The following is a 113662-nucleotide window of genomic DNA, read 5'->3' on the forward strand; positions in this document are numbered from 1 at the left end:
AAACTGCACTGGATTCTCTACTGAATGGAGATCTTTACATTCTAGTTCTAAGCCCATCTGTTTTCAAAACAACTCCATAACCTGCCCTGCAGTGTTCTAATGTAATTAATGTTGCAGATGACTCAGTCCTTACATGTGAGCACTCCAAGAAACTCCCTTTTCCCAAGCGCTCTCTTCATCTAGGTAAAAACACTTTGATGCTGAGCCTTACAAGACGAAGTGCTGTCACAGCCTCGTGCAGCCTACTAACCAAAATCTATTCGTTTCCCCTCTGTTCCTTTCCATCTCCTCCAAATACACTTAACTTCAATGATTTTGGGGTTTGGTTGTTTGGGTTTTTTAAGGTCTAATAGTCTTACCAGTCAAGCGCCTCAGTACTTGACAAGCCTTACCAATTTGGTTTAACTGCATTGTTTTAAAACTGATAATTACTAAGTCAAACTGTGCTGTAGAATTGCCAAAATTGCAACTTTTAATGCATCATGACAACTTCCAGCTGGACATCGAGAAATACTTGCTCTGCCCTCCCGTGAGACACATGTGCTCATAGATCTTCCTTTGGGAGGTGTGCTGTCCCAGCGCAGGTGCCATCGCCGCACCGCCACTCTGCCCCTACGCTTTCCAGGACTCGGTAAGTGCAGCTTTGCATAGATACAAGCTGGAACGAGCACGTCTTCACCTGGCTCCAGTCGCTGAGTGCTTATGGAGGCGGGAAATCCCGTTCGGTGACACCCCCGCGGCGCCCGCCCTCCTCAGCGCCCGCCGGCGACCCTGGGAGCGCCGGGGACGGGCTCATCGCTACCGGAAGGCAGCGTCCAGCGGCTGCTGCCCGTCCCCTCCTCGCGTGGGGTGAGGGAAAGGGGAGCAGCCCCCCCCCCCGAGAACTGCGCTTCCCAGGGACCTACGGGGCACGGCACAAGCGTCCCCTGAAGGAGCGCTGGCGCCCGGCCTGCTGGGACGGGTAGTTCTTGTCCCGCCTCAGGCGTTCGCGCCAACTACATGTCCCGTCTCCCCCCGCCTCGAAAGTGGAGGCGGAGGAGGCAGAAGCGACAGGCGAGCGCGAAGGCTGACAGGAATTGTAGTTCCTCCATGCGCAGAAAAGGCAGGGAACTACAATTCCCGTCTCTTCCGGGGAGGTGGGCCAAGGGGCGCTCGCGCAAGGCATGATGGGTATCGTAGTTCTCGCGCCGTGCCTCGGCCGTGCTGAGGGATGAGGCCCCGGGGAGCTAAAAACTACCAAAATGGCGTCGGGGGAGGCTGAGGGGAGGGGGCTACGGGAGCCCCGGGAGGCCAGACTGCGCTCGCGTCGGGGCGGTGGAGTACACGCGGAATCGCCGGAGCGAGTGCTGAGTCGGTGCCGCCGCCGGCTTCGCCCTCGCCCCGGACGCTGGGAGACGCTTCGGGGCCGCAGAGGCTTGTGGGGTAGCCACAAAATGGAGGCGAACGGGAGCGGCAGCGGGAGCAGCAGCGACTCGGCTCCCGACTGCTGGGATCAGGCGGACATCGAGCCGGGCAGCGGCGCTGGCCCGGGGTCCGCCCCGCCGGCCGCGGAGGCCGAGGCCCAGCAGGAGCTGCTCGGGGCGGCCTTCAGCCGGCAGCTGAACGTCAACGCCAAGCCCTTCGTGCCCAATGTCCATGCCGCCGAGTTCGTGCCGTCCTTCCTGAGGGGCGGCCCGGCGCCCGGCCTGCCGCCACCCTCGCCCCCGCCCGGCCTGCCGCCGCCGCCGCCCCACGGTAGCTGCCGCGCCGGGACGGGTGGGCGCTGAGGGCGGAGGGATGGGGGCCATGTTGGAAGGGCGCGGGGCCGTGCTGCGGAGGGGCCCGGGGCGAGGGCTGCCGGGCCCCGCAGGGCAGGAGTGGAAGGACCACGGGGGGCCGGTGCGCGGCGCGGAGGGCCTCCGGTGGGCGGGCGGGCGAGCCGGGCCGGGCTGGGAGGCGGCCCGGGGACCGGGTGGGTCAGGCTGGCGGGGGGCGGCTGGGGCGGCAGCGCTGGAGTGGGGCGTGGGGGGCCGACGGGTGAACCGGCCCGGGAGTGGGAGAGCGGCCCGGCCCGGCGGTTGGGGCCCCGAGTGCTAACGGCAGCGGGAGGGTCTCGACAGTGAGGGGCGAGGGGAGGTGCGGATGGGGAGCCGCCGAGGGGAGACCTGCGCAGGAGCGGGGTCTGGAGGAAGGGGAGGAAGGGGCGTAAGGCAGCGCACTCCGGGGAGAGGAGCCGTGGGGCAAAGGTGAGGGACTGTTTGCGGTGTCTGATGCAGCCCTGAGAGTTGGGGGCCTTGGGAGGGGGTCTGCAGGGCGCTGTGGTACAGCTGCTCGGGGTGGGGGGGGCTCTGCGGGTTATGCTGCGGGAGGCCAAGCTGTGGCACCGGGACCGTGCTCTAGGAGCAGCAGGAACTGGTGTGGTCTGGCTGTCCACGGATCCTGCGTATGTTTCTGTGGTACCTTTAGTCGCAAAGAGTCGCCCATGACGAGAGCAAACCATGTAGTTCTCTCCTTCCTAAAGCGCTGGAGAAGTTGTTGGAGATTTTGGTGGTGGTAAATTTAGTGTTGCTGGGGAGAACAGCACTGCTTCAGCCGCCAGTGGGTCAGATACATCTTAAATGTTTTTGAAGATTACAGCAAGTAGTTTTGGGGTTGTTTTTTTCTAATATAGTGCTGATAAATGATTAGTAGGGCAGGGAGGTTTGTCCAGCTGGCCTCTGTCAGTGGAATAACTTGAAATTTACCCTGCTTTTCATTTCAAAGGATCTTTGTGTACGAAGCCAGTGTTTATTCTCGATTTACTTTGCATATGGGAAATTAAAGGAGAGCTACTTTTAATTTCCAGCTCCAAACTGAAGGTCCTTCCAAACATCAGACATGCTAGTTAACTTTGGGGTAGTATTTTAATGTCACTCCTGCAGCTAAGCAGTTTGAGGCCTGGTTGAGTATAATAGTTTAACAGCTTTCTATTTGCCTCTATAGTTTTCTCTATCCCAGTCGGTACAATATAAAATAAGCCAGTATTTCACATATTGATTCTAGTAATATAATTTCACTAAAGTGACTACTTGTTACATTGTGTTTGTCATGATTTCCTGTTGATTATGGCTTATTACTTACTGCATTCTGATTTAATATATTAATTAGTCTCTCCTTAATACCTAAGTTATCAGGTGTTAACAGCTGAAATCTGTAACTTTCATATATGAAGCTTTAAAATTTTCATAGCAGAATATTAACCTTTTTTCTTTGTGTTAGAGTGAATGTTAGATTATGATTTTTATCAGAAATTGTAGCTCATGTGCTATGCAGGCAAGATGTGTGTTAAAATATACTTTCAAGAAGCCATGGGCAGACTCTTGGCTTCCATTTAGAACAAATGTATATGTTAAGGTTCACAGGTGTAAAGAGAGAGAGCTTGAGGCTGGGCTGAATCCGTGATGCACCTTTGAATAATCTTAAAAATTCATTCTAATGTGGTTTTCAGCCATTGGAACCTGAATCTAAGGGAGATTTATAACTATGTAATCAATACTATGATTGAAAACTTTCTTGGGGTTTTAAAAGTTACTAGAATAACTGATTTTTTCTCCCTGGCTACTTTTGTAAGATTTCTCCAAAGGTTTTACATATATATGCGTATATTTAGGATTTAAACTACATTTCTTCACCTGCTCATTATATTTATGTCTTCATGATCTCCTTTTCTCCACTCTTTTGCTACTTCTGAGGCCTGTGATGAGCTTTGTCTTTCCAGAGACTAGACTTTACTCAAAGCTTCTCAATAATCTGGAATGATCAGGATAGCTTTTCTTTCTATCTTAGTTGCTGAGCACACTTCCTACATACTGCTATAATCTACCTGAATTCACCTTGCTTTTGCATCTTCTTCAAAGTTTAGAATTTTGAGGTTTTATAATTAGCTGGAAGTCCCTAAGATTAAGCAAACAAAAATGTGCAGATTAAAAAAAAAAAAAAAAAAAAAGATTATTTCTTTCTTACCTGGAATACTGTACTTGCTTTGTACTTTTCCAGGTCTGATGTACTTGGTTACATTGAGTAATTGACAGTCTTGTCCTTGCAGATGTTCGTATAGAGTGACAACTACTTTCCTGGCCAGAAGAACTAGGTGGAGCTTGCTCTGGAAATAAGTCAGAACAACATGTGATTAGACAATGGTGCTGAATAGGTTACTTTTCAGCAACCCAGTTTGCTTTTGCTCCCGCAAGGAATTGGGTGTTCCGTGACGCTCATTCTTCGTTACCTTGTGAGGAAAAAATATTTCTATTTCTCATCTGAAACGAGGTCTGTACAAGTTCTGGTTTGTACTGAGAAGAATCTAAACTAAGCTTGATTCTTAGAAAGGATCTAAAAACCTGGGTGTCAGTTTGAGGACTTAAGTCGCTTAAAGTTAAGGTCTAGTAACACTTTTCTTCTTGGAACTTTCTGTAGGTGAGGTTTTGTTTGAATCCTAATTCCTTAGTAATTCAAAGGATGTTGCAGTTTGAGATAAATGTGTAGTAGCAGCATGGCAGATAGAAAAATTCCACAGCACTGATCTCCAGTGTGTGGCTGTAGTGGGTAAGAGTTTTTCCTTTTATGCAAACTTCATGTTTTTAGTAATTGGTATAAAATTCCTGTCACTTGTGTTTAGACCACTGAAATAAAGCTCACAGAAACCATTTAGGGAACAAGATGTTAACTTTCTAAAATTGGGGAAGTCCCAAGACCTGCATTCCAAGTAGTTTGAAACTTCTGTTTTATGTGTACTTTATTTTGATTACAAATTGTTTATTAGGGAGAATATCTGACCAATGTTTACCACTAATGTAATTCCTGCTTGCAGATAGCTTCGGGATGGAATTAAATTATCATTTGATTATATGTAAGAAGCATATGTTATTTAAATCTTGAACCTAAGGAACAGATTAAAACCAGTATATGCTAAACATTACAGCTGCGAGGACTGACTTTTATCAAATTGTGTCCAAGTCAAACTCATTTGTGTGAAATCTTTCCTTGTTGGGTTCTGTTGGTCACATGAAATAGAGACATCTCGATTTTCTGTCTGTAACAGACATTGCTGTAGCACAGCCCCTTTCAGTGAGCATGTCGAGTGTGTCCTGAGCAAGTTGTGCTTCTAGGGAAGCTTACTGTAGATAGTTGCTGAATGAGCAAATCCAACTAAATTAAGGTGAGGTGTGATAGTCAAAATGACAGCAGATTGTGTTAGGGCCTCTAAACATTCTTAGTCACAACTACACCTTGTAGCTTCACTGTTCGGTAGCATCTATGACTTATTTTTGTACTATGGATTATTAATTTTGTAAGTGCATATAAAATGTAATTACATTCGGGTGGCTTTTTGTGGTGGCTTTTGGATGGCTTTTTGTTTCTGTACCAAGGCATGGGTCAGAAGTGTAAGAGAATAGTTACTCTCTCCCCCACTCCCTCCCCGATTAATAAGATTTCTACTGTGGAAGTTTTGGTTGGATCTCAGGTATGAGAGGAGTGAAAAATTTCTGAAACTGCAGCGTCAGCCTGCATTCTTGTGGTTCAATTTTTGTCATAGTTCCGGAATATTCACAGGATTCTTGGTAAAATTGATCACAGCTTCCTTGTATGGGCTTTACCATATTTTATGTTGGATTGTCTTCTTTTTAGAAGTAATTCACTGATTACTATGTTTGGAGCAGGAGACTGAAATAGATAACTCCAACCTGAATTGTTCAATGATTTGAAGCATGCAGTGGTTGTGGTAAGAACAAAGCACTGTTAGTACAAAAAGAACAAAAAGTGTGTGACACATAGCAGTTAGTATAAGGACAGATAGTGTTTATCCTTTTGGTGGTACTAGTGCTACTGCTTCATTTACCAGCTCTCTTGACCACTTCAAGTAAATTTCTGAACATGTTTGTTAATGACTACAGTTTTGACAACTTGCACCTACAGTCTCGAGCCAAGCAAACATCTGGCTTAAGATTCAGTGCCCTTTAGGATTGCTTCACTCCCTAAATATTCTCACCTGCCTGCAGTAGTCACTTTTTGAAATAGTTATGTTTAAGCAGCTGCACATCCTCAGCCTTCAAATGCTGTAAATAAGTGGATATAGCATTTATCTTTCTGGTTTTCCTTGCCCTCATTTTCTTGACTTTGTAGCTAGCTGGGACTTCCACATCATCCTCCCCTCCTCCTGCCATCAGAATCAAAAGGAGGAGTTTCAGTATCTTCTGCTTCAGTTTTGAAGCCTATAATTTGCAGAGTAGGATGATGAATTATCTGTATCATCACATTCCCCAAAACTGGTCACCATTCTCTGTAGACTGTATTTAAAGACTCTTCAACAATTCAGTCCTCAAGAGACTTCACTTTGCATGTGAACTTGCTAAGAAAGGCTTGTTTGTCTAAAACTAGTAGTCCACCATTCAAGAAGCTATTACATCACATGTTTTACTCATATGAACGTTTGAATAGCCATATGCTGGTGATTTCCTCACAAGTAGGGTGTTGGTAATGCTACTGTTAATACTTCATAACTAAACATGAACTGCTTATGTGACAGAAGATCAATGTCATGAATACCACTATACGGTATAAATTCTTATCAAAAAAATCTCGAGTCATCACTTGACTGTCTAGAGCAGTGTTGTTCTGTGTCAGCTCCTCTAGGCAGGTGAGCTGCACAGCCTCCTTTAAAAGTCAGTGCAGAGAAAGGCTGTATTTCTTGGCACCGACTTGACGGATGATCAGATACAATATACGTGTGTGATGCAGTTAAGGTGCCAGTGTGTTACACAGATGTCCTTTGTCTACATCTGAACCCAGGAAGGCAGCCAGGATTGTGTTGCTCCTGTTAGAATAATTCATCACTCTTGTGGCCTTTGTATGACTCCAGTAAAAGGTGGACCATAGGAGCCGGCTGTGGACTTGATGAACTGTCCTGGAGTGTACATGCAGTCTGCCGACCGTTTGTTTGGGCTACTGATTTAATGTATTTGAAAGCACAATGTAACCTTAAAACTTGATTGCTGTATCAAAATTAACACAAAAAGGATTTGGGATAATTCTTGGATTCTATTATCAATCTGGTTTTACAATTCTACTTTCAGAATTTTGGGATTTCTCTCCTGTTTTGTGATGACAGCAAGAGAAGCAGCTGATTGTATGAAGCAAAGATAGAAAGATTGTTTTGGGGTTTTATTATGAACAAATAAAGCAGTCAAAACTTAATCAGTGAAATTTATTACTGTGTTTTGAAGAGGTCTGTGTGAAAATGATGCTGAATTTCAGTACAAAAGTTAGTTTAGGACAGGTGATGCGATACTGAAAATGCATTCTCTAGAATTGTCTGAGAATTTATGTGTAAATTTTACATTTACATGTAAATGCTAAGATCATGAAATCTATGCTAGAAAATCTATGGGGTGCTTAGGTTTGTTGGGTTTTATTTTGTTTGTTTTAACTGCTATTTCTACTGGGTTATGAGAGCTCTTAGAGAGTGGAATCCTTAACTGTTCTAAAGTAGAGCTTCATGTCTTGACTATGTGTCTCAAAAATCAAGTTATCAACTGAGCACAAATACCTGGCCTTAAAGAAGGGGGTTTTTCATTATATTCCCTGAAAATCCTCATAAGCTTTCTTAGACTTAGTTGTGAAGAAGCATGTCTGGTTTAGATAAGATAAACTTAAGGTGTGTCCTCATTGGGGAAGGAAAAAGGTGGGTCTTTTACTAAACTAACATGTAGTAAAATCCTATGAGTACCAAGCAAGGGCTAATTTTTTTGTGAATTTTACAAAGTTATATTGAAACTGTTAAAGCTGCTCTTATATTGGTGCATTTCAGAAACTGGGCATCCATCTCTTTGTCCACTGGTGAAGCTGGGGCACAGGCTGTGAAGCTGGGCAGAGACAAGAAGAAAATAATTTGGGGTTTAAGTTAACTTTAAAAACAACTGCCTTTATTACAGTGAACTCCTGAACACCCTTTCTCTCTGTATATTTTAAACTATTAAATATGAAATACTTTGTTTAGCTTTAGGACTTGTGCTTAAAGTAATTTTTTTTTTGTAAGGGTGGGTTTTTTTTTTCTTAACTAAGAATCTGTTCGGGGTTTTATTCTGATTCTAATGCTCCATGTGTTTGACCCAGACCTTTATTTTTACTTATGTATTTTTTATTTTGCAATTCTCTTCAAGCTTTCATTTAAAAAGAAGGGGGGGGGAAACATCTGTTATATAATTCATGAAAACTATTGAGACTATGTATCTTGTGCAAATATGTACTGAACTCGGGTATTCAAATCTCACATACATAAAGGTGATGGGGATCCTGAGCTGGGTGTCATATATTTCTTCACTCTTCAGCCTTCCAAGAATTCCTATGAAGGAACTTCTTGTTCCTCCAATACAGGCATCAACAAATTCACTATACAGGTCATTAAAGTTTTACAGTTAAGACATTTCTTTCAAGCTGAATTTGCCTCTTCTCTTTTTTAATTTAATCTCTCTCTCTGCTCTGTTGTGGGAAGGAGTTTCATTAACCCCCATAGTCCACCTCAGTTGTCAGGTTCTGGTACTGGTTCTTATCAGTGCAGCAGCAGAGGGGGCTGGGAGCTGTGAGTGCTGCCATGCATAGCAGCAAATGACAGCCCCTCATCAATTCCGTGAAGGCATTTGCATTGTGGCTCAGGCAGCTGCTTCTGAGGGGTTACCAGTGAACCTCTGAGCAGTCTCTGCTTGTGTGGAGACATCTCTTGGCTTATTCTGTGATCTGGTAAATACTGCGGTAAAGATGGGAGTTGTCATTACTGCTTAGCACTTGAGTTTGACTTTAATACTGTATTTTAAGTACCATTCTTCTAATATGGATTACTAGTTTGCTAGCTCGACCTGTTCTATGTATGAAAATCTTGGTTTGTTCTAAGATACATGTAATTATAAAGCAATATTTTATTTTTTCTGTGCAAGCATTCTAAATTGTTAACGCTAAGATGTTCTTGTCTTATATTGTTTTAACACAATATTTTCAGAGGTGCAGTGGTAACTTTGAATTAGTTCTACCTGTGCAGCTTTGGTTATTGTACTACAACGAAGATGCATGCCAGCGCGAAACTTGATGTAATATGCTACAAACTCATCAGCTGTAGTAGAACACCATGTTAATGAAATAGGCAGTGTGGATTCTTTTAGGACTTTAGCTGTGTTTTAAAGAGACTAATTGCCCTATTTTTAAAGTTGTGTAATTTTTGACTCTTTATTGGGAGTGTGGATACACCTCCAGTGAATTTTGTACCAAAATAAAGAGAAAAATTTTTACCTTATTCAGATAAGACTCAGAATTACATAATGCCCTTGACTGATGGTGTGCCAGTAGATAAATGCAGCATGTGTATCCATTTTTTCCCTTTGGTGTTGACAACAGAGATATTCCAGAAAATGTCCTAGGGCTCTGATGTTCAAGAGGACTAAAGATAAACCACTCACCTCGTGTAATACAGATAATAAGGTTGCAACAACAGTTCTTAACTTACGGTTTGAGGAGAGAGAGAGAGAATGGAGGATGCAATGTAAAATGTAATTGCTGTTTTCTTGTGTAAATCCAAGAATTTGAGGCGTTACTTTGAGATTTGGGATATTCAAGATATGTTCTGACTTTTAAAACCTGTTTTCGTACAAACTACATTTTAAATCCCACTCATCTGACAAGATTCCTATTGGAATGATTTTCACAGATGAGGATCAAGCTGAGCTTGAAATGTGTTACATATTGTCCTGGTTTCAGCTGGAATAGAGTTAGTTTTCTTCCTAGTAGCTGGTGCAGTGCTGTGTTTTGGCTTTAGTCTGAGAATAATGCTGATAACACACTGGTGTTTTAGTTGTTGCTCAGTAGCACTTACGCTGATCAAGGACTTTTCAGTCTCTCATGCTCTGCCAGTGAGGAGGGGCACAAGAAGCCAGAAGGGAGCAGAGACAGGACACCTGACCCAAACTAGCCAAAGGGGTATTCCATACCACAGCACATCTTGCTCAGGATTTAAACTGGTGGCAGGGAATTAGCCAGAAGGGATTGATCACTGCTTAGGACAGGCTGGGAATCTGTCGGTGGGTGGTGAGCAATTGTATTGTGCATCACTTGTATTTTCTCTTTTTTGGTTGTTCTCTATTATTACAAGTATTGTTATTGTGGTTTTATTTCTATTTTTTTATTATATTTTACTTAATTACTAAACTGTTCTTATCTCAACCTACGGGTTTTACATTCTTCTGATTCTCTTCCCCATCCCACTGAAGAGTGGAGAGCAAGTGGCTGCATGGTGCTGAGTTACCAGCTGGGTTTAAACCACGACAGTCCTTTCTGGTGCCCAACGTGTGGCATGAAGGGTTGTGATAACAACAGACCTGACTGGAGCATGTCAAACCAAATTTGTTATAAGCATCCATTGTATTTGTTTAGTAGTCACTGGTCACAATGGTGCCTCATTTATTTTCAGAATGGTTCGCTAGGTGATGCTGTTCCGGTCATATGTGCTCCCTGTGGTGATGTTCATCCGTGGGGTTTGGGCTCAGGTTATAGTGTTGTATGCTGTAGTGCTGTGTTATGATATGATGGAATCGCTGGTCATGAGACTAATTTGGTGTGTGCACTCAGTATTGTGCCCTTTGTCCCTCGGGAGCCATCTGTTGGGAACCATTAACAATTACGTCTTTGGCTCGGAGAGCCAACCGGTAACAGGAGTATCTTCCTCTGGCTTCTGTCCTTGCTTTTTGTCTTTGTTCCATCCTTCCTTTTCCACCTCCTTTCTTCCAGTATCTTCGTTCACCTCCAGGATATTTACAGTAGTATCTGAGAGTTTTAAAGATTTTAAATATTCTTTGGATACCCTTGAAACCAGCCTGTTTCTTTTGCTAGTAACCAGCATGGTTTTGAATATGATTCAGATCTTGCTTTGGGTTAAACGGTGACATTTGGCTACTCCAGCCCCTGTTGTTTCAGTTTTCTACTCTGCTGTTTCAGTTTTCTACTCAATGCTGATGTGAGATGGAGGCACAGTAGCATCGTCGGTATCTCTGTAAGGTGAAACTGGTAGAACCTTTCCATGCAGTTGTGATACCAGGCATGTATTGTTTCTGTGGATACAATGAAACTGGTTTGACATTTTTAAACACCATTTAGATACTAACACTTAAAATAGCCAGCATGCCCCCAAAGGATGGGCAGGTAAAATACTATGTATAGAAATACTGCTTCCTTTAAAACTTGCTTTAAGTGTATCTTTCCCTGTGGGGAAAAAAAAATGGAACTGCTTTTAGAACTGGCGTGTTATTTTCACAACTTTCAGGCAGTGTTCTTTAGAAGTATTTGTGCTTGCAGGTTTTACTTAGAATTGGTTTTGGGGGGGTGGTGGTGTTCTTAAATACACTTCTTGCAATAAAGTTGGGAGATTGTCTTTTATGCCTAAGTGTGGACACTGTTTACATCAGGGTATTTTAAAAGTTAAACCTTTTTCTCTGTAGGTGCACCTGTAGAGACTTCTCCAGAGGAGCAGACAGCCTCTTGTGAAGGTAATTGGGTTTGTGTTCTGGTGGTACACAGCACAGCTCCATTAAACAGGACTTCAAAAAAAATATTGCAAAGAATCTTTTTTTTTTTAAGCTCTATGAAACATTCTCTGCATCCTCACACTACTGTCGTAAGGCGGCGTGGTTATCTCTGGCTGTTTACAGCTTGATAGCCAGTCAAGCAAGGCACATAAAGACCACGTGGTTTACTGAAGGTCATAAAGCTGCATGAAGCAGAATCTAAAAAATTGAATCTGTATATTAAATAGCATTGGCAGGTGCCCAAATACATGGTAAATATGTGTCCTTAATTATACCTTTTCTTCCCCCTAGGTTCAAATGCTGCTGTTAACATGGAAATTTCAGAATCTGTTGGTAAGATGAGAATTGTTCCATTTCAGTATGATAGTACTATAAAATACTACTAGAGTGCTTTTGCTGAAGCATTGCAAACAAAATTGAAGAATACCTTATCGAGCCTTTGTATTTTTGGTGCTTACTAATTTTCCTTGTGTCTTCATCCTTAGATTAGGAAAGAGGTAACTGAACACTCGTGTGCATTGACAGGTGCAATTGGATTACTTCGCTGAAAAAGCATCAGTGCTTTATTTAAAATTAATTTAATATTACAAAATAGTCCCATTGCTATGTGTGACATGGAAATTGTATCTTCCTCCTTGTATTTGTATGGCTTTTGAGGGAACTTAAACCATTATCCCTCTCCTTTTCTTTCTAACCATATAGTAGCATGTGTCTGTGGATTCAGACTAGCATGATGATATAAGGGGATCTTCAGATTTCTTTTTTTCTCTTGTAAAATTGTTGCCTTTTTAAAACAGAAGTGTCTTAATCCCTGTGAATCATAGTTTGCTGATGTCAGCACACAAACTAGTTTGAAAGCTCCCGGTAATACTGTTTTCAGAAATGAGCAGCAGTTGCCCATTTTTATATAGGAAGACATTAACAGACTGGATAGTTGGTCTTTTGGTTGCATCTTTGGGGCAGGGGCTTTTCTCCATAGTCATTGCTTTTAATTTCATTATCTATTCCAATATATGTAACTGGTTAATTTTTAGTGGAAAATGGAGAGACGGAAATGTCCCCAGAAGAGTCATGGGACCACAAAGAAGAAACAAGCGAAGTAGAACTAGGAAGTGGTCCCGCAGGGGACGCAGGGCCTTCTGAAGAAAGTGCTCAGGAAATGATGGAAGAGGAAGAAGAAATCCCAAAACCGAAATCTGTTGTAGCGCCGCCAGGTGCTCCTAAAAAAGAGCACGTAAATGTAGTATTCATTGGGCATGTAGGTAAGTTTTAAGTGAATGTGAAGTAATTGGATCTTTGTGTTGCGTATTACCTAGAACTCTGAGGATTAGAAATTAATCCTGCTCTTTGTAGGGATGTATGTATTCACCATGTCTTGAGGTTAATAGGAGCATTCATTCTAATGAAGCTGCTCTCGAAAAATGAAAAAACTTAAAGGGGGTCTTTCAGGGGCAGAGTGCCAAAGATAGAGTGCCTGTGTTCTCTGGGACACAGCAGGGTCCGTGTTCGTCATTTCTGAAAGACCTGCTCCCTTGAGTGCTTAAGCGACATATCTGTGATTATGATCCAAAGAATAAAACTGGAAAGCAGTGCTCCTTTTCTGCTTGTTTTAAACATTTTCAGAGAGTTCTTGTTAATTGTTATTAAATTCCAAAATTATTGTTTAAAATATTAAAAACTGTAGAGATATAAAATAGTTGAACATAGTAGATGAACATAATTCAGAGTTAAAAGAAGCTTTAATGTCAAATTGTGCCAATTGAATAGCTTCAACAAGCTTAAGAAAAATCTGAAGTCATGTCAAAAGTACAGAAAAAATATTGAATCATGAGTTTTACAGTGAATTCTGTATCTTTGTTTGTATAGTCTCATATCACCTTAAAAGTACTGTAACTTAATCCTCACGTAATTCCGAATGGAGTCAGAGAGAATACAGAGGCAGTGGGCAGAGGTAATGTCCCAGTATTGATGTGCAGCCTACAGAAGTTAGGGGAAGGGAGAAAGGAAGCAGAGAGAGGGATTTTGCAAGAACTTCCCACACTCTTCACTCACACTTTTGCTGGGTCACTGCTTGTTGGGGTTGGTTTTTATTTGTTATGGATAATTCCAAGTTTATGTGTATGAAAACAGATTTTTCAAAGGTCAGTGTAATTGAATGAACAGTGAATAACTATGAAAACAAGGGAAGCCGAGAGGTGACTCAAAAAACTTAGATTGCAATTAAAAAATATATCTTTAAATAAATTAGATTACCTTGTTTATAATTTGTTTGTTTGTTTTTTTCCCCCTAGGATTTTCTTTTACATTATGAATGACTTAATTTTGTTTAAATGTTTTTTGTTTTAGATGCTGGCAAGTCAACTATTGGAGGACAAATAATGTAAGGGAACTTACATTAGTTTTAAAGATTTGCTGTTCTTTCTTGTGAATTAAAAATACATTAAGTAAAATGAGTGATATTTTCTTTATGGCTTTAATCAGCATAGATTAATATTTTTATAATAAAATGTTACTCTTCCTGTCAACTTAGTTACTTACTGTCCTTGGGCTTTCTTAATTCCGGCAGATCTAATCTAACCACTACAGGCGTTTCACTTACTTAATGGAAACAACTGTGCAAAGGCATACATTATTAAATTAAAAAAACCCTGACTCCCTTTCTTAGAACATGACTCTGTTTTTCTTCATTATTTTAAAATGCTGTTTGAAACTGCTTTATACCCTTTGTTGAACTTTGCCTTTTTCGTGAAGATGTAAAAAACCCCTGAATATCCTTATTCCCTGGTGCTAATGCTGTCAGGCATAATTCGATTTCAAAATGTGAAATTATAATAGTTAATCTTTAAGTCTATTTTAGAAACAGTATCCAGAGTCTGTAATATTTTTGAGACAAAAGTAAATAAATGCACCTCTATCTAACAGTTTCTAAAAAGCCCAGAAATGGCAAGTTGTGCATGAAGAATAAATTCTCTCCTGCTGATGCAAAGTATTGCTATGATTTTAAAATAATGTTCTCAGCAAAAGTGGGAGGTGTTTGTCTTGGTATTTTCATCTTGTTTTGTTTTGACCAAACTGGAATGTTGGAATTGTGATGCTACATTTAACCTCGTAGTTCATACTACAGCAAATTAGCATTTAGTATCTGATGGGTTTGCGTATTATCCTTGTATGAAGAGATGCCTGTTCTTAACACTCCTACGAGTGGGTTATGTTCCTAAAGCTTTATGTGGTCTTTCATTTTTGCAGAACATCCCTTTGTTGTAAGGGTGGGAGGGAATTGGGTGCTTCTACCAACTTTGTTATTAACTCTTTATTTATTCTTATCATACTTAAACTAAGTAGATTACTGTTATTAGAAGATCAAGTAGAAATATCTGAGGGAAAAATATGAAAGTTTTAATATAATAAAACTGTACACTACTCACTACTTTTCATAACTGAAAGATCTCTCTTAAAATATCAGTTTCCTTGCTCTATCTAAAGAGAATGAAAAATATTTGTGTGTGAAAAATTCTTGTCACAATTTTTACTTTATTTTGAAACATTGGATTAGTCTCAGAAATGGACTTAACAGATATAGTTCCTTTTCAAAACTTGTCTATGTAGAACATTTTACAGTTAGGCTTAAAAAAACTTTCCTCATACTTTTGCTAAAGTGGTACTGGTGTAATTTTTACATATCAGATAATGATGTGGTTTTTGTGGAGAGAAAGTTCCACTGCTACTTGCATCAGGCTGTTCCAGTTTTTCAAAATAATCTGTAGGGATTGTACAAGTATTTAACGGTTTGGAATTGCAATTCTACTTTATATAAAATTGCACCTTCCTCTGTTCCCCTTCTTAGGTATTTGACAGGAATGGTTGACAAAAGAACACTTGAAAAATATGAAAGAGAAGCTAAAGAAAAAAACAGAGAAACATGGTAAGACCTTTCCGAAGGTAATAGTGTACTTTCCTCGTTGCACTGGGATGAAAATGGGAAACTGTTTTTTCAGTCTGTCCCTGTAGCGCTGTCTTCTTGCTGGAATGAGTTTTGAGTGTGTGTGTGTGGGGAATATCTTGTTTTCCTCCAGTACTTCTTTAACTAAAACTGTACGAAATAGTGCGATTCACGTTGGAACAGGTTTTGCTGCTCCGATGCTTTGGTAAACTTAGTTGGTAAAAACAGATACAAGGCAGACACTTTCCTTGGGAAGTCCTGGGCTTATTCTGTCTGTATGTCTTTTACCTGTAAACAGCAGAGAGATATCTAAGGGACAGGGATTAAAGCTGTCTGTTTGGCAGACATGAGGAGAGAGCAAGTGAACAGTTTTGGCTGTCATCTTATTTTTATATGAATAAAGATAGTGTCTGCAGTTCTTAGGCTTCCTCCAGGCAAGACGATACTGCTGTCATGTTTGGCTTTTTTGTGGACCTCTTGTTTGTTTTGGGTTTTGTTACTGTCGTTTGGGTTTTGGTTTTGTGTGTGTGTATACAGCACATACAGCAGCCTTTTCTCCTTCAAACAGCTCCTGGAAAATGGATCTTCCTTTCGGAAGCTTTCCATTTTGGGCTGTGGTGGAAGAAACCAGGGGTTCATAGAGCTCTGGAAAAGAAGCAGCTGAAGACTTCCCTGGGCTAGAGCAGCAATCGAGCACTCAGTTCAGGGCAGTGCTCACCCCTTAATTGTATTATGTACGGTGGGGGATAGGAAAGGTGACAAGCATCATCCCCCTCTTGGGAGATGACAATAGTAATAAATATTTCAGGTTCCTTCCCCTAAAAACCCTGGACAGCTGGAAAAAGAGATTTCTTCTCCCCCTCCTCTTTTAGAGAGTGAGTTGCAGGAAATGCCTCCTTGGATGCTATTTTTGTTCTTTAAAATATGTCTTGATACACAACAGAAAGTATGACATACCTCTGTGTCATCATTAAAGGTCTTGTATGTGAGGGGAGCTGGCACTGGGCACTACAGCTCACTATATATACACAAAACACTGAACAAAAAGTCACTGTTGATCTTGGAAGTGCTTAAGTTCAGTAATGATGAGGTGGTTAAAATAGTTGAGCAGAAAAAGCATCTTATGATGAGCAAATTGTCATACATAAATTTAGTAAAAAATAATACAAAAATAGAATGTTTGTGGGGTTTTTTGCTTTTTTTAGGTACCTTTCATGGGCCTTAGACACAAACCAAGAAGAACGAGACAAAGGTAAAACAGTAGAAGTGGGTCGTGCCTATTTTGAAACTGAGAAGAAACACTTCACTATTCTAGATGCTCCTGGACATAAGAGCTTTGTTCCAAATATGATTGGTGGGGCTTCTCAAGCTGATCTTGCTGTGTTGGTAAGGCTAAACCAGATTCTTTTCTGTTAGATATACTGTGGAATTAAGCTATTGATTTTTTTAGGTTTATTCTTTTGGTTGGTTACAGTGGGCAGAATTTTCAACTTTGAAGTCTACCAGGTTGAGTGGATTTTGGAGTAACTTCACAGCTTCATAGAATTGTCCACAGGTGTCATGAGACTTTATATATATATACCTACATATATATATATACACACACACATACATATATATCAGTGCAGAAACTAATGGGTAATATTGTGGATATACCAGTCAGTGCATTTGAAAAGCTTTTACTAGTGTTAACTACCCAAAGTTATGTATGAATAAGGCAGGATTACCCATTGTTGATCATTTCATTAAGAGAATTGTAGAACTTTTATTAAAATGTGTGTTTTTAATAGGTTATTTCTGCAAGAAAAGGAGAGTTTGAAACTGGATTTGAGAAAGGTGGACAAACAAGAGAACATGCCATGTTAGCAAAAACAGCAGGTGTAAAGCATTTAATAGTTCTTATTAATAAAATGGATGATCCAACTGTAAACTGGAGTAATGAAAGGTGAGTTTAATATTAAAAAAAAATCTTTATCAAAAGATATGAAAGTAAGTCCTAAGTAATTTTTTGCATCCTATTTTTGCTGAAAGAGTGGTAGACTGGTGGACTAAAGACAGAGTTTGTCAAAAATGCAGGAAAACCAGAAGCACAGTGCCTCTCAACTCAGCTTGAAGTTCTATACTACTTACTTTAAAACATTCACTTTCAACTGTTTGGCTCCATGCAGCCATGTCTAACAAATCCAGGCATTCTAACATAGTTTAGTTGTTGACTTGGAAACTTTATACTGGACCAAAAATGAAGTGACTGTTATCAGTAGTTTAGTTTGCCAGATTCTTGGTTGCTTGGCCACATTTCTGCTGCACTCCTAGCTTAGATGTGGTGAGAACAGCAGTATCCTGTTCATCTGATGTGTCCACCCTGAAGTATTTGGCTGCCTTCCTTTATGATAAGCTGCACTGAATAAGCAAGTCATATATTTAAAGTGGTTTGTGATTACAGGCTGAGAAGGGAGGAGGGAGAGAATTTTGTGATGGTACAGGCCAGGTAAAAATAACTAGAAGTAATATATAATATTTAAATAACTAATAAAAAGGATTAAGTTATTCTTTTCTGCCTTAATGCTCAAACATTACTAAAGGGTTTTCATTTTCCTAAGTGACAAAACTTAGGTCTTTTTATGGCTTCTGTCACATCTATCTAGTCACCCCTTTAAGCTGGATGCTAAAAAGTGTAACTTAGCCCTTCCTGGGAGATACTTGTGTAATGACAGGATACTGTTTTCTTCTACATGTAACAAGAGTTGTCAGAGAACTTGCTATGCTGTCAAGAATAGTGAAAGTTTTTGTGGAAAGCTGTGAAGGACTGTGCAATGTTCTATCATCAGCCTGGTTCACTAAGAGAATAAGGCATGCCCACTTGTGCTCCTGCCCCAGCCTTCTGGCATCATTGAATTCAGCTGAAACTGACTGAGGAGAAGCAGTATAAATAAGTAGCATTAAATCTTAGGAAACTATGTAGAAGATCGGAGGAAACTAAGCCACCACTGAAGCGAAAGCCTGCAGCATGACTTCGGTAGCTGTCTGCTTGGTCTGTCCTGCTAGCTTGGCCTGGATCTCAGCATATGCTGCTGCTTACCCAGCCCCGTGATTGAGGTATATAGAGAAAACTGATGATGCATTATGGAGCAGAGGAGCGAGGGAGAATAGACAACACCAAGTTGTGCTGGAAGACTGGGGAGAAGATGCAGATAGGTCAGTAAGGTTATTAGGTTTGCTTGCTGCTCACATAATAACTGATGAAATTACTGTGAGGTTTGTTTTTTTTAAAGCATAGTATTATGTCATGCTGAAATAATTGAAACTTATCTCGATCTGCTTGTCACTTTTAATAGATATGAGGAATGTAAAGAGAAACTGGTGCCATTTTTGAAGAAAGTTGGCTTCAATCCCAAAAAGGATATTCATTTCATGCCCTGCTCAGGACTGACTGGAGCGAACCTTAAAGAACAGTCAGAATTCTGTCCTTGGTATATGTATGTATCTTAAATTGAACAACTTGGATATTTGCTGTATTTCAATAAAAGTAAATGCTGCCTTGCAGCTAGGAAGGAGTATAGCATGGTGTGTTGTAGCTCTGTTCTAAAGTGCTTGAGGAAATACAGTTGGAGCAGCAAGAACACAGCCGTGCAAGGAGCCAAATAGAAGCAGTTTCTAACTGCAAAGGCTTAAAGTTAGCAGGCTCTGTGATAGTATTAACAGTATTCTTTGTCTTTGTGAGTTTGAGTGGCATACTAGCCCTTGAATTTTCCAGTGATGCTGCAGTCAACATGTTGCTAAAATGAGTAATTGTTTGATGTGAAGTTTGCTTGAAGCTGTATTATAATTCGTGACAAGCCATGTCTTTCACTGGATGTCATGTTTTCCAGTATCATTCATGGCAGATATTAATGAAAATCATGTTTGGACCTAGCTTATGGCTTTGTATTTCCAAACCATATTGCACATCTAGCAAGATTCTCAAAGGAATAATCAATTCGTGTAGAACATGCTGTAATGTAACTTAAAAACTACATGTATTTCCTGAGAACCAACCTGTCAGCCAGGGTAAAGTGGACACTAATGATTGGATGTTAGGATAGATTTAACTGTCTTAGAGGTCACTGTTCTTACTGATGAGAAGGAAAATAATTTCCTTTTTTGGACTGCATTTATCCATTCTGAGTAGTTTTGCAATAGAAGGGTGCTCATGAAATTGAAACATATGCCTTCTGCTCTTTTAGTGGACTACCGTTTATTCCATACCTGGATAACTTGCCAAACTTCAACCGTTCAGTTGATGGACCAATAAGGCTGCCAATTGTGGATAAATATAAGGTACAAATTAATGGGATTGCAAGTATAAATGGGCTGTTTTCAGAAAGCAGTAAATGGACTATTTAGTGTGTTTTTAGAGGGTATCTTTTTTGTTTGATATATTTACATTTCCAACTGTATCATAGAGGCATGGAGGGGAAGTAAATAATTTTTGGCATTATATGAGACTCCTCAAACACGTAATCTTTCATGAGAACAGTTTCCAAAACATTAAATATAGCAGTGCTAAATAACTTCGTAGGGTTAAGTAATCATACATAGAGTTAAATAGAGCAGACTCTTTTGGAAAATGTTTTCCATTTTTATGTAACTTTTATTTTGGGTTTTTTTTGTGAAGGATATGGGCACTGTGGTCCTCGGGAAGCTGGAGTCAGGCTCTATTTGCAAAGGACAACAGCTTGTGATGATGCCAAACAAGGTATAGTTAAATTTTGATATTAAAAAATGTTACTATCCTAGAAAAGAGCTGGAGTCTTAAATGTATTTATTATTTTAAATCGGAACATTTCCTGTTGCTCAGTTGAACACAACTAAGCTTTCATGTTTCACATGTGTGATATTTCCAGGTATGTGTGTGTGTAGTTCCTTAGCATTCAGAATGCAGCTTGTCTCTCCTTAGTAGACTCAATTGCTGGGCTACAAATCATTGTAGTTTATTTGAACCGTGGTTTACTTTGCATTTGTGCTTTGCATTTTTGGCCCACAAAACCTTTTTCCTGCTAGGGTTAACACTGCTCAAAACTTTCCTTTTTTAAGTCAACCTATACTTTTTTAAGTATAGGTTGGTTGTGCAGGTAGGTGGCTGTTCTATAATGTAAGATCACTATTTAGAAGCATTGTGCTGCCCTGAAGAATGTGAAAATTTAAAAATGAAAGATGTGAAAACATAGTTATGAAAACACAGGGGAAAGGCAGTGGATGAGAGTAGTGTGCTCGGCTAATGGTGGCATTTGCTTCCATTGGTTTCCTATAAAAAGGGTTTGGAAATGTTGTTCTTACCTATCCATGTCATCTCGATTTAAGCTGACACACTTTTCTAATTCTGTAGGCTGAGGTAGTTTGCTAGAAAACGTCTCAATACTCAAATGTACAAGAACTCTACATCCTATTGAAAGTTGGTATTTCCTAAACAAAATATGCTAATTAGACTGACTTCCATGTCACTCTCCTCAAGAGCTGCTGAAAGTTAAAACTAAGCTTAGACAGTTGGAGGTTCTGCTTTTCAGGTTTTAAGGTAATTTTGCAGACAGTGGCTTTTTATAAAACTGCTTGACATGCATCTGACACCCATGTGATTTTGGGGTTGATTAGGAGAAATGCATAAACTGTAAATGGCTGTAACTGAGCAGTTACAGAATTCTCAGCAAACAGCCAGTGCTTTTGATGACACACATTTTTTTTCTCATTACTTTGGCAGCTAGTGAGAATGGAAAAACTTCAGGTAGCCAGAACAATAGAGCTTTCTGAAACAACTCCTTTAACTTATCTGCCTTTCCAATATTTATTTTCTGTTGGTAACTAGTACTGTGTGAAGGTACAAAAATCAGAAGAAGGTTACAACTTAGAGGAACGTGAGGAAATACATTTTGGTGTTTGCTTGCAGAGCGTTCATTAATACGCATTTGGTATTTTTATCTTCTCCAGGAAACTTTGTAGAATTTTGAGATTCAGGGATTTCCTGGATTATGTTATATTCAGACTGTTACATTTTGCATGTAACAAGTCTATACAACAATGTGGCTTTTGCATTCTTCTTAGATAATATGCATCATTGTATCTCCCATCTCTTTATAAGTTTTAAACTCATTTCACTTTGAGAAATAGTGGATGTTTTTGAAATTTGCTTTCCATCGAATGTATACCGTAGAATTATATTAAAATGTAAATTAAATTATTTTAAATATGCTATTTTAAATATTACTAACTCTTAATTCAAATATTTTAAGTGTTCTGAAGCTCACATAACCAAATATAACGAATTTAAACAGTACTGGAATTATTTATTGAAATCCTGTTGTGTTAAAATGATGTTGTACCAGACTAAAAAGATTCAAAATAGAAAAATGCACTTTTGCTTTCTTTAAGCACAACGTGGAAGTTCTTGGAATCCTTTCTGATGATGTAGAAACTGATTCAGTAGCCCCAGGTGAAAATCTAAAGATCAGACTGAAAGGAATTGAAGAGGAAGAGATCCTTCCAGGATTTATTCTCTGTGATCTCAACAATCTGTGTCATTCTGGACGCACGTTTGATGCCCAGGTAGAATAACTAACATTTAATTGTGGTATAGATGGGTGAAAAGCATTAAAATGTTTAGATTTGGTGAAACAAAAAAACCCCAAAACTTCAGTAGTTTGAAGTTTCAGTACAGATTTCTTACTCACTGTCATATCTCTAAATTGCAAGTAACATATATACCTGGCAGTCTGACATCATGAATTTGAGGTTCTAAAATATCATTTGTGTATTTGTTTTGAATGTAACTTGTCAATGAAGTTTTAGATACCTATAACTGTGAAAGCAAGATCTTGTCAGGCCAACTCTTCAGTTTTATACTTTCATATTATAAACAACTTAGTCGCTCATAAATTTGGTTTCTTTCAAAAAAAAATTGTCGTGTGTGTATTGTTCAGCTGTACATTTTGATATAGTTCTGTGTTTGGTTATTCTCTTTAATAATTGAGGAAAAATGCACTTATTTTTAATTGTTTTACAGATAGTGATAATTGAGCACAAATCCATTATCTGCCCAGGTTATAATGCTGTGCTGCACATCCACACCTGTATTGAAGAAGTTGAGATAACAGTAAGTGTCCTTTCAAGTTGTGATGTTAATATAGACAATCCCCTTGTTGGGGTGAGGAGTTCTGTCATGTCGTACAGCTGTAGAGCAACTAATGCAACAAAGCTCCAGCCTTGAATAGAATCTTTGCTCAGTACTATAACACAACCAGAAATGGCTGCAATGTTAGCATAATTAAGTGTTAACATAATAGAAATGTTAGCATAAGCCTTCTGAAGAGTGTGACAGGTCATTACTGACTCCCTTATGCAGTAAATGTTAGATGTGGTATTTTTATCTTCTCCAGGAAACCTTGTAGAATTTTGGGATTCAGGAATTTCAATACTTATTTATTTATAAGTATTTTCTTCCTTAAGCCACTTCAGTTTTGTTCACAAAGAAAAAATAACCTTTATTTTAGTTTTGGGGTTTTTTTAATTTGTTTTTCTCTTATACAGGCCTTAATCTGCTTGGTAGACAAAAAAACAGGAGAAAAAAGTAAGACACGGCCCCGTTTTGTGAAACAAGATCAAGTATGCATTGCCCGTTTAAGGACAGCAGGAACTATCTGCCTTGAGACATTCAAAGACTTCCCTCAGATGGGTCGCTTTACCTTAAGGGATGAGGGTAAGACTGATTGACAGTTACTAGCTGCTGCAGAAATAGTTATGTGAAATAGGAAATCACACATGGCAATGAGGTATTAAAATGCTGGTATGTAGTGAAAATCACTATCTGGTAACAATGGAAAAGTAAATCTAAGCAAATTGTTGTCATTGTGCAGAGTTCTTGCTAGTAACAAAAAGTGTGTTTTATTTTAGAGGAATAATGTACAGAAATGTGCACTGTGAAACAAAAGAATTGCCAGCATTGTTAATGCATCCTGGAATGTCCACCTACAATATGAATACCATAGTTTCTCTATTTAAAGTTAGAAAAGATAAGGGGGGTTGTATGTTGGGCTTTAACCTGGTAAAACTTGTACACTTGTGGGACACATTTAAAATAAATTCTTTTTAAAAGCAGTGCACAGATCTGGTAGAATGATTCTGCCTTGCCTTCCCCTTGGAAGAATACAGAGCAAGCTTTCCACAATCCACGTTTTATTCTTTACTGTGAGAATAGCAGGTTTACTATTTTTAAGATTTTATTTTCCTTATAAAACACACTGGTGCGTTCATTCTACAGTACAACAATTTATTCTCTGTATTATTTGTAATACTCTCAAGAGCCTGTATTTTCGAGGAAAGTTTTCATGTTCGTAGAGACTTTTACATTCTTTTCATAATATATGTAACTCCAGTGTTTGTCTCCTTGGTTTAGGTAAGACCATTGCAATTGGAAAAGTTCTGAAACTGGTTCCAGAGAAGGACTAAGCATTTTTCTCAAAGACCCCGCACAATACTGTGAGGAAAATCGACTCTGCAAAAGCCTACTTCACACCGCCTTCTTATTTTCTGCCCATTGATAAACTTCCCCCCATATTTTGCAAAGACAAATTTCACAGCAAAGGTCCACATTATGTCAGCTTTCTCATATTGAGAGCTCTGCTATGCCACTGTTGAATTTTCCCAAAAAAGAATTTTTTTTTTCTCCCAAATTCTGTTTCCTTGGAAAGATTCGGCAATAGCTTTGTAAGTGATGTGGACATAATTGCCTATAATTATGAAAATCTAAAGGATTTTTAATGTTTAATTTCCCCCAGCATATATATTAAGACCTCTTTTTCCAGGCAGATCATTCAGAGTGTGCGAGTGTGTGTGCACATGTTACAAAGATGACTACCATGTTAATAAACTATTCAATTTGAAATCTTTTTCGGTATTTGAATTGCTTTTGAATAATGTTTTTTATCCGGATGTAACGCAGTTGCATTAGCTTTTTAACTTCCCAGTAACCTAGATCTTTGGTTACTTGGACTTTTCTAAACTCCTCAGCCTCCCCACACACACAGTTTTAAATGAGGCAATTGGGCACTCAACCAAGTTTGTACTAAAAGAATTAGATTTGCCCCTTCCCTTTGTTGAACGCATTCTTAAACTTAAAACTATTCATGCAAATGTGGCACCTTCATCAGCTTTACGTTTGTTAATATCTTCAGCAAATTTAGGTTGACTTAACATCATTACTAGACACAGTTAAGTCAATTTCGAAGGTTAGAACTATGTACTGTGTCTTTATTAAAAATCAACATTATTAAATTCCTAACTGCAGAAATGCTAACAATCAGTAAATCAGTGAAACTTGCAAAAATAAGAGAGTCTGTGGCAATAGTGCCTATTAGTATTTATAAGAGCTTCATTTTGTGGGAGAACTGGGCCAACTAAAAAGTGCCAGTTATAAATTACTCAGTTCACCCTGGCTTTATTTAGAGGGCTGGATAATCCTTGCTGTTTTAAAGATCAGTCTGAACTGAGAGGGAGAAAGACTATTTAAATCCCTAAGAGTTTGCACATACTGAAATATGGGAGGGTCAGAATCAAGCACAGTCTGTAAATTTTTGCATATCAAAAAGCAATGTAAGCTTCTGAGGACCAGTGAAGTTTTTCTTGAGAAATTAAAGCAAAACTGGTTCAAAATAAAGCTTACTCAGTGCAACTTGAAGGAGCTGCATAATAAAATCCTATTTAGCTGCACTTTGAAAGTGGACTGTCTACAATTGCTGTCCTGATTCTAACAATTAGGATGAAGGTTAATGGATCTTTTGGGGTTTGGGGTTTTTTTTTTCATTTCCCAGAGTATTAGTAGTAAGTATTTAAAGGTATCTTCAGAGCTACTTCAGGATGTCTCAAACGAAACATTTTCAGTTGTACAATTGTGGCAAGCCCATCTCCTCCCCCAAAAATTTACAGTCTAGTGACTGTATCTGAATTCACAGATACAGTGACTCACAGAACTCAAAACTGAACCCGATTTACCTTTTGGGTTTTGGTTTTTTTTTTTGTTTTGTTTGTTTCTTTGTAACTGTGGAACTCCCATTCATTTCACTTACAGCTACATTGTATGGACAGAAGAAGTTATTGTCCTTCAGTTTCATATGACTACACTTGTAGCTACCGTAATGCATGGAATTTAAATAAATTTTATTATGTCTGCAAATCTCTGGGCTTTTATTTTTTTGATAAATCAGAGTTTAAAAGTAACTTTTTTTTTTTCCCTACCAGATGAACAAACCCCACAGTTCCTTGGCTCTTAAACTAATGAAGAAATTAAATGCCAAGGAAACTTACTGTCTTGTTCATATTCTGGATTGATTTAAGATTTCCACATATCTGACTGCTTCCTTGGAGTAAGCTCATGGATTTGAAAGTTGCAAAGACCATTTCTGGAGAATACTTAGTGTTAGATTCCCAAATTGTTACACCTTTTAAAACTCCGTGGTTTTTTTTTTTTTTTTTAAGCATTGAAATGCATCTCAAGGCAACATGATGCTCCAGTAGAATTTTTCCACTTTTGAGCAAACTTAATGAGGGATTCTAAAATTTCATTATTGTGAGGCTGGACTGAGTATTTATTATTATGTGGTGGGCTGAAATACCAGCAGATAGAAAATCTGACCATTTCCGTTACTCATCCCATCCCATTCAGTTACCATTTCCATAAATCCAGTTAATGTCACTGTGTCTGTAAAGGGAGGCTAAATTATTTTGAGTTCCTTAACAGAATCTACAGTATACAATTGAAGAGATTGCTAACCTGTAGGAGGTTCTTATTTGGATATAAAATATTTGCATTCTATAACAAATGAAAATGTAAGGCATAAATTACACAAATTGGCTGCAGTTAGGGTAAAAGAGCTGAAAGTACATGATATTTAAATAGTCCTCAGATTACATCTCAACTTTTTCATTTCATCTCCATTCTACATTTTATAGTCCCATTTGTACTACTATTGAGTACAGCTAAATCTAGATGAAAGGAAAAAAAAAAGATAATGTGGCTTTGTTTGAAATAAATACTATTTGCTGATTCACTGATGTAATAAACTTTTTTTTAAATGACCACTTTGAATACTTCCTTTTGTGAAAATGTGTGGTGTGCTGCTTTGAAGATGAAAAAAAAAAAAATAAATAAAGGAGCTGTGCAACCACTACAGCCGAAAGGAAGGAGAGGAAAAACAAAGAAAGGAAATAGATGTTGGATTGAAGCTGCAGGAACCCCAAGAGCACTGCCCATGTAACTGTGCTACACTGTGGTACTGGCAGAGTATTCCTGGGTCCTGGTGTGGATGTAGCTCAAACCAGCAAAACTGTGAGTGTGTTTCCGCACGAAGGAGGGATTTGGGGTTTTTGTTCCCCCCAGTATAATGGCATTTCTGGCAGTCTGTGTGCAGTGTGGTACTGGTGAGGATCACATCTAGTTTCCCTGATTGTTGGCCAAAGTTTGTAGTGTAGATGTGGCTTAAGTGCATAGCCATGATGTAACTTATAAAAACATAAATTATAATTCTATAAATTAAGACCTTGTATGTCCTTGAACTGAAAGCCTTGGTATATGTAACAATAATTAAATGTAAAACAAAATAAATCTGAATGTGCAGCAGTACTAATTATTCTGCAACAGGAAAATAATGACTTGTTTGTGCAAGTTACAAGAAGTGAAGCACACTAAGTGGAGGAATGAGTACACCAATCAGTTGACTAACATTGCCATCAACTACCTACCTGAAACCATTCCAGTTCCCTTGGTCATCTTTGCAGACAATCGGGAACTGGAACACAAACATGTCACCAGTTTCCTGAGACATTTCCTCTGGTAGTAGATTGTACGCTTGAGCAACAACCTACTGATGATGGTGTAATAGTGTTCTAAGAAAAATGGCTGCTGTAAAGAGGTTTATCCATGGGGATATTTGCTGGTCATGAATTTTATGCCTCTCTACAGATTTTTATCAGTGGCATAAAAAGCCCAGCGAAAATTGCTCAATGAAGAACCTCTGTTTTAGACTACTTATAGCACCAGTCCATATATTAAAAACTATGTTAATTATGAGAAATGTGTTTTTATAAGTGTTTATTACTGAATATCACCTAAGAAAAAAAGATTGTTTCAATGTCCCAACAATTTGATTCTGTATTACTCTGGCTTTTTGGTTCTTAATGCAGACTGTTTAAATGATGATGTTAAAGCAGATGAAATGTACTCCAGGCAAGACTGTTTTCTTCCTGAACTGATACTTAAAGGGTCTTACTTACTCTGCTGTTTTTGTATACCCTATAGAGGATTTGGTAAAAAAAATATACCAACAAAACTGGAGTTAATACTGGAGATTTTATATTGTGAACCTGTTTCTTTCCTTGTGTTTATTTTAATGCCCTATAAACCTGACAAAACATTTCCTCTGGAGAAATGCTAGAAAGGAGTCTGGTCTTAATATAAAATTGAAATTCATGCTAACAACCCCCAAATCTGTTGTGTGTATATATAACTTTTAGTAGTACATATCCTTATCTTGGCTTTCCTTCCCCAAAAGTCTAAATTTCCAATGCAAATTGGGTTTTTCTACATCTTCCCTCAGTCACATACACCTAAAAAAGTTCACATATTTCTGAATAAGGGTAATAAGAAATATGACAGACAAACTGTTGGATAAAAAAAGATACTCGAGGCTGTGCTCCTGTCATCTGTTAAGCCTGTAGAACTGGTGGCAGGCAAAGGATTTTAACAAGAAAACTTTGCCACTTGTGTCATGAAGACAAGTGCCTCTGTTCTACTGTTGAAGTAGTCTTTGAGTGAGTAACTTGCACTGTGAGCACCCATCTCTGTGACAGTTAATTAGATTATAGCTAGAGGCTTACCCTGCGATTGCAGAGGAACACAATCTGAAGAAAACTAGTGCTTGAACTCCAGGTCTAGTGAGGAGATTCTCTTCTGAGATCTCTTTTGAAAGGCACTTCTTAGTCCTGGTTCAATTTCTGCATATTCTTTGCGCTAGCTTTGTTGCAAGAAGTACACTTGTAGAGACCTGGGATTTTGACATCTGCAATCAAATAACCTGGAGGAACACAAGCCTGGGAGTGGAACTTTTGGGATGCATACTAAGGGAATAATCTTAAACCTCAAAGACCTGTTAACATCAGAAACAATTGGTACTTGTACTTCCCTTTGCTAGGAGAAAGTATAAAATCAGGGGTATATAGAAACATCCTCTCAAATAAGTAACGAGGTAGAATGGCTTCTAATTATGTAGTTTTAAATCTTAGTGTTTGAATAAGTGTGACAAATGGCTTAGGAGAAAATATATACTTTCAGAAAAATTAAATTGAGGGCGACAGCAGAGTATGTTTAGTGTTCAGCAATAGACAACATAGATGAAAGTAACAAACCTTGTAAGAGTAACTATTTATTTGTGAACTTGCTATATTAAAAGCACACTCTAGTTCCTATTCATTGCATGCTGTATTCAGCTGAAATATTTCTTATCCAGAGATTAACTTACTTATCCAAGACAGCTGTGTATGAGCTGTGTCAAACACCTTCCAAGAGAAAACAATCATACTAAGTCAGTTAAACCACATCAAGTAAAATTTAGTCATGTCAGACTTAAAATGTTGCAGAAAAATGTACTTGGATGAGACTGATGTGTAAAAAAAATTGTATTTGAGTCACTAATAATAGTCCCTTTAGTTTTATCCTATTAATTCTCTGCTGACCCAGTACAGTCAGGCGTGAAATATGCTGTTCAATCATCTCTTACAAGACTATCCTGGCTTATTTTCAGAGAGATGTTCCACTCATCTGACTTCTCTGATTTGTTTTAACATGCCACACTAGTATGGTGATGTTTTATTAAAACATGGCTGCTCTAAAATATGCAAAGCCTGTGCAGAAATAGGAGCAAGGCTAATACAATTATCAGCTTATAAAACGCCACAGTTGGTATCATCCGCACAAGTTCTGCCAGTGCTGAGAAGATTTTAATGAATCTGCCCTTTTTGGCTACTTCACATGTTCCTGGCCTGTCAGTAACTTCTCTGATCAATACTTTATATGACTACATGGCAACAAGGGACAGCTTTTCTTTTCCTTAACCAGTCTAATTCTTTTGTTCATTTGTATAAATCACAAAATAGAAAATTCAAACTTCCATTTTCAAGGGTACTTTTTTTCACTCTTTAGTATCAATATTTTTTTTCCTTTAATATCAATATATGACCATATAGTTCTTTTCTAAGTCTGGGGAAGTCTGGAAGCCATCAACTATTCCATTGTTGCTCATGAACACTACCAGCCGAATGAAAACACGCATCATTACATAAAGCAGTTTATCAAGAGAGGAGGGTGTTTTAATTCCTTTCTCTTTGTACTGGCACACTGGAAGAGCAGCAAATTTTCTTGGAAGACATCTAATGAGAAGGAATAAAGCCATAAGTAGAAAAAGAGCAGGAAAAAAATCTAGAGTGAATGACTAAGACTCCTGATTTCATGTGTATTTGACGCCTGGACCTCAGAAGACTGGCTTGGCTAAACAAGGACCTTATGACAGCATTCCAGTGCAAGACAGGAGGTAAAATCAGGGATAGGCTGCAAAAAAGGAACCTAGAAACATTGCTCAGGCACGTAGGGGTTGAGTTAGGAGAATAAAAGCTCACTCACAATTGAAACGGGCCAGGATGTCAAGGGCAGCAAGAAGAGCTTCTACTGCTACAGTAACAGCAAAAGACCAAACAAGCACATGCTGGGATGGATGAGGCTGTGATTTGGGGTCCAGCTGGGCTGCGTCCCGGGATGCTGAGAGATGGATAAAGTCAGAGAGACTGCCATCCTCGACAGGAAATTGGGAGAGCCCGGATCCTCCGCGCCACGGGGGGGCGCCAGCACACCATGCATGCTCCCTGGGTGGAGCGCGAGGAGCGGGCTCCCGGCCCCGCCCCCGGACGGGCCCCGGAAGGCGGCGTGTGCGCAGGCGCGGCGGCCGCACGTGCGAGGCATGGCGCACGGGCTGGACCGCGCACAGGTGCTGCGGGGCGGCGGGCGGGAGCGCGGCCGGGCCGGGCTAAGCCGAGCTTGGCTTTAACTGCGGCTGCTGCCGCTGTCTGCCGTTGCAGGTGAAGAGGGCGGTGGAGGCGCTCCTGGCTTTCGCCAGAAGTAAGTCCAAGGGAGGCCCTCTGCTCCTCAACGAGAGCGAGAACGTCCATCTGCTGGTGACGGTCTGGAAGGTCCCGCGGGCGGCACAGGTCATCCAGATGTAAGGAATGCGCCCTCGGGCCTGCGGTGGCAGGGGATGCTCGTGTCCTTGGGTTGGAAAAGCGGACTTGAGGGGGGTGATTGCTGCGGGCCTGGTTGGTGAGGCCGCTGCTTTCCACACACACCGCGTTCGGGTGAGGAGAGGCTCGGCTGTGCCTGCTTCATGCATGCAGAGAATAACCAGTCTATTGGCTGCCACTTGCGAGGTGTGTGCCTTTCAATCCTGAAGCTCAAGGAAAGGAATTAATAGCTTTTTTGTTCTAAGCCACCACCAAATCATTAAAAAGGTCCCTTCCTCTTTCTTGTGATGCCCCAAATAGAGTATGAATTATAACTTTTCCTTTAAACTGTAGCTATGCCATACTGAGAAAGTTTACATCTGTTTATCTGGCACCATAAAAGCACATTTACTGCTGGATGTAGTTGTGTAGAGAGCGGAGAAGGGATGGTCCTCCTCCTGCCCCCAGGACCTGTGTGGTGATGCAGGGCCCCTGGCAGGCCAGGTGGATTCAGTGTGTCTCTGGTTGGAACCCTGTATGTGGCTGTTCTCTGTTTACAGCTCCGTATGCTTTCAAGAGTGCAAGTTCCACCGAGGACATTTAACGGTTAACAAAGACCAGAATCCAGATATACAGCTTCCCTCTAGTGCTTGTTAAGGAGTAATGACCTTGCAGTGTAGGCCTTGTTCTGGAAAAAAGTTCCTTCTCCTCTTAGGCGTTCCCTGTCCCTCTCATTTTCTCGTTGTAGACCACTGCCCCATGGCATTCGCCCAGAAACAGCTGAAGTTTGCCTCTTCACAAAGGATGAACCAAACTTATCTGCAGAACAGACTGAAAATCTGTACAAGAAACTTTTACTCCAGCATGGGATCAGAAGCGTTAGCCAGGTAAGCAACTGGAGACCTCCCAATGTAGAATAATATTTGAGTTCTTTGCAATTGGATTGTTTATGCTGTTAGCAATAGAACTAGAAAATTATTTTATTGTTGTCTTTAACCCCGATTTAGATGTTACCATGTGCTCAAGTTCTGTTTGGTGATTTGCAGTTACTGTGCAGGAGATTCATGTTCAATTCTTAAATTCTGTGTCCTTTCTCTACTGATAGTCTTGAGCATTCTAAAGGAGTACACTGAGATAGACCATCACTTAGAGAAGTCTGTTTTCCGCAGTTCTAAGAAGTGTTCTAGGCTCTTTTCAGGCGTGGGGACTAAACTGGAGTGAATGACTTGTGTTACTTGTGTTGCAGATCATCTCATACAAAACTCTTAAAAAAGAGTATAAAATGTTTGAAGCAAAGCGTCGCCTCCTGAACAGATTTGATCTCTTTCTGTCTGATGACCGAATTAGAAGACTCTTGCCCTCACATCTAGGAAAACACTTTTATGAAAGGAAAAAGTAGGTATTTAAATTCCATATATCCATTTTGCATTTTTTTTTTTATTATTATTATTTCTAAGTTAGATTCTTCTTGGTAAAGTTTTGGTTGGGTGGGCTTGGGGAGGAGGTTGGGTTGGTTTGGGGTTTGTATGTTTGTTTTTAATTTTTATTGGGGGTTTGGTGGTTTTGTTTTCTTAATTACCCCCCTTTCTTTTTTAGGGTACCTTTGTCTGTTAACCTGAAAGCCAAAAATCTTGCTAAGGAACTACAGAAACACATCCAGGGGACTACACTCCCAGTGACCAACAAAGGGTGCTGTTAGTAAGTATGAGCAGATTAATACTTCCCGTGAAGGATGGTTGTACGTTAACTGTAGAAACTTTAAGTGAGTTTGTTTTATTCCATTAAGATGTGAGTAAGAGAGGTTAAGGGTCACTACTCCGGATATGGGCCATTTTGAACCTTAATGTGTATAAAAAAAGTAGTTCCACTTAATAAGCAGTTTTACTGTAAAGTTTTACTTTTTGTCTCCTTTCCCTTATACCTCAGGAATTTCCAAGCACCAGTCACTGTCAAACCGCATGTACAATCTTAGAAAAATATTACTGTTAAATTAGATAAAATCTGCTTCCAAAATACTCTATTCTTGTAACGCATTTTTCATTTATTGTGCATCTCAAAGGATCTAAATTGGCGATATGAGGGGAAAATAAGGAGGGAAATGGGGTTGTGCTCTCTACAACTGCCTAAAAGGAGGATGGAGTGAGAAGGTGGCTGGTCTCTTCTCCCAAGTGCCAAGCGACAGCACAAGAGGAAATGGCCTCAAGCTGTGCCAGGGGAGGTTCAGGTTGAATATTAGGAACAATTTCTTCACCAAAAAGGTAGCCAGGCGTTGGAACGGGCTGCCCAGAGAAGTGATGGAATCGTAGTTGCTGGAAGTGCTCAGGAACTGTGTTGGTAAGCCCTTAGTGACATGGTTTAGTGGTGGACTTGGCAGGCCTGGGGTAACGGTTTGATCTTGAAGGATCTTGCTTCTGTGATTCTATGAATATGCTTATTAATATAAGGCACAAGTTGCATGTCCAAATGTGGAAATGGTAATACAGGTAAAACTATTCTAAGTGTTACTACAAGACTTCTGCAGTAGCCAGCCATCGTTTATGAAAGTTAATTGCAGATAAACAGGTGCTTTTAATTTCTAGGTATGCATAAAACCAGGTAACTTGAAGGATGTTTATTTTGCCCACATATAAACATTACTCTTCATTTCTTTCAGTACAGCACGTGTAGGTCACACTGGAATGAAAGTGGATGAGATACTAGATAATATCGTTGCAGCAGCTGAGGTGATTGCTAAGAAGTTACCAAAGGTACTGCAGGTTGATTGCGTTAAAGCCAATCAGTTCATAATTGAGCCTTGTTCTGTCTACATCATGTACTGGTTTTGTTGTTGCAGAATTGGAAAAATGTAAAAATTCTTCACCTCAAAACACTCAAATCAGTTGCACTGCCAATTTATACTGCAAATCTCTCCAACTTGGATGAGCTCGACAGCCAGCCATCTCTCAGAAAAAAGGAAGTAAAGGTAAAAAAAAAAAAATAGTTCTTCAAACTTTCCATAAAACCAAAGTGGAACAACCAGTTCTTTGGCTTTCTGTTATGTATATAGTGTCTGATGTGCTGGGTTTAAATGTTTTAACAGTTGAATTCCAGGCATTTGTGGCTACAGATGGGTTAGGTACTCCTGACTTCGAGTGCTTCAAATAACCAGTAATACAAATGAATGGTGGAATCTTCCTGATAGATTAGAAAGCAAACTGGAAATAAATAAGTTGAGCTTTTCTAGCCCTAAACTGTAGGGATCTGAGATTCAGTCTTAAAGCTTTTGCTTGTATTGTTTGTTAATATTTGCCTTCTGAAAATATATTCATTAATATATATATGGATTCAGATTGTTCACCATTATTTGTTGGCTAATCAGTGGCATCTGAATAATCCACAGGCTCATACGCTTGTATGGATTGGGGGGGGCCCTCACATACTTTAAAAAAAAAAAATATTCCTTTGTACTAAGTTTTGCCTATTACGTTCGTTTGTGTAAAATAGATTTGGAGCATATATACTCAAAGACTGTAATCTTGACATTATTGCTCATTTACTTATGAGCTATTTATAATTAACTTCTGAAAGTATTTTACATATGGCTGAGAAGTCCAGGTCTATTCAACCACACTAATGTTCCTAGACTGTCTTATTTTTAACCATATTAAAGCTATTATTATACATTTAGAAATGTTATGGGGATTTGTCTGAGAGATACTTCCAATTAATTCTAGAAGGGAAAGAACAAGAAACCGAAGAAGGCAGCTAAAAACCAGAATTCAAGTCAAGTCACTTCGACAACTGAAATTAATGCTGCTGCTACCCAGGAGCCTGCGGTAAAAGAGAAAGCAGAAGTTGTCCACGAACCAGGTGATCGTAATGATGAAGAAATTCCTCAACTGGTGCCTATGGAAATAATGAGCTTAGATGATCTGAAGGTAATGGTTTGATAATATTTTAAAACTCACAGTTCAGTTAAAACTAAAGGTTTTGAACTGTTTAAATCTTGTATTGTTACTTGGGGAACAGTGTGTGTTTACACACTCAAACTGGATTTTTTTGTGACTATATGATGAAAGCAACTGTTGAGTGTATGAGGGGGTGCTTTGGGAAGGTGGTTACTTCGGGTTGGGTTTGGTTTTTTGGTTTTTTTTAATATGTTTTTTTGGTTTTGGTTTTTTTTTGGTTTTTTTTGTTTTTTTTTTTAGTTAACCTCTCTTACAGACAGTATTATGCAACATTAACAATCACATAATACAAATTGAGAGCACTCTGTGCTACTTCAGGAATACCCAAATGAAAATTATGATTATGTGCAGGCCTGCCAAAAAACCTCATACAGCTTCAAGCTGCACCCATGTGACAGGCCTACATTAGTGCACGTGATGTGATTGCCAGAGGCCTATTTCCAGAGACCAGGGACAGATACAAATAGAGTTGGACTATATGAATTGTCCTGATGACAGCAGCCTTCTTTCATGAGGGCCATTTGGGAATGTATGATGAACTCCAGGGAATACTAGGCCTAGTGTCAGTTTGTGTGTGTACAGCTGGACTTCCAATAGAGCTGATCCCTATCCAATCTATTAAGCCTGGAAGTGTGTCAAGAGGAGGACTGTGGTTTTAAGCTGTGCTAGCAGAGGTCAGTGACTTGACTGGTCAGGAGGATCCTTGCATCTGTCAAATCTACTTCCTTACTTACCTTCCCCCCCCCATTATTTTTATGCCTTAGTTCTGTGTTTTACCTTCTGCTTCCAGACTGAAATGTGAACACGTTATTTGGGCTAGGGAACTGTTCAGTAGATAGAAAGCATTTGTAATTTATAATAGTTTTTATGCTGCTTCCTGGAAAAACATAAAGATGTTTCTTAGGTGGAAGGGTAACTTATGTGTCTTAAATACAGGTAATGGAACCAAGTCCAGAAAAAGGTGACAGTATGGTCAAGAAAACAAAAACGCCCCTTGGTAAGAGGAAGAAACAACCTCCAGTTCTGGAGACTCCAAAACATGAAGCTACAGAAGAGTGTGCAGACTTGCAGACAAAACAGAAAAAAGCCAAGCAGCTCAGCATGCCAAAGGAAGCAATAAAAGAAAAAGAGATGAAAAAGACTCCCAAAAAGCCTGAAGCAAAGTCTTTTGCAACACCCAAAGCTGGCAAATTGATCCAGTCAGCCAAGAAGTCTTCAAAAACACCAAAGCAAGCATCCAAGAAAGTGCGCAGGCTACAGACACAATGAGTGTTGTCTGTTGTAACGCATTTTACAGTCATTTACCGGTGTCGTTTGGTAAAAAATACATTGATGAAGTAAAAAAACCTTCTTAAGAAAATGTGGTCCCAAGAGATTTTTTTCACTGAGACCTGTAATGATTCATTTCTGTTTCCTTCTGACTGATGAGCTGGAGTAAATAAACTTGCAATCTTAATTGGCTCTACTTCTTACCTTTTCATCTTTTCCTGGCCTAAACTAGAAGCATTCACATTCTTTTAAGCGTCAAAGGGCAGGGAGGGGATTATTCCAGGAACAAAAGCTGAGATGTTTTGTAACTGATATTTTCCTGAATGCAAGAAGCATGCATACCAAAAGCAGCAATCTATTTAACATGGGATTTAGTAGCTGGTGCTATTTTTTTCTTACATAGTTCAGTATAATGAAAGCAAGTTGACATCTATTGATCTTATTCCAGACATTTAAGTTAGCAGCCTGATAACAAGCCAATTTTAATGTGATTTTTATCTATTTATACCTAGGGTGTTTGTGTGTTGGGTTTTCTGGTATAGTTGGTTTTAAAGCACAGACATTTTACCATTGTATGCTTTGACCATTTACACTTTATGACATCAAGCAAAATCTCCTTACCTTCACTTTTGGGCTTCATTTAAATCGAGGTCACAATTCTGTTGTTTCTTCCATCTGAAAACCACCAAAGGCTGCCTTGGTGCAGGTATGCCAGCTGAGTGAACCAGTCCTGTAAAGGCATGAAAAATAGACTCTGCAGAACTGAAATGTCATAGATCTGAAATTTTACAAAATATCGTATTGTTGCTCTCTGTGATTACTTAACATCCTTCTCAGGGTGACACTACAAGGCAGTTTTGTGATGAAAAGTCCTAGTGGTAAAAATCTTCATCAGCATTATTTTATTAAAATCCAACTAGGGGTAAAAGGTCATAAGAGACAAAAAGATTAAACAACAGCATGAAACCAGTGAACTTTGCAGAGTTAAAAAAAACCCTATCTTATATTTAGGACATCCCATAGTGGTAGATTTGCTATGTTAAAGTAGTGTATTAAAGTGGCAACTAAGTCATGTTCCTCACAGATAAACTGGAGTCAGGAAGTGAATCTTTTGGAAAACTGCAGTCAGTATTAGAAACTAAAACTAGAGTGAAACAACTTAATGCAGCTGCCTTGCAACTTACTACGGTACTGAAGCCAAAGTGCCTTTCTTTCCCCTCCCAAAAAAGTCTGGTAAACTCCTTTTGTAAGAGATGAAAAACTTAAAAACTACATTAAAAAGCACCTAGCTATATAAATCAGAGTAGAAGTTAAAAAGATAGAATATAATGGAGATACAGTCAATATGTTAGTAACTTTAACAGTGTGATGTTTTGAACAATATTGAGTTCTTGCTGAAAAATTAATTTCCATGCACATATAAATAGGGAATAAAAATACTGTAGAAAAAACCACATAGACTAGTTTCTGCCTGTAGCTAGTCAAAACCTGCCATGCTTACAGAAATCACTAAATTTGTATGCATGTTTGGTAGGATGAAGGTGATAATGTAATTTATGCTTCCAGGTTAGCCCTTAAATTCAGCATTACTAGGAATTCTTGCTTTATTATTAGCTATCAAACCAAAGTTTTGGCAGGAGGGAGACAGAGAAAATAATAGCTTATTCTCAAACTCATTTTGTAGGAGTTTATTACATCTTGTGCCCTAGGGGGAGGTAAGTTTGGTGTACACAATAAGAGTGCCATAATGCTAGGACTATGAGTTAAATAGCTCTTTTTCCAAATAGTCTGGTTTAAGATTATTAATAATGATTTTTGTTTGGAATTCCCTCAGTATTTGTTATTCTGTTGTAATTAGATCTGCCTTCTCACTCTATCAATCTTCAGATTAAGCAAAATAGTCATGATTATTTCTTTTAGGGTTGTATATGATTATTAGAATTCCTATTAGCTTGACTTCCTAAGAACTATTCTGAACCTAATGGAATAAACCCCTATAAACTAAGCAGGTTTATGAACTTCACTCAAACTTGGATAACTGGTATATTACCTTCTTTCTCTTACGCTTATGAGGGGCAAAAAAGTTAGGTTATTTAGAATCACAATGTGAGGCAGAAGTGGAACCATAGGTGTTTTACTGAGACTAGGTTTAAACATTTAAATCCAAAAGATATCCCAAAACAACCAGGAAGAATGGGAACATAGGCTTCATGGTACCATAATTCTTCTCAAGATAGAAGTTAAATGAAAGATACTTTAAGTACTTAGAATGATTTTAACTTTTTTATTTTTAAGAGGATTTCAGCTTGTGTTCTCCTAAGGACATCTTTTATGGAATAATGTCAGTAACACAGGCAGTCACTAATAAAGAAATGGCTTTATCTGTTCTTGATTCTCAGTATTCAGTAGGAGCAGTGATAAGTTAACCAAATGCTGTGATAGGAATTGAGTCTGTTAATAGTAAACCAATAGCACTCATTAGTATTGGAGGAATAGTCTTCCTCAGCAGTATCATTTTACACTGTACTTCCACACATACGTGGAAGCTGCATATGCTCTTAGGCCTGTCAGCCTTCCCATTGGCTTGATGTTTCTACTTAGTGCAACGATGTGGCTTACCCATCGTTAAACAATCTGTTAGAAATAAGGACCTCGTGAGAGTATGTGCAAGACAGCCTACAGCTGAATACAGTTCTTGGGCTTGAGGGCTTGGGAGTGTTAAAAGGGACGTACCAGGTCATTAACTGACATGAGTGAACTGAAATATGTATCTTGCCTTTTACATAACTGTTTTACTTGCTGGATTTTTCATCTTGCATTCACAACTAGTTTCCTGCTTGTCAACCTCAAGCTGTATTCTAACTACTCTTTTTAAGCCAGCTTCCTCAAGGACATAGTATGTATGACTGCAGTTGCACGTTATAACTGTCTTGTAAATCTCTGTTGCCTACTTATAGCTGCCTCTTCTTGCAAGCGTGGAGGCTTGCACCACGTACACTCATCTTGAGACCACCTTTGTGAAGCGCTGCCCTTCTAGGGTGTCTGAGCAAACTACAGCAAAGACCTTACCCCTTCACAAGGTGCCACTGCCTCAACTGCAAACGGGTCCAGCTCCGTCTGCGACCACTGCTGGCAAGGGATGCCTCAACTCCAAATGCGGCTCTTCAACACCCGCTCCTGCTATTCTCTTACAAAGTGGAGCAACACCTGAGGAAGAGCCAGCTGTGCCAGCCACCTCACCAGGCAGGGGCAGGAGGAAGGGGCTTGTCAGAGGGCGTCCAACACCGCTGGTGGGGGAAAGCCAGCTGTAGGAGCCGGGCCTCGACAAATGAGGTGCCAGATACGCCTAGGGCGGCTTAGGACGAGGCGGGCAGTGGCTGCCCGGTGCCGGTAGCCGCGGGGCGGTGCTGAGGGCGGTGCGTTCCCGCCTTCCCCCTCAGCGGCCGCTGGAGCGTGTCGAGACCCCCCCCCGCCAGGGGGCGTGGCCCCGCGTGCAGGTGCAGGCGGGGGGGTGTGGCCTCAGGACGTCCCCTCAGGTGCGGCCCCGCCCTCCCCTCAGGTGCGGGCGGCCCGAGGCGGCGGCGCCGCTCCCCGCCATGGCGGCCCCCGGCGGGCTCGGCCGCTGTGTGGTCGCCTTCTGGCTGGCGCTGGCCTTCGACGCGCTGGGCCTGGCTGTGCTGCTGGCCGGCGTGTTCGCCGACGTGTTCTTCTCCGACCTGCTCATTTACGGGGGCGGCATCGGCATCTTCCTCAGCCTCATCTGGTGGGTGTTCTGGTACGCGGGCAACTTAGAGGTGCCGCTGGAAGAGCTGCGCGACGACGTGGGGCTGGCGCCGCCCAAGGGCCACGGTGACAGCCTGCTGCGGCGCCTGGTGCACGGCTTCAGCCTCCGACTCTCCAACACCTTCGCTCCCGCGCCGCGCTCCCGCGCTGCCTCCGCCGCTGACCTGGAGCTGCAGCGCGCCGCGGGCCCACGGGGCTGCCCCGCCGACTCCGGCAGGTGAGAGCCGGGGGAGGCCGGTCCCGGGCGGGCACCGGGAAGGGCTCGGGAAGGGAAGCTGAGGCCGGGAGGGTATGTTAAGCTTGTGTAGAACTTGAGAAAGCTTTTACCTGAGATTCCATTAAAAAATTTTTCTGTTAAACCACTTGCTCGCAGCTGACGCTTGAGAAAGTTGTGGGGACTCTTTCTCCACACGGGTGACGATAGAGATCGAGTGAGAGAGATGGCCCCAGTTTGATTAGGCAGGGAAGATACTTCCTGTAGACGTCTAGAAACAGAAAGGGCCGGCTGGAGTAGAACAAGGGTGAGCGTGGTGGAGTTGGCGTGTGGAGAGCTCACTGCAAGGTCTGTCAAGTTGCAAGTGTAGAAACCGTGAGGTTCTGAACTGGTCCTGGTAGTAACTCTAAATGCTTCCAGAAGGAAGTACAGGGTAATGAAATAGCCATTAACCATGACCTGCATGAGCTCTTGAGAGGGGAAGCTCCCTCTTCAGCAGCATGAAACGTTTCTTTCTTGGAGAGCAGCAACAAAAGAAGTGAAATGCTGACTTATATTTATTTAACTAAAGGGCAGACTTGTAGCTAATAGCTTGAAGCCATAAATGCAATTGGTAGTTTAACTACTGTCTTTAACTTCAGTCACATGAAAAAGATGTGCTACTATTCAATGTGCAAAGACAGCATCTAGGTCCAACTGTGAAGCATGATTTGAAGATCATCAAGCCTTTTGAAAATATCTCTAGTGTGTTCATTAATATGGCATATTTATTTAGGAAGAAAAGCATGCTTAATGCCTTGAAATTGGGGGTGAGGGGTGGGAGGGAAGTCAAGCTTTCACTTCACTATGTAAAAAATCCTTTTCTGAAGGAATTGTAGGAACAAATTTGCACCAAGTGCCTGAACTATTCAAGGATTCTGAATATCCTGCAGTTCTGATTCACTGTGTACAAGGTCAGCTTTTTCTGCTGTTCTTTGAGACTAAATCTTGAAGATACTGTTGGTTACTGGAAAGTTCATGTGGAAATTGTCTTCTTTCAAGACAGCCACAGAATTCTCTTGAGTGGAAGTTTTAACAGTAGGGAAATAGAATATAGATAACTATTGCTTAATAGAAAACTTGTAGAAGGCAGAAAAGAACAGCAGCAAGCTTTAAAAGATTTGGTACTGCTATTTGGTTTATTATTAACTATTTCTGCAATTAGAAAACAGGCTGTTGGGAATGAGTCATTCTCCCCTTTTCAGACTTTTTTTTTTTTTTTTTTTTTTTTCCTTCCTGCTGAAATGGATTTAAAATTGACAGATAGAGGTCCATATTTGCAGGGAAGACATTACAGCTGTAAATGACCATGCCTAACCTTTTTCATCTAAAGATTATGGCAGTTATAGGTACTGAGTGAAACTTAGCTTTTATTTTTGAATGTTTTGAATCTTGTAATTTATTTTAATTAGAAATAATCTATGGTTTATTGTTTCTGATAAAGGCAGATATATAAAGTGCTTTATTGCAAGTTCTTCCAAGTAAACGGCAATTTCTAATGCTACAGTAAATGAAGTTTGGTACAATTGCATTAGTAACTGTAATTCAGAAGGAACCAAACCAGGAGTGTATAAGAGTCATGTTACACATTGTGACAGAACTCTATGATTTTAACTTTCAGCGGTTGTAGCTCCAAAGGTAATACAGGGTTTCCTTTTGAAGTAAGTTCACCTGAAGTACTTTATACCTTCTAATAAACAGCCGTATGAATCAGATCATTCCTTACTGATAGACCAAATCCTCTCCCCATCTGAAGATATTTATGAACTTAACCAAACGGGTTAAACATGTTTGGGCAGATATTGTCAAGAGAGTGGAGGGGGAAAAAACACCACCACCACACACACAAAAAACAAAACAAAAAGCAAAGCAACAAACAAAAAAACCAACAAAAAAACCCCCCACCATACTGGCCATTAGAAAAAAAAGTTTCCCAAGTCGTTCATTTCAGAGTTCTCTTAACATAAAAAAAAGCAACATTGCAAGTGTTTAGAAAATTAACTGTTGCCTAAATAATGAAGTTTGGTACGGAAACTATTCATGCATTTTTGGCATTTTGATAGTTTTCTGGTTTCTTATTAATAGTAACTTTTTGAAGTTATTAATGGAATATTACATGCTGTTCCCATTTCCTATCTTAAAAATTATATAGATATAGTAGAAGTGAATGAGAAAGGTGAGAATTCTCAAGATATGGAATGATTCTATTAACGGAATAACAAGTAGATTAGAATCCTTGAGCCTGAAAAGAGATTCAGAGTATAAAATATTCTGGAGGTCTATACAGTAAAAAGTGGTATGGAAAAGGTACCTAGGGCATGCCTCTCTAAAGACAAAGCAGGCACCAACGAGTTGTCAAATGCTGTGTAACTGAAGCATGGTATTATTTGATGTGGGTCAGTGTGACAGATAAAAACAGAAGAGATGCAAAGATAGTATGTTTGGCTCAGAAAGAGCTGGGGCAGTAAGTGGCACTTGAAATGATGTCCTGAGGAGATGTTACTTGTGTGTTTGACACTTGGTCACTCTTGGAGATCAGATGTTGACTTGATGGGTCTTTTACTTGGGTCCCAATTGGCTGTTAAACATGAGGAAAAATACTTTTAAGACTTACTTCAAATAAGAGTTTGGAGTTTTATGTGACTATTCGTTCTAGACTATTTTGAAGTAACCTTTTCTTAATGTATTGTCTTCAGGATCTGTTGAAGATGCGACTACCGAAGTTACTGCTTCTAAAAGTGGAGGAAATGCTGCAAATTATGGAAAGAGAATTCCTTACTCAATGCAGTAGGGTTCTCTCATTATGGAATAATCCCTGCAACCATTGTGGACTCTCTATAAAATGGACACATAGAGCCAAATTCTGCCAAATGCCCCTATTTCAGCATTGGACCGGATATGTTTTGAAATGGTGAAAAAAACCACAAAACCCCTAAATTAGGTCTCTTAAGATGTGAGAACTAAAGAAACAAACCTGATTCATGGAAAATCACTGCAGCATGTAATAGAGATTTTATTATTATTTTTAATAACCTGAGAATGTTTGGATAAAAAGCTCTTGCACAATGAAAAGCTCTTGCACTGTTTTACCGAGGTCTGGAAGTTAAACTTACTGTGAATTTTTACAATGCCAGTGCAATACTTTTGTTTGTAAGGGTGCTTTTGAAATATCTACGTTAAACTACTGATGCAAAGTTGCAAATATAGTAGAAGTTGTTTATAGTGTAAATAACAATTTACAGTCACTCTTGTAAAGTTTTATCATTATTTTGGAATAACTTGGAATTTGAGATTTTTATAAGTAGACAAGTAAAAATAATGATATTGGCATACCAGTACATTCTTCATAGTTACAAGTGATGTAATACGATGACTAAGAAAAGGTAGTTTTAGTGCAGTGGTGTTGGAAATTATTTTCCTAATGCTGAATTATTTGGGAAAGAGGATACCACCAAAAAATCACCTGTTGATTAACAAATACTCTGATGCTTTATAAAATATTAATGAATTTGACACTTAGATTTACACTTAGAAGTAGCACTTGGGAAAAAATTTATATAAAGTTAATGACACCCGAAATTCTTGTGTGGACAAGTTCTTCATGAGTTCCTCTGTTCTTGAATTAACACGAGGAGTTTGAGCCCACCATTGGCAAATATGGGTAGGTCTTAAAATTTTAATGTACCATTGGTTTTATGCCACACCTTGTCAGATACTAGAGGTGGCTTTGAGGAAAATGGTTACTAAGAATACTGTGTTTGTACTTCCTTGTGAACTCTGCAATGTCTTTCAATGTTATCTTGTAAATTATTGGAGTAACTGCTTACTTTTCTATGCATATGCTAATTTTTGAGTGTTTCCCAAATGCTCTTAGTTTTTCAGCAAGGTTGGATGAACGCTAAACTTGAAGGTCCGTAATGTGATTTCTTTTTTACTGACTGCAGTTTTTAGGAGGTGTATGCAATTGTTTCCTCCTTTCAGAGGAAGTGCAATGTGACACCGTGTTGTTACAATGGTCTGATTAAAAAAAAGAAGCCAAACCAGCTCCTTCCTTAAAGCCTATAGATCCCTGTTTCCGTGTCATTTGCAAGATTGTCTTTTTTCTGTTCTGAACAGAGAACTGCTTTTTCTGATTCCTCAGAGTTTCACTTGTAAACTCAATCATGAGATGTAATGGTTATGTGGAATGATTAGTAGCAGCTGTAAATTAAACCAGAACATTTGTGTGCACCCATTCACCTACTCGGTTAAATTTTTAATCATAATGGCAAGTGAATTGGGCACGGCTTTGCGTTCACTGTAGATTACAACATAATTGATCTTTAATCCAATATCAATACTTTATGATTGCTGCATAAGATGGTAGCTAGAATGGCGTTGGCTGTTGCAACTTCACTCAAAAAATTGCATGGGATTCGAACATTTATAATTGAAACACTGTATGTGTTAAAAATTAAGTGTAGGAGCTGACACCTCAGTTCAGGAGGGTGCTAATCATAAAGAAGTGGTGGAATGTTACTAATATGGTGGGTCTAAATAAGGAAATAAAAAGTACTTGCTGTGGGACAGCGTAACTTGTAAGCTCTGATCCTTTCTTCTTGAAAATGTAAATGGTTACTGTTTCATGCGGTCTGTTTGCCTTCTAAATAAGGAAAGCTAATACTAAACAGAAACTGGCAGCTGAATTATTAGCAGCTAAACATTAACAAATATTTATCACTATTTTAGTCTCCTGGTATCCTTATCAGTTGTAGCTCAATGCAGCACAAAGTCCATTCAAAGAACTTCTATATTGTTGATTGGAAAGAAGCTCTTGTAGGTGTTTAGGACTGTTTGCTGTTGTGTGAATACGGAGCTTTGCATCAAAAGCTAGAACTCCTTTAAAGGGCAGTCCGATGCACTCTGTTTAAAAACATCGCCAAAAACGCAAAGAGCCAAACTCTGGTTGCAGGAGTGTGATTATACAGGAGCTTTTTGTACTTGGTTAAGCCTTAAAACTAGCTCAAAACAGCATCCTGTATTCCACTAAAGGGGGAAAAAAAAAAGCCAACCCCCTAGCTTGTGACTACATAGAAGGATTAAATGCTTGTTGTCAGACTCTTTAGATGTGGACTGTATCTAAAAGTTGCAATGTGGTTTACGTCGTTTACTTTCCTTAAATGTGAACATCATTTTCAGAGATAAAATAAATAGAAAATTCTACAAAAAACTGTTTAATGTGACTTCTGGGTGGGAGATAATTATTGCAGTAGCAGCTTGTGTAGAGAACAAGGAAGTGCGTACAGGTGGTCTTAGGGCTGAGGTCAAATAATGTCAGGCATGGCTGTAACTGGCTTATGTGAATTGGGAAGTAAATGTTCTGTATTTAACAGAATTAAAAAAAAACAGCAGACTGAACGTTACTGAAGAACTACACAGAAAATTCAAGTTCCCATTTGTACTTATTGAGGTTGCTGTAAAAGTTATTGAAGACTTTTACCTATTTAATGTTTAACTCCTTCTGAATTATATGATCTCTAAGCTATTACATCCTTTAATATAGTCATGTATAGGCATGTATAAAAACAAACCAACCCCCCCCCCCAAAACGGGGCCTTTGAAATAAATACAATGAGGATTTTCTCAGCAGTGTATTTGTGTGTGTGTATACACACAATGCTTTAAGAGGAAAACCAGTTACTAGCTCAGAGACATGAAAGTCCGTTAACCCATTTTATTTAGAGCATTTATCGAATGCTGTAACTGCCCGCGTTGTGCTTTAACACAGACGCAGCCCGCACAGAGGGGATGAGACACCCGGAGATCGTGCTTGCTCCCTATGCGAACACCCGATGGCTCCCCAGGCGCAGAGGCTCGGCCTTCTTCAGTCTCGAGTACGTTGCTGGGAACGCTTAGCGTTTCCCTGCACGCCGCAGCACTGGAGTTTCCCGTTTGAGCCCCGCACTCACTGCTCGGCGCTGACACCGGTACCCGCCGCCCGTAGCTGCGGGGCTGCTGTCCTCCAGGCGTCAATGGTAAAGTCGGACCGGCGCTGCCGGTAGACCTGTCCGCTCTCCTTCCTTTGGTCCTCCCGCACCACCGACGCGCGGCCAGCGCAGCGGTGTCCCTTCCAGCCGCGCGTCTCTATGGTTTGAAGGGAGGTGTGCTCGCCGCTTCCGGCGGGTAGCACGCCCTTTCCGCCCGGGCGCGGCATGTGGCGGCACGGGCAGGCAGCGCTCGCGGGGCGCGGCGCGCGGAGGCGCCTGTCCCGGTAACGGGGCGTGTGCTGCCGCCACCGCACAGGTAGGGCGGGAGAGCCGCGGGGCCGGGACGGAGCTTGGAAGCGGGGGGAGACTCCTGCCCGTCCCGGAGGAGAGGGCGCGTCGGCCGGGGGGCCACCCGGGCGGGCCGGGCTCCTGAGGGCGGTCGGGGTGAGGCCCGCGGGTGCTCACGCGGTTTCGCCTCTCCTCAGGCGCGGGGCCGTGACCATGCTGGGAGGGGACGAGTTCATCAGCTCACCGCCCAGGAAGACGGTGCGGTTCGGGGGGACGCTGACTGATATCTTAATGAAGTACGAGAAGGTGAGTGCCGCTCGGCTCTGCCGTGCGCCGCGGGCCCCGCCGCTGCCGAACGCGTGCGGTGCCGGTGCGGCAGTGCCCGGTGGCAGTTCGGTGTGAAGCCTCGTTTCGTCTTGCACAAGAACATGTCTCAGGGCTTAGGGGAAAAACCTGAGGGCGGATGAGTGCGGGAGGCTTGTGCCAGGCGGTGCTGCTGTGCGAGTGAAAAGGTTCCCCTGTGAGTCAACCTGAGCGGCGTCCTGGGCTGATGTGGAGCTGGCTCACGGCAAAGCGTGCAGAGGGATCGTGGCTGTGTCTGCAGGGGAACAGCTCAAAACGACCCAGCGGCCTCAGTTGCCTTGCAGGGACAGCACTCTCACTGCTGCTGCAGCTTTCTCACTTACTTGTGTTCTTCATGTCACAGTTTGACACATGAGGTTGTTCAGAGACATTGGTGCAATTTGTATTTTTTTGCGGCAAAAAATAGGAGTGTTATTGCTTATTTCTCTTTCCCTTGCTAGGGTGAGACCACGGATTTTGAGTTGTTGAAGCATCAGCTGTCAGATCCAGACATCAAGGTAAGAGTTTTGGAGTAAGGGGTCTGATGTTTTGAAGTTGTGTAGTCATCAGACAAGTCGTTCTGGTGCTTACCCGGATCCGTTGCTTTAAACATTTAGCTACATTTAGCAGCTTTTTAATTTGTGGAAACTGTCAGAATTAAAAAAAAAAAAAAAAAAAAAATCTGTTTATACACATGTATCTTATAGGATGTTGATAACGTGTCTCATGCTTACTGATCCTTTGCTCTAGAGTGATAAACTTTCTGCATTGTGACAGAGTCTGTCTTTGTTCAGATACCATCTTCCTAAGTCATTGACATTTGTTTCTACAAATACTTCTGTAGATTAAACCAAGGTTTCTGACTTGCACAGCCTGAATTTTTACATTCTCCTGTTCTCGCAGAAAGCTTTTTTAATTAGGTAGTGAAATACATATGCATTTAGTATTTATACCCAGAAGTATTGTTTCATGGCTCTTGTGGATAGCTATGTGTATCAATTACATTTGCTGTTCCTTTTGTTTTGTGTATGTTGTTCCCTCCTTAATTAAATCACAAAGCTGTGAGAAGAATGCTGCAGAAAGCATAATACTGTATGAAGTTCCTTTTCTCTTTGAAGAGGACATTTTGTAAAATACTTTGTATTTAGCAAGCCTTTTGGAGTGTACAGGCAAAGTCAGTGTAAAATTTTCTGGTCGATTTGCTAGTGTTTCAGTATCTCTCATTTCAAGACTTGCATGTCCCTCCTGTTGTAACTAGAACAAGAAGAAATTAAAATTAGGATTTGATGCCATTTCTTATGATGGTGTTCTGTGAGTGAGGTTTGCATGGCTTGCTTGGTCTGTAACTTTAGTCTTCCAGGCAGGCTGTTGGTATGGAAATTTGTATCCATTTATTCTCTCATTCAAGAAATTTCATTGGTAAGGATACAAATTCCTTGCATGTTCATTTGAAAATAATTTCTATTTACAGTCTTTGACTTTTAAGGATTTTGTTATTTTCTAGTAATAGGTAATACTCTTTATTTTTTTTTCTGCTTATTTTAAGGATGCCCAGATCATTAATTGGCTGCATGAATTTCGAGCTTCTGTTGTATATTTGACCAAAGAGCGTGAACAACTGGTCAACATTTTGCTGGTAAATACCTGTTTGTTATACGGGAAGGTAAAGAGTTTAGTACTCAAAACATCTTTCTTTGACATCTTGCTCTTTCCTCACTTTCAGAAGCTCCCATGGTTGAGAAGAAGCCAAGAGGTAGTGGAAGAATATCTGGGTTTTCTTGGCAATCTGGTGTCAGCACAGACTGTCCATCTTCGGCCTTGCCTCCGGATGATTGTATCGCAGTTTGTCCCTGGTAAGTTGCTTTCAGCTTAATCTTCTTTGTTTGCATATCACAATGTCTTTCCTAGATAAATTCTGTATAAATTTAATGCATAACACAATTAACTACTGGGTTGTTGTTTGTTTTTTTTCCTGTTTTCTTTCTTAACATGAATAGCTGAATTACGATACGCATAGTTTTCTGTATGTAGATGTTAGAGGACATATTCTAGTTGCTAATACAGACTTCATTTATGAAGATGTCTTGGAAAGGGATGAACTGTATAATGTTGTTACTGCTAAAGAACAAAAGCTGCAGTCAGGATCATATCTGATGTTCCTAAGAACCTCCTGCTTCTGCGAATGAAACAGTCTTTTTTTTATGAGCTTCTGCTCACTTTAGAAAGTGTTGTGGATAATTTTGATGCTTTAGTCCTGTTGAAGACTGTTGTCCAGTGTGATTGATTTGACATTGAAACTGTTACCTGTAATATTTGTATAATTTTGATATAATCATCTCACTTTTTGCTAGCTCGAATAACCATCAGAGAAGATGATGTGGATATTTCAGATTCTGATGATGATGATGAAAGTGAGTATAAAAGAAGCATGGCTTATATATGCTGCTGTAATACCACTGCTAAAGAAGTATGTAATGCATCTTGCTCCTATTTTACAAAATTAATTTAGCTGAATTAATGTAAAACATTAAGAAACATTAATGTAAAACATCAAGTCTTTAAATTTCCAAGTCAAAGACTTTCTTGTACTCGAATCAGTGGTGTGTGACACACTCCTTTTACTTTGAGAATGTTTCTGTTGATGCAGTATCTGTAGGAATAAGATTGAATGCACAGGAGAACATTCCTTGTCCTAGGTTGTTTGAAAGCCAAAGAAAGGTTAGGAGTTGTTTTCCATTTTATTTACCTCAATAAAACTAGATAGTTTGGGGGATTCTCGTGTCTCTTTGTGGATATCTGCCTGAGGTAAGCTTAAATAAAATTGATACTGATTAATAAATTGATTCCTATCAATTAACCGTTAATTGATATGAACTGGTTTTGCTGATTCCTGGTTCAGTTTTCTGTAACCAGATGCATAACAGGACTTTTTTCTTTCTCTAGACCTTTCTGAAAACTTTAATACCTGCCATAGAGCGTTGCAAACTGTTGCAAGATACGTTCCTTCGTAAGTATATAATCCCATGGGTTTGTATGCCCTTTCCTTGCAGCTTTAAAGCTTGTGAACTGATGAATTGGTTTGGGTTTTTTTTTTTTCTCTCTTATTTGGAAGTATAACAATTTCATTGCATGATTTTTCCTAGTAGTCACTAATTGATGAGATGCTGTATACAATTGTTAAGAAATTTCCATACGTGTCAGCAGCTGAAAATCCTGTTAATGGAAATAGGAAGTAGGGAAAGTTGTGTTCATAGCAATGCATTTCAAGTGGCTTCTAAGAAGTCCACAGTGAACGCTTGCCACTTATTACCTGTTTGGTGATCCTTGCAAAAACCAGATTTTAAACAATTACTTAATCTTACTTCACAGTAACTTTATTTTATTCCAGTCTGTCTTCAGAGTGCTGGAGCGTCAATATTTGCTCTTGTGGTAATAACCTAGTGCTTCTTGCTTGTTTCTTTGTTTTTTAAATTGCAGGACACCACAATTTCTCATGCCAATACTTGTGGAAAACTTTCCTTTCTTTAATAAATCAGAAAGAACTCTGGTAAGAGCTGTGAATATTTTTGTTTATTGGTTCACTTGTTTTTTAATGTATACTTTACAGCATGACAACTGATTTAGTGGTGTCTAATGCAGATTTTAAAGTGTATTGTTATTTTTTATCTGTATATACATGGGTGCGTCTGTTTAGTATAAGGTTGTCCAAACATACTTAAGTTCCTTGTGCATAAGCATTATGCTAGTCTTTAATGACATAACTGCATATCTTTTCCACAGGATTGCTTTCTTAATCAATGCACAAGATGGACCTCTTTGGCGATGAATCTCAGGGTTGTAGAGTAAGGAGACGGTAGGATACCTGTCTCATTTGTTGTCAAAACTGCAAAGTATTTATCAGAAGAACAGTGGATTTAATAAGCAGACAGAAAGCAATGGATATTATGGGTTAAATCTAAGTTGCTAGTAGTACAGGGTGTTGTTTTATTACATCTTTGTTGTAGTGCTTATGTGTGGTGAAAAAGAAGTTGGAAACCAGACAGGTTACAGCTCTTGTTTGATCTTTATATTTACTTGTTCCAACTTGATGTGTTGGCACTTTATTTTACAGAAACGCAGAGCCCTGCTCCACCAGCCAAGTTCAGTTGGAGCTGTGTTTTGCACTCATAAAGTGCTGAATAACTCCCAAAGTTTTTTTGTATACCTTGCTATTTTTTGAGTTTTGTTTATTTCTTTGTTCAAAATCCACATAACTTTGGGCATCAGTTCCCTATCTGTAAATTATGGGGCGGGGGGGGGGGGTTAGCTTCTACATGGTGTTAGGAGAAGATTGATTCTTTATGTATTTAGCAGCTCAGTGAGAAGCAAGTCATGAAGAAGTTCATAACTGTTCTCAGGGTAAGATTCGAATGAAGTGTAAGAAAAACATGGTCCACGCATTGTTAAATATTTCTGATTTATACATTCTCATTAAACTAGCTCTATCCATCTTATATACTGAGTGAGCCAGATGGCCTGTGGAAAAATCATATGTGCTCATGTAATTAAAGGTTCTGTTATAATGCCTATTCACAAAGAGACTATGGTGTACTTCAGTACCTAATTTTACTTTTATCTACTTTTACTTTACCTAATTTTATGCGTTGAGTTGACAGTTTTGCTATATGAAAGTTGCGATGTTGTCTTTTGTACATGTGTATATACGTGGGTGGGCACATGCACACTTCACAGAACTTGTCTGTTAACCTGTGTGAATTAGAATCAGAATGACTCTGATGAGACTTACCTGTGGAATTCAGAATTGTTGTTGGCATATTATAATAACATGAAATAAAAGATGTATTCAGTCTCACTTTAACCAGTTCTACTAGAACTGATTCTAGTTGTAGTGAGGAATATGCTTGTTGTTTTCATTTTCCTAGAGGAAGTTTAGACATAATCTCCTATGGAAATGAATAACTTTTCTTACAGAATGTTTATACTCATTCTGTCTAGAGTAGGTGAAAAAATTTGCATAGAAATAGTAGATTAAGAAGTTAATGATAACACAGCTTAACAATTGAAAGTTGATGTTTGGCTTATACATTAACTTGTTCTAGATTGAATACAATCTGCTTAAACCTATTTCTGGTTTAAGCAGATATCAAATTAAGACACTTGTTTTCTAAATATGCTTGGCAAAAATTAGACTTTCTGTTAACATTATTATAGGTATCAATTATTTTGTTTTACAGGAATGCTACGTTCATAACCTGCTGCGAGTTACGGTGTATCTTCCAACCCTGAGGCTTCAAATTCTGGAGCTTATTATTGAAAAGCTGTTAAAGTTGGATGTAAGTTTGTTCTGTATAATTTTTTAAGGAAGCTTGGTGTTAAAATACACAGATAGGAAATTAAATCTGTTTCAGTTTTTAGCTTGACAAAAAGTATCTTGCACTAGTGCTTATGATCATAAGACCAACCAAATTTACACTCCATTCCCAGTCTTAAGATGTTCTCATATGTGAGGGTAACTGTATGATGTGTATTGTTACACCCTGCATGGAATCTCTGTGCTAGAATCAAAATAACTGTTTCATAGTGATAAGTGCCAGTGTGCAGAGAATGTGCTTCTGTTTCTGTGGTTTACAGGTTCTATCATCCCTTTGAAGTAAAAGTATTTACAGCCTTAAAAAAGACAGGGTAGAATTGTAAATGATTAAAACTTTTTATTTTGGAGAACCTCAGCATGTAACAGTCTGGGGGGAGCTTGTATTCTGGAGGTAAAGTTCCAGGCAGTTTGGAGTGTGTGCTTTTGTATTGCATACATATCATTCCCTTCTGAAATATTTATTTAGTCAAGGACAAAATCTAGTCTAGAAGTTATCTTGTGTTGTCATTTCTTACATAAATAATCAAAAAAGTTTCATATTATTGTCATGGTCTTATAAAAATTAATTCCTTGTTTGCAACTGTAGGTTAGTACTCCACAGCAAGATATTGAAGACGCTGAAGAAAATGCTAATAACTCTGATAGTGAGGAGAAATCTACAGAGGAGGGCCTTTTTGACATGGTTGGCTATTTTGTTCTATTAAAAGTTTTTTTAGTAACATTTTCACTTTTGAGGTGGCTGTGAACTAAGATTAGGAATACATTATTGCTTTGTTGTTCCTGCACTGCACGCAGCTCTTGAAACCTGAACAGCTGACAAATGATGAATGTGTCCTTTAGGTGTTGACTTTGTTAATGTAAATTCCCAGCATACATGCAGTGAATCAGTCCTTTATGTAAAAACACAAGCAGCTGTACATAAAGCTAATTAAAGAATTCATAGTAGTTGGATTAGTTTCCAAAAATTTCCTTACGCTAAGCTGTGTAATTAGATACTATTTTCTTTTAAAAAAGACACAACTTAGCATATCACTGAAAGAGAAATTCAGTTTCACTTTTCCTGTAGTTGCTGCCTTTATGATGTTGTGTATATAAAGCTGCATGACTGCCATTTCATCTGCCAGGAGGAAGATGAAGAAAGAAAAGGAAACAAAGTTGTCTCTTCCAGTAGTGAGAGAATGGCCCATCCGCTTGCAGAGCGCCTTGATATTTTGATGACCATCCTGTTTTCCTATATTAAAGATGTTTGCCATGTGAACGGTAAGAAAACTTCAGCTATAACCAAATTTGTTGTTTTGCTGACAAGTAAGAAAAACCACAGTGGAGTTCTTGCTTTCTTTTGCTGCAAGATAGAGTCCTCACCCTTTAGTGGCATAATTCCGCTATCAGCAGGCTGTAGTCTGCGTTCCTGCCTCTGCCCAGTGTCACTAGCAAAGAATGCAAAAGTACTTTTACGACTTTAAAGGTTTAGTCTTTGGTGGGAGACACTGATTACATAAACTTGACACTGAATTCAAGCTGTGGCGTTACAGGGTGTAAGGGTAAAGAGAGTTTTGTTTTTTCATTGTGCTACAAAACTTAGGGGATTAAAAATACTTTCTGATTAACCACAGTGTTTTATCATTTGCTCTACTTTATTGCTTTGAGTGTTAGAGGTATGGATCCTTTCAATGTCACAAGGACTCGAAATAGATTAAAACAAGCAGCCACATCATTCCATTGGAATTGCTGTAGCTAGGCTTTGTGTTATAGGAGAAAACCTGAAAGAAATGTCTAACACTGACATAAATTAAGGGTTTGAATTTCTTAGATTTATATATTTAGAAAGCATTTGCTGTATCTTCTTCATGAGTCAGGTAATCTTTTTCTTAGTGTTTTCTTCTGCCTCTTCTGAATTAACACATTATTGCAAAGTTTGCATGTCTGCCAGTTTTATACTTTTGCGCATGAGCACACACATAGAGATATTTTCTATACACACCAATGTAAAAAGCAGTACAACTGGAAGGTCTTACTATAAATATCTTTTAGATGTCAGATAAGCCTAGAAGGCAGCTTGACAGAGTTCCTTTACATGCTGCTTGGTGATTTAGAAAGCTATGAATGCCACTTTTGCAGCATGAGGGCAGGGAAGAAAGCCTGAAATGGCTCATTTTGGTCTGTTTCCTTTTTTTGTTGTGTAGGCAAGCTCGACATCAGCAACACAAAGGATTTGTATCGGGATCTGGTTTGTGTTTTTGACAAGCTCATTTTACCAACCCATGCTTCATGTCATGTACAATATTTCATGTTTTACCTCTGTAGCTTCAAATTGGTGAGTAGAAGCTGTTTTTAAAATGCAGTGTCTTTTGGCATTTCTACATCCTTGTTTTGGCTTTTTTTACACAAAAAAAAGTTGTTTTCTGCTGTAGTTCTAGTCTGAAGATAGTGTATCAGGATTCATTAGTATCTTTGTTTTCTTCTTCTCTGTTATTCCTTTTTTCAAGTTTTTACTTTGTGGTTGCTTTTCCAATGTTGTTCATAAACTGCAACCAGATGGAATCGAAGCTACTGCGGAGGGATCTGTTTAACAGACCTCTTTTACAGGAATCAGTTCGACTCTTGAACCCAAGACACAACGCTACAGCAAGTTTCTTCAGCATCCCCAAACTGTCTTATAAATACTGTCAGTGGTGAATAGTGGACGTGTTGAAAAGAATATCAGAATGGGGAAGCATGTTATGATGCTTTGCTAGAATACCCTCTCAGCCTCCAGCCCCAGTTGGTAACTTCCTGAGTCAGTGATGTTCTTTCATGGTAACAGCCCATGATGGAGAAATTCAAGGAGAAAATAACTCATAATATGAGTTTCGTACTGATGTGAATTTTTGGCATCATGAACTCTGTGGCAAAAAGTTCCACAATATAACCATTTAAGGTGAAGAATCATTCTTGTTCCTCTAAATTCGTCTTCCTGCTATTTTCATTGGATGTCCCTTACATCTGCTACAAGAGACAGCGAACAGACGCTGCCTGTTTGCCTTCTTACTGCTCTTGTTTTTAGAACGAGAACAACAGAAGTGTAGCACACTTTTTATGGCTCTTTTCCTGACTTTTTCCTAGGCTTCTGGTTCCTTTACTTTTTGCAACTAAGTATAGAAGAAGACACAGAACAGAGTGCTCTTTCATCATATGTAGGAATAGTTATTTACTACAGTTAAAGTTAGATTTTTTGGTAATGGTTTGGTTATGGAAATTACAGGAATTGAGTGTTGGGAATCTATTACTTAAACAGTGTCATCAGCATAACAACTCATGACTTCTCTGTATTTTGCTTCCAGGGGTTGGCTGAGGCATTTCTAGACCATCTTTGGAAAAAACTGCATGATCCAAACAATGCTTCAGTGATCAGGCAGACTGCTGGGAGTTATATTGGCAGCTTCTTGGCAAGAGCTAAATTTATTCCAGTTGTGTAAGTTGTTTTTAGATATGAGCAAAACCAAACAATTTACAATGATTGTTGAGGTTAAGTACGGAATTCACAGAATGCACACATGGTGTTGGTCTTCTGTCCCATTGCTTTGGCAGTCAGTAGTCTTGTTTGTCCTTTCTACAGTACTGTTTTAGTATTGTCTTGAAGTTTCCAGGACAGTTTTGCATTTACAGGATGCAGACTAAAGATTGCTGGGATTCATGACTTGCTGTTTAAGGCTTCGCTCACCAAGAAATGCTGAGCATGGGTAGGTTATGTTGACTTCAGGCAGAGTCATGGATACCTGTATATCTGATATACAGAAGCACATATTTTTAATGCTTTATGTTAGGCATTTTGTGTAGACTTTGAGACAGGGAAATAAAATGTTCTGGTATTGAGACTAATGAGCAGATGGGTGAAAATGTCTTCTTTTGTACATCACATTCTGAATTCTTATGCTGTTCAGGGTGGGCTCAGTGACTTTAATGTTCAGTTTAATTTGATACTGGAATTACTTGTTGGAGGCATCTCTCTGTGTTACTGTAGCCCAGGATTCTAATTGTTTACTGTGCATTTCACATGCAAGATGCATTCATGGATTCATCTCTTCTGGTATCTTGTGCTTTCACTGATTGGGGTATTGGGTGCTGATACATTGATTCATTTTATGCTGAGATAAAGGTGAAAGCTCATAACAGAATCTCCTTTCTTACTTATTGATTTTCTTTCTGGTGTTTTTATAAACACTGAGATCCTTGAATACTTGTTTAACATTTCAGGTGCTATTTTTACACTTCTTTTTTTCCCTTTTCTCTCCATATAGTACAGTAAAAGCTTGCTTGGATCTTCTGGTGAACTGGATGCATAAGTACATTGATAATCAGGATAAAGGGGCTAATGCTTACTGTGATGTAGCTCTGCATGGGCCATTTTATTCCACATGTCAGGCGGTGTTCTATACACTTATTTTCCGTCATAAGCAAATTTTGGATGGAAACTTAAGGAAGGGTGAGTATATTAGGTTTCAACAGTATTGGGATTCATTTGCAAGTTTTACTGTTGATGTGTTTTGTAATGGTCTATTCTGTCAGGTATCTGATGGCAAGTTTATGTTGTGCTCTAAATAAAATGAGGTGGCTTGTATGCCTGTTGGGCTACCAAGCTTAATAATCTTTTTACCCCAATATGGAAAATAATGCCAGTAACCCTTCAACATTGATATCTGGCTCCACTTACTGGACATGTTTGAATTCCAGCTTCATAAAACTTGTGTGGGCTTCAATTAATAATCTGGCTTGATGACTCTGTGCCTCTGCGTGTGTAAGTTTGGTGTCTGTGTTTGGTGTCTGCCCCGGTAACTCTTGCCTGTGGCAGGTTACCGTTAGTTAGAGAAGCTTCTCTGCTGAAGAAGCTGTGGGCTAGAGAGTGTGCTGCTGTAAGAGAGTAGGATGTGGTGTGCAGAGTGCAGGCTGGTCAGACTTGAAATTCTTAGAAATTAAGTTCAGCTTGCATGATATATAACCTACACTTGTCAATTGTTCTTATTTTCAAGGTCTGTCCTATCTGCAGAGTTTAAATTTTGAGCGCATTGTCATGTGTCAGCTAAACCCCCTGAAGATTTGTATACCCTCTGTTGTGAACTTGTTTGCTGCCATTACCAGGTACCTCCTCATTTATCTCAGTTTCAGCTTGATACAGATATTTGTGCGCGTGCGTGTGCGCGTGCGTGCGTGTGTGTGTGTGTATCTGAAACCGGCACAGTACTTAGAACATGGGTTTTGTTAGGCACAGGACTGGGTAGTATCTAAGACAGCTTGTATAACACTGACGTATTCTAGGTGAGGTAAGTTTAGTTCTGGTTCAGTGTCAATGAAATCCTACAGTACTATGAAACCGACTGCTTTGTGTTGGAGCTGATATGATTCTACTTGGAGCGAAGTTTATAGGAGCATAGAGGAAGAGAATATACTTACCTTATAGCAGTTGGAAAATGGAAGATAGAAGTGATGTATGCTAAAAAATGACTTTGTGCTTTAATAATATCTGAAATTCTGGTGTGCTTGCAATGCTTATCTTTACTACCTTTTTAAAGGAAATACCAGTTGGTGTTCTGCTACACAATTATTGAGCGGAACAATCGGCAGTTCATACCAGTTGTTCGGAGTGGCAGTGGGGGTGACCTTGTGCAGACATGCACCAACCCACTCGACAGTTTCTTCCCCTTTGATCCCTACATACTCAAAAGGTATAGTTGAAAAATAAACAATTTCTGCCTTGTAGAAAATAATGAACTAAAACTGCAAGAAACTATCATTATTTCTACGATTCACTTTCTTCCCCGATCTTTAGTACTTTTCATGTTGCATATTTTAATCAGAAATTGTCAAAGGTTTGAATTGAAATTTATCCCCACTGCGACATATGATGAAGAAGGAACAGGACCCAGTTTCCTGGAATGCCTAGTTAACGTGCTTGGTGACTTTTCTTTTGGATTTCCTTGTTTTAAGCAATCTCTAAAATATCATGTTAGCCTAATATATACTTTTATTGGAGCTGTGGTGGTTTTGTGTAATTTTCTTTCTTGTTTTTGTTTATTTTTTTTGCACCTTGAGTTCATTGCTTTTTGATTTGAGACTTCATAGACTCATAGAATGGTTTGTGTCAGAAGCGACCTCATCTAGTTCCAACCCTGCTGCAGTGGGCAGGGACACCTTACACTAGACTGGGTTGCTCAAAGCCCTGTTTAAAATATCTTGCTTTTTTAATGAGGACTGGATTATTTGCAGCTTTTCAAAACAACTGGCACTGTGATGCTTTAACCACTTTAATGTTAAAGGACAACAAAAAAAAAATCTGTCTCCATGGAAGGGAGACCTTTCTTGGGTGTATAAATTAAGATTACTAATTATATTAATATACAATATTAAACTACATAAAATTATCTCAATTATGTATTTACTTACAGAATTGCATAATAATATTACTAACATTATTAATATTGTCTCAAAACAATAACTTTATGCTTACTTGCAAGCATAGTATAGCTGTGAAAAATACCCAGCTGAGAATTAGGAGACCTGACTGTATCAGAACTCCTCAAACAAACAATTGTAATTTATACCTGTCAGCAAAATTGAGTTATTCATGGGATTAATTTGGGATTATATAGGGAATAATTGAATAGCTTGTAAAACACTACAGAGGGCTATCAAAATGCCAAGCATTTTCTATTGTTTTATTAAAATGAAATACATATGACTTCTCCTGAGTACGTTACTCATACTGGATTTTAATTCCTCTCTCAGATCAAAGAAGACCATTGAGCCTTTTTATCAGTTTTGGGAAGAGCTGAGTGCTGAAGATCTTGAGAACCTGAAGAAACCCATTAAAAAGGTAATCTTCTCTGATCAAAATGCAGTTCAGCTTTTGCCAAATCTCTGTCAGCTGCTTCTATCATAGGGTTAATTTTTAGTAAATATGAGTACGCTAAACATTTAGGGGGAAACTGTGATTGAAATGAGGAAGTTTTAGGGTTTGATCCATCCTTGCTTTGCAAGCACTTTCCCCTCTTCTGCAGAGGAGTTGGACAGCACAGGATCACTGTGAATGCTTATGAACATTCAGCATATGGACATGCTGATGTCACTGGGAAATCCACTTTGTAGATATGATTTAGTTCCCGTGTTTCATAATGAGAGTACCTCTAATTCTCTTAGCATTCCAACTAGTCATGACAACTGTAGCACAACCCAAATCCTGAATTATGTCCTCCTAAAGCTCCTGTATAGTCTCTTTACCTTCTTGCAGAATATCTGTCCTATTGAGTCCTTCAACTGGTGTGTTTTCCCTTCCTTCCTGTGATCACACATAAAAATACTTTATGGTGGTGTAGCTTTGTTTACTGGTGACTTTATGTTTTGATTAGCAGATTTGATTATTGCAACATTTTAGAAATACCCTTTTTGGTCTCAGCATTCATTATGTGTGTAAAATCTTAATAGAGACCTGGACTATCTTTCTTCTCTCACTGATCCTCCTAAATTTATGCAGGGTACTTCTGAAGATGAAGATGATGACTTTTTGAAAGGAGAAACCCCTCAAAATGATGGTGTGGTTGGAATTGCTCCAAATTCTTATGAGTCAAATACCCGGAGCGCTCTGAGCAGCATTGACTCCCCTCCAGACTGTTATGTGCCGTACCTTCAATGACGTGGAGAAGTGAAAAGGTTGAAAATTGTGTGCAATGTTTTGCTCTGGAAAGAGACTTTAGTTCAACTTTGCAAACTGGCAAATGCTTAAGTAACTACATTTAAGAAAAATTACTGTTTCTTAATCATATTTCTACAGATATGTTATGATAAAGTCATATGTTGCTAGAAAAGCTTAGAGAATAAATAGGGTGATATTTTACAAATTTCACATTGAAATGGCTTTTATGACTTAAGAATTTTTTTATAGTTTTCCTGACTTAAAAACTTTGTTTACTAATGTTTCTCTATGAGGTTTTGTATATCAGGGTGAATATCTGGTCTGTCTTCCTGCTGATCTGTGTGGGGACCAGAATTCCATTGTCAGTATTCAAACTCTGCTCTTTTGGCTGGTTTTGAGCTGGTTTCAAAGTAATGGTATGATCCCACGACAGAGAGCCATGGATCAAGTCTGACAGTGATTCTTTTGCACACATTTCTTAAGCTTGTCCTATCTGTAGAACAGTATTTGGTAAAGGCACTTGGTGGACAGTGGTGGACAGTGTATTCAGATGAATAGTAATAATAATCTGTAGCTGACACACAATTTTCCCAACTGTTGAAGTTCAGACTTGTGAAAGTGAGGATTGTTGAAAGTGTTGAAAATGGTGGAGTAGCTGAGTGTATGATTTGTAGATAGTTTTCTTCAGGGTGCTTATGAAGCCCTTGGAGACAGGTATTTATTTCCAGGATTTGAAGTTGATATGTGAGTGCTGAAAATACAAAAAAAGAAATCTTTCCTTGTAGAAAGGAAGTGATGGTGTCACTGGTGTCCTTGTGTCGTCCGCATGTCAGTGTAGTTTCTCTGCAGAGGTTCCTTGTCTTCTTTTGATGGTTGTTGGCTTTCTGAGTAAGAATATAAAGAGTGAGGAAAAAAATAAGTGTTATTTGTGTAACATTTAGGTTGAAAATGTTCTGCGTTTGGGACTAAACTCTAATTGCCCTTCTTCAGAATCTGAATTTGGAGGCTTTGAAGACAACATTTTTATTGAGAGCCATGGAATATTGATGCAAACAGCGCAATTCTTACAGCTTTGAAAAAACATCCGTGTGTAACTAAGGATCTATGTGTGTGCTTTGCTTCTCAAAGTGAGGATGTTTGTTCTGACAGGCTGCAAAATGAGTTCTGGGAATGATACTGCAAAATGCATTGGTTGATCTGTTCATTGCTGGATAAATAGAGGTGGTTTTTATTTTTCAGTTGAGTCCTCTTTACTGTCAGTCCTAAGTAATAAACAATAGATTTCCATCTGAAATAATTGCATTCTCTCCTGGCACAGAAGAGCCTTTTCTTAGCTCAGCAGCAAGGAAAACATCCTTTGACAGCTGCTGCCTTCTCTTCTTTCACTGTTACATCTTTAGCAACTTGGTCAGCCACTTATTATGAAATGAGGCTGTGTAAAACTCTCCAAGTTGTAATGCCAGGTGTGTGATTCGGGAACTTCCATGTCTCAATAGTGAAAAAAGAAAGATGTAGGGGACGTGAGGTACAACAAAGAATGTGCAGACGTTGAACAGTCTGTGCTGAAGTTGCACAGTTAACATTCGTGTACCAAAGGGTTCAGAACAAAGATTCAGCTGGGAGCTGCACAGTGTTTCTGTAGCCTCTTCTGTGACAGATAGTTTGTTTAGTGTAGTCGCAGACAGGTGAGCTGGCAGGAGCTGGCATTCTGTTAAAGAGACTTTGTTCTGTAAATACCACCTGTACTCGGAGTGCTGATTGCGAGGTGGAAATCTTGCCTTACCTGAGAAATACAGCGTATCTTTCAAAGAGAGTATCTGCTATAACTGTTTACTTTTGTGAATAAGGGATGGGAGAGGCAGAGCTGGAGGGTCCTGGGGTTGGTTGTGAACAGTCCTGGCTGTCCTCTTTCCCTGCAGCGCGCATTAACCGCTGCCACTGCGATGGCTTTTCTTCGAACAGCGGGAGGAAAAGTCTCGGGTCTTTAAGGAAAACCTGGCGGCTGTGGGGTTGTCAAAAAATTCGGTTTTGTGGTTGCTGGGGGGAGGATAACGGGTGGGTTAACGGGTGAATGCGGCTATTTCCAAAGCGATGCCATGTAACCGCTTCCGGATAATCCTGCAGCCGCAGGACGGGGGTTTCTGCCTCGCTGCCCAGTGGAGGCCGCTGGGCGCGGACGTGTCCGGGCATGTTTCCTGCCGGCGCCTCTGACCCCGCCTCAGGCGGCGGCCGCTGCGGGGCCGGGCAGGCCCCGAGCCCAGCCCCCGTCCCCGGGCGCTCCGCGGGCGGTGCCGCCGCTCCCCGCTGCCGTTTCCCAGCGCCCCGCGCGGCGACGCCCGGCCCGGCCCGGCGCGGCCCTGGGGAGGAAGCGCGGAGTCGCCTCCGGGCCCGGGCGCTCCCCGCCATGCCGCTGCTGATCAACGGGGAGCGGGTCGACCTGGCGCGGCCCACGGGGGACATGATCCGCGCGTACCCGCACCTCGAGGTGAGGCGGCGGCGCGGGGGGGAGCGGCGGAGCCCGGGAGCAGAGACGGGTGTTGGAGCGGGGGGTACCCGGGTTGAGGTGTCCGCGCTGAGGTATCGGGCACAGGCGCGTTCCCTGCGCGGTGGCAGCGGAGGGGCACGGGGCGGCTGGGGTAAGAGAAGCCGGTGTCCCTGAGGGGGGTTCGCAGTACCGGCCTGAGGCGGATCGCGGCTGATGGGCTGTGCCAGCGCGGGCTGCGGGTGCCTCGGCCCCCTCGGGCTGTCCCTTTCTGTGCGAAATGACAAGCGCTGGTGACAGAAGACAAGGCGGTAACTCTTAGGAAGGTATTAACATCCCTTCCAGTACATAAACGTTGTAATCCTGACAGTGGACTGTGAGCCAGGAGCTGCTGAGCAGAGCTGGTTGGGAAGATGTCTCTGGTCCAGAGATGTGTCTTAATAGAAAACGAGTTTTTGCAGAAAATGAGTGGAAATGTGGTAAAACTGTGAGGCGTTTTTTGAGCCCCGGGATGGAAACGCACTGCCTGCCCAGCAGGGCTGTCACAGCACTGCCCTGATCACAGCCATGGAATCTGGGCTTCCCTGCACTAAGCAACCAAATTGATGTTTTGATTAGTTACTAAATAAATACACTCAGTTGTGGCAGTATAAGACAGAAACTTTTCAATTTCAAAGGTTTCCTGTCCTGATTAAGCTTCCAAGATCAGTTCTGGTATTGTCTAATGTATCTTTGCCAAGGCCTATTGCTTTTTGTTGTACTTCCACTTTATCATCTTAAAGCAAGGAAAAGGGTTTTGTGTGTCTATGGAATGATGGGATTTAACAATTTACTAGATCAGTAGCAGGGAGGCAAAAAATTCTCAAAATTCAGAGTACTCCATAATACAAAATACATATGTTTCTCTCTGACCTGGATCCCTTTGCTTTTCAGAGATGATGTTTCTGTCAAGTAATGGATACACCTGAGAATTCAGCCACTGTGGTCTCTGTTATCATTTATCTTTAGGAAAAGGCAAAACTTCTGAGAAGTCAGCCTGCCCAAATTGTGGAACCCAAAGGTCTTCTCTATGTCCAGCAGAGAGAGTTTGCAGTGACGACCCCTAAAGATGGTATGTAGGAACACAAAGGTTTTTTCTTCTATTGCAGCAATGATTGTGAGAGCTCAGCTCTTATGATGTTTCTCTCCTTTAAAATAGGTTCAGTTTCCATTCTTGGATCAGATGATGCAACTACCTGCCATATAGTTGTGCTCCGACACACAGGTATCTTGAAAGGATGTTCAGAACAAAATCTGTACCCCTGAAGTAATGAATTAGCATTGGTTTATGCTACATTAATAAAATAAGCTACAATTACCTTTATATAAACTTGAATCTCAAAAAGTCACTTGGTGTGTTAGCTGAATAACTTGTTCAAAGTGTTGGTGTGTTTGGTGTCAGAGGTTCCATGTTCTGGTTGCTCGCTGAGTGGATCCTAAACTTAATCTGCTGCCGTGGCCAGGGGCGGTTGCAGACCGTGGTGGCTGCATTCAGCAGTTTGCCCTGCAGCATTTGTTAACAACAGAGACAGAACTTGTGGAAGGATCCTGGCGATGTGCCTGGGTTTCTGACATCAGAGTCGTGGCCAGGTCGTGGTCCAGAGGGCGCTTGTACCCTTCATGTGAGCTCTGATGGGTTTATGATGGGGCACACAGGTTATTGCCTCACTCAGTCAGCCCACATCTTCTGCTGGAGGCCACTGTGCTGTGAGGAAGCAAAGTGCTAGTGGATGTAGCTCTTACACTACTACAGTAGTGTAAACTGCTACTGATCTCAATTATGGTAATGTAAGAGCCTCCAGCAGTGATGCTGATGTCTTCTTTTGTCTTCCTCAGGCAGTGGAGCCACCTGCTTGACACACTGTGATGGGTCAGACACAGAAGCTGAGGTGTCGCTCATCATGAGTTCAGTAAAATCTCTCTCTGACACCCCAGGATGTGGAAGGTCAGCTCTGCTCTTACTTCTTGTGTACTGGTTTTCACAAAGGTTACTGCAGTTTGTAAGGTGGGGAGTTTTTATGTGATCGTATGGGGTTCAGACACAGTAATTGTGCAGGAAATAGCTCTTGATCGGGAGCCATGTGTAAAGTGAAAACTATTTCCTTGATGATGATTTTGAGGGTATTTTTAGCAGCGGTTTCTGTTCCGAGTAGTGTCTCTGTAAAATGCCATTGTGGGGTTTTGTGTTTACTGTTTCCCTGTTAACTTTGGTTTCAGATATGTGAAATTTTCCATAGAACTGGTTTCAGTTTTATATTTTTCCTTCCAGACTGTTGGTCTTGTGAATTCATTTGGGAATTTAAAAAAGAAATAAATAAAAATGGAGGGACAGGACAGTGGGGAAAAAAACTCTGAAACAGAATTTAGCAAACCGTGTTCTTTCTGGATGTGAAGGGTTTTCCCCCTGTAGTTTGCTGAGAATAAAAAGCCAATGAGCTCAGAAGATACAGTCTCCAAAAACCTCATGATTTTTCAGGACTTGTCTTTACATAGACACTGCTCAGAGAGAACCCTGCTGCATGGTCCAGAGTAGTCGTGAGGAGGTCACAGGAACAAAACTCTTCCTGTTTAACGAACCCTTTCTTGGGAACTGAAAGGTGGTTACCAAGTTCAGTCCAAACCAGAGGTGCCGATCATGGGAGATACTGCGGGGCTGGAGGATTGCATGTGTATAATGCCTCTTGATTTGTGCTATTGCCTGTATGATCCCTGAAGCGTCGAGAGTGAGTTACCGTAACGTGCTCTGGAATGCAAACCAGCTTGGTGCATGGGACTGTAACCAGGGAGGCTTCTCTGATGATTGCTTTGCAGTTTGGGCGGGGGATTAATTTGTAAAGCTGTTCACTTTGGGATGTCTTTTTAATTGCTGTTTCCTGTTATTCCATCTCTGTTAGGCTGGAAGTGCACCTAGTTGGAGGTTTCAATGATGATAGGCAGTTATCACAAAAACTTACTAATCAGCTTCTTAGTAAGTTCACGTTTTTTCCACTCTCATGTCCAAAAAAATAGTTCTGACTGGATTTGGGTAAAGTTTGTTTGTAATCTGAGCCCCCTGTCATTGAATGGAAAGAGACCTGGGTTTGTTTTGAAGGGTGTTTTCTTTACCTGAGAACCTGGTGTGGAGAGGGGCTGGACTTGGATCCTTGCCTGTGGCTGGTGTGTGTGGTGGAGGCTCTGAACTTCCCACTTCTTCCTGGCTTATATTCTGGCCTGTACAACGGGGGTCAGTTCAGCTGGGCTTGACCCCAGCTCTGCGGCCAATACGCTGCATCATCTCGGTCAAGTGTTGTCACTGTCTAAATCTATACACACGGTGACTTCATCAGTTACCATTCATTAATGTGGTAAGGAAAACTCAGTTATTGTTTGGAATTGTCTGCCGAAAGATGCTATGTCCATTTATAAAACCTGTAGTCCAGAGAAGTGGCTGTGGTACTTTACAAACCAATGGGAAATGTGAAGCACCTCAAGCTTCCCTGGAGATGCCCTGGCTTGTGCTGAGCACTTCCCGAGCGTGGAGGGGCCTTGGCCAGGCTGGGGCAGATGTTGGAAGTGGAGGGAGGTGGCCAAGGGGATAACCAAAAAGGAAAACGGAACTGGGAAAAGCCCTGGGATGCACCCCGTGGCCATCGCACCCAGTGATTCCTGGTACCTGTGTTACATGGTGTATGAGAGTTCTGTAAAGAATGAAGTATTATGATTAATGTATTTCTTTCAACCTAATGATTTTCATGCAATTTGAAACAGTAACACTGTATTGCTGTTACAACTTTGAAAGAGAGTTGTTTTTTTCTTTTTCCTAGAGTGTGGGATGGTAAAAAGCAGAATTAATTCACAGCTAATGAAAGACTGGGTTTGCTCACTATATATGTAACATCTTAGGCAAATACATTTAAATACAAGCTGTTAAATGACTAGTGAACTAAAGCAGAACTGCTGTGATGCCAGAGCTAAACCAGTGTCAGTAAAAGGAGGAGGTGGCACAATACTTCTGGCATGTTCTTGCCATTACAAGTGGCTGCTCTCTGTAGATACTGTTACATTTAGTAGCTGTGGCTTTAATTTTATAGTTTGCAGCAAGTCTGCCAGATGCTCTTTGCTCTGTTGCCTTATCTAGGGCCAGGGCGTTAGGGATCTGCCACCATCCCGCAGTGCGCAGCACTGGCAATGCCCCTCGTCTATGTACAGCACCTGCTTTGCCTCCAGTCAGTCTTACCCATTGCTGCTGTCATTGTTGCTGTAGGAGCGTTCGATCTCCAGCCAGATGATGTTCATCTAGTGACTTTCTGCGTAACAGGTAAGAAAATAGTTCCATGGGTTTTAAAGGGTCTTTTGCCACTGAAATCGCAGTGCAGGGGTCTTTCCACACGTGGCTTTTTCATGTGTCCTGTAAGAAAGGGCAGAGTTCTTGAGTTCTATGAGTTCTCCACAGCAACTTATGGTTTTGAGGTTTATTGCTGGTTGCGTGTGGTGATGTCAGATAGACGATGCAGTGAGGGTTCTTTGCTTGCCAAGTGCCCGTGCTTATTACCAGTTTATTTCACCAGCTTTGGCCTGTTGAAAGAGGCACTGGTGGATGTCTTAAGGGGTAGCTGAGAATGACCCTTATGGACCTCTGACCTCCTTCCTGCAGGTCCAAATGGATTCATAAACTCATCCAGTCAGTTCATAGTGTGCGATGTTACATAAAGGAAGAAGTAATGTTCTTATCTTCCTGTAGTGTTCAGGTCCCATGTTCATCATCTTTGCAGCTCAGCACTGTTGGTGATGTACATCTTTGAAACCTGGCATTGTGGCAGTTTTGCACTGTGGGTTTCTCCCTGTAAATTGCCTGTGCAGGAAGCGGAGCAGCTGTTGGTTGGAGCTGGCCGTGCTCTTTGGAGATAAGGAGTTCTGCTCCAGATCCCAAGCGTGGTGGTACTGACCTGAACCACCTTTTCCATGGTTCTTTTGCCAGCATCATGTTCTCAATGTTCCTTGATAACATACAACTAAATGAATGCTGCTCAGAAAAAAAACCAAAGCCCTATGAGTCTATGCATCTGACTGTTGCGTTTTTTTTCTTACAGAGCTAAATGACAGAGAAGAAGAGGATATTCACTTTCCAATCATTTACGGAATAGGTGAGTTAAATTAGAATTCAGTTGTTTTTTTGTAACTGGATTGCTTTTCAGATTCCAGTAGTAAATGGACAGCTGCTAATGACTGGGTAAAGCCCATCCTAAAAGTTAAGTGCTGCTGTGGGAGGTGCAGGTAGAGGTAGAAGTTTTCTTCTGGTGCCCAGGGAGGTGGGTGCACACACAGAAGCGGCTGTGCACATGTACAGGCCGATTTTATTTCATTTAACTGTACTTAGGATTTTGTCAGCGTGAAGCTACTACACTACCTTTGGGGTTGGAAGTCCACCTTCTTTTCGTTGTTCATTCCGTGCTTTTTCTGATTAGTTTCATTATCTCTGAAAATGTTCTTTTGTAATATTGAAATGCTGCCAATGCAAGAAAAGTAGAAATAAGCTCTTGAAGGGTCAAGGTTCTGTGGCACTGAGAAATACTGAATAGTATTTGGTGGGTTCTCACATTCCAGCAACATAGTTGTGTTGGGGACACAGTCATTTTAAACAAGTTCTGTGAGAATTAATTGTTTCTGTATTTAAACTCTTTATTTCCTACCAGCTGTGAATGTCAAAACAGCAGAGATTTTCCCTGCAACCTTCCCAGAAAAAGGGCCGGATGAGGATTTGCGTTCAGCCCATGTTTTAACAGGAGCAACGGTGAGTAAAAATAACGGGGCGGGGGAGGAGATTGTTTTTGCTGGGAGACCAGTTGGGGCAGTGAAATATCAGCTTTGGTGGTGTTCTGCCTGTAACAAAACACATGAGAAGGATGGAAGGGCAGAGGCAAAAGGACCAAACCACTTCACCAAGGGGCTGCCTTGTGCAGTACAGCTCCCATGTGCCATTATGCCGAGCCCTGCCACACTCAGCACGTAATTTACAGAAAGAGATTCAGGCCACAGGCCTAATCCCAGTCCACTTCTGCCGCTGTGGGTGTGTTGCTAGAGTTCTATGGGGTGTTTGTCAGAAGAACCAGTTAATCCTGGTGCAGGAGGATGGAGGGGGGCTGCGCTGGTGCGTGGAGCGTCCGAGACAGAAGCTGCAGCTTAAAGCCCTGGAGCCAAGTGCACACTTTGGCTCTCGTTAGCATAGGCCTTGTCTAACTCAAGCTCCCTGTGTTGTTACAGCTGACAAACATCTATGATGCAAAGATGGAACAACTGCACATTGGGCCTTATTTCTGGAGGCCTTTCCCACATGTGGATTTCTGGTTGCAACAAGATGATAAACAGATTTTACAGGTACCTGACACTGACTTGTTTTTTCCCCTTCTAGCTGAACAGAGAGAGGCATAGAGTCTATCAAAACCTGTCCCACTGTGCTGCTGGGAGGGGGGAAACTATCTATCTTGTTAAAAGGCAGAATAACAGAGAACTTTGTGCTCAATGTCAAGCAGCTCTCGCTCCCGTCTTGTCTTTCAGAATCTTTCCACATCGCCCCTGGCTGAGCCGCCCCACTTTGTCTCCCACATTAGATCTACACTAACATTTCTAAAAGAACACCCCTTTCCATCTCGCTCCCTGTTTCCTGACAGAAAACCTCGCATCTACAAAAAAAATGAAGAAGGGTTATGGGAACAGGTTTGTTCTGACAAGATCTAACCTGGAACCAAACACCATGACTGCTTTAGGAAAGCAGAGTCTTGCCAGCAGAGCCATGTGTCGCAGAAAGCGAACTGCTGGTCACCAATACCAGTGTCCTGCACTTTTCAAAATAAAGTATTTTGCCAGAAGGAACTTGCTTTTTCTGCATTACTTACATAGGAGACATTGCTGCTTTGGAGTAAGAATTGGGCTTGGTTTATGTTCTGTTGCTCTAACGCAGTAATTCAATGGGCACAGATAGAGAGGTAGCAGCGCTGAGAAGGTGAGGAGGTCTGTTGTTACACTGGTAAGTACTGCAGGTGATGATTTTCCACCCAAAGTGAAGGCAAGCAGCACACACTTAACACTGATCTGTAGGGAAGTGGCCTTCAGCAGTAACTTGATGCAAGAGTACTAATTTGAAGAATCTTTATTGAAACATTCAGATAGTATCTAAAGAATGAAGCTTATTCCAACAAAACTACTGGTTTAACACTTCCAAATATAAAAACATTAAAAATTAATCTTGGTGGGGATAACTTTATCCCCAGCAAATTACTCTTATTAACATACTTCATTGCACCAAAGAAACCCATGAGGAAGACCAGGCAACTTAATCGTGTTTGCACTTCAGAGAAACTGCATGCTGATTTACATAAATAACCCCAACAGCAAAATCAACCTTGTTCATGGCACCCAGTGCCAGATCAGAGACAGAACAATGCAACACCCCCAGATTTCACAGATTATCAATCAAAAGACAGTCCTACTGCTGCAGCCATCGTTGTGTGCCTGTACCTGCTGGGGGGAGGAGAAACACCCAACCAAAACACCAATGGGGCAAAGTACAGTCCTTGTGTCCAGTTCTATCAGGATGGGGTGGTTTTCCTCAGAATCAGATTCCTTGGGGAAAGGAAGCTTTTACAAAGATTTCCTTCCACATGAGGCTCTGACAGTTTGCAGCAAACAGATTAAGGTAATCGGGGGGGGGGGGGGGAGAAGACTGTACATCTTAACTTTAGATTTATCCAAAGCTTTGCTTGTGCATTAAGTAGTCCAGACACTATGAAGTTGTGCTGTAGTGTAAATAACCTATAGAATTAGAGTCTGTACAATTTCTACCATAGGTAAGTTACTGTTATTCAAAAAAAGTGTTGAAACCATCACAAATGTATTGGGTTTTCAAGCTTTACTACAACTATCTTTAAAAATACGCAACAGAAAGAACTCCACTTACACTACAGAAATCTGTTCAACAGTATTTGGTTTACAAAGGCCGTGCAAAGGAAAATAATGCTGTGTTGGTGATTCTTTCTGGGGGCAGAAGCGAGGTTTCAGCATGCAGAGGCACTAGTTCTTTCTAAAAGGCTTAAAACTCATTAACAGAGTCCCCACTTACCTTGGGCCAAGCAGGAGGAGGTGACTGGGGGCGATGTCCTGCTCTGTGCCTCCCACCAGCCAGCCCCACACTCACCGCACCGCAGCCCTTTGGCAACCTTGGTTATAGGGAAAAAACAGCAGCAAGAGGAGCGAGTGTGACTGCAGGACCTAAACTGGATTTTAAATATTAAAAAGGTGAACAATTGGCAGTTGATTATTTTTTTACGTGTATTAACATCAAATAAGATCATTTTACAATTATTGAGTGCAGCTGTATTTTTAATCATGTGCATGGCTGATTGGTTTGTTAGTAGCTATTATCATGCTTAGATTCCTACAGGAAGAATAACTGCCAACTGCTTTTACAAATGATTATGAGCACTGAGTAAACTTCACTAGTACTTTGGTGACACAGACATGTAGAGGATTAAAGCAACTGTAATACGTGTACAATAAGACAAACCCCTGTCCCATGGGGGAAATCTATATTTGTGCAAAATCCCAGTTAATAAGTTACAGTAGCTATTACTGTATGAGTGTGTGGCACTGTTCACATCTTCAATGCATCATTAATGCCCTGCCTCCTGGGCACGGGCGTCCTCTGCAAGGTCCAAAATCCACAGTCAGGATTTTATCTTTGACTTCCTTGTTCCTCTGCCTCAGTGCAGTCACATGGTGGTTGGTCACTCTGAGTGGCCTCAGTGTCTGGTGGTGTTGCCCTTGCCACCTCCTGGCCCTCCAGTTTTTCTGTCTCCAAAGGTCCTTGCTCTTGGCCAGGGGACAGAGCTGGGGCTCTCTGGTCCGTCTTCTCCAGGTCATCACAGTGGCTGACGGAGCTGGTCTCACTGAGTGCATCAGAACTTCTGAGAGACCTTTTAAAGGCTTTCTGACCTGTGGAGTGTTTGAAGAATACAGCACTGATGGAGGCAGCAAATGCACAGTGTGGTTCACACAAGTTTCAAAGAAAGCATCTGAATTTGACAACTGCAAAGAAATTGATTGTATTTGGGTGCTAGCTTGTACCCTGAACATCAGCTGCAGTCACAGCCTGGTACTCGAGGTGCTGCTTTATCCTGTGTACACAGAGGCTGTTGAGATTCAACTGAAAACCAAGCTGTCTCCATGGACAAAGTCCTTCTAGGGTAAAACCTTGCACTGGAAATCACAGGAGCCAAACCAGCTCAAAAGGCAAGTTAAAACGATGGTTTTCCCACCACTCCCATCAACAGTAATTACGAATACAACTATGCAGGAAGTGCCACAGATTAAACAGGTCTCTGCCTTAAGAGTTACTTTGTCCACAAACTATTTAGGCAGCAATAGAAATGCAGTTGCTCAAACACCTGATTATACATTATTTATGCTTTTATTTCAAATAAAACTTTTTGCTTGTTTAACCAGTATTTTTAAAACTCAAGAACCTCAGAATATTCCAGAGAAAGATTCTCCAAAGTCCACAGGCAAGTTGTCAGTATTAACTGATAACAACATCTTGCAGTCCCAGGAAGAATTCTGGGGGAGAGCAGAGACTGGGGTGCTGTTGCATGCCATGTTTATATTCAAGTTTTAAAGGTGGACTTAAGGCACCAGAAGATGAGCTCTAGTTCCAGATATTACAAAAGATGGAAAATCACGTGGGCCTTCCTGTGCCATGAAACACGGAGGGCAGGATGATTTAGCAAGTTTTAGGAATAAAACTAAGACATGGAAACTTACCAGGAAGTCTTTGCTTTGTGAGGCTGGAAGTAGGAGTTGGTGGTGGAGTAGTGCCTGTTCCTTGGGCTTTTGATATGTACATAGATTCCGTGGATTCCAGAGAGCCTGCAGGTTAAAACCAAAAAATACCAAGTTAAATATAGCACAGACTAGACCAGTTTTGTGTTCAACAGCATGGACAAGGTATGTAACCATCTTATTTTTAATGCACATTTCTGAAACTGCACGTGCCAGGTTGAGGTGAAACTGCCACTGGCTGGTAATCCATTTCCCAGTACACAAACTGGGGAAACACAAAGATGAATAAAGTGTCCCTTACACTCACTGCACAGCACTGCTACACCCAGTTGTCCTCCCTCCCTTCTCCACTGGACACTTGACATGTCCCTACTGCCACCTGTTTAGGCAGTGTGGGTGGAAGAGGTAAGTACCCCCAAAGAAACCTTGCTGTTCTCTGCCATAAGAATCTCCCCGCTGGTGCGTCAAGACTCAGAAAGCAAGCTGCCAGTACAGCAGAAGGACATAATTCAGAAACAGACAGCTGGGCTGTTGTTCTGGGGCCAACAGACACTTGGCCAAAATCAGACTCTGTCACAATTTTTACAGTGAAAATTTATGCTTTTAGAAAGTATTGCGTTAATACCTCAGTCTGCATGATGTAAAATCTACAGACTGTTCCATTCACGTCGGTAGACATGAATTACAAATGTATAATAGTCTTTTACATTGTACCACTCCATTCATTGCTGTCTCCCCCAAAGCCAGGTTCATGCTAGTCCTCATCTAGTTTTTGTCTGTCCTTGTCAGGCATCATACTCCTCAGTCTGCAAACCAGTGCTTCAGTGTGGCCACAGCCAGAGCATCCCTCAGAGCAGGATATCAGAGACATCAAGTTCCAGCAGCACCATAGAACACAAGTGCTGCTTTGCAACCACCCTGAGGATATACAAGTACATACATGGAGAAGCCACCCTGCCAGCTTACATACTTACAGACCAAACACCAAACTGTTGCAGTGCATGTAGTCAAAAGTCACAGAAGATTCCTCTGTTAATAAATCCCAATGTCTAATACAGCTTTTTTTAATGTGACTCAACATGCAAGAACAAAAAGTAAACTGTACAGTGAGGTTTGAAGATTGACTTACTGTGTGTCAGAGAAATAGTGAAAAGCATGTTCTGCATCCTGAGGGTGAGTTGTGTCACGATCAAATCAGCACAAGGAAGTGTGTTGCAATTTTAGTATAAAATTGGAAACAGTTCTAATGACAATATAACATGGCTGCAAATGCACCAAGTCCTACCTGCTGTTAAATTAAATGTTCTTCCCTTTGGTGAGGCTTGGAAGGGAGAAAACCAGTTCAGCACAGAGCCTACTACAGGTATCTGTCGTAGCAGTCCCTGCAAAGTACACAGTTACTGGCTGGTGAGCACGCGACCCATGTTGTGACAAGTTACTTCAAGTTACTGGATAACTAACATTCATGTCCTTACCTCTTCCAGGAGTCGTTCTTCATTTGCTTTCTGAAGCTGAAGTTGTGCTTCCTGTATCCCTTTTCTAACAACTTCAGTCATATTTTCCAACAGCTAATAAAAAACCAGAAATTATATTTTGAAATATATTATTCAGGCTTGAAGTTGTCTTTTTAGTTAAGGTTTTGATTATGTAGACAGGGTAGTCAGATATTATTCCAATTTAAGACAGTATCTGACAATCACTAGTTCATTCTAACTGTAAATTAAAGAATGTAGAGGCTGACTGCAGGATTTTTAAAAGCCACACCCAGAGAACAGAATGTCAATTTAAACAGGACTGGAAAGTAGTTTTCTTTTACTTGGAAAAGAGCCTATGACCCAAATTCTTCAAAGATCTGCTCAGCACATAAGCGTTCATCAGATGCTGAATCTGACAGAAGGATTTTTAGGTTTAAAGAGCACAGTTTGGTTTCCAGAAGTACCCAGGAGTTAAACCAGCCCCACTGTTAAGTCTGACCAGGTATGCGTCAGTCTAGGTTTAGCTTTAGTTTTCAAGTTTAACTGGTAGTTCATGACTGCCATTCTGATCCCAGCATCAGTGATGTTTCATACCACACAGGACAGGCGGCTCAGTGGGTGAGCTGTAGGGGCAATAAATGAACAAACTCAAGTAGTCAAAAAAAAAAGTCACAGTTTTGTCTTGTGCCAGACAAACACCAATTTCCTTAACCTAATACAGGGTTTAATATTGCACAGTGCAATATTACAGGCACAGGGTCAGCTGACAGGTACTTCCTCCAAAATGCCAAAAACCTGGGTTACTATCAGTTAATAAAACAAAAGGAAAATGAGGAAGCTGCTCCTTTTCCCTGGGAAAAATGCAAGCCAGAATTGACCACCACAGCAACTGAACACCCCACGGTACTGCCTGCAGAAGGGAGTGCAACTGGACTGCAGTTAGAGTACAGAGAACCACCACTGGGTTTTCTGGTCCAATCAAGATGTTTGCCTTGAGTTTTGGTTCTGCCTTTTAGTGTACTTACCTGTATGTCCTAAGGGCTTGCTGATAGTGAAGGTTTTATTCCTAAAAGCTGCCCTCTTGCACCAAACATCAGTTCTCTAAATGATACGTCAGTCTCAGAGATTGGTTCTGCTTCTGACTTTTGGATCAAATAGTGTGCGCTCCTTTCAGAACCACAGATTTATTGCAGCTGGTTGCAAGGACTGCATCTTCCCTCGTTCTCCGCTACTTGTTCTACCCTAGAAGCTTCAGGATTAGAGTGGCCCATATCCCAACATTCGATTTCTAATCTCTCAACTACTACAGTTAACCTGAAGATACTCCACAGGCAGAGCATCCTTCATCTCACCCATAAAGCAGCATAGGAGTCAAGGGTGGGCAGAGAGTCTCCAGAAAAACACCACCACAGAAAGTTTCATTGCCAAAATCAACATATTCTCATGGGCAGAAATAGACAAAGGATTTCTGAAGTTCTATTTATTTTTAGGTGAGGAAATAAATTCCCAATACTAGAGAAATGAAAGGACAGACGTTCATTTGTAATGCAGGTCATTTAGGAATTCTACTTCGGAGAACATATGGAGAACTTTCATCAGGTAAATGCTTTTACAAAAAGGAGTTGTATCATCAGCTTTACTACTTCAACAGGTAATTTGTAATTTCCATTTTTAAGCTACCAATTTAATTTTTTTTCCACACATTTTAGGGCACAGTCTTACCTTAAAGCTGGTATAGAAACAATCTGGATCCCACCACATATAGCAGTGATAAGAAACACCAGCTCTAATCAAACCCCTCCCTTCCCTTTTGTTTTCTGTTTTTCTGCGAATTTAAACTGGAGTGATAAAATGAGCTGATTTCAGTACTACTGAAATTTTCCATTAGAACTACTGAACAGAGGACCATGAACATAAACCGTGACACCCTTGGAATATCATAATCCTGTAACAAAAGTTCTCCTTATGTGGACACAGATTATTACTTCCACAGTAATTACACAGTCTGTTGCAGGCAAGTACAGTTTTTACTTTCACAAAGAACAAAACCATGTCCTGAAGCCAGTATGGAAAGGAAAAAATAAAGGTTCTGGAATGCTCTGTGATTTATTAATACCTACTCTTGAATTTTCTTCAATTTCTCTGCCTGTTGCTGCGATAGTTTCAACTAACTCAGACACGTCCAGATCCTCAGTTACCATGCCAATGTAAATGCAGTTCTTCTGCCCTCCAAATTCTGGACCTGTGAGCACAAGGAGAATCAAGTCTTTGTGAAGTACAAGAATCCATCCTCACAATAGTTGCACTACTCATGCTTGCAAATCTGGAAATCCGAATGCATACACACACACTTTGGTAATTAAGGACAGTATCTGCACAGGTATAAATGATGCAAGTAAAAAAGCTCTGCTCTGTGGGTTTTCAAACAGAGAAAACACCTAAGCAAGAAAAACAGTGGATATTTTAGACAGCCAAGGAGTTGTATAATAAATATCAGTGTTGAATATGCTTCAAATTCGTTACTTTCTGCCATTTACAGGTTACTTGGTTCCACAATTCTAGGGCACTTCATTTTTGAAAGCTGACTAGAAAGACATCAGAGCCTGAGTAAGCCCGAGTAAGCACGTGACTATTACTTCAGCTATAATGCGGCACTGTGTCCATGTGAACATGCTGCTAATCATCATGAAAGTCATATGAAGCATTTAATGTAGCCATGGAATGCAGTGAACTGGTCAGTGGGGTTTGAAGGAGATCTGCTTTCACCTAGGTGAGCACTAGTTGAGAAAGCTCAGTTTACAAAGAGGAACACTGCAGCTTTTATGCTTCCTGACAAGCAGACCCCTTTTGGTCTAGTTACCCATAAGTCAGTTTTCATAAGTGTTTTTGACAACAGTGCACCTTGTTCACCCTGCTGAACATTTACTAGCTGAAACAAGGTGAGGAGAAAAAATTACAGATGTTATTTCTACAATAACCATATACACAGCAGTGTAACTCTAACCTGTGTACAAATGACCTACTGAACCATTACAGCACAGCCAGGAAAATGACCATTAACTTGAACAGATGTATTTTAAGTAGTGCAGTTACCCAAAGAAAAAGTGAGATCCGACTCCAGTTCATTTAATTTCTTCAGAAGCTCTGTATTGATTTTTTCTAGTTCTTTTTCTTGTTTGTCATCATTCTTCCCATCACTGTGATAGTTGTATCTTCAAACCAAGCCACAAGACAGTAATTTCACTTTACAGTATGAACAAAAGGTACATATATATTTAGCATGTTTCTACAGATTTCTGTATTTTATGAACTGAAATCTCAGAACATCACAGCTTAGATCAACAAGTTTATTGGCATTTGTAATCAGAGATTTTGGGGTAATCAGAGATTTTGGGGTAATCAGAGCTTGCTGCTGCAAAATGAACTGAACACAACAGATTTCTAGGTAATATATTGACTACACTTCAACTATTCTGACTATTCAGAATCCTTCTCAGAAGACTGTATCAGAGGATCATAACAGACAATTGAAAGGGTTAAGTGGCATTTAGTACATCAGTGAACCCCATTATAAACAAAAATGTAAGTTGCACTTGGCTAGATAAAGTAGGATGGACTTGCATGTTACATTTCCATCTAACAGATCCACATGCTGCCAGCAATATTAAACTGCTGATCTAATTTTGCTAAAACAGCTCTTAAGATTTTCTTAAAAAACCAAAAATAAACAACATTAAAAATGTAGTTTTTTAAAAGGCACTCAAAAGCTTCACATGGGTGCAAAGCCAGATAATAATCAGCAAACAACACTCCAGATCACAACTAAGGAGACCACATTCCCTCCTGTTCACGCATAGTCTATCAAAAAATACAACGAAAAAAAATATTCAGCATTTTACCTTACAACACCTAGTCCTGGCCAGCTGAGATCTTCAATATACAACAGGCCTGCTGTTCTTCTCACTTCTTGCTCAAATTCCTCTCTCAGTTGCAGCGTGCTTGTCAATACTGGTATCTTCATTTTTAAGCAGTCTACTAACTGATCAATATCTTGTATTTCAGTTCCTAAAACTGAAGAGCTGATGCGTTAGTGAGTGATAAAAGTGAACGGACATCACATAGATGTCTAAATTAAGTAATATGTAAAGACACTCTAGATCAATCATAAGTATAATTTACAGATAGAAGAACAGTTATTTACAGACAGAAGTATCTGTATCTCTGTAACAGCATTTTTTTTCTTCAGTTATCTATCCACTGATACATCAAAATGGAGAGAGTTAAGGATTTAATTTAAAATAACCTAATAAAAAAAGATTTCCTGGTGTTACAAACTAATAAGGACAACACCTGTTTTCATTACATCAGTAGCTAGCAGCAGAAAAATTCTTCTTCCCACAGCCAAACAGATGACGAGTCAGCTTCCATGCTAGTGTAAAACCCAAAACAAAATGTCACAGCATCACCAAGTAGTTTTATTCCAAATCTACTTTTCTGTGTACATCAGGATCCTCTCCCATCAGTGTCAGGTAATTATAGAAAAACCTAGAGGTTTAGTAAACAACCCTTCTAGTTAAGTAGCTGTATTTTGAACACAAGCACCATTTCAGTGTTGAAATACCTGTGTAGAAAGGTCAAGCATCTTGTGTTAAGGATCTGAGAGAAGGAAACGTAGAGATGATTCATCCTTCATATTTCTTTTATAACTGTTAGAAACCAAGCGCTTCTCCCTTTGGGTTTCCTAATGAATTTAAAGTGATCAGTAGAAGACTTTCTGTGCAGAGGTAGCAAGGCAATGTCACCTATAACAGCTGAGCTACCACTGATGCACCCATTGCCAGGGCAGAGCAGGATGATAAAACTGAAATAGTTTTGTTTGTAAGAAAATCCTTACCATAGGAAAATACACTGAGGATTTTCTTGAGCTTCTACAGCAGGCGATTATTGTACAATTCTATAGTAAATCCCAGTTTTTTACATGTGGCTGAATTAAGTGACTGTTACCTGCAGAAGTCATTAGTGGGCTAAAACGCACACACGTGCCTTCATCTTCTAGTTCCACCACATCTACGCCGCTTGCTGGAACCAGCTGTGCCAGCTGCTCTCCTAGCTGAAGGGATACAGCAGTTAGAGATGCATGAAGCATGGTCCAACAGCCACTGACTCAGGCCTAGACCCTTCCCATAGTTAAGGAGAACCACATGCTAAACAGTTTTCTGTATTTCTCAAAATCATTTCTTGTAGCAAAATACTTTAGCTTGCTGGTGATGTGACACGGTTTGGCATATACTTAAAATCATGAAAATTCAGGATAAGCTACAAGTGTTACAAGTCAGGAGTTTCTACCAAACTGTCACTGTTGTTCAGTATGCCATGATTACTATGCAATTGATCCAAAATAGCTATAAATAATTACGTGCTCAGGTCTCTGAAAGCATAGGTTTCTAGAATTAATTCTCTTCAGATCTGGAAAAGACTGTCTATTTGTGAATACACACACACTGGCAATGAAGCATCAGCTGATTTTAAAAGTTCTGGAGTTTTCACATATTCCCACAGACCAAGGAAAATAATCCACTACCAACAGCTTAAGATATAATTTCAGTAGTAATTACATGTAAAATAATCAGAAATGTGAAAGCAACTTTGCCTCAGAGCAAATTCATCTTTTAGATCCAGAATGGCCACTAGATTTGCAACCGATATCGGGTCAAGAGGAACTATCAAATAAGTCCACCAAAGATTTGATAGTTACTGATGAACCCCTGGAAGCATCCCACTGTCACTTCTTTTTACCTAAAGAGAAAAAGCATCCATTCTTACCCACTGATTGAAAGTGTCATAAACGTGTCTTTCGTTGCTTATTATGGGGTGCTGAATAGTTGAGGCCTGTGCAGCATGTGAGGTTTGATCTGAATCCAAAGATATAAGAATCACAGAAGTGGATTTTTATTTACTTAATTAAACAAAAGGCAACCTAAAATTTAGATAAAAGACAATTACACTTCCTAGGTAGTGTAACACATCTACATGATGTACTGGACCTCAAGCAGACTAACAAGGATTATTATTTTTCTTTAAAGGTATGCTGAACATGACAAATACTAAGTAATAAATCAGGAAACAAACAGTAAAATAATTAAGTTTTGAGGTTCAAATGCCCCAATGCAAATAAAACCAGTGTTTTCACAAAGCAAAATCCTGTCACAAAACCAAGGAAGATCTTCCCCCATCAGTACACTCAAACACAGCTTGCAGCTTATGAGACTTCCAGCATCTGCTCTCAAGATCAAAATCATATGCAAATCTCTCCTCACTCAAGAAGGCAGAAAATGACTTGTTATGAAAATTTAAAACACTGCAGTCTATCTAAAAAAAGAAGCTATCACATACATGGATTCTATCACCAGATTACAACCAGCATTCACAGCCTTTTTCAAAACATGTTACACAAGAGAAGTATATAACATTTACTTCAAACTCATTTTATGAATTAGTAGTTAATATTTTTTTTAAAAGAGAGGGGATTTTTTTATTTTGTTTTGTCTTTAAATAAATCACATACCTCTATTTGAATATGCTTGGAAGAACTTGAAAACCACCACTGGTGAACTCAGCTCATCTTCAACCTTAAGGGAAAAAAAAAAAAGTTAAATATATTTTCACTTTTCTTTTTAAGGATTTAACACTGTGTATAATTCATTAGGCTGCTGAGCAAAGCAGAGCATTTTGTTTTGACAGCAGTAACAATGTTCACAGTATCTCAGTATTAGAAGTTAACTCTAGGAGTGCAAGTAAACATATCTGTAAACACAGGAAAGTAAATCATTACTCAGTTTAAGCAGAATTGTACTGATTTAAGGTATGTGTAATTAAAATTTGGGCACTATAAAACAAGACACCTAACCATGTTCATTAGCAAATATACTGTATTAAATAGTTTATTTAGCTTTAAGTATTTTCAGATATTAACGTTAAAAAATTCTTCTGGAAATCGCCCCAGAATCATGAGAGAACATCAAAAAATTTCCAGCAGGAATAACAAGACTATAATTGATCTTGCTTTGGGGATAAGGGAAATGAACCGGGCAGCTTCTGGAGGCAGTCTGAGGCTACATTTCACAATCCTAAACTTATAAGATTTAAGTAGAAGCGGGAAGTGCTACAGTAACTTGAACTCCCAAGGCCGCTAATACTCTTGGAAAAACAACCTTTACAAAAATGGTTGTTCTCACTCAGAATGATCCATGAATTATCTATTGCTCCAGAGAACCAAGCTGACTATTTTCTATACATGAAGTGTCAATTAAAATTGGGAGTGGAGGGGGAATAAAACCATCAGATCCTGTTAAACAGGACATTTCACAGAAACTGAATTTGGAATGATTAATACAATTTCTAAAGCTATTTCTGGTGTAAAAACCTCAGCAGAGATAGTTTTTGCATACAATTTCACAGGGTTCATATCATCATCTCAACAGCAGGGTAAGATACAGTCAGAATGTATTAGGGAGGCTTATGGAAACTGGTTTCATGAATGTATTAGTGAACAAATCCATGCTTTAAATGGAACTAAATCAACCTCTGGAAACAATCGCTGGATGTTGTTCTGCCAGCTCCACTGAGTGCATGAGCACACAGCAATGGAACAAATACAATCTAGAGGTCACACACAACCAAGCCACACAATTTCACTAAACACCAGAACTTAACTAGAAAGATATCAAGCATCTTCAAAACAGTGGTTATGATTTCAGTAATACTGTTAAATACTTTTTTATCAGTTATTCTTATCATTTAATGAGCAAAGACTAAGCTAAGCAACCAAAGTATTAAATGTAGACTGTACCGAAGTTTTAATGAAATCCAGGTTTTTCAAGTTCTCCAGCAACCTTTGACTCTAGAAGACCACAGCAGAAGGGAAACAGAAGGAAGAGACAAATGCACAATTTTAGAAATTGGAAGTTATTCTGAAAAACATTAAACAGTCACTATCACAATTTCTATTTCTGAACAAACCCCAACCACACGTCAGCAATTCATCCAGTTCTTATTTGTAAATTTGCTGACAAAGTTCCAGAGATCTTATAACTCTGTTGACTAACTAAAGCACAGTAAGTAGCAGAATTGTTAATTTTCTCATTGCTACCATAGCAACTGGGTTGGATGGCTTTCTAAATTATTTTCAGTAGAAAAGATATTCTTAAATTGTGGTTTTAGGCTATTAATAGGCTAGTATAAAAGCTAAGATCAATCTTAGATGACACAATTTTAATGACTAATGGTACTTTGTCACTCTTTTAGGTCTTTCATGCCAATAGCTTCTTCACTAACCGTTACAGAAACTTTCCATTTTGCCTTTCTTTGATTTTCTTGTAAATGCTGTACCTTTCAGGAAAAAATTCTTTGCCAATAAACAATGCATTTTTTAGCTAACACATTATATTGGGTTTTGCTACGGTAAGGATTCAACTTCAAAACCAGTGCAATTTCCACTGTATCTGAAGAAATGTTTTGAAGGCGTTTTTGTCAGGCATTTATAATTTACTATTACTTAAATCAATACAATGCCAAGTAGAGTAGGAAAATAAGAAAGTCTTTCTCTGAACAGCTTTCAAGCAAAATAGTTTAAATAGAGAAGTGACAGAAATGAAGTGATTTTATTACTTCACTGTTCAGAAACAACAAAGGTTAAGTCCTCATTTAAAAAAAACCCCACTATCTAATAGTAAAAGCACATCCCTTCCCCAAACACTTTTTACTCTGCTTTCATAATTTGTAACAAAGTATGAACCAATATGCTATACTGTCAACAACTACAGTATTTTTAGTTGATTCTTCTACAGTGCATCAAATAATGAAAAAAGATGTATTACAAAAACATTCCTAAGTATAACTGTGTTCTGGGTATCACTTGTACTGTCCTTGCTATCTGAACTCCGTTTCTGACTGGAGACTCGAACTGTTATATCAGATGGTGAGGATTCTTAAGAACAGTCTCCAACCCATACTCTAAGCAGCAAAGTATCCATAAATAACGTGCTGTTGCTTACTAGTTGCGAGGCATGCTTTATCCTCTCCACAATCCCATCGTGGCCCAGGTACTGCAAGGAGAGCCACAGTGGCAGGGCTCGGAGCTTCTCTACAGGCTGACTCGATGTCAGCCCAGCTGCTAAGGACTAAAGAGGAAAATAAACAATAAACAAACGACTATTAACCTCTCTTCAATTATTCCATTTTTGCAGCTTATGAAATATGTCACAGCTTAAATAGGGGAGATTTGCAAATTATAATTTAGATGCTTGTGAATAAGAAGACACTACACCATGATCAAAATTACAATTTCAAGACTTTGAGAACAACGATTGAGAAGTTGAACATACCAAAGATGGATCCTCATGTCTGTAGAGTGTCACTGCAGGTACAGCCGGGAGGCCCAGCCAGGAACCCAGAGTAAGTGTCACGCTGTCACATTTTGTAGCAGCCTGAAGTTTATTACAATGAGCAGAATATAAGCCATATAAATTTTAATAAGATCATGACCTTAAAATCTAGAGCACATCATTAAGTTTCTAGATATAGTAAAACATACCAGCACAGAAGAGGAGACATAACCCAAGGCCAAAGTTGCCAAATTCACACTAGAAAAAGAAAGTGGGTTTAGCAGATATTAAACATGTATTAACAAATAGTATTTTAATCTTCAGTTGAAATATTTCATGTTTACGTGTAAAGGGAGGTAATTTTTGTTTGTGTATTTTTCATTAACAATGCAGTAGATGTTGCTACTTGGTTTTCCAAAATTGAAAACTCAAAAGTAAAAATCCATTTCAACCTAAAAATGTTTCAGTCCAACCTTTGGGGAAATCATCCCCCAAAATCCTACTCATAACTTGGCATTGATTTGGCATCAGAAATAAACAGGATGCAAATATAACACTGTACAATGAAATACTAACAAAAAAAAAAAAAATTTTTAAATCTTAGAGCACTGGAGTCTTCATTAACATTGTCTAAGTTCTCAAAACTTTTTTTCCTTTTGGTTTAATCCTCCCCTAGCTAGGTTGCACACTTGCAGCAGTCTTCTTGACAACCCTCATTGAAGTGTCATCTCTTCCACACTCGTTTCATTTTCCTTTCTCATTCTCAATAATCACTGTATAATGTCTCCCATGACTTGTCCTATAAGGTCTTTTAATTCATATTCCACCTATGCCAAAATAACCACTCCAATTAATTATTCCCATACATGTAAAACAATTTGTGACAAAATTATATATTTAAAATGCTTAATATGACAAAGATAAAGATGGTCCTATGGCTCTCTACTAGCTGGTTAGCTGTAGGATTATGTGCTGTCTGTTATTCTTGTTAATGAATGTAGTTCTACAGAAATAAACATTAAGTTTCATACCCTTCTACATGGAGCCACATGTTATACTGCTCACAAAGTTCCTTCAGTCGGCCAAGTTTATCTGTGTGCCCAGCACCTGGTGTTCCTTTGTGGAAAAGGAAAGAAGGCAATGACAAAGGATAAGCCTGCAGGCTAGGACTCTACATAAAAGGACCTCTTGTACTGTTGTCAAAAAAGTCACACAAGAGCAGGACAGAGGATGTTTTCAAAGAGCCCACTACACAATATTAGTATCTGGTGCATTGCTACTTATGAGCAATTGGAATTCTAGACAAAAAAACCTAAAGATACTTGTTTTGTTTGTAAAAGGTAATGTATTTTTAAATATTTATTTATATATTATTTTTATATATTATATTTATTGCTATTCATTATATTAATACATATTTACATATCGTTATTAAATTATATTCTTTATATAAAATATAAATACATCATTACATATTTATATTTTTACATATAAATATATGTAAAAAAATACTTAGAAAGTTAGATGTCCTTGGCACTAAAAGACTGAGCAGCCTCAGATAAGAAATGCAGATATTTTTAATATGTTCAAAATATGACTTCAATGAAAGGAAACTAAAACAAGATTAACATCCCAGATATTTTTCCAGATGCAAAGCATGTAACAATCACCACCTTCATTCATATTCAAAATAAGTTTTGCTCATGAGCAGTTCTGTTTAATTAACAAGAAAACTTCTAAAGTTTAACTTTTTTAATTAACTTCTAAAGCTAAAACTATGGCATATCCATCAAAAAATTCTGAAGTGTTAATGTGAACCTGATTTTCAGCATGAGATTTGCATTCACTAACATAAGTTCTAGTCATATCAATATATCAACTGACAAGCAGATCTGCAGCAGTACAATACAGCTTTAAATCAATTAAATAAATACTCCTCTAGTCAGATAATTATCGTGTGGTCATTATGATATTTCCTGATATTTCTTGACATGTAACCACTAAGCTGTTTAACATATTTTTATTTTGGATTTTATACATATTCACAATATAAAGTGCTTTTAAAATTATTGTTTGTCCACAGCACTTACCAGCATTTGCCACAAGCAACAAAGGCAGTTTTCCAGACTCGACATCATCTTTAATCACTCTATCCAACAAAGCAACATCCTGTTATCAATAACAAAAATATATGTATTTATAAATATGTTTGTCAAACCACACAGGATTGTTTCTCCTGAACTGGAAAAAAATGCATACAGAGTGAAAATGGACAGCATTCTGAAGTTCTGGAAGACATTCTTAATGTCTTTGCTTGTGGCTTGCAGTTTCTTCTTCTCAAAAGTAAAATAACCTGAAGGCCAGATAAGGCATTTGTGAAAAATACAACACAAATATACTGTGTAGTTTGTAAACATACCTCCAACTACACATATTCTATATCCTGGACTAAAAATCATCTTACTATATGCCATTAGAAATATCTTGCGAATGACAAGACCAAGATGCAACCTGCTGGCTCTTCGGATTATTTCGATCTACAATTTGTACACTTATAAGACAGAAGATGTAGAGGTTGAAAAAGTAAGTACATTAATAAGCTTTTCCTAACAATATACTTGACATTCATTTAACTAGGCTTAAAAAACCCAAAACACAAACCAAAACAATCAAAACCACCCCATAAAATCAAAAGAGCTCTTTAAGATGACTAACTTACCATTTGGTGCTGAGATCCAAACATAGTGTTACAAGGCACATGGCACATGCAAGAAAGGGGTAATCCTAGCTGCAATAAAAATGATGGAATTTCAACAACCAAGACATACTTATTTAAAGTGTCCACAGAAATATATAGAGAGTGATACAAAAAAGTAGTAAAAATTACAATAAAGAGCTGGATGTTACATTATAAAGTACATTTCCTGCTAAAACTTCTAATCAAATTAATAGCAGAGAACAGAAAGCACAGGAGAAACTGGGAAAAAAAAGTCACCTTTTTGTTAGTGCATCAAGTGCATTCAGTTTCTCTAATGAGCCACCCATGCTCTGTAAAATAGCCTAAACTCAATCCTCTTTCCTTGGCCACCCCTGCAATTAATTCATCCTGTAAGCAAACACGTGCTTTGTGCATGGGGCAAGTTCCACCAGAGGTTCACAGCCACTTCACTACTGAGTAGAGAGCAATCTGCCCACTTTGATCATACAGCTCAGTTGACTATTCATGCTTGAAAGTCTCAAGTTCTTCCTTTGATAGGGAGGCAAATTGCAGATAACTTTTGCATCATTAACATGCAGAGGAGCTGGGGAATCAAGGTCTCTCATATTTTGATTTTTAACTTGGAAGATCACTAGACAAGTCAAATCTAGTTGATCATACCCATCACTGAACAGAAGATTCAGCAAATTAAGAGAACCACAGTTACAGAGTAGTTTGTTTTTATCCTTTCATTTAACAGAATGTGAAGCCTTCCTTCCCCTCCCATCCTCTGTCGTGTTGCTGTTCAGTCACACTGCCATTGTTTCTACCATGAAGAAAAATAAGTTTGTTTTCAAAATCACCAAAGTTACGTTTGTTTGGGGATACACGAATTCAGTCAAAATAAGGGCACTGGGAAAAACCTTAGAGAAATCTTCACTTCTAGCAGTGGAAGTTCCAGGCAGGCACATGGATCTAAAGGAAAACTTTCATTGGCCCCAGCCAGTTTACAAGACTGCTGCCAGTAATGTACCAGACTGTGCTGCAAATACCAGCCTCCTGCAGGAAAAGTTTGAATGTATTTTCAAAATCTAAATTTCAAGTAGGCAATATGAAGCCAGGTAGGTTCTACTTGCAGCTAAAACCCCAACCAATTCACTTTACCTGATTGCAGAGAGCTTGGCCCAAGCCTGTTCTAGCTGCAGAACTAATGTATATGACAGGCTGCTTAGAATATAGCACGTTAAATCCTTCTATTGTATAATCTTCATAGCGTGTGTGAATAACAAGTCGACAGATTTTTAGGAGACCTTCACGATCATCTTCATGATAATATGCTGATCCATTTTCATACCTGCAAGAAAAGCTGAGTAAATATGACCAACAAAACCAATAAACAGTTTAGTGACCAACACATAACACTAACCAGCAAAAGGAGCTCACAAGAGGACAAAAATGACAGATTTAAAACACTTCTGTTTTCCCAGGATGAAGTAGAATAGAAGGAAACTTTTACAAGACAAGCTGAGATTAACAATGAGGGAAACCTAGTATATGTTGTCATTTAGATTCAGATATAAAGCGAGAAAGAAAACACATGTGGATTCCTAAGAATTGCCTTTACAGAATTCAAAACTTTGCTTACTAAGAGCAAAGAGTGGGGGAGGAAACACACAAAAGGCTTCATCTGTTTTTAACACATATGTAAATTCTGAACTGCTAATTTTAAGGAGAATGCAACCTGACATTTGTTCAGTTGGTAAAATTGGAATAAGACACATGAAATAAGGTAAATGGGCAGAAAATGGCAAACTTTATTATCAAATCACAAATTAAGGTATTTTCTAATACCCAGATTTACTGATTCCATTTGTATTTAGCGAGTTTGAAAATAAGACCAGAGTTTACTACAATCTATTCAGCACACTGGAAGACAATTTTCCAAAGGTTTTAAATATGTGAGTTACATAAATGAAGTGTATTTTTTCCCCAGGAATATTTTAATGATTTTATAGCTATTTTGCCTTCAATCTGATTTATTAGGCATGCTTCCTTGGGGCTCATGAGCATGTGGGGGAATGTGTCTGCTCCTCACCCACCCTTTTTAACCCTTCTAAGAATCAAACTCAGATCAGCACATTGACATTTACGGTCACGAAACCAGAGCAAAATAACCAAAGAAAAGGTAAGGTAAGAGTGCTCCACATCAAGGGCAATCCCTCAGCTGTCTTATCTATAGAAAAGAGCAACAATGAAAGTAGTAGGTATGTCAATTTATTACGCAACTTGCAAGTTAGGTTCTTCTTTCAGCATTTTTGTGCAACACGTAAGTCAGTGTTCTTGCACAATGTAAGAGTGGCATTTATCAACAAGTTTACATGAAGGCCCTGAAATATCACAAGTTATCAGAGACTACCTGATGTGCAAATACTGTTGTGGGTTTTAGTTGGGTTTTGTTTTTTTTTTTTTGCTTCAAGAAGAGAAAAAAAAAAAAGGAACTTCTTATCAGTTAATATCTCCCCCTTCCCAACACCCTCACACAGTTCACTTCCAATTCTTCTCATATGGAATGGTTTAAGATATCTATGCTACATGATGATACAGGCATTTATGAAAACCTTCAGTGTACTGTAAATTTCACAGGGTCACCTACCATCCCTGGAAAAATAAACTAGATCCAAGAAGAGCAAAGTTAACTGAAAACATCTTTTAAAAATATGATGTATGCCAAGCCTCAGCAACATAGCATATGCCTCAAGAAACAAGAATGTAACAGGAATGTAGTTAAACGTTTGACAAACTGTATGTCTGCAACTGGACTCTGGCCCTTAGTTCCGCCATACAGCCCATATAAAAGGATTTTTTATGGCAATCATATTACTAGCAAGTTCCTGCATTCAACGAGTCTCCTCTTTTTTTCTTTTTCTTTCTTTTTTTTAATTATGTGATGTCTTTCAAATCTTTCTAAGAATATTTCTAAGCTTGTGGCATAATGGTTTCTTTTGTTGACATCCTCAGTGCAGTCACACATGTTTTTAAACAATTACCACTGCTTAGTCATATGTAAGTTCTTCACAGTGACTCACCTGAACAGCCTGCAGAGCCAGAGAGTAGTATCAGAAAGGATCCTTGTTGTAAGTTTTCTCAGTCTTTCCCTGTCTAGCACTGATATATAAGCAGCCAAACTATGTCCCAGTAGAGCCATGTGACCCTGTTCACCAACGTTTTGAAGTCTGCAAGCCAGAACAGAGTAACTGCCAACTAAATACAAGTCATGAACGTTACAGTAATTTTACATTTGCATGTTTTTACTGTAGAGTAGCAGAATTCGTTGACATGCAATTTTAAATATTTAGCAGAGAAGTACAGTATATCACAGCCACCTTCCTGCCATTGTGCATTACATACTGAAGCGCCAGTACAGACAAAAGCACTTGCACTTCACTTGGCCTAGCTGTGTACGGCATCACCTCAGGTTCTTTCTTCGCCAATCCGCTAGCATAAACTGGAACTAAGCACCTTATCTGCTTTGGGACTTCAAAGTGCATTAAACACATACCTTTCTCTCCTCATGCAGACAAAACCCAGGAGATTACTTATCTTTAGAGGCTCAGCTTTCATCAGTTTGTTGGGTTTTTTTTGTTTGGTTGTTTTTTTAATTTCCAAACTGTTTTTCAATTGTTATTTTTCAATAATCTTCTGCAGATTAGTTAGCATTATTTCCATTTCACAGAAAAATGGAAACAAATTTTATTTTTCCTTTTTTTTTTTAATCTACAGGGAGAGATGGTAAAAAAATTTATTGGTATTCAAAGTTTTATAAGACTTTCAGACTTAAAACAACTTTCAGAAAGTAGAAAACAAAATGAGCTGTCATATCAGAAATCAGGGCTCACTATATAATCTAATCTGCCTTTAAAAAGTTGCATGGTTGCATAATATCTTTACAGTTTAAAATACTTACATGTGTAAGTTCTATAATAATCAGAATGTAACAAAATCAGGTATCTTTCACATACAATAATTCATATTGGCTTTACCGGTAGGTCTGTGAGGTTTCCTCTTCCTCCTCTCCATGCATTAGGTTCTGAACCAACTGAAGTATGCTCACCATATCCTGGCCACTGGCATACCAGGAAGGGGAAAAGAAAAACCACAAGAAAGGTAAGTGCCAGCATCTAACAAAGAGGCCATTTCAGACACGGCACTTGTATAGCAACAAAAACAGTTCCTTGCTCTCAGAAAAACAGATCATGAAGACAGAGTTGCTGAATCAATTAATTCAAAACCCTACTTAATTATAGTAAGACACGTCAATAAGTATGAACTCAGACTCTCAGAAAAATACATCTAAGAAAATCTGGACTGAAAAGTTTGTCTTGGCAATGTTTAATTGCTTATTGCTACACAGCGAAGTAATGTAGTAGCTAAGGATCCAAGTTTCTCTTTACATAACCCAGCTTCAGCTCACAAATTCGGCACATCTCTTAAGCAATAACCTACAAATATCAGTCTCTGGCAAATAAAAGCTACATTAGACTTCTGACATGATGCACTCTAATATAGCAAAACTAGAAGAGACCCACGACACTTCAACTTGTATAATTCCAAGTAAAATTTACAGTAGTATAAGAATTTACACTCTGACAGCTGAAATTGCTTTTTATTCTTAGAAGAGCTAATTCAGTGTCTCCACTCAAAACCAAGCTTAGGTTATATACACAAAAGAAAGACTCAAATAAATTTTGCAGTACTTTCTGAAGTGCTAGCTTGGACTCCTGCAGGATCATCTTCCAAAGAGGCTACGACCAATTTAATTCTTAGTTCTCAGGTACAATGATCTTACCTGCCTTATGCACAACAGCCCCATATAATTTTTAAAGACAGCTGTGCTGAAAAGCTGTGCTATTTTGTGGTGGTTGTTTTTGAAAAAGTTTTCTACCTTATCAGTCTCAGGGTTTTGTTTTGTTTTGTTGGTTTTTTTTAATGGGTGTTTTAATACCTCTTTTTCTATAGCACAAGTATATCTATGCCTAAGCCTCAATCACAGCTGTAGGGACCAATACTTCATTAGATTCCAACAGTTCAAAATTTCAGTCACCAAGGACAAGCAATCTTTTTTAATTCCACCTATGTGAGTATAGAAATAACTGGCATGATGATAATCTTCCCCTTCCTTCCACTGTGTGAGCATGGAAAAAATTGACATAACACCTGGCAAATTTTCATGTTTGCATTAATATAGAAGTTGCTTGGAAAACAAACATGTTACATGTGCATTACAAATTCTGAAAACTAAATAGCATTAGCTAAAAATTGTGCCTACCTGCCTTGGAGTGGTCCAGGAATATCCTTCCGTGCATACTTCTTTTCATTTTCCTCCTCCACTTTTCTATGTTAAAGACCAAGAGTAAACTATGTATTTAGTTTCTGGTTTATAACATCAAATATGTATTGGCTTTGAGTTGCAGAAATATGTTTTGACATTGTTTCAATCTATTTCACTGACAACAGGTTCATAAATAAATCAGGTGAGACCTATGCAAGAATTGAGCTCAAAGTGAAGTGTTCCTAAGTTTTGAGGGTTTAGCTCTTTAACAGAAAACATCAAACTTACAAAAGACTGTCACATATACAGGAATTAAAAGTTACTTGCACAGCAATAAGAAAAAAAATCTAACATCTCTGAAAAAAATAGTCACTGGACTTGCTCTAAATATTACAGAACATGCATAAAAATACATACATTTCTTTTTAAAATCCCATCATTTGAGAAACGATGGTAATTTGTTCAGGTGTAAGCTTCAGAATGACAGTATGACCTTAAACTATTAGGAAAATTACTTCTTTCCTGCTTCTTGACAGCAACATTAATAATCCTCCCCTTAGCACAAACAGGTATTGTTTTTGCAGTTATTATCCTTTGCACATACCTTTGATTGTCTTCTAGCATCTTCATTGCTTCATTCAGATTCTTTCCCATTTCTGCTAAGGTAGGGTCCACCATCTTTCAGGAAAAAAAGATAACAACTTTTCAGAAAAAAAAACATTTATCTTACTAGTGTCCCCACAACATCCTCAATACAAATTCATTCACCCAGATTCTTTCAACTAGTCTGTGCATACTCATTTAAAAATAACAGTATGTTGAATATTCTGAACACAAAATATACAAAATCAGAACATACTAGTAGTCTAAAATAACCCAAGAGAAAACTCAATTGCCATGTGGATTTTGTTATTGATAGATCCATTTTTCTCTCCACAAGGAAAGTCAGAACTTTTCCTCATGAATAATGAAAGAAAAAGCACTGGAAGGCAAGAAGGATTTGAAAGGTGCGAGGTGTTCAAGTGCTCATTATAATGCTTTAGATAAAAAATTAAGTATGTGCCACTTCAGCCCAACTGAATGATTTGTCTCTTTGTTTTCATAACCATTCTACACCAGCAAGAAAACTTGAACTATTCCCTTAAATGTAAAAATTTACATGTGGTCCTATTGAAAAAAAAAGAAAATAAAAAATCAAAACCCTTCTAAGGCACAGCCTAATCTTTCTACAGAGTATGGAAAACAGTTTGGTACCCTAAATCAAAACAATCACAAGTCTTCTTGTGGCAAATCTCATTTAGAAATTATCCTTTTATTTCACCTGAGAACTCATGTTTCCGCCCCCAAAAAGCCATGTTACTGTATCCTCAGATAACTCCTCAGTCAGCTCTTGTGATGTACAGACTCTAACTGAAAAAGCCCCCCCAACCACTCTGCCTTAATAACAGTAAGGGGAAAACAAAACAAACCACCACCCTCCCAAACAACCCACCACCAAAAGCCATCAGTGGATAAGTACAACGCTATTCCTACAAGAAAGTTACCTCCTAGGAAATTAGTTGTTTGGGAAGCTAAAGACTGAAAAATTTCACCAAGGCAGGTTTTAGGTCATTGAGCATTTTGATGCAAATTCAGAGGGAAATTTGCATAAGTTGACAGTTCATTATTACTTTTTTTAGATTGTCAGTTCAACTAAGAGGAACTCAAATGTGTTCAAGTAGTAATTCCTGGAAGAGGTTAAAAAAGCCAACATTTCTTACCCAGGAAACACAAGGAGGTATTTAAGACTGCTCTAGCAAAGGCAGAAATAAAATGTCAGCCTTCCCTGCCATTTCTCTTTTGTGTGTCACTGACAAACTTTTACAACAGTAGTTCTCAAAACAGATGAGAAAACATCTGTTTTGAGACATCAAGTACTCTTTTAGATCTATTTTTTCCTATTTCTGGTACCTTTAAACCAATTTTTAATCTTAACTTATTGGAGAGATTCCCTTTAATAGGATAAAAGAACAAAACTGACCTACTGTAGGCATCTTAAGAAAGACTGACATGCAGAAAAGGCTTTTCCTCCAGCAGCTGCAGACCTCTAGCTACACAAAACAGGCCCCAAATCCTACTTTCATTGCTGAAACCAGGTAACAACAGATACTTGTTTAAGAGCCTGTCAGGATGGAAGAGCTTTAAAAACCATTGAGCTTCTTTCCCCTGAACCAGTGACAAGTTCAAATATAAGTAAGCACTATTTTTCAAAGAACTGCTTTTGCTCTGAATAAATCTCTTTTACGAACTTTAACCCAAGAAGCCTGACAGAAGCTTGCAACACTGACACAAGAGATCTGGACAGGAACATTTATCCGTTTAAGGATTACATGCCATCTAGAAGCTTCCAGAGAATGTGAAAGGTATCATCTGGCAGAGCCTGATTTATCTATGGTGACTGATTTTAAACTGTATTTGAAAAATAAATATACCCCAATATGAAGGTAGCAGGTACCACCACTGGTAAGACCCATCCCATTAGACAGAAAACCCTAAGATTCTCAGGTGACCCTGTTACAGAGTTTCTTCTCCCTCCCTCTGCTTCCCAGATGTACTGCAAGCTTAGCCTCCATAAATTCAGCATCAACCCTTTTTCAAGGGATCAGCCCACATATCAAAGCCTCTAGAGTTAACACCTTACACTGCTGCTGAGGTTTTGGAGTTCTAGGGGTTGAAAAAAAATCCAAACCAAGTTTGATATTTAAACTTACACCACCCATGCTGCAGGGATATAACAGCTTGTCTGCTACAGAATTTGAGGAACAGTATTCCTAAAGGCCTGCACATACTTTCCGTGGCTGCTGATGGAAACGCACGCAACTGTTGCAACTGTGCAACACAGGCGCATACGTTTGCTCACACAGATGCAGCCACAAAAGCAAGTTAAATCACAGAAGGTAGTGGATTAATTTCCGTGAGGATTTTACACTGTTTTCATCCGGAGGACTAACCAAGAAGAGAAAAAGAAATTATGTTGAGAGTTCACATATGTTCAAAGACTATTTTTACCAAAATATTTAGAGATTTAACTCATATTATAGCAAGTGGTAGGTGGCTGAAAGAATCAGTACCCAGGCATGGTCACAGTGGCTCAAACCAAGATTGATAGTTCTCTGTATTCTGTTGCTGTAGAAGTGGCCAGTAACAAATGTTTGGGAGAAGAACAAAGGAACAGTGCAAGTATTCAACAATATTTTTCCACAAAAACTCCCAGCATTTAGCAATAAATGGGTTTTTACACTGCTGGCTTGTAGGTACAACATCCACTGCTGTGAGGGCCACAACTTAATTACGCACCAAGTGAAAAAGCAGTATAAATACAAAAAGTTCAACACCTCATCACAGAGGTTAAAAAAATACACACACTGCAAGCATTTGATACTTTAATACAACATACATAGCTAGAAGACAAACCAAAATATGATCTTTGCCAATATTTCTGTATGTTTTCAGTGGTTTCCAGAGCTGCATTACACTAAAGAAACTGAAAAGAAATCATACTTAAACAAAGAAATAAAGATCAGTTTTGCTCTTGGGAGCCTTTAAGAGAGTAACCCACTAGACATCATTTACTGATTGTGCCTATCTCACATACTTTAATTCAGGTTGCCACAAAACATGATCAAAGGCAGTTATTCGCTTGAACCTTCCTCAGTATCATGCTGATATTCAAATTGCTCTTTTGTAGATAAGGACACAAGATGTAGAGGCATTACAAGAAGGGCTCTAAGGCACTTTTGTTTGTTACTAACACAAAATTCACCTGCTGGAATTACATCAGATGTTAAAACCTGCACATGCTTACCTCGTGACTCAGCTTGTCTCACTTACTAGTAATTACATGCATGAAACTCTTCTGCTCGCAGAAGAAATACATAAAATTCAGTTTTGAAAGTCCTAAGAAGTTATACTCAACTCCAAAAATGCTATGAAATGCAGAAAGTCTTTGAATTCTGTTTTAACTTAAAAATTTAACTGAAATTCTGGGTTTAACTGGAAAATGAATCCCTACTGCTTTTTCCAATTGCTAAGTGGATATGCAGCAACTTATTTTATGCTTTGAATTATGAGAAGCAAAAAAACCCAACAAACCCTTTTACTACTGCATACTGAATTTTAGATACGCTTCCTCCTCTGCTCACGTTATTAAGGGCATGGAGATGGGAAGCAGAAGACTACTTACTTTAAGCAGCAGGAAAAATAGGTGTGGCAAAGTTACAGCAACAAACCATTCTGTTGTTTCTGGACAGACTTTAATAACATGCCATAATAAAGAAGTACGCTGCTTTAGTTCTGTCTGTAAATGGGATCAAATGTGTATAAAATCCCAACAGTAATAAACAGAAGACTTTTTTCCATGTTCCTGAACTGTTTTAAGAAGACTGGTGGTTGAGTTCTTGAATACTACATCCTGAACCACAGGACAAGACGCTTTTTGAGGAGGTTAAAACAGCTGCATTACATACTATATTAACCTTAGTTTTTGCACTCAGTCCTGACCCTGGTATCCCAGGATTTGACTCCATACAAGACATGCAATATCCTTTCAAGCTCTAAGGAGGCACCAGCTTAGCTTCTTTCTTCAAGGTGTCCATTCAGCATCCTGATACCTCCTGCTTCCTTAAGCCCTTCAAAGACCCTGACATTCACTACCCTACTTTGACTTTTATCATTTGTTGCCTTAAAAACGTGTTATCCCCATTCACTCAGGTTAACTCACGATAGGTTTGGTTTGTGATTACTCCCTTGTTTTGTAATTAATCTGTTACTATTTTTTTAAGCACTCTGAACTCCAAACGGTTTCTGGTTTTATAGGCGGTATGTCACACCTTGGCAACTTGGCCATTCTCCAGTTGTGATAAGACTGAACGTTAATTACAAATTCAAAAAGGAGAATGTTGCTTCATGTACCACTGGTTTACAATCTTGATTTTGCATTTCTGTAGGCTGTATCCCTAAAGTAAGAAAGGGATGATTTTTAAACTGTCTAAAAAAAGTTATTCTGTGTGTGCAAAGGCACAGGTACAGCTCATTATGTATTTCATGAGAAGTATGCCTCATTTCCCACTACAGTATTATATTTAACTAGAAGAAAGCTTTACCATCAAAAACCAAAACCTGTTCTCAACAGTAAATTAATCTCAAACAATATCAGTATTCTTTAGCCAAAAGAATAGTGTATTTATTCTGCAGGCAAAGAAAAGTTTTGGATAACAAATAAAAAAGCAGCCACTTCATGATTGTTAGACTTGAACGAAAATAGCACTGTATCATCACAAAGCTTCTGCTTATGGGTATTTGCTCTTTTAATCTTTATTTATCACTTCCCTGTGACATGCAGCAGGATTTTCATGCAGGTCTGCTGTCACAAGTTTTCCACAAAGTTACCAGGATGTTGCGGTCAGTAACAAAAGACAGCAAGAAACCAAAACAGTTTCTTTGTGTTTAGGGAAAACACTGCCATAAAGACCGCAAGAAGTTACAAGGAAAGAATTTGCCCTATTTTACCATACACAAAGTCACCTAACTTGAAACTTAAAATCCTTCAGAAGACGGGTCATTTCCATCAAGATATAATAAAATAAGGAAGGGGGACCATAGACCTGTTAGCCAAACTTCTGAAATTTAACACAGGCTTCCCAAAGGACTTAAATTTGAAGATCACACCAAAAAAGATTTCTGGATTTCAGATAAAATTGATTCTAATTATATCACGTATGACACACAATGTTAATACATTAAAAAAAACCAAACAAAACAATCCCAAAACATTTGTCTGATACCACAAAGATAAATTGCAAAATCAAACTATGAGATTGTTGGTATGTGTCAGATTCTACAGTGGTTTTCCTTGTGATCCTGTCATGCAATGTTTTCAGTTCTCAGGAAGTTTCTCGTTTGCCAAAAAAAAAAAAAAAAAAAATCTTTTTCCATTTGCAAGAACCTAATGACTACAGTAATTCAACATCACCTAATTGGGTGATTCTACCAAAATGCCTTCTTTGTAACAAAAAATACAGTATTTTGACAAGTTTTAATCCAATTTAAAAAGTAGCTGAGAGAAGCCATGGTTCAAACAGACAGTCTCAGATGTATTATGATAATGCTTAAATAAGACCAAGACAAGTGAGGAGAAACATATCCTGACTTGGATTAATTTCAAATTTATTTAGGGAGAAGACTTCTTATATATCATGCTCCAGACTAAATAAAGTGCAGATTGTACAGACTGACAACAATCTTAACCAAAGACTATTTCAGGAGGGCACTAACTCCTTACTGTATTGTGACATGTTATTATACAGAGAAGTACAGCTTTCAGCATACGGGGGAAAAAAGCCATGATAAACAAGAGAGGAAGTAAAAGAAATCATAACTATTCACATCTATTTGCATATATTGAAAAATCAGACATGCAAGTTTCTGCAGGACCCTCACCATTATAGACTATTCCTTACATCAAGGATACAAGCAACCAAAACATGGACTTTTGTTCTGTTAAGAAATTAAGGTATTTAATTCTTATACAGCATTTTTATTGCTTATGATGACCTAGTCAAAGTTTAAGGGCTTTGTCAGTACTAGAGGACAAACACTTGCCCTGTACAAATGTGCCTTCTTTAAACCACTGTATCTTATACCATTATTCTGCTTGAGTCCAGTTGATGAAAACTGCATTTCAAACAAGTATGTTAAGTTTTACTTAATTAAAACTTTTCAGAACAAGCAGCAGTCACTATAACTTTCGCCAGCCCTAGCAAGCACTTAAGCTTTTAAATGCTACCAAATACTCTTTAACACTGTATTCTTCATGTGAATTGTAGTATATCAAACCATTTGGCTACCAACTCACTAACCACTCAGAAAGATACTTCCTGAATTTCCCTTCATTTTACTAGAACACATCCCATTCAAACTTCCCAAAGCATTCCAAAGACTAGATAAAATTGGATGTGCTGTGTATAGCAAGTGATGCCAAGGGGAGGGAAGCACATCGAGAACAAATTAGTTCAAATGTATACTGTCCTCGAAGACACAAAACAAGGGTGATAAGCTATGCATGAGCAGCCATTCCAACCTCCCTTCCAGGGCAGGTCTTCCGAAGCCAGCAGGTGCCACAGAAGCCAGCAGAAGCGTGGCATGTCCTGGATTACCCTACCGGGTTCTGACCGACTCACAGTGACAAAGTCAATACAAGTTTTGTCAGTCACTTACGGTATTACAGAACCAATATTTGCTTTGTACAGTGTGTTAGACAGAAGAAAGCAAACATAGGGCAGCCAACACCTCCAGTATAAAATTGCATGTGGGGGAAGTAAACCAAGATTCTCTCTACTATCCTGCTGCACACTGACAATCCCAGGAAACAAATCAAAAAAACATTCTTAAAGCATTTCCTGACAGTTCTGCACACTTTTTACAGACCCGGGACACGCAAACACACGGCGCTCACACAGGCGCCGATGGCCGCGGGACAGGGCTCGCCCGTGGGCTGCGCTAGCGGCTGCAGGCTTCGTGACACAGGGCGGGCACAGTCCCCCGGGCTCGGCGGCCGGGAGCCCCGGCGGAGCCCCGACGCCGCCACAGTCGAGGCGCCGGGGTAGCGCCACCCCAGCCCCGGCCAGCTCCCCACAGCCCCAGGCGCGGCCCCACCGCCCCGCAGCGACGCGACCGCCAGGGCCCGCTCGCCTCCCGGGGCCCGCCGCGCCTTAGTACCCCTCGCGCCCGCAGGTGCCCGGCCCCCGCCGCCCCTCCCCGTCCAGCTGGCGCCGGCGCGCCCCGCAGACCTTCTCCAGAGAAGCGTCCATAGCCAGCGGGCTCCCCGGTGCGCGCCACCTCCCCGCCGGGCACTTCCGCCTCAGCCCCGGCCGGCTCCACGCTGGCAGCGCTGACGAGGCCGCGGCAGGCGGGGCGAGAACACGCTCACCTAGGGAACGGCAGCAAGCCCGCCCCGCGGCCGGAACCACCGCGCACACGGGCGGGGGGGATGCGAGGCAGCGACCCTGCGGAAGGCGCGGTAGTGCCGCGCGCCGTGACGGCACGGGCCGGGGAGAGCACTCCGCTCCCTTCCTGCCGCACACTGCCCGCCGCCTCCCGCTCCCCCCGCTGCAGCTGGTGGAACAATCCCGCAGCACGGCCGGGAGGTGACAGGTACTGGCGCATGCGCAGTGGGCGCGGCCCACGCAGCTTCCGCGGGGAGCGGAGCAGGGCGGTGGGACGTGTGGGGTGCTGCCGGCCTGTCGAGGTTCCGTCCCCGGGTACTCCGGAGGGCTCCAGTGCTCACAGAGCTCTCCGGCTGTCACCCCGGGCCGTCCGCTCGGCCTGCGTAGTTTGTTAAGGCGGCGCCAAAACCTTCCTGCACGCACGGGTCCCGCGAGGGGACTCCGAGCGACACCGTCCGGGGCCATGGGCCGCCGTGCCGAGCTCCGGAGAGCTAAACCCCACTGTCCACAGCGTTCCTGCTGGTCGTGCCAGCTGGAGTTACTTGCCAGTGCACATTCCTCCTTCTCCGAGCGCTATTTCTGTTATTTAATAGCCCCACTTGCAGGTGTCAGATGCGAGTAGTTAACGGTTGGACTTGATCTTAAAGGTCTTTTCCAACCTAGACGATTCTATGACTACCGCGGAGGCTGTTTCCCGCCCAGCCATGTCTATGTGTGGTCTCCTCAGCACTGGGCAGCTCGCTTCGCTCTACCTTGTAATTAAAACGTTTTCCAATCTACAAGCTATCCGTGGCTATTTATAGCTATCCCTGGAAGGTTTCATGATTGCTTCAGGCGCATTCATCCCAGTTGCTATCGGGATACGGAGTGAACTGACACGTCCTGTCAGGAGGTGGGTCTCCGAGCCAGAGCTGAGACTGCTGCCAGCACCGGGAGCTGTCGACGCGCTCCTGTGTCCAAGGGCTGCCCCGCAGGACACCGGCTCCCAGCAGTGAGCTCGCTGCCTGCACCTCAGATCTGCTCCGTCGCAACAGCTCCATGCGTGTAAAACTGCATACACGAGTCTCGAATAAACATACATCGCTGCTGGCTTTTCTCCTCACATCCCCCAAGAGCAAGAGCAGAGGGCAACCGCGCAGGTGCTCAGGTGTGTACCAGCCCCGCGCAGTGAGGCAGCAGAAACCAGACTGAGAAACAGCAGCAAATTTGAAAAGAAAACCCCATAAAGTGCTCAAGTAAGCAAGCGACAAGGAGACAAAATAAGCGAATAGTGCCAGTGCCTAGTTTTCACTTGTCTCTTAATCATTGCAGCAATACTCTGCGGTACTCTCATGGTGCGACCTAGACCAAAGCCTAGCAAGACACAGTGACCTATTTATGCGTGAACTCACTTAAACAAACCCACGAACCGGAGCCCGGGTGCCCTGCGCCCACCCGCGACCGGCGCGGGGAGCCCCAGCATGCGTCCCGCCGCGGGGTGCCGGCCCTCCTCGGCAGGGGCAGGCCCAGCGGAGGTGGCACCCGGGCGGGGGTAGCCCCGAGGGGACGCGGGGACCGCAGCGAGGGCGGCGGCAGGCGGGCCCGCGAGGAGGCGGAGGAGGCAGCAGCGGGCGGAAGAGGCGGCGGGCGATGGCCGGCGCGCTGCTGCGCGGTGGGGTGCGCCGCTTCCCCTGGCTCTGCAACGTGCTGCTGTACGGCGGGCTCTTCGCGGCGGGCGACGCGGCCCAGCAGCTGTGGCGGCGGCGGAGGCAGCCGCCCGACTGGGCGCAGACGCGGCGAGTGGCGCTGGTGGCCCTCGCCTTCCACGGCAACTTCAGCTACGTCTGGCTGCGGGCGCTAGAGCGGGCGCTGCCCGGCCGCCGCCCGCCCGCCGTCCTCGGCAAGGTGCTCTGCGACCAGCTCTTCGGCGCCCCCGTCGCCGTCCTCGCGTTCTACACGGGTGAGTGGTGCCGCCGCCCTGGCACCGCCATCTCGGGGCGGGGGCGGCAGCGGCGGGCGGAGAACCGGGCGCCTGCACGCCGGGTGGAGAGCACGTACCGAAAGCGGGGCTGTGCACCCCGACTAGCATGGGGTGCCCGGCTGCCCCCCGGCCCGCCCGACGGCGATCGCTGCGGCTCGGCTCCCGCAGCCCCAGAGCCGCCAGGGCCGAGCTGCGCGGCGCTTGAGCCAGCACACTGCGTACTCTACTGTGCAGCCCCGCTGGAGCTCGGGAGCCGCCGGACTCGGAGCTAGAGAGGCAGTCGGGACCCGCAGGCACCGGTAGCTCTGCCCGCAGTTGTGTGCAGGGCAGCCCGACACGTAGAGCTTTAAGCACTGAGTGCTGTGCCAAAGGGAGCCCCTACGTTGGGCTTGGTTGGACCCCGCAGCTGTTGGTAACAAAGAATTCAAAGCACCTGAAAAGGATTGTACCATCCATGTCTGCTTAAATTGTTCTGCTCGGTTCTCCGTATCAGCTGTCTCGTTTCCAAAACACAATTACTTCTAAATGTCAAGAAATACTATAGTTCAGCAAATAAACTGTACAACCTTCTCCTGTGAGAGTATGTAGAAATACAGCATATTTGTAATGTATGATCTTAAAAACTATCGAGCAAGAAGACACTTTAGGGAAGATGAGTATCTGTTTCAAAAATAAACATGAGAGAATAGGAAAAATAATAGGCGAGATTAGTATAAAACCAGGCTGTCATTTAAGTTAAATGTCACGTGGAAGAAGAGCAAGACATGTGCTCTTTTTGCCTGGCATTGGGACATCTCCATTTTATGACCCGACAGGGAAATAATTCAGTTTGTGATTGAAAAGAAGGGAAGAAAGAAGTCAAACACCAGATACTCTCAAAATCCTATCTGCCTATATCAGAATGTAAGCAGAGAGATACCCAAGGACCAGCAGGGTTTGAAGGACCATGAAAGGGATGGTAAAAATCCCTATATTGGGTAGCAGAATGGTGTGATTCCAAAATAATGTTCGATTGAGAGATACCAATCACCTCGTGGCATGCATATACCTAGAAAGATGCCTGAGTTGGATTAAGCAACTTTGGACCCCTGCTTATGTGCTTTTGATTTTATTAGATTTTATCTAGATTTGCTAAAAACATGTTTCATTTGCAAAATATAGGTCATGTCTTCCAGTTAGGGTGTGTGATCTTTAAAAAGTTCTCATCTCTTTGGAAGGTGCAGTCTCATTTGACACCTGAAGATTCTCATCACACGAGACACAAGAAATATCATTTAAAGAGTTCAAAATAATAAACCCTTTAAATGATACTTCATGTGATGGGAGTTCGATCAGTTTGTTTCTGGTTTGCATGTGTGTAATGTGTAATTTCAAGTCATACTGCTTTTCTCTTGGTCTTGAGTGGCATGATGGGAGCCTGGTGTGAGGTTGGGTTTTATTGGAATCATGAGGAGAGTGGATCAACTAGAATTTATTTAAAATCTTGCAACATTGTATGAGGAGAGTTAAACAAGTAGGTTTGAAACTGTTCTACTTGTCAGTACTAGAATTTGGATTTGATACAGTTATTTGTGAAGGAAAAAATATAATGATTATGGCTGAAATTAAAAAAGAAAGTAAAAATCACATGCCCTTCTCCACTGCCTTCAGTGGTCTGTGAGCAGCTAAACTCCTTTGAGGATCTGAGCCACTCCTGACAATTCAACAGGGAGCAGAATGCCTTATTTTCTCTATCTCAAAGGTGTAAAAGGTTCCATCATGCCTGTTCCACTCTGTACCACTGGTGAATTACGTGGCAGTGGAACAGATGTGATATACCACCAGTACAGTATATTCCTGATGATCTATAGTGCCAACACTGAGAGCCAAGTCAGTAGCTGAGGAGCTCTGATGTAGCACCGTTAGGTAGCCAGAATTGTATCTGTTCTTTTAAAGCTGTTGTAACATATTCTGAGAAGAGTTTGGGATATCACTGAAAAAAGTGAACACTTAATTTTTACATTTTTTCTGATTATTGTAAATATTTTGCCACTAGGTATGAGCATCCTTCAGAAGAAAGAGGACATCTTTTCAGACTGTAGAAAGAAATTTTGGAATACATACAAGGTGAGGCTAGCAGTTCACTTATCTCCCAGCTAAGCAACATAAGAGTATTATCAGATCAAGTATTTGAAATATTCCTTCTTCCAGCAGCTTTTCTCTCACTCCATTAGTTGATTACGTGTAGGAGGCTTTAAGTACCAGCAGTCTTGTGAAGGCAAGGGTAGTCTGGAGCAGGCACTGCTGCCAGATGGGTGAAATGATGCCATCTAAAAAATGTACAATGTTTACGTACATAACACTTGCACCCAGCTCTGTGAGTTAGAGCCCTACAATACGATGCTGATTAAGTTTGTACTACCTTTTATCTTAAGAAGTACCTCCCCTGTTTAGTTAGTAAAGCCATTGACAACTCTTACATGGACACCTGTTAAAATCACTAGTTATAGAGACATCTTTTTTAGGAATCATTTTCAGCCTGTACTTTTCAGTGACAGTCTTATCACTTTCAAAAACACAATCCTTTGTTTTAAGATGACTTTGGTATAAATAGCTGGGTTTGGTTTGCATTTCTGCATACACAAGAAAAAATTATCTGTGCTACTTCTGAGCTTGGCAAAATAAGAATTTTAAAGATTTCCCAGGTGCAAGAAGAATGATAGATTAGCCAAAAAAAAAAAAAAAAGTAATAGAACGAGAAACTGTGATGCAATGTGAATTTCTCCTCACACTGTGGACTTATATAGGTAGGATAGAAAAGGATTATTTTTATTCCCGTGGAGGATGATTCTAAAAACAGTGCCCACTATATGCTATCAAACCATAAGGTTTCTATTAACCTTATGTTCTATGAGTAAATTATCCATTGGGTTTTCCAAAAAAGCCTTATATGTATCAGTAACTAGAAGGAGCATTGCAAGTGTGAAATAGTGTTCAGTGGTATTTTTCATTCATGGCTGAAACAAATGTTCGCATATTTAAACATTTGTTCACCCATCTGGTATCTGGTGTCAGGTGACTGCCAAGACTTAACTGTGCTTAGAGTTTCATATTTAAAATGAGTTAGAATAATGTGTTTGAGAAACTCCTAGCATAGAATCTCATGAAGATTATTAGAAATTTAATACTGCAACCTCAAAGTTAAGCAACTTGATTTAAAATTGAACAGGTTTTATTAACTTTACTCAAGTATGTTTCAGTCTTTGCTAAATGTGGTAAGAAAAAAATGAATCTTTGTGGTTGAACTGTGTAAGAATAACAAATGATTCATTTTCATTTCAGACGGGACTGATGTACTGGCCTTTCGTGCAGGTGAGTTTTTAGGGTAACTCAGCAAGCCTTACCTTCTCAAAAAACCTGATCTGATATGATCATAGCACATCTAACCCAGTGAGAAGTCAGTGAAGTTGCTGGGTGTGTAGGTGTAAGACCTGACCATGCCTGGAGCACTAACTGAGCTCTCTCTCCTTCCAACGCAGCTGTCAAACTTCATTTTTGTGCCTGTTTACCTGCGAACAGCTTACACTGGGCTCTGTGGTTTTGTCTGGGCTGCCTTCATTTGCTTTTCCCAACAGAGTGGAGATGGCACAGCAAAGTCAGCACTTATGTGGCTCCAAAGAGAGAAGGTCAATGCAGATGAAGATTCATCAGAGAAATAAGAACTTTAGTTCTGAACACAGTCTAAATTGTTAAACTGAGTTTATGAAAGTCTGTAAACTGCACTGCAGCTTCATTGCTGTGTTTAAAATAACCAGTCATCTCAACATTTGTTGGTTAGTATAAGCACTGGAACAGTTTGTCTTTGTGCCTGTTTATTTTTCATAAAAGAGGCCAATTGTATATTGGCATTTAATTATTTTCATGCTGCCAGCCCATCTCTTCTGGGAACAAATGCCTTACAGGGCAATGTAAGCATTTGCACATCATGTTGAACCAACTCACCGGGGAGAAATATTAACTCTAATTTAATTTGCAAGCAAGTTGTAATTGCTAGAAAAAGGGGAATAGAACACGAAACCATCAATCGCCAAACTTGATATTTGTTATCAGTGCAAGATTGCTTTTGCAGAACAAAATTTAGTGGCTTTCTTATCTAAAAAGTGGCATTGAATCTGTTTTATCCAGAGAAAACAGAAGTGCAGTATTTTGCAGGGACCACTTTTCTGTAGGGGCAAGCTTGCTTTATTCTACATGAAAATCTATATAGAAAATTATTTCATAGAATGTACAAACCTGAAATACATTTGCGTATCTTATTTTAACTGTGACAATAAAGATAAATAACTTCAATCAGAGTTCTTTGGGGTGGATGCTGTGTATGGACACTTGGAGGAAGAATCAGTCATAAGCAGCTTCTGCGTGATAGAACCCAACTAAACTCTGCAGTGCGCTTTTGTTATATGTGTCAACGGCTTCTTCCTTTGCCCCTCAAGGGTCAAAGTACTGAAGAGTACATGGGAGTCTTGACACCTTGACTCTTTCTCCTACTTCATTATGTTGAAAATATAATTAAGATTTTGAAGAAAAAGAGCATGGGAAGAAAGGTTATGTGAATGCCAGAATCCATTTCAGAACAATCCAGCTATATGTAAGGAACTGCCATTTCTTCTTCAAATGGCTTTTAAACATTCCTATTCATAAAAGACACTGGGTAACTACACATAGGAGATGGTAAAATTAATTATAGATCTGCTTTGTCAATTGAGGATCAGGTCTGGATGCAGACCTTTGGTGTTCTCTAAATATGCCTATGTATCTCAGAACAGGTACTGTGCAAATGTCTGTGATTGCAGGAGGTTGAAATCAGACCAGTAATGGAGCCCTTAGTTTATTAGAATGGGATTTTATGCCTTGAAGTTACTAAATAGTAAGCTTGAAATAGTATTTGATTAAACCCATCTTAATGATGATTGTCAAAAGAAGACTCAACCCTCTTTGTTACAATAATAATAAACCACTTAGAGGAATGTCTGAATTCCTCAGTCTTGTCTAAACAATAAACCAAAGCCTGCTTAGGCTATAAACAGACATTCCTTTGGCCAGCAGCTGTACTACTTAAACAAGTCACTGCAATTCCATCTTCAGCTGCACAGGCAGACTTGGAAGAGGCCACCTGCCTACAATCTTAAGGTGGAATTAATTTTAATTGACTTCTGACATCCGTAGTGTGGACATCTGCAACTTGGCTCATCAGTTTAAGCTCTGTTTACAGTCAGTGGAGGAATGTAGACAGTTGTAGACATCTGTTTTAGGGTACAGTGAATTGTGCACAGTAGGGATCTATTTCTTTCCATTGATAACAGACAGTCTCAGAAGACTGGCTGCTATGTAGATAGCTTCATTGTAGATGCTCGTATTTGGTGAGTTGAATTCCCCTGCTTGGTGTCTATTTTACGTGTCCCTGTGGGAGCAACTTTGTCTTGCTGCGTGAATCCCACAGTGTGAATTGGGCAGTCCTGATGCTGGACATCCTAGTAGGAGTAGAAATCCAGAGAGGTACTAACTGCATTTTATCTATCTATTTAAAAATGAAAGATGAGTGAATAGACGATTTAGACAGCTAAAGCTGTTAAATTGCTTTTGTGTGTATAAAGTCCTCAGAATAAAGAAGCAATTTCAGTAGTGTTTTTTTCTGTCGATGTTTTTAGGATTAGAATAGCGTTCTAAAAGCTGTTCTATTCAGTGAGACTTAAAAGTTTCACATAAGGTGTGCTCATTAAGTATTTGACTTGTTTTTTACAGATACTATTTATTTTTCTGTTTGTGCCTTAAGTGTTTAATGATGAATAGAATTCACTTGGAGAAGGGAAAAGGAAAATTAACAACATTGTAAGAAGAGTAACTAGCAAAAGGTGTTGGTTTGCTGTAAGCAGTATGTGATGTTCTGCTGAAACTCAATGCAAAAAATACTGCATGAGTGTCGTTGGTAAAACTTCATCCCCAGGTGAACCAAGAATTTAAAACTGTTCTCATGATCTGTATAATGCTGATGCTTCTCTTCAGCAGGAGTATTTAATGAATGGAAGATCCATCTTTTATTTTGAACGGCTTAAAAGCTTATACAAGCTGTGTTTTACTGCTGTATGCTTTTGTGCTGCTAGCTTTTTGCTTGAGAACTTGAGCTAAATCCTGCTTTGTCTTCAAGTTTCTCTGACTGTGGGCTTCAGGGTTTCTCTCCATGTTATCTGGAGTACACTTCTTTCATGTAATGGAAGCCTGTAGTTCTTACATTTAGTGAACTTTAGATTCTGCATAATCCTTTCATTCCTTTGTTTCTCATGTGAAGGGGTTTGACAGTTCAGTAACCCAAGTCCCTTTTCATATTAAAAAATCGATTTTTTTTTTCCCCTTTAATTACAGACACTGATTGGTTTTACGACTATTTCAGACCCACATAATAGAAAACAATGAAGCTGTGTCGGGACAAATTCTCAGTGCACACAAATTCATGCACCTTCTAAAGATTTTCTGCCCTGTCAGTTTAGTCTGAGGACCTCACCCCTTAGTCGTTAAAGACTTTATTATTTCTTGACAATTTTTTTGTTTAGAAGATTAATTTCAGAGGATAACAAATGGTGGAGGTTGGAAAGGACCTCTGGGTGTCCAGTCCAGGTCATGTAGTCCAACCCTATTTGATACATATGTATAAACTTTTGTTTGATTCTTCTGGTAATTCAGGTACTTCTTAAAAAAGAAAAAAGAAAAAGAAAAAAAGAGATGCGTGAGACTTGTCCTAATTGTCTCTCCGCTCCCTTCCAAAAGCACTCATAAGAGCTTTATGACTATTTCAAGGAATTGCACTGATCTTATTGCCAGCAGATTTCCATAACCAGAAAGATGAACAGAATTATACAGCCTGTAGGTGCTCAGAAAGGAGGGGACACACTGCCAATAGCTGCTAGGCATGCATTCAGGTGACATTTTCACGTCATGAGTCCTCTCTAAGAGCAAATGGGATGAGAAGATATTTATATCAGGTGCTGTTTCAGCTTTGTGTTATTCTGGATAGCTGTGGAGATGTAGAGTCTGAATTTGATAAAATGAGAATTTAAAAATGTATTTTTCTACTGCAAATCTTTCGTGCAAATGAACCTCCTGTGCTTACTAGTATGCAAAATACATCCTTCTAGGCTTAGAAAACTCACCAGAAGGCCTCTGTCTTTTTCACACCAGAACTAACCATCCAGTAACACAGCATAAAATAACCAGTTTCATAATGCAGTGAAGGTGAAACTGCCTGTAGTTTGTCACCCTATCTGGCATGTTCTCTGTATAGCACTAACTTTGAAATCTCTGCAGCCTCAGCCTTCTTATTCTCTGCTTTAAGCGCCAATGCTTTGTGCTTGTGCTGCTGCCTCTACTGCTAGTGCTAATCCAGTGAGATGTGCAAGGAATACTTGAATTTGACTAAAATAACGAATTTCAAGTTGAGTGAAAAGTGTCTGTGTTTTTGCAAAGGCTTAATAAACATTAAATGCTGTTCTTCGGCTCTCTCTGTCTTTAACTGGTGTATGTATAAACAAAGCCAGGTCTTATGCAGAGTTCTCGTGGGATCTTTGTAGACCACATGCAGCAAAAAGCTCAATTTGATGCCATAGATCTTAACAGCAGCAGAGTAAAAGATAAGGATTCACTCCCTCTAAAGGTTACATACATTAAGTCATCTGCCACTTCTGAACAAATTCAGAACAGAACTCCCATCTTCAAAGCCTTATGCTGAAGCCAGTGGACTTAATTTTTCCTTTATTCAAAAGAGTTAAATGTGATATAATAATCTGTTTAGATAATTATTACATTTGCAGAAGGAGCAGAGGAATTCAGGTAGGGAAAAGATATAAAAAGCTTTTAAACAGAACAGAGGTTAGCCATGCAGTCCTTACTGAAGGACTATACTCAGTGTAGTTTATGTGGGATACTCTTCGGAAGGAAATGGTTCAGAAGATTGAAGGCTGAAGGGAGTAATGTATTCCACAACTGGAAGAGAGACACCACCTCCATTCCCTGCTGTAACTTCTTGTATATTTAGAATGAGGAGGAAGCTTTATGGAAAGGTTTCAAACTGAAAAATTCTGTTTCATAGACTTCATGGTCAACAGGGACAAAAAAAGATCATTCAGTGATGTTGAGTCTTGTGCCATCTTTAGAAAGGTATCCAGAGACTTCAAATAATGGAGGATTGTCTACGTCTCTAAGAAATTATTAATGTATTTTTATTAAATTTTATCTCCTGTCTAAATCAGTCTAGCCTTAATATCCTAATACATTGTTACTGCCTTTCTGACAAGGTTTAAAGAGTTGGTACAGCAGGCAAAGCCTCTGTAGGCAGGTAGTGGTAAACTGTTAAAGTTTCTGTTTGTTCCTTGGATAAACTACATTACCTTTAGCTCTTGTGAAATCATTCTTCAAACTCTAGTGAACTTTTTTTTGCTGTGCAACCTCTAATTTGAATTGTAGACAGCAATGCTGTAAAGCTTAATCCCAGTGACCATTTCACAAATGCCTCACATAGATAATACTTTTTTCTATTTCTGCTTAATATGTCTGTGCTTAAGCAGCCAGGAATGTGCTCCCTTAATTTCAAAGTTGCACTGAGAGTTCATATTCAGTTGCCAGTCCACAGTGATCAAAGCTACTGTAATCCATTTTAAACAAGAAGGAAGAGTGCAGATTATGTATCTGTATGAGTGTTGCATATACTCTTCAACATCATCCACCCTAACAAACACTGCCTTCCTTTTTCTGCAGTTTGTTAATTTAACGTGGCAGTGCCCAAAATGCTCGCATCATGTATCCAGGTAGAAAACCAGACTTCATTGCAAGAAGTATAGTAAAATGTATCATTCTCCTTTATGCAATGCTAATAACAATTACAGTCATCTGTGCTGGGAGAAGTCTCAGCACCAGAAAAAACTAATGAGGTGTGGAGTATGTTCAGAAAAGACATTGTCAAGGGCAGCTCTGCCGTAGCAGCGGGTACATGAGAGAACTTCAGAAACTGAAGGATGAGCCTTTTTGTTTCCTGTGTTAAGAGAAAACCAGTTCTGAAGGGGGGCTGTAAAACGACAGGAAAAAAGGACAGCAGGTCAGAGTCTGTATGCACACTTGTGGTTTTTGTAAGTGATGAAACATGGGACACCTGTGTAAATGCTCCCTTCTGCTAGACGGGATCTTGATGCAGTCGCCCTTCTCCATTTTACACTGTCAAGACTGATTAAATTAGAGAGACCAAGAGGGAACATGAATATATAGTCTAGTAGGTAGTTCAGTCACCAGAGAGATAGGGAGAATGGGAATATGCTGTTCCTCATTCAGTTACTGTGCATTATCCAGTTACAACAGAAGTAAAGTACATAAGCAGTCAGATGGCTGTGATAAATACAGTGTCTGGCCCATACGGACTCTCAAACCATGCACACAAAGTTCTACACCACATGAGATCCTTTATCTGTGGAAGAAGTGTCAGCTTCATTTTGAATTGTGTGTCCTTTTATAAGGTATAATTTGGCAGCAAAGTTACAACGTTCTTGCCTGTAATCAGTGTGCATTTGGTGTGTGCATACCTAAGAATAAACCCTCAAACTGTTACTTCTTTGATTTGTCAGGAAAGCAGACTTCCTTTCATTGTACAAATATTTAGAAAAGAAAACACAAGGTTTTTGATGAGTTCTTCTTCCACCTCTAGTCTTTTCCTTTCTCTTCTGTGCTGGCCTGGAGAAATCTACCTCAACGCCTAGTTCCCTGTGGTACTTCTATCTTACTATTGCTTATATCTCTCTGTGAAGTAACAACCACCTTTACTTACCTGCTACGGGTGTTCAGCTACTTCCATTTCATGGATCACAAACTTTTACATCCAAAATGTAACAAGACTTTAACTGCAGCTGATTTGCTGTGATACACCAGTGACACTGAAGGATTTTGCATTAGTTCAATGTCTAGCTCAGAATGATCATCGTACACTAATAAGTTATTATGTGTTCACAGTAATTACACCTGATGTGATACGGCAGTTACCTATACAGTATTTTGCTTACTGTTTTGGGGCAGGAATTGAAAAAACAATGGAATAAAGGTTCACTACCACTGATGGCCAAATTTTGAAAGAAATTCAAGTCATAAAGAAATCCTTTCAGAATTCAGGGCTGTGACATTTATAGCTTCTAGTTCCAGTCAAGGGGGTAGTGAAATGCTGATGGACATGGCTGATAGGATGCAACAGTAGTAGAGAATGTATACTGCATAGGAACATTGGTCAACAAGAAGCTGACAGTCTTTTTGTGTGCCTTACAGCTTGTGAGCAGTTTTGAGCTCTCTGTGTAAGATCCAAACTTACGTAGGTAAAAAGGAGGCTTACAGAAAGTCGCCTTTGCATTTGGAGTAAGTGAAATGAGGAAAGGCTCAGGCCCTACAAGAGCTGTGCTTGGTGATGCATGCTGCTGTGATTGCAGATTTTATACAGTATGTTTATAACTTTAAAATGGACATGCCCACATACACACTGAAATATTGCTTATGGTCAACTGTGTTTGCAAGGCTCCTAAAATGGCCCAGACTAGTTTATCTCAACATCTAAATTTACTGAACTCAAACTTCTGTTTTTCTATGTAGCTATGGCCACCCGTCACTGGCACAAAACCCACCGGCACAATAATGACTCACCTGTGCAAGAGCCAGTCCTGTCATAGTGCTGGAGCTGGCTCCAAATGCCAAAATCAGACTCTTGCGTGGATAACTTCACTAGCCACGGTATTAGTAACATATCTAACAGATGCTATAGCAGCTTTTTCTGTAAAATTTGTACCTTACAAGGAGAGTGAATGTAGAAAGAGGTTACTAAGGCAAAAATAAAATGGGAAGGAAAAGAGTATAGAGAAGTATGTTTCTGAAATCTGTGTTATGGTCATGACTACAGCCATTGGTCTGTGCAGATTGTTTCCATTCTTTCTACCAGACATATGTCCTTTCTCTTCTGCTACTGCATCTTCTGAATTTGTTCTGTGTTTTCTAACCTCCTATACCGAAAATAGTTGAGATAATTCTATGTAAGTGGGAAGTCCTGTGCCAGCTTTAGTAGTCTCTATTAGTCACCTCCCAGGAACATTTGCAAATAGGCTCAGTACAGGTACGGACAGAACTGTCAAACACAGAAACTTAAAAACTTGGCATAGCTGAGTGTAGACCATTGATTTATCAGTTCAGTTTCACACAAACTGTATTTTAAACTAGGCAAATGTTTAACAAGCTATGTTTGGCCTAGACTGTGCTTGGGGAGCTCAGCACTGCAAGGCTCTGGCTTGATTTGAGATAGGAAAAGCAATTAAGTACTCTTCTCCTTAGAGTTATCTAAATATTTGTAAGATCAGACTCAACTTCACAGCATAGATCTCCCAATCTGGATAAGAGATAGGCAGTCAGATGCTCTTGCTCCAGTGCTGCCGGCTAACATTTATTGCACGCAAGATTTCCCTAGAAAAACAGTTTCTAGGACATGAAGCACTTCAGTATAGTTCAACCCAGCCCCTGTGAAGCCTGTCATATCTAACACATAATTAGTGGCACGCTGTTCACTAAAATCTGTTATTAAATGCTTGTCTTTTGCTTCCATAGCTCTACTAGAAATACAGCTTTGGAGAAATAGTGAGTTGAATATGTAGTCAATTTTTTTCCGAGTGCATGTTTGATAAAACAGTTAATGACAAGTAGAAACCAGCACTACATTCATACAGTATTTTGCATGGAGACATTATTAAAAAAGAAAAAAAAAATCAGAGTAAGATGACATTTAATAGGTGCTCAGGTATAAATACTTACGAAGATTGAAATATTTGAATCACTGTCATACCTCAGACTCATGACATTAAATTCAAGGTACCTCATTTGCCTTTTGCTGAACCCAGGACAACAATCTCATTAGCATGTCCACAATACACACCACTTTTAAGCTACAGATGCATTTTTCTATCCTGATAGAGATCTAGGGTAGCCATGGAAAATGACCAACTTCCTAGTTACTTTATGGTAAATATTGTAATTTTTTATAAAGTTACTTTAGCCTGAAAAATATCTTTAAAAGAATGGTTAATATATGGAAAGCCTGTAATTCTAAATACATAAATATAGAAAGGGCACTAACTAAACATGAGCTAGGATTCATAAAAAAGGGAACAATATGATAAGGATTTGCATTGGCTGTGAATCCAGGCCTTCATTCTGCACAGTACTGCTACAGCAGATCCTCTTTCAAGTGCAGAATGACAGAGCCCAGGCTTCTGAGAGCTCTTTCATGCTAGCACAAAATTAAAGATGGAAGCTTAGAGCAAGAAAATGTTTTCTATGTCAAGGATCTTCCTGTAACTTTTAGCTATGCCATCCTCCTCTTTTTAACTAGATATATTTAGTTATGACTCTTTGAAAAGCAAATGAGATTTGCTCTAGTCTCATACACATCTTTTAGGAAGAGTGATAATACAAATGTGTAAGAAATACACTTAGAATGACACAGACCTGATTTTCTGTGATAACTTGAATTCATAATACAGTAAGATCCCATTTGCTCAGACAAGCTCATGCTGTGTTATGACACAAGGCGAGGGACACTAACACATCAGAACCATTTTCTCCCACTATGTAAAGCTGTCTGTATAGACTGGTCATAATGATTTGGGAAAAGGTGAAGTACAAGGTACAGATTTAGCACTACAGCTCCCAGGACAGCACACTGCTGCCATATCACATCATACAGCCATAACTGCAGAGCTGCACAGATCTTCGTTCATTTG

At 40.0% G+C, this 113662-nt stretch overlaps 7 protein-coding genes across 13 annotated transcripts; 6 read left to right on the plus strand and 1 right to left on the minus strand.

The window, feature by feature from the left end:
* The first annotated feature begins 1273 nt into the window (after nt 1–1273).
* Nucleotides 1274–25037, plus strand: LOC115607235 (eukaryotic peptide chain release factor GTP-binding subunit ERF3A). The gene is made up of 15 exons (XM_030484311.1): nt 1274–1734; nt 11493–11540; nt 11871–11912; nt 12614–12841; nt 13926–13959; nt 15424–15501; nt 16725–16905; nt 17310–17464; nt 18855–18995; nt 19743–19836; nt 20174–20254; nt 21922–22095; nt 22553–22642; nt 23077–23245; nt 23942–25037. The coding sequence occupies exons 1-15, from the start codon at nt 1434–1436 to the stop codon at nt 23992–23994; spliced, it is 1869 nt and encodes a 622-aa protein (XP_030340171.1). The 5' UTR covers nt 1274–1433; the 3' UTR covers nt 23995–25037.
* A 5465-nt stretch (nt 25038–30502) lies between these two features.
* Nucleotides 30503–36212, plus strand: RSL1D1 (ribosomal L1 domain containing 1). Its single transcript, XM_030484314.1, has 9 exons — nt 30503–30575; nt 30667–30806; nt 31553–31691; nt 32051–32199; nt 32401–32502; nt 33458–33551; nt 33638–33766; nt 34518–34721; nt 35688–36212. Exons 1-9 carry the CDS (start codon nt 30549–30551, stop codon nt 36018–36020), a joined length of 1317 nt encoding a protein of 438 aa, XP_030340174.1. The 5' UTR covers nt 30503–30548; the 3' UTR covers nt 36021–36212.
* Nucleotides 36213–39575: 3363 nt separating this feature from the next.
* On the plus strand, nt 39576–44630 carry TMEM238 (transmembrane protein 238). Its single transcript, XM_030484316.1, has 2 exons — nt 39576–40020; nt 42753–44630. The coding sequence occupies exons 1-2, from the start codon at nt 39617–39619 to the stop codon at nt 42760–42762; spliced, it is 414 nt and encodes a 137-aa protein (XP_030340176.1). The 5' UTR covers nt 39576–39616; the 3' UTR covers nt 42763–44630.
* A 1570-nt stretch (nt 44631–46200) lies between these two features.
* On the plus strand, nt 46201–61499 carry RRN3 (RRN3 homolog, RNA polymerase I transcription factor). Of its 2 annotated transcripts, none has more exons than XM_030484312.1 (18): nt 46201–46338; nt 46508–46616; nt 47114–47170; nt 48199–48288; nt 48376–48505; nt 49004–49063; nt 49596–49659; nt 50130–50199; nt 51887–51985; nt 52610–52705; nt 53148–53283; nt 54207–54337; nt 55344–55474; nt 56301–56485; nt 57030–57138; nt 57570–57722; nt 58783–58870; nt 59528–61499. In XM_030484312.1, exons 2-18 carry the CDS (start codon nt 46524–46526, stop codon nt 59684–59686), a joined length of 1851 nt encoding a protein of 616 aa, XP_030340172.1. In that variant the 5' UTR covers nt 46201–46338; nt 46508–46523; the 3' UTR covers nt 59687–61499. The 2 variants fall into 2 exon arrangements, with proteins under 2 accessions (XP_030340172.1, XP_030340173.1); XM_030484313.1 differs by having other exon boundaries at nt 46292–46310; nt 46506–46616.
* A 453-nt stretch (nt 61500–61952) lies between these two features.
* Nucleotides 61953–69056, plus strand: NTAN1 (N-terminal asparagine amidase). Of its 3 annotated transcripts, none has more exons than XM_030484321.1 (10): nt 61953–62171; nt 63177–63279; nt 63367–63432; nt 64044–64152; nt 65102–65175; nt 66451–66504; nt 67277–67330; nt 67880–67977; nt 68448–68561; nt 68742–69056. In XM_030484321.1, exons 1-10 carry the CDS (start codon nt 62091–62093, stop codon nt 68919–68921), a joined length of 933 nt encoding a protein of 310 aa, XP_030340181.1. In that variant the 5' UTR covers nt 61953–62090; the 3' UTR covers nt 68922–69056. The 3 variants fall into 3 exon arrangements, with proteins under 3 accessions (XP_030340181.1, XP_030340180.1, XP_032775792.1); XM_030484320.1 differs by having other exon boundaries at nt 61955–62171; nt 64044–64212; XM_032919901.1 differs by having other exon boundaries at nt 62025–62171; nt 63102–63279.
* A 262-nt stretch (nt 69057–69318) lies between these two features.
* PDXDC1 (pyridoxal dependent decarboxylase domain containing 1) lies at nt 69319–99078 on the minus strand. Of its 3 annotated transcripts, none has more exons than XM_030484317.1 (23): nt 98729–99078; nt 91507–91580; nt 90900–90965; nt 89614–89697; nt 88660–88806; nt 86738–86927; nt 85595–85663; nt 84966–85044; nt 83907–83991; nt 83085–83133; nt 82876–82977; nt 82546–82671; nt 81342–81392; nt 80058–80121; nt 79316–79404; nt 78497–78602; nt 77392–77563; nt 76586–76704; nt 75613–75734; nt 73493–73585; nt 73303–73399; nt 72000–72104; nt 69319–71174 (listed from the first exon to the last, which is right to left on the minus strand). In XM_030484317.1, the coding sequence occupies exons 1-23, from the start codon at nt 98747–98749 to the stop codon at nt 70915–70917; spliced, it is 2370 nt and encodes a 789-aa protein (XP_030340177.1). In that variant the 5' UTR covers nt 98750–99078; the 3' UTR covers nt 69319–70914. The 3 variants fall into 3 exon arrangements, with proteins under 3 accessions (XP_030340177.1, XP_030340179.1, XP_030340178.1); XM_030484319.1 differs by having other exon boundaries at nt 88660–88834; nt 98729–98852; XM_030484318.1 differs by lacking the exon at nt 98729–99078 and adding an exon at nt 93497–94248.
* Nucleotides 99079–99258: 180 nt separating this feature from the next.
* On the plus strand, nt 99259–108374 carry MPV17L (MPV17 mitochondrial inner membrane protein like). 2 transcript variants are annotated; one of them, XM_030484323.1, is made up of 4 exons: nt 99259–100823; nt 102880–102950; nt 104166–104195; nt 104363–108374. In XM_030484323.1, exons 1-4 carry the CDS (start codon nt 100514–100516, stop codon nt 104540–104542), a joined length of 591 nt encoding a protein of 196 aa, XP_030340183.1. In that variant the 5' UTR covers nt 99259–100513; the 3' UTR covers nt 104543–108374. The 2 variants fall into 2 exon arrangements, with proteins under 2 accessions (XP_030340183.1, XP_030340184.1); XM_030484324.1 differs by having other exon boundaries at nt 104459–108374.
* The last annotated feature ends 5288 nt before the right edge of the window (nt 108375–113662 follow it).

This window comes from Strigops habroptila, chromosome 4 (genome assembly GCF_004027225.2).
Source record: "Strigops habroptila isolate Jane chromosome 4, bStrHab1.2.pri, whole genome shotgun sequence".
Taxonomy (NCBI): domain Eukaryota; kingdom Metazoa; phylum Chordata; class Aves; order Psittaciformes; family Psittacidae; genus Strigops; species Strigops habroptila.

Excerpts from the sequence above, each read along its gene's own strand:
- LOC115607235 (XM_030484311.1), top strand. The coding sequence starts at position 1,434 with ATGGAGGCGAACGGGAGCGGCAGCGGGAGCAGCAGCGACTCGGCTCCC. Across the intron at positions 11,913-12,613 it reads GGAAATTTCAGAATCTGTTG|TGGAAAATGGAGAGACGGAA; the intron begins GTAAGATGAGAA and ends GTTAATTTTTAG. Across the intron at positions 19,837-20,173 it reads CAATTGTGGATAAATATAAG|GATATGGGCACTGTGGTCCT; the intron begins GTACAAATTAAT and ends TTTTTTGTGAAG.
- RSL1D1 (XM_030484314.1), top strand. The coding sequence starts at position 30,549 with ATGGCGCACGGGCTGGACCGCGCACAG. Across the intron at positions 33,767-34,517 it reads TCAGAAAAAAGGAAGTAAAG|AAGGGAAAGAACAAGAAACC; the intron begins GTAAAAAAAAAA and ends AATTAATTCTAG. Across the intron at positions 34,722-35,687 it reads TGAGCTTAGATGATCTGAAG|GTAATGGAACCAAGTCCAGA; the intron begins GTAATGGTTTGA and ends TCTTAAATACAG.
- TMEM238 (XM_030484316.1), top strand. The coding sequence starts at position 39,617 with ATGGCGGCCCCCGGCGGGCTCGGCCGCTGTGTGGTCGCCTTCTGGCTG.
- RRN3 (XM_030484312.1), top strand. The coding sequence starts at position 46,524 with ATGCTGGGAGGGGACGAGTTCATCAGCTCACCGCCCAGGAAGACGGTG. Across the intron at positions 50,200-51,886 it reads ATAAATCAGAAAGAACTCTG|GAATGCTACGTTCATAACCT; the intron begins GTAAGAGCTGTG and ends TTTGTTTTACAG. Across the intron at positions 58,871-59,527 it reads TGAAGAAACCCATTAAAAAG|GGTACTTCTGAAGATGAAGA; the intron begins GTAATCTTCTCT and ends AAATTTATGCAG.
- NTAN1 (XM_030484320.1), top strand. The coding sequence starts at position 62,091 with ATGCCGCTGCTGATCAACGGGGAGCGGGTCGACCTGGCGCGGCCCACG. Across the intron at positions 67,331-67,879 it reads TCCAATCATTTACGGAATAG|CTGTGAATGTCAAAACAGCA; the intron begins GTGAGTTAAATT and ends ATTTCCTACCAG. Across the intron at positions 68,562-68,741 it reads ATGATAAACAGATTTTACAG|AATCTTTCCACATCGCCCCT; the intron begins GTACCTGACACT and ends CTTGTCTTTCAG.
- PDXDC1 (XM_030484317.1), bottom strand. The coding sequence starts at position 98,749 with ATGGACGCTTCTCTGGAGAAG. Across the intron at positions 90,966-91,506 it reads ATGCTAGAAGACAATCAAAG|AAAAGTGGAGGAGGAAAATG; the intron begins GTATGTGCAAAG and ends TCTTTAACATAG. Across the intron at positions 85,045-85,594 it reads TTGGATCTCAGCACCAAATG|GATGTTGCTTTGTTGGATAG; the intron begins GTAAGTTAGTCA and ends TATTGATAACAG.
- MPV17L (XM_030484323.1), top strand. The coding sequence starts at position 100,514 with ATGGCCGGCGCGCTGCTGCGCGGTGGGGTGCGCCGCTTCCCCTGGCTC. Across the intron at positions 100,824-102,879 it reads CGTCCTCGCGTTCTACACGG|GTATGAGCATCCTTCAGAAG; the intron begins GTGAGTGGTGCC and ends TTTTGCCACTAG. Across the intron at positions 104,196-104,362 it reads TGTACTGGCCTTTCGTGCAG|CTGTCAAACTTCATTTTTGT; the intron begins GTGAGTTTTTAG and ends CTTCCAACGCAG.